The sequence below is a fragment of the Neomonachus schauinslandi genome, chromosome 14 (assembly GCF_002201575.2).
Source record: "Neomonachus schauinslandi chromosome 14, ASM220157v2, whole genome shotgun sequence".
NCBI lineage: Eukaryota > Metazoa > Chordata > Mammalia > Carnivora > Phocidae > Neomonachus > Neomonachus schauinslandi.
Window position 1 is genome coordinate 65,919,557 of NC_058416.1, and position 116,754 is coordinate 66,036,310.

At 50.4% G+C, this 116,754-nt stretch overlaps 6 protein-coding genes and 1 pseudogene across 7 annotated transcripts in view; 4 read left to right on the plus strand and 3 right to left on the minus strand.

Moving 5' to 3' along the window:
- Positions 1 to 8,990: 8,990 nt before the first annotated feature.
- On the minus strand, positions 8,991 to 13,913 carry LOC110578375 (RIMS-binding protein 3A-like). The gene has a single exon (XM_021687903.1). The coding sequence runs from the start codon at positions 13,911 to 13,913 to the stop codon at positions 8,991 to 8,993; it is 4,923 nt and encodes a 1,640-aa protein (XP_021543578.1).
- An 11,306-nt stretch (positions 13,914 to 25,219) lies between these two features.
- On the plus strand, positions 25,220 to 82,502 carry UBE2L3 (ubiquitin conjugating enzyme E2 L3). The gene is made up of 4 exons (XM_021687930.2): positions 25,220 to 25,266; positions 42,998 to 43,093; positions 75,096 to 75,282; positions 80,409 to 82,502. Exons 1-4 carry the CDS (start codon positions 25,240 to 25,242, stop codon positions 80,561 to 80,563), a joined length of 465 nt encoding a protein of 154 aa, XP_021543605.1. The 5' UTR covers positions 25,220 to 25,239; the 3' UTR covers positions 80,564 to 82,502.
- Positions 82,503 to 86,301: 3,799 nt separating this feature from the next.
- Positions 86,302 to 86,889, minus strand: LOC110578406 (annotated as a pseudogene).
- A 670-nt stretch (positions 86,890 to 87,559) lies between these two features.
- On the minus strand, positions 87,560 to 89,217 carry YDJC (YdjC chitooligosaccharide deacetylase homolog). Of its 2 annotated transcripts, XM_021687928.1 has the most exons (5): positions 89,040 to 89,217; positions 88,793 to 88,952; positions 88,492 to 88,591; positions 88,196 to 88,373; positions 87,560 to 88,021 (listed from the first exon to the last, which is right to left on the minus strand). In XM_021687928.1, exons 1-5 carry the CDS (start codon positions 89,201 to 89,203, stop codon positions 87,646 to 87,648), a joined length of 978 nt encoding a protein of 325 aa, XP_021543603.1. In that variant the 5' UTR covers positions 89,204 to 89,217; the 3' UTR covers positions 87,560 to 87,645. The 2 variants fall into 2 exon arrangements, with proteins under 2 accessions (XP_021543603.1, XP_044777092.1); XM_044921157.1 differs by lacking the exon at positions 88,196 to 88,373 and having other exon boundaries at positions 87,916 to 88,021.
- A 2,736-nt stretch (positions 89,218 to 91,953) lies between these two features.
- CCDC116 (coiled-coil domain containing 116) lies at positions 91,954 to 96,035 on the plus strand. The gene is made up of 5 exons (XM_021687901.1): positions 91,954 to 92,031; positions 92,772 to 93,329; positions 93,450 to 94,067; positions 95,229 to 95,570; positions 95,658 to 96,035. The coding sequence occupies exons 1-5, from the start codon at positions 91,954 to 91,956 to the stop codon at positions 96,033 to 96,035; spliced, it is 1,974 nt and encodes a 657-aa protein (XP_021543576.1).
- A 4,610-nt stretch (positions 96,036 to 100,645) lies between these two features.
- On the plus strand, positions 100,646 to 102,727 carry SDF2L1 (stromal cell derived factor 2 like 1). The gene is made up of 3 exons (XM_021687929.1): positions 100,646 to 100,886; positions 101,270 to 101,466; positions 102,324 to 102,727. The coding sequence occupies exons 1-3, from the start codon at positions 100,667 to 100,669 to the stop codon at positions 102,603 to 102,605; spliced, it is 699 nt and encodes a 232-aa protein (XP_021543604.1). The 5' UTR covers positions 100,646 to 100,666; the 3' UTR covers positions 102,606 to 102,727.
- A 6,687-nt stretch (positions 102,728 to 109,414) lies between these two features.
- LOC110578403 (proline-rich receptor-like protein kinase PERK2) overlaps positions 109,415 to 116,754 on the plus strand; it is a 10,726-nt gene continuing 3,386 nt past the window's right edge. Inside the window, exons 1-4 of the mRNA XM_021687927.1 lie at positions 109,415 to 109,501; positions 111,706 to 111,920; positions 112,560 to 112,630; positions 112,886 to 112,990. Of these exons, the coding sequence (XP_021543602.1) occupies positions 109,426 to 109,501; positions 111,706 to 111,920; positions 112,560 to 112,630; positions 112,886 to 112,990 (467 nt within the window). The 5' untranslated portion in view covers positions 109,415 to 109,425. The remainder of the gene's footprint in view (positions 109,502 to 111,705; positions 111,921 to 112,559; positions 112,631 to 112,885; positions 112,991 to 116,754) is intronic.

The following is a 116,754-nucleotide window of genomic DNA, read 5'->3' on the forward strand; positions in this document are numbered from 1 at the left end:
GGGGGGGGGGGGGGGGGGGGGGGGGGGGGGGGGGGGGGGGGGAGTCCGCTCCCGCAGCAACCCGGGGAAGCTGCAGGGAAGGCAAGACAGCCCTGGAACCCGGCTGAAGGCAGTGACACTGTCACCAGGCACACTGGCCAAGAAGGGGGAGAAGTTTACAGACATTCTGCTAAGCGGAAGAAGCAAGATGTAGAACACTATGTATGATGTAATCACATTGTTGGTTTTTCAACATTGTATGTGTTTCCATTTCTATCTATGCTTATAAATCCCTAAAGAATGGGGCACCTGGGTGGCTCAGTCGGTTGAACGGCTAACTCTTGATTTCAGCTCAGGTCATGATCTCAGGGTCCTGGGATGGAGCCCCACCTCGAGCCCCACTTGAGGCTCCACGCTCAGCAGGGAGTCTTCTCCAGGATTTTCTCTCCCTCTGCCCCTCCCCCACCATGCACATGCGCTTTCTCTCTCTCTCTCTCCTCTCTCTCTCTCTCTCCCTCTCCCTAAAATAAATAAATAAATCTTAAAGAAAGAAATCCCTGGGGCGCCTGGGTGGCTCAGGCATTAAGCGTCTGCCTTAGGCTCAGGTCATGATCCCAGGACCGGCCGGCAATCGGGTTCCCTGCTCCATGGGAAGCCTGCTTCTCCCTCTCCCACTCCCCCTGCTTGTGTTCCCTCTCTCGCTGTGTCATTCTCTGTCAAATAAATAAATAAAAAATCTTAAAAAAAATTTTTTTTTCTATATTTTTTTTCAAAGATTTTATTTATTTATTTGAGAGAGAGAGAGTGAGACAGGCAGCACATGAGAGGGGGGAGGGTCAGAGGGAGAAGCAGACTCCCTGCTGAGCAGGGAGCCCTACGTGGGACTCGATCCAGGGACTCCAGGATCATGACCTGAGCCGAAGGCAGTTGCTTAACCAACTGAGCCACCCAGGCGCCCCCCCAAAAATATTTTTTTAAACAGAAATCCCTACAGAAAGCTGGGGCAGGAGTCTCAGGGGAGGAAGGGAAATGGAGGAGGGGGGAGGAGGGAGCCTTCTCATTTAACTCCACATTTAATCCCTTGTATTGTTGGCCTTCCTCTATGTATTACTTTTGTTATTATTTTTATTTTTTCGGAAAAACCATTATGAAATAAAGAAAAAGAGGGGCGCCTGGGTGGCTCAGTTGGTTAAGCGACTGCCTTCGGCTCGGGTCATGATCCTGGAGTCCCGGGATCGAGTCCCGCATCGGGCTCCCTGCTCGGCGGGGAGTCTGCTTCTCCCTCTGACCCTTCTCCCTCTCATGCTCTCTGTCTCTCATTCTCTCTCTTGCAAAAAAAAAAAGAAAGAAAGAAAGGAAAAGAAAGATTTCAGTGAGGCCTCCCTTTCTTGGAAAACTCTGCCTGTGTCCTACTTGGTTGCAAGCCCACTCAGGCCCTTCTGATTAACCTCCCATTAAGCCCTTTGGCTTCTTGGTTGCTTCCACCATTAGACTGGCAGGGTCTGTTCTGGGGTCTTTCTGCAGGATGCTCTGACCCCTGTGCCTGATCAGCAGCTGGCCCCACAGAATGGATGGGTGAAGGAGGAGGCCTGGTCATGGCTCCGTGATGAGCAAGGTGGAAATGAACGTTGGTGGGTCTGTGCTTCTGGGGGAAGCCCAAGGAAAGGTGGTCAGACCTGGATCAAAATCCTACCTGTAACAGTGACCAGCCAGCTGCCCTAGTACAGACCTCTATTGGCCTTAATTTCCCCACCTGTAAAATGGGGCTGATAGCTGTACCTGCCCCCACTGGTTTGGGTAGGGCAGGCAGAAGCCCTGCAGAGCCTCAGCAGATGAGGAGAGGGGGAAAAGTGGGCAGAGAAATTATCCCAGGGCAAAGGTGGGCATAAGGTGAGGCAATTTCCTTAGTGAGGTTCCTCTCCGGCAGCTCGAGGGGGGCAGGAGCTGAGAGGGCAATCTCCTCCTGGATCTCAGCAGGGAACAGGGTCCTGGAGCACCGGGAAAACTCCTGGGGGCTCTGCCTGAGTAGCAAGAGGCGTAGCAGTGGACCAAGGCTGCACTGTGGGGAGGGCTTGGAATTTCCAAATTCCAACTTTGCACTTTTCTTTTGGGGAGCCTTCCCTCATCATCAGGTTCAGTGAGGCTTCCTGGAGCAGTGGGGGAGGGGGCCAGCTCCCTCTTGGCCAGTACACGGAAGCCCCTGGGCTGTGACAGCAGCCTCTGGTCACAGTCACGAGGGAGGCTGGGCCCAGTGACTCTTATCTTGCATGACCTTGTGGATACTGACCACTCCCTCCTTCTAGAAAATGTGGCCCCCTGCCCTCGCTAAGGCCTCTTTCTCCTTAAATCCCCATGGTTCTGGGGTGGGGCCTCAGTGCCCAATTCTTCCCCTTGGCCCACCACCCTCGGGTGCTTTGCTGGCCTCAGCTCCCAACCACTTTCCCTATGCCTCCCCCTGGAGACCCTTGGGCATTTCTGGCTCAGCAGGTTTGTGCCTGCCCCACTGTCCCCTCCCTCCCCGAAGCGAAGCTCTGAGGAGCACCCTGTTGCCCAAGCCTTAACTACTGGCCACTCCCCAGGACCTCCTGCCCTCCCCCCACCCACCCACCAGCTCTACCAATTTGAATTCCTGACTATCCCTCCCTATACTCACCTCCCTAGACCCAGGCCCTGCCCCCAGGCTGGGGGAAGGAATCCTTCAGATAAGGGCAAGGGGCAAAGGGACACACCTGGGTTCAGACCCCGCTCTGCTACCAACCAAATGACCTTGATGAATGACCTCCTCCCTCCGAGCCTGAGTTTCTCCATCTGTAAAAGGGAGAAATAATTACACCATCTGCATAGGGTTGCCGTGAGCAGGACAGCAGGACAGCAGGACGTGAGCTAAGGCACATGGTGAGGGCTTATAAAGGTCAATTCTTATTGGGAAGCGCCCATGGATAGCCCCAGGCCAACACTTTCTTGAGCCGGTCTTAGTTACAGGCCAGTTGGTGCCCCTGTCCTAAATTTAGGAATGTGCTGGCCCACAGACCCTGATGCCAACTCCACACCAGGTCCAGATGCTGGTGTTGAGGGTGCAACATGCAGTTAGACCCAGGCTGATGGGAGAGGCAGTGAAATGAATGGGTAATTTACTCATTTACGGGGATTCTGCCTGGGGGCTGTTCAGGCACCTGGGAGGGGCAGCTAAATCCAGTGCCGGTAGGGCTGGATGGAGAAGCTGCCCCGGGAGACAGGATAGAGGGCACTTTTGAAGGACACCTTGGAGTGAGCTGGCTGAAGGGGCAGAGCAGCCCAGCCGGGAAGTAGGGAAAAGGAAGTTGAGGCTGAGAATCAAAAAACTGCCTGAGGTTTCCCAACTGGAAGTGGGTGATCCAGGATTCGGATTTAGCCCCCACCCCACTCTCAGGCTGAGCAAGAGGAGCCAAGCCCCGGAGAGGGCACTCTCTAGCCAAGGGGTGTGGCCAGTGCAGTCCCCCAGGCTAAGGTCAACGTCCTAGAGGTCCAGCTAGGCGGGCAAAGCCTGCCAGGTGGTCATTTACCAGAGGATTTTAAGGGAGATTACCTGGGGGTTCAGGGCACAATGGGGCACACAGGCCTATAGCCAGGTATCAGACACCAGGGCTTTTGAAGGAGGGGGGACCTGCAAATACAGAGCATTGCAGCCCAGAATAGACCCACTGCAGACCCCACCCACCTCCTGGGACAGTGGCAAGTGGGGCTGAGCCCGGAGGCTGGCTGCCCCTGGGGAGCCTGGTGAGCTGTCAGTAGCACCCCCATGGCCCCAGGAACCCTCTGTGCCCAGGTTGCGGGGGCCAGCTCCACCTGGTTTCACAAGACTAGAGTTGGCGCAGTGTGTTCTACCTTAGGTGGAACATCTGACCTCCTACAGGCCCCCACCCATCCAACTTCCACTGGGGTGAGACAGGCACAGGAGGGCGTGATGAAAAGGTGGAATGAACTGAAGATGGGCCTCGGAAGTATCTCTGAGGTTTTTTTTTATTGTGTCCCGATATTTTGAAACATGCACAGTGGCAAAGGGCAAGAGGGGCGGGTCACCGAAAGGTAGGGCGGGGACGGATGGGCTCTAGCCGAATGGGGGTCCGTATGGCAGGTGGGCCTTGGAAAAGGCTGGACAGAGTCCCTTGGGCATCTTCATGCTGTTTTTGTGGCAGTTGCTTTTCTCTTGCCACTGGGTCTCTCCTCTCATTTGTGAATCGGGGTAACCCATACCAATAGGGTGGGGAGCAGGAGCAGGAAACAAGGTCCCTGATGAGAAATAACCAAAAGCCGAAAGCCTTTCCTCTGTGGGAGGAGGGTTGGTGAGGTGCTGAGACTTGCCCTGACCAGAGGCCCCTGGGCAGAAGTGGACAGCACCAGGACAGGCTCGGTGACCCTTGTTCCAGAACTCTCCAGGCTCTTCGGATGCTGCCCCTTTGCCCACTCCATGGGCTCCTCTGCCCTCTGGCCAGCTGGACTTCCCACCCCCCAGCCCCTCCTGGGCCGGCCTGGACAGGCTTCGGGCCTCCAGGTGGTCTGGTCAGTTGGGGAGGGGCCCCAGTACAGACCACAACCAGACACCTGCTCCTTCCTAGCCTGCCCACCTCGCTAGACCTGCGTGGTGTCGCTGTACCTCTGCTCAAAGTCTTCAGGTTCTCGGTGCCCTGGAAGGAAGCAAGCTGGACCCAGACCCATCAGCCCCTGCCACCTGTGTCCTTACCAGCTTTTTTGGTCTTCCTTGGGGTCCTGACCCTGGGCTGAGTGCTCTGTACATATGAGCTGCTCAATATAACCTCCTGCCCCACCCCCGGCCCTGCCAAAGGTGAAGAAACAGGTTCAGAGAAGCCTCCCAGCTGTCCACGGGCAGGCCAGGGTTCGGACCTAGCTGGCTGGGTTCTGCAGGCCAGCGGCTCCACCACTCGTGGCCCTGCCTCCTCTAGACCACCAGGCCTCGTGATTCTTTACTCATTCACTCAAACTTCCCATGGCCTCGAGGAAACCAGGATTTGCAGGAACAGGCCTGGAAGAAGAGTTCTGAAGAGCGAGGCTTCCCTGTAGCTGGGTGTCAGACTTGCCAGGCCTGATATGGATCCGGGGTGCCCATAAGGACAACCACTGTAGGTAGGGAAGAGGGGCTCCTCAGGGTGTTTTGGTGACAGGGGAGGGAGAGAACAGGGACAGGTAGGGCCTGAAACCCAGGCCTGCAGGGTCAAAGAGATGTTTCTGTTTACCCTGCTTACCCTGAAAAAACAGGTGTGGACCCAGGCAGCTCTGCCCTGGTGCACAGTCCCTGGGGAGCAACCCTTGGTGCACCCAGGCTGCCCCCTGGTGGCAATGGGGAGGAAGCTCCCAGGGACTTGGAAGCCCTTCCAGGAGAGGGAGGGGCCCTCACCAGCTGGTAGGTACCTATCCTCAATCTCTTTCCCCTGCCTGTGCCCCTGCTCTCTGAGTTTCCCCAAATATTCAATCATTCATTGTTCTCATTCCTCAGGGCCTTTGCTTCTGCTGTTGCCACTGATGAGGATCCCCTCCTTCTCACCTACCCCAGTGTCCCAGGGTCAGAATTAGCAAAGATTGGCTTGGCAGCTCAGGGTCAACATCTTCCTCTATTCTAATGGATCTAGCCCAGTGTGTTGTACGAATGCCTGGAGCCCAGCACAGAGGCCACATAACAGAGGATGGTCAAAACCTGCTTTTTCATAAAATCTTTAAAAAAAGGGGGGGGGGCGCCTGGGTGGCTCAGTCGTTAAGTGTCTGCCTTCAGCTCGGGTCATGATCCCAGGGTCCTGGGATCGAGCCCCGCATCGGGCTCCCTGCTCCGCAGGAAGCCTGCTTCTCCCTCTCCCACTCCCCCTGCTTGTGTTCCCTCTCTCGCTGTGTCTCTGTCAAATAAATACATAAAATCTTTAAAAAAAAAAAACAAACCTGCTTGTTCCTTCATTCCACATGCATTTATTGAGGACCCGCTATGAGCCAGGCAATGAATAAGCCAAAGAGGTCTCTTCATTTGCGGAGTTTATATTCCGTCCGTGGAGATGGCTGTGGGGGCGGGACACAGGTGACAGAAAAACCATGCGCAACATGCCAACTGTAGATTAGGGCTATGGGGCAAAATAAAGCGGGGTAGGGGCTGCAGCGAGGGGTGGGGGGGCCACTTCATAACCACGGCAGATTATTCTGCAGCTGTTGGAACAATGGGAGCAATCTCAACCAATGGTCAGGGAAGCATGCAAAGTTAAGTAAAAAGTGACGGGACAATATGGTTAGCATAATTCTCATTGGGTTCTTTTTTTTTTTTTTAAGATTTTATTTATTTATTTGACAGAGATCATGACCTGAGCTGAAGGCAGACGCTTAACCATCTGAGCCACCCAGGCGCCCTCTCATTGGGTTCTTACGGAATTACAGTCATTGTCTTTAAATTTGAAAGTAGGTGGATTGAAGTTTCTCTTCTCTTGCTGAACTGCTGTTGCTCTTCCAATGTGTGGAAAACATTCTTGTCCCTACCCCCTCGGTCCATGGGCAGCCCCCCCAACCTCCCAACCTGTGCCCAGGAGCTGGGAGGGGCCAGGCTCGCCTCCCTTGCAGGAGCGGTTTTCTTGTTCATTGTCCTCAGGCTCCATTCGGGGTTGGGCGCTCACAGGCACCTGACAATTTGAAACACTGTGAGAGCTGAGAAGAGAGATTTACACACCCATGTTCATAGCAGCATTATTCACAATAGCCAAGAAAGTGGAACCAACCCAAGTGTCCAGTGATGGATGAATGGGTAAACAAAATGTGGTCTATCCATCCAGGGGAATATTACTCGGCCTTAAAGAGGAAGGATGATTGGATACCTGCTACAACAAGGCTGAACCCTGAGGACCTTATCATGCTCACTGAAATAAGCTAGACACAAAAAGACAAATTTACTGTGTGAGTCCACTTATAGGAGATCCCTAGAGTAGTCAAATTCAGAGACAGAAAGTAGATTGAAGGTTATTGGGGGCTGAGGGAAGGGGTATGGGGAGTTGTTTAATGGGTACAGAGTTTCAGTTTCTTTTTTTTTTTTTTAAAGATTTTATTTATTTATTCATGAGAGACAGAGAGAGAGAGAGAGGCAGAGGGAGAAGCAGGCTCCCAAGGAGCAGGGAGCCCGATGCGGGACTCGATCCCAGGACCCTGGGATCATGACCTGAGCCGAAGGCAGACGCTTAACCATCTGAGCCACCCAGGCGCCCCAGAGTTTCAGTTTCGCGAGATGAAAAGAACTTGGGGAATTGGCTGCACGACAGTATGAATGTACTTAACATTACTGAATTATACACTTAAAAATGGTCAAGATGCGCGGTGCCTGGCCAGCTCAGTAGGTAGAGCCCGCAACTCTTGATCTCAGGCTTGTGAGTTCCAGCCCTGAGTTGGGTGTAGAGATTGCTTAAAAATACAAAATCTTTAAAAAATGGTTGAGGGACACCTGGGTGGCTCAGTTGGTTAAGCGGCTGCCTTCTTCTCGGGTCATGATCCCGGGGTCCTGGGATCGAGCCCTGCGTCGGGCTCCCTGCTCAGTGGGGAGTCTGCTTCTCCCTCTCCCTCTGCCCCACCCCACCGATCATGCTCTCTCTCTCTCTCTCTCACTCTCTCAAATAAATAATAAAATTTTTTAAAATAATAAAATCTTTTTAAAAACGGTTGAGTAAGGAACAATTTCCTTCCCAGGCTTCGGCCAGAAGCCTTCCACGCACGAGTGGTGTGTGTGTGCCCACCACAGCTGCGGCTCTAGCCCCCGTGTTTTGTGAGGATAATGCAGCAACACGCCCTCCCCCCGGGTCTCCTGCCTTCAGCCCCAGGGCCAGGTTGGTGGAGCCCTCTGGACCCAAGTCCCCAGTCCCCAAGGAAACTAACTGCTAGTGCCTTCAATCCTTCTGCCTGCCCAGGAATGCTTCTGGTCATTTCCTCCTGCACCCAGGAAGGCAGTGCCCTTCCTCTGACATCATCGTGGGACTCAGGGAAACAAAGGACTGTCAGACAGAAGCAGACATGGATAAGCCCACCTTTCATTCCCACTCTCCCAGAGGGGGAGCCCAGAAGACTGTGGGAGGAAGCAGCTCTGCAGCTGCGTGACCTGACAAGAGGGGGCCCCCTGAGCCTCCAAGGCTCTTCTGTAAGATGGGGGAAATATGGAAACGCCCTCCAAGGGAGACGCACTGAGGAAAGGGGACAGGGACGAATGCCAAGCAGAGTGGGATCCCCAGTTGGGAGATGCTGATTCCACTCTCCACAAAGGCTGACACCCAGGGACACAGGCCACGTGCAGGGAAACCTGTGGGGAACATCAACCTCACCGAGCCTGTGGGGCCCTGCTTCTTCTACCCTGGCTCTTGGCCGACCCCTTGGTAGCCCTGCTGGAAGATCCTAAGCTGAGCCCCCCTAAAGAGGAAGGAGGTGCCCTCCCCAGCTGAGAACGCATGTCTGCTGTCATTGCAGGATCCCTAGACAGAAGGGGGAGGGGGACAGGCATGTTTGTGTTTCTCCTGGTTGTGCTTTTACTTCTAAAGTATTATTTTTCTTTTTTCTATGAACATTTTAATGAGGGGTTGAACAAAAGATAGAAAAATAACATTCTGGTCACTTTTTTTTTTTTTAAGAGGCAGGCTTTTCTTGAGACTTTCATACAAGGCAATGGATGAGGAAACTCCTAAAGAAACTCCTAGAGAAAATGCATACTGAGCACAGAAAAAGGCACTTCTCCAAACATCGTCATGGTCACTGACAACTCCAAAACAGCCTGTCGGACTCTCACGGGCTGCTTGTTCTGTTTTCTTTGGGGCAACAGCTCAGTTCAGACTTAAGCCCTGCTCCTCTCAGAGGCTAGGGGACACCGGGGACTGCCGTCAGTTTGCCACAGTGACGCTTGGAGCAAGTGCTGCTCACGGAGGTGAGGAGGGGTGCTGCAGGTAGGGTCCCAGTGCTTGCTTCTCCTCGGGCGGGACGTGCGTGGCCAGGGGCCACCACCCTGGAGGGAGCCTTGCTCACTCTCCATGGAGGGAAAGGTGATCCAGCAGGTGGGCTGGGACCAGGCCCCTGTGACCACCTGACTCCCCATAATAGAATCCCTTGTCATCCACAGGCCCGTAGACCGTGACCACATCCCCTGCCCTCAGTGACAGCTTGTCCTTCGCCTGGCCTCCTGCTCGCCCATCCTTGGGGTCATAGTCCAAAGCTGCCATCATGGTTGTTGGAGTCCACAGCAGTGACATCCTGGGGTTTCCTTGGGGCATAGGAAAGGAGCCCTGGGGGCTGGTGAGGCCCCCAAAATCATCGAAGTGGGCCACAGGGGGCAGGTACCCTTGCACTGGCAAATGCCACCTCCCACCGACCTGCTCTGTGTCCACCTTCACCTCAGCCACCAGGTGCCCAGGTATGTTGCCCACTTGCCCATTGCATTCACCATGGTAGAAGCCACAGGGGTCCTGAGAGCCCCACACTCTCAGCAACTGCCCTTTCTGGAAGGCCAGCTTCTCCTCTGCAGCCTCGGGGTTGGCAGACATCACCAGAGGGTCGTAATCAAAGAGGGCCACAAAGACCCGGACCAGAGTGTCCACCCCTGTCCCCAGTGGCGACGGGCCACCCTTGGGCATCTTAATGACTTTGCTGGACAGAGCTGGACAAAGTGCAGGGCTGGACTCTGGGAGCTGGCACATTCTCTTGCCCCCCAGAGCCTGAGCTCTCCCATTCTGGGCCCTAAACTCCTTTCTCTGCGCTCGCCTCTTTGTGCCCCATGGGCTAAAGCACACCACCTCCTCCTGCTGCAAAGTGTCATGGAAGTGGGACACAGACGGTTGGCTGGTGTCCAGCCGGGGAGGGACCAGCACTTGGGTATCTTGCTTTTGCCTAAGGACCTTCTCAAGGGCAGCCTTTCCCTGATAAGGTTCTTTGTTGAGCCTGCGCTCTGGAAACAGATGGATGACTCCCGAAGCAGGACTTTGTCTGGGGCCCATGTGCCAGTAGCGGTCTTCTCCCCTTGACTGGCCACTGGGCAGAGGGGGTGTGTGGTTGGGGGAACTCTGCTGAAAGAGCAGGTCCTTTCTGTAGACCTCCCGGGCGTCGGTAGGCCCCTGGGCTTGGCTGCTACACCCTGCACTTGCACATTCTCTTTCTGGACTCACTTTGGACATTGGGGATTGCCTCCTTGGGGGTTCTTCAGGGAAGGCCTCTAGAAACTCGGCCTGGGGCTCTCCGCAGCTTCCAGGAGTGTGGGGGCTGGTTGTGGCACTCAGGGGAGCCAGCGCCAGCCTCTGAGAACAGACGGGGACAGTGACCCTGCAGGTAGATGGGTCACCACAGGGGTAGCTAAAGGAAGAAGTCTCTGGCAATTGGTGACAGGTGAAACAGTCCTGAGGGATCTGGGCTGGCACCGAATCCAGGGACTCACCACAAAGCGACATGGTTCTCACAGAGACATTCTGGCACATCAGGGGCAGCTGGAGCTGGGAATATTCCAACAGGGTGCTCCCAGCAGTGGCATCAGCGACCTCCGCAACCTTGAGCCCATCAGCATACACCGCGTAACCCGTGACCTGGACTCCATTGGAGGACCCAGCAGAGTCAATGGTTACAGGGAGCCAGCTGACCACCAGGAGGCCCGGTGAGGCATGGCGCTCCACCAGCACATCCAGTGGAGGGTCAGGGGGTCCTGCCAGGGGTGTGTCGAAGGTGAGGGTAGAGGACGTTTCCCAGTGCACCTGCAGTGAATCCCACGGCAGCTGCACCTTCACGCGGGCCTGGTACCGCGTGCCAGGATGCAGGCCGTGGAAGGTGTAGCAGCTCACACCCGCGGGGGTCAGGGCGTGCTCCTGGCCATTGAGATACACCACATGGAGGTGGCTGCTGCTGTAGACCCAGGCAATCTTGGCCGATGTGGCTGCAACACTTTGCAGGTGTAGTTGCATGGGGGCCGTGCAAAGAGCCCCTCTGGCCCCTAGAAGGGGTCTGGAGAAGCCCTTCTCCTTCACACACTGCAGTGCACCGAGCCAGCTGTCTTCTGTCTTGGCATCTGAGATCTCCGTGGCCACTTCTGCCTTGGAGCCTGCTCCCGCTATCTGGCACGGCCCCTTGTCCATAGCTCCCTGGGCTTTCCCAGGCAAGAAGCCGTGGCCAGTGTCTTCCTTCAAACACTTGCCCTGTCCAGGTGGGAGCTGAGTGGGGCCAAAGTCAGGGGATCTGAGGGGCGGGCAGTCCAGGATGTCACTGTCTGCAACCTGTTCCACCAGGTTGGAGGGCACTAGCCCTCGTCGGCCGTCCTCAAGCTCCCCTTCATAAAAGCCGTCTTCATCCATGTCCCCAAAGACATACACATAATCCCCAGCTGTGAGGGGTAGCTCACTCTCAGGGTGCTCATTAGGCCCCTTAAAAGGATTGTAGCTATACCGAGCCAGAAAGATCTTGAGCCTGGAGGCCAGGGGGGCCTCTGAGCTCCCCACTTCCAAGGTGGAGTACACACCGTCAGGCTCCAGATCCTCCACCTCGCTGGCTGTGTCCATGTCCAGAGTAGGACAAGAGGGCACGGTGGCCCACATGGACTCCACCTCAGAGGAAGAGTTAGACTGGGAGCTAGTTTTCTTGGCCTGGTACCTGGAGTCCAGAGGTCGACTGGCTGGGAGGACTCGGTCAGGCACTTGAGGGGCACTGGCTGGCTCGCCGATGGCAACTGGACTTTCCGGCTGAGAAGCTTCCTGATTCTCCCGTTTCTCTCTGCTGGGCTGTGAAGATGCTTGGCCTACAGGCTCCGGCTGGAGCTCGGTCCTTTCACTAGCTCTAACTTGAGACCCGGGGGCTTGGGGGGCCTCCTGGGGTTCCTGGGGAGGGTGAGCAGGCTGACACTGCAGCGCTAGCATCTCCTCCCGAGCAGCCTGCAGATCGTGCAGGGCCTTCTGCAGGTCGTGCTGCAGCTGCTGCTGCCTGTCCTGCCCGCGCGCCGCCTGCTGCAGCAGCTGCTCGGCCAGCATGCCGGCGGCGTCGCGCTCCTGGCACGCGCGGCCCAGCTGCCCGCGCACATCGTCGTTCTCGGCCTTCCGCGTCCAGCCAGCCTGGGCCTGCAACCGCGCGTTCTCCCGGGCCAGCCAGGCTCCCTCGCGGAGCGCCGCCTGCAGCTGCGCCTCAGCCTCGTCGCCGCGCCGCCGCGCCGCTGCCGCCTCGGCGCCCAGCTCCTCGCACTCCCGCCGCCGCGCACCCAGCTCGAGCTCCAGGGCCTGCACCTGGCGCCGCGACTCCTCGCCTGGCGCGCTCTGGCTGTCCGCCTCCGCTCGGGCGCTGCCCGCGGCCTGCTGCCGCGTCAACTGTCTCTGCAGGCGCAGCACCTCCCGCTGGGACTCGCGCTGCAGCCGGTCCAACTCGCTGATGTTGAGCCACTGGGCTTGGGCTTGGGCGGCACCCCCGCCAGCGTGCGGGACGCTGCCGAAGCCCGAGGCGACGCGCGCCTGCAGCAAGTGGCACTCCTGCCGCAGCTCTTCGATCTGCTTGTCCTTGGCCAGCAGCGCGCTCGCCTGCTCGGACAAGTCCCGGGCGCGCTGGCGGGAAAAGGCCTGGCACAGCTCCAGGCCAGCGCGGCTCTCGCCCGGCACAGGCGCGCTCACAGCCCGCAGGTTGGTTTCTTGCAGCTTTCGGGCTCTGTCCTCTAGGCGCCGCGCGAGGCCTGTAAGCTTCGCGTGCTTCACCTTGAGCCGCTTCATCTTCTCGTCGGACTTGTCCTGGAAGCCTGCGCGCCGCAGCTGCGCGTTCTCCTCTCGCAGGCCAGAGCAGCGGCGCGCCAGCGCCTGCAACGCCTGGGACAGTTCCGAGTTCTGCTTCACCAGCTCCTGGTAGTCCAGACCCGGCGGCGAGGGGGTGAGGGCTTCGTAGGGCTGGCTCCCGGAGTCTTCTGGCGGATCGCTGGGTCTCCTGGGCTCCGATGGCGGCGGCGGCGGGGGACTCGGGGAGCCTAAGATGGAAGCGTCCGGCGAGGAGGCCCGCTCCTCGGATTCGGGGGCCTTGGGGCAAATGAGGGTGCTGTCGAGCGAGCGGCAACGCGCTGGTGCCAAGGAGTCGAGAGAGCTGGCGCGCGCGTGGAGCAGGCTGTTCGGGGAGGTGGAGCGCCCGGCCCGCACCACGTCCAGGGAGCGGGAGCGCAGGCGGACGCCAGCGCTCAGGCTGTCAGCATTCAGGGATTCGAGTCTACAGACGGACTTTGGGGGCCCGCGGGAGTCGTCGGCGGTATGGGGGGGCGGCCCTTCCGAAGAGTGCATGGCTTTGGGGTCGGGGGAGCCGGGCAAAGCGGGATGCCAGCGGAAGTGCTCTAGGATGTACTTGAGGAAGAGCTGGCGCTCCACGTCGAGCGCCGCCTGCAGGTGTCGGATGCGCGAAGCCTGCTCGCCGTCGGTTTCCCAGCGAAGCTGTGCCAGCACTTCCTGCAGGCGGCAGCGGCACTGAGCAGCAGCGACCTCGGGCGCTCCCGCGTGGCCACAGTAGCCACGGTTCACCAACTCCTCGGCCAGCTGGCGCTGCAGCTCCCGGGCCTGGCGCATGACGCCTTCGCGCTCGCGGTGCAGCAGCTGCCGCAGCTGCCGCATCTCGGCCTCCTTCCAGCGAAGCAGCTGCCGGATCTCGGCCTCCCGCTCCCGCAGCACGTCCTCCTGCAGCTGCCGCAGCTCCCGGCCGCGCTGAGCCTCCCACTTGGAGCGCAGATGGTTCACCAGCTGCTGCCGCTCCCGCTCGGCCGCCTCCCGCAGCTGGCGCGACTGCGACGCGAAGCGCTGCCTCTCCGCCCGCCCGCGCGCCCGCTCAGTCTCCAGCTCCGCCCGCAGCTTCTCCAGCTCCCGCCTTTGCTCCTCCAGCACCGCCGCCGACGGACCCGGACTACCCGGCTTCTTGGGTGTCGCGCGGCCGCCGCCCGAAGGGCTGGGCGAGTCTTTGGTCATGGTGGCCACGGCCCGGCCAGACGCCCGACCTCGCCTGGCCCAGGCCGCTGCTAGCCAACGGCCACCGCCCCCGGTGCGGCCAACCGCCCCGCGCGCCCCTTCCGGCGCCCCCGGGGGGGTCTCCGCGCGCCCCTTCCGCCTCTGAGAGCCTTCCCCCACCTCTGCCGCGGTTGCACTAGCTTGAGCTCCTCTCCTGGCTGCCTACGCGGGGGCTGGGCTCCAGACACCCTTGCTCAACGCAGCCCATGTCCTTTCTGGGATGCCCGGGGGTCTCTCTGATCCCAGGCCCTTCCCTGTTTCTGGTGTCATGTCCTTTGTGACTCACCGCGGATGTTCTCCCAGGCACTGTACAATACCTTTCAGGCCAACTTGAACCGGGGCAAGCCCCCGCCACAGCTCTGGACCTGGAGGGAGGAGCTCCACGTGTGGATCAAGGTCAGGATGGGGTGTGAGCAGATCCCGCCTGGCCCTGCCACGGGTTCCGGTGGCCTGTTTGGCCTAAGTGTCTGGGAACCACAACAGAATACCCCCAAACTTTGAGGTGAGCCCTGAACACCTACTAGGGGAGGGTGCATCTGGTGTCTGCACCCCCAAGGTGCCTACCCTTCTAAGGACCCCTGAGGAGCTGGGCACTTGCATGCATTATCTATTCAAACTTACTATGCCCATTTTACAGATGAGACGTCTTTTTTTTTTTTTTTTACATAGATGAGAAGTCTTAGGCACATAGTCTGGGCATGATGCCAGCTGAGATAAAAGGAGAAGGCCACCTTGGAGAACCAAAGCCCTGGCCTGTTTTCTTGGTTCATTGTTATGATCATCTTGCAAGGACACTCTGAGAGATAAGGACCTCTTCATGGTCACACTACCCAGAAGTAGCTTAGTGGGGAGTCAAACCTGGAAAATTCTGCCTCCAGAGTCCGTGGGCACTCTGACTCCATTTGCCCAATCTTAGGGTTGCAGCTGTGAAGACCACTCCTCAGTCTTTCTCTCAGGGGAGGGTCTCACACTTTGCCTCTGCAGAAGGAGAGAGAATCAAGTAGAACCCAGAGTGGGGAGCTGGCCCGGGAGGGAGGTGAGAGAATGGGGATGCCATAGGTGCCCAGCCCACCCTTTGTCTGGCCCATGAGTGCTCAGGGCTTCCTGCTTCTCCAAAAGGTAAGGGCACAGATGTTTATGTGCCCAGCTGTTTCCTGACACCATCTCCCTGAGGGTAGCAAGGTCAGAGAACTTTCCATGGCTCTCCAAGGGGCCATGTGGCCAGATGGTTAGGGTTGGTGTGCTTTGGAGTCAAACAGTCCTTCAGCTTCTTGTGCCACTTCCATGTCCTCATCTGTAAAATGGGCTAATAATGCAGCCCCCTTCTGTGCTGTGTGACCTCCCGGAGTTCCCTGACCTCTCTGAGCATCCATTTCTTTGGTTTGTGAGGTTTTACCAAGGTGGGAGCACACAGTGCCTAGAACAGAGCAAGGCTCTGGTTGCAGCTCACTGATTTTATTTAATTAATTAATTTATTTATTAAAGATGATTTATTTATTTATTTGACAGAGAGATAGAGAGAGAGCACAAGTAGGCAGAGCGGCAGGCCAAGGGAGAAGGAGAAGCAGGCTCTCTGCTGAGCAGGGACCTGATGCAGGGCTCGATCCCAGGACCCCGGGATCATGACCTGAGCCGAAGGCAGCCGCTTAACTGACTGAGCCACCCAGGCGCCCCTTATTTTATTTTTTAAAAAAGATTTTATTTATTTATTTGTCATAGAGCACAAGCAGGGGGAGCAGCAGAGGTAGAGGGAGAAGCAGGCTCCCCACTGAGCAGGGAGCCCAATGTGGGACTTGATCCCAGGAACCTGGGACCATGACCCGAGCCAAAGAGAGATGCTTAACTGACTGAGCCACCCAGGTATCCCAGCTCACTGATTTTAATCCCCATCCCTTTTTTGCAGCTCGAGAACCTGAGGTGGGCAAGCAGAGATTTGGCTGAGGCCGGTCAGGGCGGCTGTGGTAGAGAGAGCACAGGTACCCTTTGTGCTCCCTGGGACACACTCCGGATTTCTCATGGCAGAAGGGAAGCCTCAGAGAGCTGGGTGTCCATCCAGGCTCTGCCACTCTTTGGCTGAGTGACCATGGCTGACTACTTCACCTCTCCTGGACTCTACACAATGGATGTTTTGATAACACCGGCCTTCCATGGTTAGAGAGAGAGAGACACCAGGACTCTGTCAGCTGGTGGCCAGGTGTGCAATAGGAGGTGCATCAAGGTCTGTGTAAATTCTCATCTTCCCTCCCAGGGCTTGGCCTAGACTCTCGCTTCTTCCAGGAATCTAAAGAATCCCCAGCCTCAAAGGCTTCTGGGCCTTTGCATGTGTTTTTTCCCCCTGCCTGGGATGCCTACATTGCTCAACACAAAAATAACAACAATGCCGCCTGCAGACCAAAAACCTACTATGTGCCATGCTCAGTACTAAATGCTTGCCATTCATTATTTACACCACCCATTTTACAGATGAGAGGTCTCAAGCCTCAGTGGAGCAAGAGTTTTTGTCCACTTACCTAGTGCTAACCTTGACTTGTCCTTTAGCCTCAGCTTAGCCGTTCCTCCTCCAGGAAGCCTTCTCTGACTCTCCGGGCTGGGTCTGGGCCCCCAAGAACTCTACAGCCCTGATTACCCTACCTGGCACCCCTCCATTTGGAATAGGGATGTATCTGATATATATTAGTGTCCCTGCCCAGAGTGGTTTCAGAGAAGGAGTAAGTGAAAAGTCCCTCCCCAAAAAGGAGGGATAGGCAAGCAGGAAGGGCCCTGTCCAACCAGGCCACCCAGCCTGCCTACCTCCCACATTCAGGTACCACCTGGCATCAAGGGCTGAAGCCCCAGGCTCTGGGCTGCCTATCAGGGCCTTGGGCAGACACCTTAGGCTGGAGTGAGGGCCAGGCCTCATTAGAGATGTTGGCAGGATCCAAAGCTGTGTAACACACATACATACACACACTCATGGCCTCTCCAGGCCTGGCCACCTATGTGGCTGGGGAGATCAGGAGCCCTACTTAAGTCCAGCTCCTCCCTGTTCTTCCTGTCCCAGCACCAAGCGGCTCCTGGGAGAGGCAGATGGACATCGATACCTGGCTATTTGCATCTAGACCCTGATGTTGTGGTCACATTAGAGACCCCTTTGCTTCTCTGTCTATGGAATCTATGGCTTCTCTATGTTTCAGGCCCTGTCACACAGTCATTTCCCCAGGTAGGTGGGCAGTTGACCTTGGCCCCATCTCACAGGTGGGGAGACAGAGGCTCAGAGAAGCACATGTCCTGTTCATTCAGCATGTGGCTCTGTGGGCTCCACCCTTTCTGTTCTACTCACGTTTTTCAAATCCGGTTCCCCTGAACCATTGGTGCGCCGTGGGAGATCGATACCTTTGGGCAGTGATATGTAACAAGAACACAGAGAATTGTGACTCCAGATGTTCTCTTAGAGAGGCGATGTGGATATGGGGGGTGGAGTGATGCAGGGATGGCCTTAGCCTCGAACTGGCGCTGGGCCACTGGATGTGGCAGCCACAGGCAGAGTATCTTCATGGAATCCTCACTGCAGCTCTGTTGGACAGAGGAGAACCCAAGGCTTGGTGGGGGCACACGGGCAGCTGCGGCTAGAGCTGGATTGTCACTTCAAGGCAGTGGTGGGGGGCGCTCCACAGACTGGATGTCTGCTTCGGCTTCTAGAGGGACCACCAACCATTAGGGCGGGAGAGCAGGCTGCTGCCAAGGAAGAGGACCCTGGGTTGAGTCTCTGGGAACCCCGCAGTCACCATCCAGCTGCTGCTGGGCTGGCACCACCTGTGGCATGTCAGAGGCATTCTAGAATGTGGTTGAGTGGATGAGCAAACCAGGGCTTCTGCAATGCCAGGCTTCTGCTACCCCCACACTCATCCTGTTGTACAGTGACTGTTAATGACCTGCCTGTCACCCCCATCAACTCTGAGCTCAGGGAGAGCACAGACCATGTAGATGCATTCTCTGGGTCTCAGCTTTCTTGCCTATATGAAAGAGATGGATTACATGGGTGGTTTTCAAACTGGGTTCCTTAGAGCCTCAGGGTTCCTGAGAAATATTGTAGGATTGTTGGAGGTGGGGGAATGTGCCTGGCGCTGAAGGAGAAACATTGCCCCTACCTGCTTCAACAGAGCATGTTCACTTGTTAGTGTCATTCTTTTTTTTAAGATTTTATTTATTTATTTATTATTATTTTTTTAAAGATTCCATTCATTTATTTGACAGAGAGAGCGCGAGAGTGCACAAGCAGGGGGAGCGGCAGGGGCAAAGTGAGAAGCAGTCTCCCTGCTCAGCAGGGAGCCGGACATGGGGCTAGATCCCAGGACCCTGGGATCATGATCCAAGCCAAAGGCAGACACTCAACCAACTGAGCCACCCAGGTGCCCCTATTTATTTATTTAAAAGAGAGAGCATGCACACAAGCAGAAGGAGCGGCAGGCAGAGGGAGAGGGAGAGGGAGAAGCAGGCTCCCCGTCGAGCAAGGAGCCTGACGCGGGGCTTGATCCCAGGACCCTGGGATCATGACCTGAGCCGAAGACACTTAACCAATTGAGCCACCCAGGAGCCCCTGTTAGTGTCATTCTTTAGGTTCTAAGGAAGACTTTGGCTTAATAAAGATGTATACCGCTAGAAGCAAGTTTGGAAATCTCTGGGTTAGAGCCCCTTCTATCTATTACATGCAAACACATATTGCCCTGACACTCGGTGATTCCATTGACCCCAAGAGAAGGCACCTGTGCCCCTCACATCTTAGTTTACCCCACATCACCAGCCTTATACTCCATGCTGCCTCTCCCCCCAGCACCGGTCTGTGACCTTTGGACCATGTGGTTATGGGGTATGTGATCCTGGGCAATCTGGTTCACATCCTTCCTCTGCCAACCTGGCCTGGCCCTGTTTCAGCTCTGCCACCCATTCCTGGAGCTTTACAGAGCTTGCCTGGCCTTCGTGAGAGGTAAAGACTCCATCCAAAGAGCCAGCCCACGGAAGGATTAAAAATTTTTTTTTTCATTTATTTATTTGAGAGAGAAACAGAGAGCGCACAAGTGGGGGGTGTGGCAGAGGGAGAGAGAGAAGCAGACTCCGCACTGAGCGTGGAGCCCAATGTGGGGCTTGATCCCAGGATCCTGAGATTAAGACTTGAGCCAAAATCAAGAGTCAAATGCTTAACTGACTGAGCCACCTAGGCGCCCCCCACTGGAGGATTTTAAGCTTCCAGACAGACCCCTGTAGCCCCAGCTTCCACTCTACATCCCTTATTTTTGGGTCAATGTGTTTCCTTTTCTTTTTCTTTTTTTCCTTTTTCCTTTTTTTTTTTTTAAGATCTTATTTATTTATTTGTCAGAGAGAGCACAAGCAGGGGGAGCAGCAGAGGGAGAGGGAGAAGCAGACTCCCCATTGAGCAGGGAGTCCGACATGGGGCTCGATCCTGGGACCCTGAGATCATGACCTGAGCTGAAGGCAGACGCTTAACTAATGGTGCCACCAAGGCGCCCCATCTTTTTCCTTTTTTTAAAAGGAAATTTTTTAAATTTATTTTTTGACAGAGAGAGAGACAGCGAGAGAGGGAACACAAGCAGGGGGAGTGGGAGAGGGAGAAGCAGGCTTCCCGCGGAGCAGGGAGCCTGATGCAGGGCTTGATCTCAGGACCCTGGGATCATGTCCTGAGCCAAAGGCAGACGCTCAACGACTGAGCCACCCAGGTGCTCCTTTTTCTTTCTTTAAACAAAGGGTTTTCTTTACTTGTTTACATGTTTTTACTTCAGTTTATTTATGTAGTAAGTTTATTTATTTATTTATTTAGATTTTATTTATCTGAGAGAGAGTGAAAGTGAGAGAGAGCACAGAGGGAGAGGGAGAAGCAGACTCGCCGCTGAGTGGAGAGCCCGATGTGGGGCTCGATCCCAGAACCCTGAGATCATGACCTGAGCCGAAGGCAGACACTTAACCGACTGAGCCACCCAGGCACCGCATGTTTATTTATTTAAGTAATCTCTACACCCAACGTGGGGCTCAAACTCACGACCCTGAAATCAAGAGTTGCATGCTCTTCCGTCTGAGCCAGCCAGGCGCCCCTGGGTCAATGTGTTTCCTATCTGTCCTCTGATGTCTCCTCAGCATCTATAACAGTGCCTAGCACATATTCAATAAATACATGACTGAAGAAGACAGAGGCATGCAGGCCAGGTGTGGTCTCTGTCCTCATGGAATTTATAGTCCAGGGGAGGACACAGAGGTTAAACACAGATAATGGCAAAGGACTGTAGTAAATGTGAATCATGGGCAAGGGGCTGTGAGTGTGGGGTATGGTGCCAATGGGGCGAAGAACCCTGCCAGAGCAGGCTTCCTTGGGAGCCAAGGCAGGAGAGGGCAGGAGGGCTGCCCAGAGCTGAGATCAGATTTCGGCAGTAGGACCTGCCAAGCCCCCAGCGCTCTGTGGTCTGGCTGCCTGCGCTACTCGCTCCCATGCCCGCCCCACCCAGGGCACGCCCATGAGGGTCTGACGTTGATTCTTCGCATTTGTGTCCCAGTCCTCAGTGGCCTGAAGAGAAACAGGAGTTCAGAGGGGGAAGGAAGGGTCACTCAGCAGGGGCCCGACCAGGTCTTCTCCCTCTAAGTGGTGGGTAGGCCTGGAACCCCCAGCACTGGCCCCTTCCTGGACTGGGCTGGGCACCTGGGGAGGACCCATGCTGTTGTCTGGGTCCACCTCCCAGGCCCTGAGGCCGTGTCTGGCCTACTCCATGCCCTCCTAGGGAGGGAAGGACAAGTGTGTTCGCTCTCTGGCTGGGGCTCCCCGGCCTGCCGGGCTGCTCTTTCCCTCCCAGCAGCACTGGCCCAGCTCCTCAGGCATGTGTCCCTGTGGGTGGCCAGCCTGCTCCTACCTACATGTTGTGGGCCTTCTCCTGGAGTCCTCCCTATAGTCGGGGAGCCTGGCTCTGTCCTCCCCAGAGGAGCAAACTGCTCAGGGTCACACAGGGACTTGTGCTCATGCCTGTATGACTGAAGTCTGGGCTCTGAACTGCTGCCGCTATAGGCTGGCCCATTGGCTCTGGCAGTCTGAGTGGAACTGTTGTCCGCAAGCCTTCAGACAAATGGCCGCTCCTTCCCGAGGACCTGGTGGCTGTTGGCAGCATCAGTGTTTCCAACTATGCCCTGTTTCCAGGACAGACCTAGCTTCCATCTTCTGCCATCTCCACTTCTTTCCCCTCAGCACCTCTTCCATCTGCCCTCCTTTGGCAGCCTGAAGCACAAGGCCTGATCTACCTTCTTCCTGACACCAGTGGCAATACCTTTGGTCCAGTCATTTGGCTATTGCTCTAAGTCAGGGACAGTCTTTTTTTTTTTTTTCACTTCAAAGTTTGAATTATTTATTTTAGAGAGAGAGAGAGAGCGTGAGAGCGGCGGGAGGGGCAGAGAGAGAGGGAGAGACAGAGTCTCAAGCAGACTCCTTGCTGAGCGTAGAGCCCAACGCAGAGCTCCATCTCATGACCCTGAGATCATGACCTGAGCCAAAATCAAGAATCAAACGCCTAACTGACTAAGCCACCCAGGCACCCCCAAGGGACAGTCCTTCACCAACTGTTTGTTGAGTACCCAATCTAGTCAGGGCAGGGTGGCCGGGCACCATGTGAATTTCCTCATTCACTAAGCACAAACCCCCAATGGGATTTGTGAAGGGAGGATGGAAGGAAACAGGGAGGTTGGGAGGGAGGGTAGAAGGGAAAGAAGGAGCCCATTAGGTCAGCTGAGCCTTCCAGACCTTAGTTTCCCCCTCACAGTCGAAGAGCCGACTTGGGCTTGACCCTCTGACCAGCTGGGTGGCTGAAAATTGACCCCTTGAGCCTCAGTTTCTTCCTTTTGTAAATGGGGCTGATAACAGTTCTGACCTCAGAGGGCTGTTGGGAGAGTCAATAGAACACTTGTACATTTGCACTCATGGGAACCCAGCTGTCAGGTCAACCAAGTGAACAAGCATTGTGAGCTGAGTCTTCAAGAATGATTAGCACTTGGGGCGCCTGGTTGGCTCAACTGGACTCTTGATCTGAGCTCAGGTCTTGATCTCTGGGTTGTGAGTTCAAGTCTCATGTTGGGCTCTGTGTTGGGCATGGAGCCTACTAGAATAAGAAGGAGGAGGAGGAGGAGGAGGAGGAGGAGAAGGAGAAGAATTAGCATTTGCCAAATGGATAAGGTGGTGTTGCTGGGAAAGAATGACAAAGGCATCACAGGCAAAGGACAGAGGACAAAGGAGCACCAAGGACAGAGGCAGGGGGTGTGGTGTGGTGGGAGCACTGGTCTTGGGAAGGGAGAGATGTAGGATGTGAGGTTTTGGGCCAGCAGAAGGAGGTCAAGGCAGAGGCTCACCAGCATGAACCAGATCAGGGTCTAACTTCTGGAGCCCCTCTTCCTAGCGGGGTGATGAAGGGCAAGCTACCACTCTCAGGGCCTTGGCTTCCTCATCTGTGAAATGGAACATCTTAGCACTGCTCTGTGGTGCCAGTGAACTTGGTGGTGGGTGTAAATGTGCAGCGCCCAGTGCCAGGCATACAGTCAGCCTGCCGAGGAGCTCCTTCCATCCCTTGCCCCTTCTTCAGCCCCTGTCAGGCTTCTCCCCTGGGCTCCCATACCTCACCCGACCATTGCCACATTCTGGCGTTCTTCTCAGTGCCTCCCCAGGATGCTGCAAGTTGCTTGAGGGCAGGTGCTACCTTTGTATCTCCCTCTCTAGCAGGTGAGCACCCAAGACCCTGTGCTGACTGGGAGAAGAAGAAGAAGCATGTGGTGAGTTCTAGCCAAAGGGTAGTCCAGGAAGAGGACGAGGACTGGAAGAAGAGGAGGAAGAGGCCACTTTTAATGGAAGGCTCAGGGAAGTGAGGTCCAAATGAAAAGCCAGGTCCAAATGAACATGGTTTGTCTCAGTGGAAGGGGGCTGGTGTAACCAGAAGCCAGGCCTGCCATGGGGAGCAATAAAAGTTTTAGAGCAGGAGAGGGGCCCCACAGACCAGGTATCTTTTCCACTGGGGCTGGGTACATTTTCTGCGTGCTTGTTTAACAACGGTACTCTGCTGCTCAGAGCCTTTGCTCCTCACCTGCGAGGAAGCAATCTTGCAGGGTGATGGTGAGGGCATAGAAAGATGCCATGGCAGAGGCTAGTTCTTGGCACTTGGCCTCTCCTGACTTCACCTTCCATTCCCAGTTTCACGTGTCCAGGTTAAGGGTATGCACTGCACATTCCAACCGACTTGGAATTCTTCAGGGCGGGGCTCCCTTTCCCTCTGTGTTTCTCTATAGGAGGAGGTAGGTCCCAAGAAAGTTGTGTTCTTTCTTTGACCTGGACCTATATAGCACCAGGCTTAGTGAACAGTAGGAGCATGGAGCCAGTCAGTAGGCCAGACTTCCAAGTCCCCCATGCCTCTAGGGAGCTAGCTGATGGAGTCCCTCACACATCTGCTGAATGTTTATTGAACACCCACTGCATGCCAGCCCTGGGTGGGGGGAGATAAAAGGCAGACAGAACCTTGATTGCATGAAGCTTGTCATCTTGTCCCTCCCAACCCGTGTCAAGCCTGGGCTCCGAGGACACTGTGTGGAAGGCCAACCCCATTCCAGGCTACATAATCTCCAGTTCTCTTTTCTTCTCTCCTTTCATGGGAAACTCATTGCTGTTAGAATGGAGAAAAACTCCTTCACAAGGCCTAAATGTGTTCTGAAGCTGGACCCTTCTCTCTCTCTTTTTTTAAGATTTTATTTATTTATTTGACAGAGAGAGACAGCGAGAGAGGGAACACAAGCAGGGGGAGTGGGAGAGGGAGAAACAGGCTTCCCGTCGAGCAGGGAGCCCGATGTGGGGCTCGATCCCAGGACCCTGGGATCATGACCTGAGCTGAAGGCAGACGCTTAATGACTGAGCCACCCAGGCACCCCTGGACCCTTCTCTTTGCCTGCACTGCTACTCGGCATCCAAACCACCATCAGTTTTGCCGATTGGCTACAGTAGGCTTCCAAATGGCCCCTACTCCCCTGCTTATCCCTCCCCATTCTTCCTTCTCCAATCATAGTACTTTCCTTAAACGCGTACATCTGACGATGTGGCTGCTACACACATCCACCGAAGGTCTCTCGCAGAGTATAGAAGAAAAGCCAACCCCCTCCTGTTCTTTTAAGGCTGTCCTGGTCTGTCACCAGCCTCCCTTGCTCCCTATTAACTTCTTACTCCATTCTGGCCAACCAGACAGCCTCATGGCCTTTGCCAGTGTCTTTTCTCCTGCTTGAAACAATCTCCTCCCAGTCTCTCAGCTGCTCCATCCCATCCTTCAAGTTCCAGAGTTGGCCCTGAAGCCAGCAGGTCAGTCTCTGTTCCTAGCCGGCTGCATGAACTTGGGCAAATCATTGGCCTTCTCTATGCTTCTGTTTCCTGTGAGATGTGTTGTTAATGGTAGCCATCTCATAGAGTGGTTTCAAAGATTAAGGAAAATAAGGCACAGGAGGGGGCAGCTGGCATTTGAGGTTCCAGTGTTAGCTGTTATTTTACTATTTCCTCAGTGAGGCTTCCCTGACTTCCCAATGAAAAGTCGGTCTCCAAAGGGTGCCTGGGTGGCTCAGTTGGTTGAGCAACTGCCTTCTGCTCAGGTCATGATCCTGGAATTCCAGGATCGAGTCCCACATGGGGCTCCCTGCTCAGCAGGGAGTCTGCTTCTCCCTCTGACCCTCCCCCCTCTCGTGCTGCGCGCTCTCTCTCAAATAAATAAATAAAATCTTTTTTTAAAAAAAAGTAGGTCTCTGGGGCACCTGGGTGGCTCAGTCGTTAAGCTCTGGCTTGGGCTCAGGTCATAATCCTGGGGTCCTGGGATTGAGCCCCGCATCGGGCTCCCTGCGGAGCATGGAGTCCCATGCAGGACTCTACCCCAGGACCCTGGGATCATGACCTAAGCCGAAGGCAGACGCTGAACTGACTGAGCCCCCCAGGCGCCCCTCAGTTTCCTTTTCTTCCCAGCACTTATCAGTGTCAGAAATAATCTTGGTTATTCAATGATCTTATGCAACCAATATTTATTGTGCACCTACTATGTGCCAAGGACTTTTGTAATTGCCTCCGGATTGGACGTCCAGTAAAGGCAGGGTGACTGCCAGTCCCGTTCATCTGTGTTCGCCCAGTACCGTAGTGGCACACAGTAGGCACTTCGCACGTCGCCCGCCCCTCCCCCGCTCCAGGAAGTGCGGGGGCTGCAGCCGCCCGGCGGACCGCGATGCATTCTGGGAAAGCAGCAGCACCAGATCCAAGATGGCGGCCAGCAGGAGGCTGATGAAGGTAAAAGCCATTCTCCGGCGCCGGCCGGGCAGGGGGCGGCGGCGTCCCGGCCCAGGGTCCCCGCGGCGGGCCGCGACTCCTCGGGGCGTCGCCGCTCGGTTTCCCGTCCCTATGTGGCCCCACCGGCCCCTTGCCCGCAGGCGGGCTGAGGGAGGTAACGGGGCCGCCTAGGCCGCAGCCTGGGCGGGAGCGCCAGGCCGCGCTGGGAGCTGCCGCTGGCCCCTCCGCCCGGAACCCGGCCAGGTCCTCCTCACGGTGGCCGCCTCCCGGACCGGGGGCGGCGTTGATGTGGGGGCCCGGCCGGGAGGTCCCAAACCGGGCGCCCTCGGGAAAGGCCCGAGCGCCGGAGCTCCGGCCGGGAGCCCGCGTCGCGGAGCCGCCCCGCCCTGGGCCGCAGCGCGCCGGCTTTAGAGCTCCCGAGGCCGGGAGGTTGGGAGGCTCGGGCTGGGGAAGGAAGGAGGAGGCCAGGCGACAAAAGTTAGGTCAGTTTGTTGGTGGGTCGTTTGAAATTGCTCTGGGTCCTAGCAAACTGTCGCCTTGTGACTGCAGAGTCACACAGCGGGCAAGTTCCAACTCCAGGAAGGCGTGGGGTCGGCCGCGTTCGCGGCGCTGTTCTTCTTCCCCGTCTCCTTTTCAACCTGCCACTTAAAATCATCAGGATCTCCTTTCCCTGCCGAAGCAAAAGTGCCATTTTGGGGGATGGGGTGGGGGTTGGCTTCAATCGTTCGAACCCAAACTGGCTAAAGTTTATAAAAATAACTTGGTACTTTGTATCTTGCATGCAGCGGGGTGCCTTCTTGCTAAGTGGCTCCTTTGGTGAGGAATACAGATGCTAAACTGGCTAAGTTCTTTGCCGAGTATGTTTGCGGTCCTCCGGAGCCAACCTCGCCAAGATTTGTGAGTCCGCGCCTGGATAGTGCTGCTGGGTTGCACCGGGCCGGAAATAAAAAAGACACAGGAGCTGATTTCCTGAGAGGAGATAAAGAGCTGGGGTTCCTCTTGGGCTTGGTGGAACTAGACATTGAACTTGGAGTCATAGCCTCTGGGCCCTTCCTCCCTGGGAACGTTTCCTTTCTTTTGTTCACTAAGGGCTGGGGACGGCATTTAACTTCATAAAACTGGATTGGAAGTGGGCACAAAAGAATAGTCAGCAGATTCCAGACTTCTTCTCATCTTTTTTCTGCCGGTGACACCACCATTCACCCACCAGTCATCCAGATGAGAGGACTGTTATTCACTTACTTCCGTACTCTACTTGCGGTCACCCATTAAGACTTGTGGATTTTACTTTAGAGGGAGTTCTTGAGTGTGCTTTCCTTCCTAATCTTACAGCAATTACCAGAATCCATATCCTCATCTCTCAGATGCCTTTCCAAGTACTACTGTTCTCCTCTGACTCCCCTTCTTGGACACCAGAATTCTTTTTCTAAAACAAATATTTAATCTTTTCACTCCTGTTGAAGCCTCTGTGATCTTACTGTCCTCAGCAGTTAATCCTAACTTCTTATTTGGCATGTAAGACCCTTCTTAGGCTGGCTGAAAGTAATCTGTTTAGCCTCACGTCCCACCCCTTATTTTCCCACTACCCTTGCAAATCATAGTAGCTACCTTTTTTTTTTTAAACTGTTACTTTGTGCAGCCCTGTACTTCACATTCATAATCATGTTTAATCTTCCCTGAAAAGTAGACATTCCCATTTTGTAGGTGGGAAAATGGAATGCTGAGAGATTTTGTTGGGTTGCCCCAGTTTTCCTAGCTTGGGAGAGTGAGCTGTAATCTCACTTCTGTTTGATTCCAGAGCCCCCTGCTCTTACTCAGTTGTTATATGGTCTTCCTTTGCACTTGCTTGGAGAAAGGCTGCCTTCCCCTTGCCTCTCCTCCCTTCCAGGGAAATCCTAGGTTCACTTCCAATGCCAGCTACTCTGTGAGGCCTTTGCCCCCATCCCCCTTCAGAGTAAGTTGTTTCCTCCTTTTTGTGACCACAGCACTTTCTTTGTGTTTCTCTTTGAGATTTTGTCCCAATCAGATTTGTGTTAGACTTGCCTTTCCTATTGGGTTCTGAGCTCCTCAAGGACAGGAATCTTGACCTAATTCATCCCTGTATGGTATCTCCTAGTCTACCCCATTTGACCTAGTTTGGGGTTCCCAGGCTTCCAGGGGTCTGAGAGGGGAGTTAACTGTGGTTTTCAAAAAAATTGGAGCTTAGAGAAAATGTGTAACATTAACTGAATGCTTTTAAGTGCTAGATCATTTACATTAATTCTTTTCAATAACACTTAGAGTTAGTGTATTGTCATCTTTGTTTTACAAATGAGAGAATTGTGAGGCTTTGATAGGTTGAGTGCTACCTAAGGTGGAGTAGCAAGCCGACCAGGGTGGGGAGAGATAAGAAGTTAAATCTCCCTAGCTTCAAATCCCAAGGTCCATGCCCCTTTCTTACTCCAAGGATGCTTGGAAGACTATGTAGTTTATTGAATTGTGGATGGAAATTATTTCAGTTCAGTAGAGGAATGCTGGTTACATGATGCAGGTCATTGGCTCTGAGAGTCAGGGTTTAAGCTGGTTAGTTTAAAAAACAAACCCAAATTATTGATGCATGTTGATCAATACATGGAGTGGAAATAATAAAAGGCGTTTTCGATGATGAAAGAAATATGTTGAAAAATCAAATGAATTACATCTTTTTTTTTTTTAATATTTTTTTATTTATTCATTTGAGACAGAGAGCATGAGCAGGGGGAGGTGCAGAGGGAGAGGGAGAAGCAGGCTCTCTGCTGAGCCGGGAGCGGGATGTGGGACTCTTGATCCTAGGACCCTGGGATCATGACCTGAGCCGAAGGCAGAGGTGTAACCATCTGAGCGACCCACACGCCCCAAATGAATTACATCTTAAAGAACTTTAGATTTCCTCAAAAACTATTATCCAGGACACTCACAGTCAAAGATTTCTTTGTAACAATGGACTGTCTGTAGATAGTATAAGATACATTATTAAAAGTAGGGTGATTTGCATATATTGGGCTGAGAAGTTATTTTAGGCAGGGTATGATCAAGTCTTTAATTTAAAAAGCATTTGCCAGGCGCCTGGGTGGCTCAGTTGGTTTAGCGTCTGCCTTTGGCTCAGGTCGTGGTCCCAGGATCCTGGGAGTCCCACGTTGGGCTCCCTGCTCAGCGGGGAGTCTGCTTCTCCCTCTGCCCCTTCCCCCGCACTCTCTCTCTCTCTCAAAAATAATCTTAAAAAATAAAATAAAAAGCATTTGCCAGAAGGAGTAGCCTTTTTTCACATCCCTTTTTAGGAATTACAATGTTAATAAAACATTAAATATATTTTAATTAGCAAGCAGCAAATTCAGCATTGATGGCAACAGTGGGAATGTAACCATTGCTTCTATCAGGAAGGGAAATAGCTACAAAAGTGAAACCTGTAGCTGTGGTTAAGGAAATTGATTGCAGTCTGATCATTTCTTTTCAGCTTCTGAATTGCACACATCTCCCCTAAGGGCCCTCCAGCTGAGTATCTTCCCAGAGGGGCTTTTCTAAGTGAGGAAAGTTGTGGATTTAAGAAGTGGGGGTGACATTTTACTAGTTATTACGGTGTAACTGTTAAGGAATTGAGATTTTTTTTTAAAAGATTTTATTTATTTATTTGAGACAGAGAGAATGAGAGAGAGCGAGCACATGAGAGGGGGGAGGGTCAGAGGGAGAAGCAGACTCCCTGCCGAGCAGGGAGCCCGATGCGGGACTCGATCCAGGGACTCCAGGATCATGACCTGAGCCGAAGGCAGTCGCTTAACCAACTGAGCCACCCAGGCGCCCAGGAATTGAGATTTGTAACAGCCTTTTAATGCTATTTAAATAATGTTCAGTTAGAGGGTGCCTGGGCCATTCATTCGGCGTCCTACTAGTGATTTCGGGTCAGGTCATGATCTCATAGGTCATGGGATCACTCCCCTCTTAGCGGGGAGTTTGCTTGGGATTCTCTCCCTCTGCCCCTCCCCCCACTCATGGTCATGCACACGTGCTCTTTCTCTCAAATAAATTTTTTTTTAAAGATTTTATTTATTTATTTGACAGAGACACAGCGAGAGAGGGAATACAAGCAGGGGGAGTGGGAGAGGGAGAAGCAGGCTTCCCGTGGAGCAGGGAGCCCGATGCGGGGCTTGATCCCAGGACCCTGGGATCATGACCTGAGCCGAAGGCAGACGCTTAACGACTGAGCCACCCAGGCGCCCCTCAAATAAATCTTGAAAAAAAAAAAAAATGTTCAGTCAGAACTCCGTATTGGTGTACTTTCTCTCAGTCCATAATTACACATGAATAAGTAGGAGAAGTCATTAAATAACAGTTCTTTCCTTGGAATTTATAGGCAATAAACTGGTTTGCTTTTGAGTACAAGTTTATGGTCTCTGAAGTTGGGTAATTAACACGACAGAGCAGTGAGTGTGTCTGGTAGGTGTATTGTGCGTGTCAGACGGTGAGGGGAGTTTTCCAGATGATGCTATGCCAGTATAAATGTCCTGAATCCACTGGGTTTTGGGGAATTCAGAAAAGCATTGTATTTTTTTTTTTATCCTAAATGTAAAATCCCAGTAAGTTGGGACTATTTCAGCCTCCCTTAATGGCACTCATTGTAAATGTTCTCCATTAAAAGAAAATTGGGACAGGCCCTGGAAAAGAGAGTGTACTTAGTTGTTGCAACATTTGCGACCTTCTTAAGGGTCTATATACTAGAACAAAAATACTTGTCTTAGGGTACTTGGACCTATTCCGGTTTTGTTACAACTCTATCAAGAGTTTGTCAAATTAGCATTGTATTGTACCAAGTCACTTGGACATATTCTCATTCTATTGAAAAGTACCACTAAATGTTCAAGAGATATTTCTATTTTCTTTGCTGTAACACTAAGGGATTAAATTTAGAGAACCCCAAGATATCTCTCCTGAGCCCAGACTTTGTATCTAACCGCCTTGAGAGTTTCCCTTTGAATGGCATGTAGACCTGTAGTTGTCCAAGCTGATCTTGTGTCCCATGCTTCTCCTGTCTTGCCTTCCTTAGTTAATGATCCACTTGTCTACTCAGTCACCCAAGGAAGAACCTGGGGAAACCCACCTCGCACCCTCTTGCCACTTCTAGCCACCTGCCAGATTCTGCTGAACTAGGCCTTTATCTCTGGTCTCTGTGTGTCTTTTCTCAATACGCACTACTGCTTCCTTAGTTGAGGCCATCCATTGTGGTAGGACACCTGCATCGGATTCCTTGGTGGCTTCCTCTTATTCCTCACCAGTCTGTCCTCAGTCCCACATGATTCCTAACCAGCAGTTCATCAAAGAGAAGTGCACATGCTCAGGGCTCAGGCCCTGCTCTCAGAGATTAGAACCAAATTTAAGAGGTCAGGGCTCTGTATTTAAAAACCCACACACCTTAGCATGTCCTACAAGGTCTGGTCTCGACAGTGTCTTCCCCCACTTGCCCATGGGATCCCCTAAACATGCTTTGCACCCTTGGGTCTCTTAATGGGCATCCCTGCCTCTTCTCTACATCAGGGTAATTTCTTGTCCTTTAAGACTCAGTTCACAGGGCACCTCCTCTTGGCTCTGCACTCGAGGAGCTCAGTGAGGGAGAAAAATGGCATGCATCTAGAACAAAGAAATCCTGGGCTGTCCACTCTATGCTGAATGTATGCCAGCTGAATAATGGAGTGCAGGGGAGGGAAAGATCCTCTGACATTGATAAGAAGGTGGAACTTGGTCTGGCCCTTGAAGAATAAGCAAGGGTCTGGGTTGTTGAGGGGAGGGGCCTGGCAGCCAGTGAGGTTAAGTAGCTTTCATCCCTTAAAGTGGGTGTGGGCAGTGGCTATGAGAGATGCCCTGGGGAACCCTGGTGACAGTTCACCTACCTCCCAATACGGTTGCCTGCTTCTGACCTTGTGCTGTCCCTTTCTTAGGTTTTAGTTAGGCCAGCCCTGAGGAATTTTCCAGAAGCACTGGGTAAGTGGCCTAGTTTTACCCTAGGTTGGTATATCCAGTGCACCTGGCCCTCCAGAACTGTGAGCCTTCCCTCCCTCCCTCTGCCCTAGCAGGGCTAAGTTCTCCAGCCAGCGACTGGAAGACTTGTCTCTCCATGAAGGGGCGTTGCGGAGGGCGATGCTGATGTGTTTAAGGACAGGTGGCAAAGAGATGCCTGGGCCTTTCAGTTGAGGGGGTCAGATGTATCCTCAGCTTCAGGATCCAGGAGAAAGCAGCAGGCTTCTCACGTGTGAGAGCTTTTGTCTCCAGGTTTCCTCTAGCCAGCCTCGTCCTGTCTGTCCTTAAGGGCATAGATAAACCTAACCCTCACCCCAGTAAAAAGAGGGGAGGAAAGGGTCTTTCATTCAGGGCAAAGCTATCGAGAGGAAGAATACAGTATACTGAGTAAGAGCTTCTGGAGGGGTGCCTGGGTGGCTCAGTCAGTTAGGCATCTGTCTGCCTTTGGCTCAGGTCATGATCCCAGGGCTCTGGGGTCGAGCCCCACGCTGGGCTCTCTGCACAGCGGGGGGCCTCCTTCTCCCTCTCCCTCTGCCTGCTCTTCCTCCTGCTTGTGCTCTCCTGCTCTGTCAAATAAATAAATAAAATCTTAAAAAAACAAACAAACAAAAAAAAGCTTCTGGAGATTGCGTATCCTGGGCCTGCCACATCTTAATTGGAGGTAACTTGGGCAAGTTACTTAATCTCTTTGTGTTAGTTTATTTCACCTCTGTGTGAAAGTGAACTAAATTAGTATATATCACATGTTCTGGAGAGTGCTTAGCATATCCTAAGTGTGAGATACCTGTAGGTTATTATTTATTTGACAGAGAGACACAGCGAGAGAGGAAACACAAGCAGGGGGAGTGGGAGAGGGAGAAGCAGGCTTCCCGCTGAGCAGGGAGCCCGATGTGGGGCTCGATCCCAGGACCCTGGGATCATGACCTGAGCCAAAAGGCAGACGCTTAACGACTGAGCCACCCAGGTGCCCCTATTATTATTATTATTATCATTATTATTATCATCGGCAGTCAGCAAGAGATGTCCTCCTGACAGCAGCCTGTCAGGAAGGGAGAGCTCAGTGCTGAAAAGGTGGGTTGGGCCAGGTAGGGGCAGCATGCTTGGACATGATCTCACCATAGGCAGAGCCCATTCTCTTTCCCTCCCCTCTCTCCTGCCTCTTGAAATAACCTGTTCCTTAAGGTTAGCTAGAGGTTTCTTTTTTTTTTTTTTTAAAGATTTTTATTTATTTATTTGACAGAGAGAGCGAGAGAGCACAAGCAGGGGGAACAGTAGAGGGAGAGGGAGAAGCAGGCTCCCGGCTGAGCAGGGAGCCTGATGCGGGGCTCGATCCCGGGACCCTGGGATCATGACCTGAGCTGAAGGCAGACGCTTAACCATCTGAGCCACCCAGGCGCCCCTAGCAAGAGGTTTTTTTTTTTTTTTAACGCAGAAGCTAAATCTTTATAAATAGAATTAACATGCATTTTAGTGACAGTATGAACTGTGAGTTCAAGAGATGCTGTTGCGCTCTTTCTAACCTGTGGTGTGTGCCACACTCTTTTGTAGTCTTGGGAATGGCTTTTTTTTAGGAGACCAGTGCCAGACTTTCCCACATTTTCTTCCAGAAGCATTTTCAGTTAAGCTACATGGCTGCATTTTGATTATTATGTTCGGGGTCTCTCAATAGAAGTCTGAAATATGTCTGATGAGGACTCACCGATTAAGCTGGGGAATGGTGCGGGGTCTTTGTAAAGTGTGATAAGATTAAATTAGATTTAATCTTTGAAACTCTCTCTCTCCTAGCAAGAGGTTTCTTGAGACAGCTGTGTGAATATGTCTTTGTTCAAAGATGTATACTTTTCTCAGCAAAATTGAAAAGCTCTTGAATTCAAAATTTGTCTTCCCAGTTTCTTAAAATCTCACCCTTGTATTATTTCTTCCTGTCCTGTGTGTATTTTTTTTTTTTTAAGATTTTATTTATTTATTTGACAGAGAGAGACACAGTGAGAGAGGGAACACAAGCAGGGGGAGTGGGAGAGGGAGAAGCAGGCTTCCCGCGGAGCAGGGAGCCCGATGCGGGGCTCGATCCCAGGACCCTGGGATCAGGACCTGAGCCGAAGGCAGACGCTTAACGACTGAGCCACCCAGGCACCCCTGTCCTGTGTGTATTATGTGCAGTGCAGTGACTGTCACTGTGTCCAAAGATGAGCCCAGGTGCAATGGAAGGCACCAAAAGGTGCTGAGCTGGGAGGAGGGGGTGGGAATTTGAAGGGAATTCTCTTTCTCTTTTTTTTTAAAGAGATTTTATTTATTTATTTGAGAAAGAGAGTAAGAGAGCTCACACATGCGTGCAAGGAGAGGGAGAGAAAGGGAGAGAATCCGATGCTGGGCTGATCCCACAAACCGGAGGTCATGACCTGAGCCAAAACCAAGAGACAGATGCTCAACTGACTGATCCGCCCTGAAGGACACTCTTAAATAAGTAGTTGCAGTCCCAGAAATAACGCTGTTGCTTTTTGTCTTCTCTTTCAGCCCTGAAGTAGAAAGTTTAAGAAGGTTGCTTCTGGTGGCTGTTCTGTTTTTCCTCCTGGCCCTTTGCATAGTCTGTTTAGAATTCCAGAGCTGCGAGGGGCCCCCTTGACAGACAGGAGGCTGAGGCGTGGGGGCCACCACCCACAGGCTCACAGTGAAGCCGGGCACCCTCACTGCCCAGGCCTCCCTGCCCTCTGTCTTGCTCCTGCTCTTCACATGGCTGCTTCTGGTTTTTAAGGAAGGACATGGTGGAGAGGAGAATTCATTTCAGGTTAGGTGGTGGTTTAGGTTTTGTTCAGCTTTTAACATTTCCAGGTCTGTGTTGATTGTAGTTTTCTGTACTTCATGATCTTGGTCAGATTTTGTTCCCGCTTCTTTACCAGCATAGTTCAGCCGAGGAGTGAAATACTGTTTTGACAGTCCCTGGCCCAGCAGGTACATTTGCCAGCAAAGCAGTCAGTAATGTCAGATCCAGTGCTCATGGTGGTGCTCTGTCTTTCTGAGAGGGGAAGCGGCCTGACTCTGTCACAGGATTGGAGAATGGGTACAACTCAGAAGTTGAACAGCCTCTGAGTCCCTTCTGACATGGTTAATAGAATATCTACTTCACACCAGTGTACCTCTTGTTAAGAAAACTCAGCACAGAAGAGCTAACCTTACAGGAGGAGACCGGCCATGTGTTTTCCACACGGGGTTCTCATTCTGGTCACTCGTGCTGGGGCGCTGGACTCTGGAATATGTGACGTAGGTCAAGAATGCCAGGTACAACCATGTTCAGATGGGGACAGAAACCTATTCCAGGGGCAAGACCAACATCCAGAAGCTGACTGTGTGTGGAGCTGGCGTCAGAGCCCACTCAGCTGGAATCGGGGCCATGCTCATCTGGAGGTGTGTGGGCAGTGTGTTCCTATAAGCCTGTTCTGAATGTTCTCTTCAGCCATGTCCTCTTAGAATGACCTCTTGAGAAGTGGCCCACCACCCTGGAGCAGTGTGCTGTGGTTGAATAACAGGGACCTGAGTTCAGATCTTAACTTCTGCCACGGACTCGTTTCTGTCACACTGGTTGTGATAATAACTAAGTGTAAGATGGTATACTGCTGACCCATGGAAGGGGTGATGTGTTGTTATGGGTCACGCCTCCTTTGCTGAGTATTCATTGAAATAAGAGAATCGTGTTTGGGGGGCTCTGAAACCTTATGTTTAGATGTACAGTATTTTGGAATTATTAAAGTCATGATTTAGTGTCATTGCCACCGGTTGCTTTGTGCGAGCTTGGAAAGCACATTTCTTTCAAAATTATTACTTGGCTCCTGTCACACAAAAAAGCAGGAAGTAGTTTTTTCAAATTATTAATGTCCCACCAATTGTGTAGCTGGTACTTGAGAGTGATACTGTACTTAGATTTAAGGCAGGTTTGTGTCACTTTCCCTTAGACATCCAGCTTCATCTGCCAGGTTTCATTTTGCCTGGACAAGAGGAGCCTAGAAACGTTCCTTGCACAACATAAACACTTAATGATCAGCTGTGAAGGGTTAGGGCAAATGCTGTATATGTTCACGCTTTTCTCATAAACCTGGGGAAGTGCTATTCCAGAGCAGGCTGAGCCCTCCTAGGATCCTGCTCAGGAAATAGGAGCCCCTCCGCTGCCTGTTTGCAGTGGAAGTCTTCACCACCCTCACCCACTGCTTTGTGTGGCTGAGAGATTCTACTTCTGCCTCCAGTCCTGGCCGTACCCTGTAAAAGGCCTGTGACTTGGGCCTCTCTGAACTTTAGCTTTATCATCTCTAAGAGGAAGCTAAATATGCTTGACCTGCCTGTCTTCAGGGGTGTTGTGAGCTTCTAGTCCTATTCTGTTGTAAACACTGCAGAGTGTTGTTGTAACCAACCACCTCTCACGCTTCTCTCTCACGGTCTTGCTCCTGCTTTTCACACGGCTGCTTTGGGTGCCTATCTCCTGCACTGAAGGCACACACCTGTAGCATCTTAATTTCTGGAGACTACCTCCAGAAATAACCGGCTCTTTCCTAGAAGACCACCTGTTCCCTAGCATCACTCCATTTCTATATGGTGTTTTTTATTGTTTTATTTTTCCATTTCTGTTTTTTGTTGGGATTTTGAAGGTGATGACACTAAGCTGTTGCCCTCCAAGGGGGAGTGTGGTGGTGATATATTCTTAGCAACTCCTCTACCTTATATTTCCTTTTCCATTTTTCTTTCTTTCTTTCTTTCTTTCTTTCTTTCTTTCTTTCTTTCTTTCATTGAGATACAGTTGATCAGGTCATTTCTGGAAAAGCTTTGTGCCAACAACTATAAACATGTCTTTTTTTTTAACATGACAAACTTTTTTTTTTTTTAAAGATTTTTATTTATTTATTGAGAGAGAGAGAATGACAGAGAGACAGCATGAGAGGGTGGAGGGTCAGAGGGAGAAGCAGACTCCCCGCTGAGCAGGGAGCCTGATGCGGGACTCGATCCTGGGACTCCAGGATCATGACTGAACCGAAGGCAATTGCTTAACCAACTGAGCCACCCAGGCGCCCATGACAAACTTTTTTTTTTAAAGATTACTTATTTGGGCACCTGGGTGGTTCAGTTGGCTAAGCATCTGCCTTTGGCTCAGGTCATGATCCCAGGGTCCTGGGATTGAGTCCCGCATCAGGCTCCCTGCTCAGTGGAGAGCCTGCTTCTCCCTCCCTCTGCCGCTCCCCCTGCTTATGCGTGCACACATGCTCTCTCTCTCAAATCTTTTTTATTTGAGAGAGAGCACACGCAAGCGCACAAGCGGGGGGGGGGAAGGGCAGAGAGCGGAGGGGAGAGCTGAAGGCAGATGCTTAACTGACTGAGCCACCCAGGTGCCCCCATATTCATTTCTAATTTAAGACCCTATGAGTTGTGGTCATAGGCTGTCAACGCCATACCGTGTCTATTCCCTGTTGTGTAGAGTAGGGAATGTATGTCGGTGCCTCGACACTGTCTTGGATTTTAAGAACTATGGTGATACAATTATGGAAGGGAATGAAACTAACATTAATTATCTATCAAGGGTGCTAAGCGTTAAGCACTGTATAAAGTTTCTTGTAATTCTCAGTAGAGCCCTGTGAAGTTGGTTTCCTATTTTTCAGGTGAGACTACTGGAAGACTTGGAGCTTCAGGTGGTATGAAGGGTGGGGTGGGGGTTTAAGCTCAGGCCTGTCTGGCTCCAGAGGGCTCTGCTCTTTCTAGTCCAGTGACAATTTGACAGCTGTTGAAGCAACTGCATGTCAAATCAAAATATGTTCCTCTGTATAATATATAAAAATAGTGTTGAAGAGAACGGTTGGGGATTGCAAAATACTGATTTTTTTGTCTATAGGAATCCAGAACAGAGAACAGTAAAATAAGCAATGTAAATCATAGTAAGCGTTCATTTTTTTAAAAAAAGTTCAGAAAGATTTCCAGGTTTCTGTTACCACAGACTTGTTGCGGTAAAAAGGATTCCTTACATTGCTTCTGTGTGCCTGGCTCAGTGGGAGGTGTTAGCTCTTTTAGGAGCTTATTTCTAGTCATGGAAATGACAGTGAATTAATCAGGGCCTCAGTGTCTTCCTTTGTAAAAGACCAGATTGGATGAGCATGGTGGGTTTTTTTTTTAAGATTTTATTTATTTATTTGAGAGAGAGAGAGAGAGAGATCACGAGCAGGGGAGAAGGGTAGAGGGAGAAGCCGACTCCCTGCTGAGCAAGGAGCCCCATGCGGGACTCTTCCAGGACCCTGGGATCATGACCTGAGCCGAAGGCAGACGCTTAACCAACAGAGCCATCCAGGTGCCCCGTGCATGGTGGTTCTTTTTTTTTTTTTAATGTTTTATTTATTTATTCATGAGAGTCGGAGAGAAGCAGAGGCAGAGGCGGAGGCGGAACTCGATCCCAGGACCCTGGGGTCATGACCTGAGCCGAAGGCAGACGCTTAACCATCTGAGCCATCCAGGCGCCTGTGCATGTTGGTTCTTAAGCAGGGGTGCGCCTCACTGTTACTGGGGGATCCCCCGGCACAGGTGCCCAGCCTTGCTCTGGAGATTCTGATTCTGCAGGTCTAGAATGAGGCCTAGGCACGATTCAGGCTTTCTCCCTCCACCCTCCCTCTTTGCCCCTCCTCTCTGCATATGAGTGTTGAATAACTCCCCTGGGGCCTTTGGGTGCACTCTCTGAGAGTCCCCCAACATTAGTTAACACTCCAGCCAAATTTGGCTCCCAGCTGCTTCCCAAACACACCCGGTGATTTCTTCCTTCCACGGCCCTGCATACATTTCTAACACACGGACACACCTGTTCTCTTCTCTGCAGTGGTTTGGTTTTTCCCCATCCTTCAAGGCCTGTCTGACAGCCTCTCTTCCATGAACCAATTACCCTCTGCTGTTGCTTGCTGGGCCTCCCTTGCTCCAGGTTCCTAGAATAGGGCTTCTCTGCTATTCTAACCTCATCTCAACAGCCAATAAGATGGCGCTCAGCTTTACTTTCTGTGGTTCCTTTAGGGGTACAGTGTGCTCTTTTCCACTCAACAAATATGAAATTACAGGATGTTATCGAATATAAAATTTTATTTATTTGAGACAGAGAGAGAGAGCACAAGAGGGGGTAGGGTCATAGGGAGAAGCAGACTCCCCGCTGAGCAGGGAGCGTGATGCAGGACTCGATGCCGGGACTCCGGGATCATGACCTGAGCCAAAGGCAGTTGCTTAACCAACTGAGCCACCCAGGCACCCTCGAATATGCTTTTTTTAAACTGTATAAGCACCCCTACCTTGTGACTTGCTGTCCATAGCGTTGATTTGACATCTGAAGCAGCTCTGGCTTTCACAGCTCATTTTTCCTCTGTACACCTGTCTGGATTTCTTAAAGAGGACCATGGTCACAAGCTAGTTACGAATCACTGGCTCCTGAAGGGTTGTCAGGTCTGTGTGAGGGTTGTCTGGGGAGATTTTGAATGGTTGCCTTTCCAGCACCCATCGTAGATCTCCAAAAAAAAAAAAAAAAAGACCTTGTTAAATACTTTTCCCTAACTCAGAGGCATACATCATAGTTGTGTGACAGAGAGCCCACTGTGTATGGCTGTCTCCTGCTGTCCTCTCAAGGATGAGCTGAAGCTTCCATGCAGGAGTAGTCCACCCCTGCTGGGGTTAGGGCTGTCTCCTCTTAGTCCCTCGGGGCTGTTAGGCAGTGATCTGTTTCTGGAGCTTGCTGCACTCTGGCCTGGCATGGGCATCAAGCTCTCTGGGCAGGAGTCTAGGCAGTGGGCTTTTCCCCTTTTGAAGAGCTGGGCAGCGCACCCACGCTCTTTTGGGTTCCCTCAATACACTGAGATCCACCTCTGGGTTCAGAAATAGACCTCATTTTGAGAAGCATTGTTGTCTTTCTCCTTCACCACTTGCCCTGGCTGGGAAGTCTGCTCTCCCCTGCCGGGAGAAGGAATGAGCTAGTTGGCTGGTTCTGCTTTCCCTTGTGCTCTTCTTTCGGTTTGTCAGTATGGCACTATCAGCCTGGAGCAGCTGACCCAGGACAGCTTCTTGCAGAACTGAAACAAACCTTTGTGGGCATATTTTGTAAGCTCCTGTCATTCTGAGAGGCTTTGGTCTTCCTGATTCTGTTCTAGAACTGGGCCACTCTCAGTTTTCCTTTGTCAGGTCCCTTTTTTCCCCCTCATTTGTAATAATATCCTTTTGAATTTAAACTTTGAATTTACATTGGTTTCTTTAAATTCCTTCTCCAGTTCTTCCTTCTCAGGATCATTCTCAGTTATAGGGGTGCACTTTTGCTTGAGGATTTGTCAAGCCTCTAAAGTCATCTTGCCTTTTTGAGTCTCAGACCTTCATATCAATCTGTCTTTTCTCTGAATGACTTGAATCCATCTTCTTCAAGTTGTTCTTGGTGGAGGTGTGATTGGCATTTGGGGCCTAACAGTTCTTGACTGGAGGACCTCCTGTGCAATGCAGGACTTTTAGCATCCTGGCCACTGATAGTGTCAGGGGTTCTCAGCAGCTGGGGCTCTAGAGGATGTTGGGATATCAGGGTGGGGTGGTGTCAAAATGCTTGGCATGTAATGGGCAGGGCTCGGGATGCTCAAGTGCAGAGTCCTGCCTGGATGCTGGCACCACCCCGTTGAGAAAGGCTCTCCTAGGGCTGCCCAGCATTCCCTGGAGATCATAGGGCTTGCTTGCTTGCTTGCTTGTTTGTCTTGGTTTCTCTCACTTCTGCCTTATAATCACTTCTTCCTTGTTGGTTAGAATTATGCAAAGGAGGTTGCCTCTTCCGCTCTTTGGTGAGCTTAACTTGACAGCAAGGTGAATTGAGAGTTTATCTGATAACCAGCAATTGATAACTGAGCTTTGGAGTCCTTGAGTCTCCCAGTTCTGCCAACATTAGTGTCACCCTTCCTCTCTGGCAGGGGGTAGGAGGGATGGCATCCTCTCCCTCAGTACGGTTTTTATCTTTGTGCATGTATCTTTCTCTCTCTTTTTTTTAAGTAGGCTCCATGCCCAGTGTGGGGCTTGAATTCGTGACCCTGAGATTGAGTCGAGTACCGACTGAGCCAGCTGGGGGCCCCAATGTTCATATATCTCTTGATATCAGAGCACCAGTAGGTGCCCTCTCTGCACCCCTGCCCACAGTGCCCACTCCTTCCTCCCTTTTTCTTTTCTTTTTTTTTTTTTTTAAAGATTTTATTTATTTATTTGAGACAGAGAGAATGAGAGAGAGCACATGAGAGGGGGGAGGGTCAGAGGGAGAAGCAGACTTCCTGCCGAGCAGGGAGCCCGATGCGGGACTCGATCCAGGGACTCCAGGATCATGACCTGAGCCGAAGGCAGTCGCTCAACCAACTGAGCCACCCAGGCGCCCTTCCTCCCTTTTTCTTGAGCAAGGTGCAGGTTTTCACTGCCGTCTTACAGTTGAGTTTCATCTTGCCATATTTTTGTAATTCTTTTGAAATTTACCTTCTTGGGTTTATTACTGATACTTCCTATTGTTAGTATGTGGATTTCTGAAACCATAGAGTATATGTACAGATTACTTTACAACAAATTTCCTTCCATGAAAATTGAATTTAATCTCATTGGTTGTCCAGTTTCAAAGTTCTATCTGGAATTGTTTTCCTGCCTATATTTGGTTTAAAACATTTCTGATAGCTTGGTAGGATTTGTCTCTAGCTGGGAATCTTACTCTAGTATTTTGCACCAGGGACCAGAAAATCAAATACATGGAGAGCCTTTCCCATCCTAGAGCCTTTTTTTCCTCCCCAGTCCCCAGCTTCCTGTCCCTTCACTATCCTGATAATTAAGCAAGTGTTTGAGCATGACTGGAAGCTCCTGGGGCTTTTAGATCCCTGCCCTCAAGCTTGCCCTCATGGAACTTATATGCTGTTTGGGGAGTGGGACAGAGTGGTAGAGTGAGATTTATTTATTCCCCCTCCTGAAGGCTTCATTGTCCCCAGGGGAGCATTTCTGATGAGTCCTGATCATTAGCAGGAGGACCAGATGGCAGTTGGCAGGTTGAGTGGTCTCTCAGGTTCCATACTGTCCTTCCTGCAGGCTCAGGAAGAGGGGCCGGACCACGCCTTCCCCACTGCAGGGGCCACAACCACTGCAACTAGCTTCCTTATGGAAGCTGAGCGTTGCTTAGAAATGGAGCTCTTCTCTCAGTGGCAGTGGCTCTCTCTTCTCACTGTGTAGCTTGTTAAAAATCTACATTTCAGACTCCACCCCACAGTTGCTGGACCAGAATTTCCAGGACTGGGGCCTAAGCCCAGATGGTTGTGGTGAGCAGCTAGGCTTGACAAGCAGCAGCACCCTGTGGGAAGAAACTTGGTCGGGTGTGTCGCCTGCCATGAAGCACCAGCATGTCCCATCTGTCTGTTCTGCGTGTTCATTTGCGACACTGTTCTCAGCCTGCTCTATGCCGGGCACACACACATCCTCCCAACTTACAACCTGTAACGCTGGCTCGTTCCTACTTCCTCTGGAATTGTTTCCCCAGGGGACCTTCTGAACTGTTGCCTGTGTGATGGGAATGTGGGGTGCAAAGGATCTTTTGGGCTTGATGGAGAGGCTGATTAGGAGCGTCTGTGCCATTGTGAGCCACACCACACAAGGAGGGGCTTCTCAGTTGCAAAAGGGTGCATGGGCTAGACCAACAAGAAGGAAGCCAGGGCCATTGAGGAAGCTGTCCTGCCTGCTCAGCTGGGTGGTGCTCTAGGGATGTAGAAGAAGGTACCCAAGAGATGCAGAGGAGGCTTGTGTACCAAGGACAAGAGGCCAGGTTGGGACATTGGAGGGATTGTGTCACTGCAGGGGTCTGAGAATGGAGGAATTTTGGGAATGTGAGCAGGCTGGCCCACATTGGGTCTTGGGTCATAATGCCTGCTGGGTGTTGACTGGAGTTGTTGGAAAAGCAGTGGTGCACAGTTGAAAAACAAGTGACAGACAATTGTAGACTAAAGACCTCTCAGGCAGGGCCCCGAAGTGGTTAGTCCCTGTGGTCATGGTTTCTGGACGAAATGGCATTTGCTGCATGGACAGTTTGCAAAGGGTTCTGTGCATACAACAGGGTTTCCCCTTCATTGTGTTCAGCTGTGGGTCTTAACTACTGTTTTGAAGCCGAGGAAACGGAGGGCCAGTGAAAGGCTCCTGTCCCCCTCCCCATCCCAGACTGGATAGTTGTTCTCTTTGCCGAGTGTCCATGCTGAGTCTGAGATCTGAAATCACACTTATGCACTGGGTAGAAAACCTGGTGGGTATGTGTTTGCTCCTAGTCCTCAGCATCTGACTCATAGCTTAATAAATCTTGGTTGGAAGGAGTCAGGTCTGTAGCACCTTTCTTGCACCCCTCCTGTGTGGCTGCCCTGTGCAGGGGTCCGAGGGTGTTCAAGCAGAAGTCTGGTGACCAGCCCCAAGAGGAGGCGATATGTCTGCAGAAGGAGGTTATCTATCCCACTAAGTTCTGTGGGGTCACTGAGATGGGGGCCTGTCTAGGTCTGGGGCATGGGTTTGAGGGGACCACTGTGGCTCCAGGCCTCTTAACCAGACTGGGCGCAGACTAGTCCACACTCTGAAATTTGGTCATCAGTGGTGTTGGCACTCGGTTTAATTTGAGGGAGTCAGGAGGGATCTTAATGTGTGGTGCTTTCCCGTGTTTGACACCCCTTTATGCTTTGTTAATCAACAGGAGCTTGAAGAAATCCGCAAATGTGGAATGAAAAACTTCCGTAACATCCAGGTTGATGAAGCTAATTTATTGACTTGGCAAGGGCTTATTGTTCCTGTGAGTATTGAACACTTCTACTTCTTACCAGATTATTCTTCAAGGTGATGTGTGTGTTGGGCTTACCTCTCCGCTCCCAAGTAGGCTCTTAGGTGAGGCAGCCAACAGACGCACAGAAGCGGGCTGTCCCTAGGATATAATGAGGCAGGGACCTTAGCCTCAGGTGCATGAGTAGAATCCCGTCTTTGCACTGGTTTTGTAACATTCTGGGGGGGCCCCCCCCGAGCTTTCCATGTCTGTGGTTATTGCCAGGGGAAAGGAGCATGTTTTTGTGCTCCTGGCTTCCCTGGCTTCTCTGTGCCTGGCCCCGTTTGTCCAGACGGGGCTGCCTTCTCTGACCTCTCTTGGGAGATGGCGGCTGTTCCCATCTAGATCTTTTCTTTGCTTCCCTGCCTGGTTTTGCATCTGTGTGTCTAACCCTCTGGACACTTGCATTCCAGGCTTTATTCCTGGTACCCTCCAATATGTGCCTTCCATTGGTTTCAAATCCCTTTGCCTAATGGCCTACCTGGTCCCCTCACCCATTGTCTTGTTTGGGGCTTCTGCCTCTACTTTCTGACCCCCACAGCTCCTTCTCCCTCTGCCTCACAGACGTCTGCCTTCATATGGTCTCAGGCTTGCTCCTAACAATGGCCTTCCTGTCCTCTTGATTTAGTGTCTGCTCTTTCTCCATCCTTTCATCTCCTCCCGCCTTGAGAGCCTTGTCCTGTACTAACTCCAGTTTGCAATCCCAGTTTCTCCCACCCTCCTGGAACCACCTCACACTGAGCACGTGGGCTCCCCTCTGTTCTCACGCCTCAGGCTCAGCAGCCCTAGAGCCTGCTTGCCTCTCGAGCCTTTGGAGCCTGTGCAGCGCCCGGTTCTGTGACCTTGTGCCACTCAGTGCTGTCCTGCTGCTGCTTCCTCTGAGCTCTTAGACATGGACTTTGTTTAGTCCCCTGCCTTTCTCTCGTGCTGTTTCTTGGGGCCCCTGCTTCTTCCAGCATCATAGATGACTAGATTATTGCTGTACATGAAGGAGTCCTGTCCTTGCCTCTATTCCTGCCCTCTCCCCAGAACCACACCATCTGTCCATGAGGTGGCCTCACTTGGACGCTGTGTGCCTTCCAGTCTCCCCAGCTCCCGACCAGGACTTCATCTCGAGTGCTCCCTTCCTTCCTGTTCTTCTGTCTCCACTGCCTTCTCTTTTCATCCCCACTTTCCCCATGAGCCTCAGGCCTTTTTCCTGTGCCTGTCCCTGCCCTACATCGTTGTGCAGAATCTTTCCTTATGGGCAGATTGGCTACTTTAACCAAAGGAGAACACAGAACATGCTTACTGTAGATGTTTCCTTCTCAGTGCCGGTTTTAAAAGTCCTTGCAACTTGAACAGCAGCTGTTGGATTCATGCTTTATTTTCCTGATCATTTGAATAACGAAGGAAAGATACGCTTTTGTAGTGTTTCAGTACACACTCAGAAATTTTAAATGTGGGAGCATCCAGTCTGGTTTTGAGGGTGAGTCCTTGAGATTTCTCCAGGCTTGGAGATGGTGGGACTCAGGGCACAGTGTGTAGATGGTAGAGGAGCCCCTTGGCTAGGAAGGTTTACCAGTGACCCCAGGGCTTACCTGCTGTAGGGAATTGTTAGGTGCCAAGTGGAAGGATGGCCAGGACCATCTGACCTGTCCCTTTTCTAATTGAGATTTTTGTATCCTACTGATATAAGAAAGAGTTAATCCATGGATCTTTTGAAAAATGATAAGAATGAGTGGGACGACTGGGGCGCCTGGGTGGCTCAGTCGTTGGGTGTCTGCCTTCGGCTCAGGTCATGATCCCAGGGTACTGGGATCGAGCCCTGCATCGGGCTGCCTGCTCTGCGGGAAGCCTGCTTCTCCCTCTCCCACTCCCACTCCCCCTGCTTATGTTCCCTCTCTCGCTGTCTCTCTCTGTCAAATAAATAAATAAAATCTTAAAAAAAAAAAAAAGAATGAGTGGGACGGTTTTGAGCATTCAGATTTGGGCAGTCTACCCTGTGATCTCAGTGGCCTGAGAGTGCAGGCCGGCTCCAAGGGTAGGTGGTTGTCATCAGGCTCTGCCCAGAGTATGCCCCAAGGCCTCCCTCTGGTGTCCTGTTGGTGGAGCCTGTGGAATGGGCTATGGTTTCATAAGTCCAAGGTGGAGACTGTTTGGTAGAATGCAGCATGCTTGGGTTGAGGGTCCACCCAGCTGGGTTGAAAGCAGGGCCTGAGAGTAAAGGCATGGTAGTTCAGACTCATGCCTTGACCACCTGGTACTGGTCCTCAGGGAGCAGCTTAGTAAAGACGACCTAGCTGTAGCTCAGAGAAGGGGCAGACCCAGACCCCCCAGAGAGGGAAGATGGGAGTGAACCAGATGTGTTGCTTCCTCGAGACATTTCACTGTTACCATGGCACTTCAGGCTTATCCCCTTTAAACGTTTGTTTTTATATAATTTTTTTTTCCTTTGAAATTCAGAGGTGATAGCTAAGGAAGAAAATGATCTCGTAATCCTATCATGAAGAAATTAAGTAAGTTTTTGGGCACCTGCCCTGCAGCAACTGGAGGCATGGTGGTGAGCCTTCTTGAATTTCTTTTTCTTTTTTTTTTTTAATTTCATTTATTTATTTGACAGAGAGAGACACAGCGAGAGAGGGAACACAAGCAGGGGGAGTACGAGAGGGAGAAGCAAGCTTCCTGCTGAGCAGGGAGCCCGATGCGGGGCTCGATCCCAGGATCCTGGGATCACGACCTGAGCCGAAGGCAGATGCCCAACCAACTGAACCACCCAGGCGCCCCAGCCTTCTCGAATTTCTTACCCAATGAACATGTTCACTCTTAACCATTAGCATATTCCTCCTAGTCTTTTTACTGTAATTTTTAATGGACCATTTGATAGTTTCATAATTATTACATATTTTCATCATTTAGTCATTTGCCTTGAAACTCTTTGTGAACGTAACTTTTGATAACTGTACGATATCCCATAATATTTGTTATCATTTATTCAATCATTCCTTAATTTTGGATTGTTTTTCCATTTTTAAGATCATTTATCCATGAACATCTGTATGTGAAAATCTTAGCATTTTTATTTTAGGTTTGATTTTTTTTTTTTTAAGACTTTATTTATTTATTTATTTATTTATTTTTTTAAAGATTTTATTTATTTATTTGAGAGAGCGAGAATGAGAGAGAGCATGAGAGGGAAGAGGGTCAGAGGGAGAAGCAGACTCCCTGCCGAGCAGGGAGCCCGATGCGGGACTCGATCCAGGGACTCCAGGATCATGACCTGAGCCGAAGGCAGTCGCTTAACCAACTGAGCCACCCAGGCGCCCTATTTATTTATTTGACAGAGAGAGAGAGAGACAGCGTGAGAGGGAACACAAGCAGGGGGAGTGGGAGAGGGAGAAGCAGGCTTCCGGCCAAGCAGGGAGCCCGATGTGGGGCTCGATCCCAGGACCCTGGGATTATGACCTGAGCCGAAGGCAGTCGCTTAACCAACTGAGCCACCCAGGCGCCCCTAAGATTTTAGTTTTTTAAAGTAACTTTCATACTCCACATGGGGCTCAAACTCACAACCCTGAGATCAAGAGTCGCACACTCTGCTGACTGAGCCAGCCAGGCGCCCGTATTTTATGTTTGATCTTAAGATAACTATAGTTTGACCAGGAGGAAGAGGATTATATTATATATATCTGTAAGCCTATGTATTGTCAAATTATTTCCCAGAAAGGTTGTGCCAGTTTATACTCTTAAGGGCACTGTCTTAACCAGTGCCTGAGCATGTCCTTGTCCGTCATGGAGGTTGCTGGGTGTTATTAAAGGGGGTTCTGAATGGCAGTACTTCAGCTCCCAGGCTGTGGGGTCCGATTGCCCCAGGTGAGAACCCTAGCCCTGCCCCTGACTGGTTTGGGGATCTCTAGCAAGTTAAGCAGTTTGTCCCAGTATCCTCACCATCTAAAAGGAGTACTCATCTTTCTGGTTGTTGTCAAAGTTCAGTAAGTGCTTGTATGTGAATGCTTGGTCTCACTCTTATTATTAAAGGCTTTGTGGGGCTTGCTGCAAAACTGTTTGGCAGTATGTAGCAAAGAGCCGATGAAACAAGCATGCAGAAAGAAATTGTTGCCAGCATGGTAGGTGCAAAGGTACTCGATTGACTTTGTGTCTTAGTCCCATTCAGGCTGTTACAGAACAAGATACTAGATACTCGTTAGTTTATAACAACAGAAATTTATTTCTCACAGTTCTGGGAGCTGGAAGTCAGAGATCCGAGTGCCAGTCTGGGGAGGGCACCTTGTTCTTGGTCACACACTTACCCTGTATCCTCCATGTGGCGGAAGGAGCAAGTTAGCTCTCTGGGGCCTGTTATAAAGCACTAATCCCATTCATGAGGGCTCTTCCCTAATGATCTAACCCGCTTCCCAAAGGCCCCACCTCTTAACACCCATCACCGTAGGCATTAAGTTTTCAATGTATGACTTTTGGGGCTACACAAACATTCACACCATAGTAATGTGCATTTCTTTCTTTTTTTTTTTTTTTTTTTAAAGATTTTTATTTATTTTTTAGAGAGCGAGCGAGAGAGAAACAGCATGAGAGGGGAGAGGGTCAGAGGGAGAAGCAGGCTCCCCGCTGAGCCGGGAGCCCGATGTGGGACTCGATCCCAGGACCCTGGGATCATGACCCGAGCCCAAGGCAGACGCTTAACCATCTGAGCCACCCAGGCACCCAGTAATGTGCATTTCTAATTTTGTTATTGTAGTTGAAGGTTTTTAATTAATTTATTGACTGTTTATATTTCCATAATCTATCAGAGTTTTAGTATGCTGCTTCGTTGAGTTGTAGGAATTCTGTATATTAATCCTTTGTGTCTAGAAAAAATATTTTTCAGCTTAATGTTTTCTTTCTTTTGTTTATTCAAGAATTCTTTTTTTTTTTTTTTTTAAGATTTTTTATTTATTTGGCAGAGAGTGAGACAGCGAGAGAAGGAACACAAGAAGGGGGAGTGGGAGAGGGAGAAGCAGGCTTCCTGGGGAGCGGGGAGCCCGATGTGGGGCTCGATCCCAGCACCCTGGGATCATGACCTGAGCCTAAGGCAGACGCTTAATGACTGAGCCACCCAGGTGCCCCTATTCAAGAATTCTTAACTTGAAAGTTTCTCTTAAAATTTAAAAATTTCTTTGCTTCATTAATTTTTTTTATTGTGGTAAAATACACTTAACATAAAGTTTGCCATTTGTAAGTATACAATTCAGTGACATTAATTATGTTCAAAATGTGCAGCCATCACTGTCTGTTTCCAAAATTTTTCATCACTCAGAGAAACTCTGTATCCATTCAATAATAACACCCTACTCCCTGTGGCCCCCCAACCCCTGGGAACCTCTAATCTACTGTCTTTATGAATTTACCTATAGTAGATATTTCATATAAATCATACAGTATTTGTCCTTTTGATCTGGCTTATTTCACTTAGCATAATTTTTTCAGGGTCATCTACATGGTACCACGAACCAGAACATCATTCCTTTTTTATGGATGAATAGTGTTCCACTTTGTTTTTATACCACATTTTGTTTATCCATTCATCTGTTGATGGAAACTAGGGTAAAAAAAAAGAAATTAGGGTGGTTTCTACCTTTTGGCCATTGTGAACATTGGCATACAAATGTCTGCTTGAGTCCCTGTTTTCAAATCTTTTGGGTGTATATGTAGGAGTAGAATTGCTGGATCATATGGTAATGCCATGTTTTTAAACTTTTTGAGGAACCGCCAAACTGATTTTGTGCACAGTGGCTGGCCTGTGCACAAGCGTTCCAATTTTCCTACATCTGTTATTTTACCAACATTTGTTATTTTACTTTTTAAAAAAGTTATAGCCATTCTAGTAGATGTGAAGTGGTATCTCATGTGGTTTTGATTTTTTTTTTCTTCCTCATGACTATGTTGATTATCTTTTCATGTGCTTGTTGGCCATTTGTATAGTTCTTTGGTGAAATGTTAATTCAAGCAAGGTCTTTGCCTCTTTTGTTTTCTTTTCTTTCTTTTTTCCTTTTTTTTTTTTAAAGATTTATTTATTTATTTGAGAGAGCGAGAATGAGAGAGAGAGAGAGAGTGTACATGAGTGGGGGAGGGTCAGAGGGAGAAGCAGGCTCCTCGCTGAGCAGGGAGCCTGATGCGGGACTCGATCCCAGGACCCTGGGATCATGACCTGAGCCGAAGGCAGTCGCTTAACCAACTGAGCCACCCAGGCGCCCCCCCCTTTTTTTTTTTTTTTTAAAAAGTAGGCTCTAATGCCCAGTGTGGAGCCTAGCAGGGGGCTTGACCCTGAGATCAAGACCTGAGCTGAGATCAAGAGTCAGACACTTAACTTGAGCCACCCAGGTCCCCCAAGACTTAAGTTTTTTAGAAGAGTTTTAGGTTCACAGTAACATTAAGAGAAAGGGATAGAGATTTCTTACATACCCCCTGGCCCCACACATGCCTAACCTCCCCTATTATGGACATTCCCTATCAGAGTGGTATATTTGTTACTATTGATGAACCTACATTGACACATCATAATCACCTAAACACATTAGGATTCATCGTTGGTGTTGTATATTCTGTGAGTTTGGAAAAATGTATAATGGCACATATCCTCCATTATCATAGTATCATAACGGACTATTTTCACTGCACTAAAATCCTCTGTATTCTGCTTTTTCATTCCTCCCTGCCCCTCTCCCCCTATCCCTTGCCCTATGCCCACCCACAGCAACCACTAATCTTTTTACTATCTTCATAATTTTGCCTTTTCTGGAATGTCATTTGGTTGGAATCACACAGGATGTAGTCTTTTTCAGACTGGCTTCTTTCAGTTATAATAATACACAGTTAAGTTTCCTCCATGTCTTTTCACGGCTTGATAGTGCTTTCTTTTTAGCACTGAATAATATTCTGTTGTCTGGATGTACCACAGTTTATCTGTTCACCTACTAAAGAGCATCTTGTTTGCTTCCAAGTTTTGGCAATTATGAATAAAGCAGCTATAAACATTTTTAGTTGGGTGTTTGTGTTCTCCTTTCCTTGTCTTTGAGTTGTAGAAGTCCTTTATATGTTATAGATATTAAACCTTTATCAGATATATGATGTGCAAATATTTTCTCCCATTCTGTGGGCTGTCCTTTCACACTTTTGCTAGTGTCTTTTTTTTTTTTTTTAATTCATGAATAGTTGACATACAATGTTACATTAGTTGGATAGTGTTCTTTGACGCACAAAAGTTTTTAATTTTGATGAAGTACATTTTATCTGTTTTTTCTTTTGTTGCCTGTGCTTTCAGTATCATATTTAAGAAACCATTGCCAAATCCAAGTCATACAGGTCTTCCCCTTCGTCTTTTTTTTTTTTTTTTTAAGATTTTATTTACTGGGGCGCCTGGGTGGCTCAGTCGGTTAAGCGACTGCCTTCGGCTCCAGTCATGATCTCAGGGTCCTGGGATTGAGCCCTGCATCGGGTTCCCTGCTCAGCAGGAGGCCTGCTTCTCCCTCTCTCACTCCCCCTGCTTGTGTTCCCTCTCTTGCTGTGTCTCTCTCTGTCAAATAAATAAATAAAATCTTAAAAAAAAAAGAAACTTCTCTTTAAAAAAAAAAGATTTTATTTACTTATTTGACAAAGAGATAAGCAGGGGAGTGGGAGAGGGAGAAGCAGGCTTCCCGCTGGAGCAGGGAGCCTGATGTGGGGCTTGATCCCAGGACCCTGGAATCATGACCTGAGCTGAACGCAGACGCTTAATGACTGAGCCACCCAGGTGCCCCTGTTTTGTTTTTTTAAGTAAGCTCCACACCCAGTGTGGGGCTTGGACTCACGACCCTGAGAGCAAGAGCCTCGTGCTCTACCCACTGAGCCAACCCCTCCCCCGTTTTCTTCTAAGAATGTTTATAGTTTTAGCTCTTAAATTTATTTCTTTGATCCATTTTAAGTTAATTTTTATATATGGTGTAAGGTAAAGGTCCACCTTCCTTATTTTGCGTGTGGATATCCAGTTTTCCCAGTACCATTTGTTAGAGAGACTGCTCTTGATCTTGGCATCTTTGTCAAAAATCAGCTGAACATATATGTGGGGGTTTACTTCTGGACTCTCAGTTCTATTCTGTTGGTCCGTGTATCTGTCTTTTTGCCAGCCACACTGTTTTGGTTACTGTAGCTTTGTAGTAAGTTTTGAAGTCAGAAGTGTGAGTCCTCCAACTTCAGTCTACTTTTTTTTTCCTTTGGGTAAAGATTTTATTTATTTATTTGAGAGAGAGAAAGAGAGAGCACAAGCAGGGGGAGCAGCAGAGGGAGAAGCAGGCTCCTGGCTGAGCAGGGAGCCTGACACGAGGCTCGATCCCAGGACCGCAGGATCATGACCTGAGCCGAAGGCAGATGCTTAGCAGCTGAGCCACCCAGGCGCCCCATACTTTTTTCTTTTTTAAAGTAAACTCTACCCCCAACGTGGGGCTCAAACTCACAACCCCAAGATCGAGAGTCACATGCTCTACCATCTGAGCTAGTCAGGTGCCCCTTTGCTCTTCTTTTATAAGATTGTTTTGGCTATTCAGAGTTCCTTGAGATCTCATATGAATTTTAGGGTGGGTTTTTCTATTTTGTAAAGATAACACTTGGGATTTTGGTAGAAATTGAATCTTGAGATCACTTTGGGTGGTACTGTCATCTGAATATTAAGTCTTCCAATCCATGAACCCAGTATGACTTTTCATATATTTAGGTCTTTAATTTCATTCAGCAGTGCTTTGTCATTTTCAATGTGTAAGTTTTATGCCTCTGTATTAATTAGCTCAGACAGTCATAACAAAACACCATAGACTGGATGGCTTAAACGACAGAAATTAATTTTTTCACACTTCTAGAAGCTAGATGTCCTAGATCAGGGTCTGGCCAGGGTCTGTCCTAGATCACTTTCTGGTGAGGACCTTTTCTGGCTTGCAAATGGCTACCTACTTTGTGCTCACATGGAGAGGGAGAGCAAGGGAGTTCTTTGGTGCTGCTTCTTGTAAGTACAGTAGGTCCTCCCCGCCCTAATCTGTGGTTTCAGTTGCCCATAGTCAACTGATGGTCTTCCAAAGCATATGATCTTCCTTCTGACATATCTTCAGGTCAGTATAGTAGCCTAACACTACCCCTACGATGCCTATGTGATTCACCTTACTTCATCTGATCACATCATCACAATAAGAAGAGTGACTACAGTACCATAATGTATTTTGAGAGAGACCACATTTACATAACTTTTATTACAGTATATTGTTATAATCATTCTATTTTTTTGTCAATCTCTTACTGTGCCTAATTTATAAATTAAACTTTATCATAGGTATGTATGCATAGGAAACAACGTAGTATATAGAGGGTTTGGTACTATCTGTGGTTTCAGATACCCACTGTGGGGCTTAGAAAGTATACTGTGTAGATAAAGGGGGACTACTGTACATTAATCCTGTTGGATCAGGGCTCCACCTTATGACCTCATTTAATCTTAATTACTTGCTTACCCCACATATAGTCACACTGCGGTTTGGGGCTTCAGTATATGAATTTGGAGGAAATACAGTCTATAACAGCCTCCTTGGTTAAATTTCTTTCTAGGTATTTTATTCTTTTCAATGTTATTTTGAATGGACTTGTTAATTTCCCTTTTTGGATTATTCATTGCGTATAGAAATGCGACTGATATTTTTGTGTTGCTTTTGTATCTTGCAGTTTTGCTGAACTCATTTATTAGTTCTGTGTGTGTGTGTGTTAGTGTGGTCTTTAGGGTTTTCTACATATGAGATCAGGTCCTCTCTGAGTAGAGGTAGTTTTATGTCTTCCATTCCAATTTGGATATCTTTTACTTCTTTTTCTTGCCTAATTGTCCTGGCTAGAAGCAGCAACACTTTGTCAAATAGAAGTGGCAAAAACAAGCATCCATGTTTTATTCCTGATTTTAGGGGGAAAATGTTCAGACTTTCACCATTGAGTGTGATGTTGGCTGTAGCTTTTTCATAAATAGCTTTTGTGGTGGTCTCTCCCTAGTTTATAAAGTGTTTTTATCATGAAAGTGTGTTAAGTTTTTGTCAAGTGCTCTTTCTCCATCACTTGAGATGATTGTGTTTTTTCCTTTATTCTATTAATGTATTACCTTGATTGATTTTTGTATATTTAGGCATCCTTGCATTCCTGGAATAAATCCCTCTTGGTGGTGGTGTATAATCATTTTAATATGCTTCTGAATTCATTTTGCAAGTGTTTTCAAAACTCGTAAGGGATTTTGTAATTTTCTTATAGTGTCTTTTGCTTCAGTATTAGGGTGATGCTGGCCTTACAGAATGAGTTACGAAGTATTCCCTCTTTGGAAGAGTTCTAGGGGCGCCTGGGTGGCTCAGTTGTTAAGCGTCTGCCTTTGGCTCAGGTCATGATCCCAGGATGTTGGGATCAAGCCCCGCATAGGGCCCCCTGCTCGGCGGGAAGCCTGCTTTTCCCTCTCCCTCTCCCTGCTTGTGTTCCCTCTCTCGCTGTGTCTCTCTGTCAAATAAATAAATAAAATCTTTAAAAAGGGGGGGGGGGCGCTGGGTGGCTCAGTCGTTAAGCGTCTGCCTTCGGCTCGGCTCGTGATCCTAGGGTCCTGGGATGGAGCCCCGCATTGGACTCCCTGCTCAGCGGGGAGCCTGCTTCTCTCTCACCCTGTTTGCCTCTCTGCCTGCTTGTGCTCTCCCTGTCTCTCTCTTTGTCAAATAAATAAAATCTTAAACAAAAAAAAATTCTAGAAGGATCAGTGTTAATTCTTTAAACATTGGGTATAGTTCATCAGTAAAACCATCTGATTCAGGACTCTTTCGTTGGGAGGTTTTTGATTGCTGGTTCAATCTCATTACTCATAGGTTTATTTCTGTTTTCTTTTCTTGATTCAGTTTTAGTAGATTTAGTGTTCCTGGGAGTTTGTCCATCTCCTCTAAATTATCTAATTTGTTGGTGTACACAACTGTTTATAGTACTCTCTTACAATCTTGTTTATTTCTGTAAAATTGGGAGTAATGCTTCCACTTTCATTTCTGATTTGAGTAATGTGAGGCTCCTTTCTTTTCTTTAGTCAGCCTAGGCAAAGGTTTATCAGTTTCGTTGATCTTTTCAAAGAACCAGCTTTTGGTTTTATTGATTTATCTCTATTGTTTTTGTACACTCTGTTTCATTTATCTCCTCTGTAATTGTTATTTACTTTCTGCTAGCTTTGGGTTTCATTTGCTCTTCCTTTCTTCTTTCCTTAAGGTGTCCAGTTAGGTTATTGATTCCAGATCTTTCTTTATTGTTGTTACTGGTGTTTACAGCTGTAAATTTCCCTCTGAGCACTACTTCCACTGCATCCCTAAATTTTGGTCTGTTGTGCTTTAATTTTCATTCATCTCAAGGTATTTTCTAATTTCCCTTGTGATTTTTTTCCTTGACCCATTGTTTTTTGTTTTTTAAGAATATGTTTAATTTCGGGGCGCCTGGGTGGCTCAGATGGTTAAGCATCTGCCTTTGGCTCAGGTCATGATCCCGGGGTCCCGGGATCGAGTTCCACATCAGGCTCCCTGGTCGGCGCGGAGCCTGCTTCTCCCTCTCCTACTGCTCCTCCTGCTTGTGCTCTCTCGCTCTGTCAAATAAATAAATAAAATCTTTAAAAAAAAAAAAAGAATATGTTTAATTTCCACATATTTGTGAGTTTTCCAGTTTTCCTTTTGTTATTGACTTCTAGTTGCATTCCACACTGGCCAAAAAATATACTTTGTGTGACTTAACATGGTTTATTGTGGAGAATGTTTCACGGGCACTTGAAAAGGTTCTGCTACTGTTAGATGGAGTGTTCTGTATATGTTAGGTCTAATTGGTTGTTCAGGTACTCCATTTCCTTGTTGATCTTCTGTCTTGTTCTAGTATTCAAAATGGGGTATTGAAATCCCCAAAGATTATTTTAGAACTTGTATTTCTTATCTTTCTCCCTTCGTTTCTGTCAATTTTTGCTTCATGTATTTTGGTTCATATGTTTGTTGTGTATAGGTTTATAATTGTATCTTCTTGATGGATTGAACCTTTGTCAATATATAATGTCCTTTGTTGTAATATTTTTTACTTAAAATCTATCTAGTTTGATAATAATATAGTCACTGTAGCTCTCTTTTGGTTATTAATTGCACAGAATATCTTTTTCTTTCACTTCTAACTTTTTTTTTTTTTTTTAAAGATTTTACTTATTTATCTGACAGAGAGAGACAGCTAGAGAGGGAACACAAGCAGGGGCAGAGGGAGAGGGAGAAGCAGGCTTCCCGCCGAGCAGGAGCCCGATGTGGGACTCGATCCCAGGACCCTGGGATCATGACCTGAGCCGAAGGCAGACACTTAACGACTGAGCCACCCAGGCACCCCTACTTCTAACTTCTTTATGTCTTTGTAAAGCGAGTCTCTTGCAATCATCATATAGATGGATGGCATTTTCTTATCCATTCTGGCGATCTCTCTTTTTTTTTTTTTTAAGATTTTATTTACTTGCCAGAGAGAGAGAGAGAGTGCACATGAGAGAGCACAAACAGGGGGAGTGGCAGGCTGAAGGAGAAGCAGGCTCCCCACTGAGCAAGGAGCCTGATGTGCGATCATGACCTGAGCTGAAGGCAGCCACTGCTTAACCCCCAGGTGTCCCATCTATGTCTTTTATGAAATGGAGAGATTATCCATTTATATTTCAAGTAATTACTGATAAGAAAGGATTTGCTTCTGTTATTTATATCTTTGTTTTCTGGATGTCTTATATACTTTTTGTTCCTAAATTCCTCCATTATTGCCATATATATAGTTGATTTTTTGGTAGTATATCATTTTTTTTTTTAAATCTTTTTTTTTTTTTTAAGATTTTATTTATTTGAGAGAGAGAATGAGACAGAGAGAGAGAGCATGAGATGGGGGAGGATGAGGGAGAAGCAGACTCCCCGCTGAGCAGGGAGCCCGATGCGGGACTCGATCCCGGGACTCCAGGATCATGACCTGAGCCGAAGGCAGTCGCTTAACCAACTGAGCCACCCAGGCGCCCGGTAGTATATCATTTTGATTCCCTTCTTTCCTTTTATGTATACTTACTCATTATTTTCTTAGAGGTTACCTTGGGGATTACAATTAACATCTTAATTTGTTGACAAGTTGGTTTGAATAATACTAACTTAATTTCAATAGTATTTAAACACGCTGCTCCTATACATCTCCGTTACCTCCCACTTCATACATATATATATTTTTTTGTTTATGTTTATTTTTTATTGTATTTATTTATTTTTTATTTTTGTTTATTTTTTTAAAGATTTTATTTACTTTGTCAGAGAGAGCACAAGCAGGGGGAGTGGCAGGCAGAGGGAGAAGCAGGCTCTCCACTGAGCAGGGAGCCCGGTGTGGGACTCGATCCCAGGACCCTGGGATCATGACCTGAGCCACCCAGGCATCCCTACCTCCCACTTTTATATTGTTACTGTCACAAAGAGCAGTTAAAAACTCAAAGTACATTAATCTATAATACCAGCTTTTATGTTTTTCTGTGTAGTTAAATTTATTATTGTTCTTTATTTCTTCATATGGCTTTAAGTTACTGTCCTTTCATTTAGCCTGTTGGACTCCCGTTTCTCTTTCTTTTAGGGAAAGTGATGATTCTCCCAGATTTTTTTTTTTAATTATTTATTTATTTTACAGAGAGACAGCGAGAGAGGGAACACAAGCAGAGGGGGAGTGGGAGAAGCAGGCTTCCCCCTGAGCAGGGAGCCCGATGCGGGGCTCAATCCCAGGACCCTGGGATCATGACCCGAGCCGAAGGCAGCCAACTGAGCCACCCGGGTGCCCCCCCCCCCAAGATTTTATTTTATTTTACTTATTTATTTTTTTTTTATGTAATCTCTACACCCAACGTGGGGCTTGAATTTTCAACCCCAGGATCGCATGCTCTATGGACCTAACCAGGCAGGCACCTCTCCTTTTCTCTGTGTACTTTGTGATTTTTGTTGTTGTTGTTGAAAACTGGACATTTGAATATTATAATGTGGAATCAGATTCTCCCCTTTGCCCAGGATTTGCTGGGAGTTTTTTGTTTTGTTTTTTAAGTAATCTCTACAGCCAAGGTAGGGCTTGAACTCATAACCCCAAGATCAGCAGTCACATTTTTTATTGACTTAGCCAGCCAGGCGCCCTGGGGTTTGTTGTTCTTGATTATTGAAGGTTTCACTTGTGTCCTACCAATGGTTGGGCTGAAATTTCCTTGAATGTCAAAAGCTTTAAAAAAAATTTTTTTTTTAAAAAGAGTCTCTGTCAGTCTATGCAGACTGGCTCCATGCTGGGGTACTACTTTAACATGTAGCCAGGTCAGTTGCAATTCTCCCAAAGCCTTTACTTGTTGCTTGCATTGAAGCTACAGTTAGCCAGTGGTCAAAGTTTCAGATCTTCTCAGGACTTTGCTGAGCGTGTAGCCTGTCCTAGGCATATGCATGGCTTTCTCAATTCCCCAGTATACCTGGGCACATTTGAATGCCCTAATTTCCCCAGGTTTCTCCCTGGCTTTTCCTCTTTTGCTTTAGGAAGTCTATTGTATGTCTCAGTCATTATCTTTGCTCCAGGTGGCTGTGGGCTTTTCTTTGCCTTACAGTGTTTTTGAGCAGTGCCAGCGATTTTCCACCCTTGTGTGGATTCTGAGTTAGGCAAAACAAAGATAGGCGCCTTGTGTGTCAGCCCCTCAGGTAGCCCTAAGACAGGTTAGAACAGAGACACAGTAATTTGCAAGTAAGATCTGTTCTGCTCCCTCTGGAACCAGAGACCAGGGCCCCACACTGGAACCAGAGGCTGCCATCTGTAAGACTGTCTGCTGTCCAGCCAGGGAGGGGTGGAGTAAGAGCGAGAAAAATTGCCACAAAGCTTTCCCGCCAGTTTCAATTGCCCTTTTCTTGGTTCTGCATTCATTCGGTTGCTGTAAACCTTGGACTGTTTTCGAGAGTTCATACAAAGTTGGTTCTGACAGTTTCTGTGTGGGGGGGTTTTTTGTTTCTTTGTTTTGTTTTGTTTTATGTTTCTGTGGATGGGAGTTTGGAGCTGCTAGCTTTGCCATTTTGCTGATGTTGCTCTCTAAATTTTATTTATTTATTTTTAAAGATTTTATTTATTTATTAGAGAGCGAGCAAGAGAGAAACAGCATGAGAGGGGAGAGGGTCAGAGGGAGAAGCAGGCTCCCCGCTGAGCCGGGAGCCCAGTGTGGGACTTGATCCCAGGACCCCAGGATCATGACCTGAGCGGAAGGCAGTCGCTTAACCAACTGAGCCACCCAGGTGCCCAGTTGCTCTCTAAATTTTAAAATTTTAATCAGGAAATAAAAATAAAATAAAAAACAGGAATCCGTGGATTTCATTAAAGGCCGTATTACTGTCAATTAAATTTTATGATACGGGTTTACAAAGTGGCCTGTTAATTAAACCTCTCTTCCCTTTCTGGATTAACCCCTCCTTCATCATGGACTATTTTTAAAATATTTCATTGTAGGTACACCTGGAGGGCTCAGTCGTTTGAGCGTTGGCTCTTGATTTTGGCTCAGGTTGTGATCTTGGGCCATGGGATTGAGCCCTGCGTGGGGCTCTGCTCATCAGGGGGTCTGCTTCTCTCCTTCTCCCTCTGCCCCTCTCCCCTGCTTGGGCGCACACACACTGTCTCTCTAAAATAAATAAATAGATCTTCAAAATGCTTTTAAAAAAATTACAATAGAGTAAAAAAAATAAAATATTCCGTTGTATTAAGTTTACTGGTCTTTAGTGTTTTTGCCTCTGTGTTCATATGTGAGATTGGATTGTGTTTTCTGTGTGCTGGTGGATTTGGGTAAAAGGGTCATGCGGGCTTCATGTATTATGAAGTAGAAATTTCATTCTTTTCCTGTGTTGTGAGTAGCTAATTTTTGCTTTTCCGGTAATTTCTGCTTTTATGTTATGATGTCTTCTATTTTCCTTGGTGTTTTCTCTTTGTCCTTTTCTAATTTTGTGATTTGAGTGCTTTGTTCTTTAAGGCAGGAGTTCATTCCATCTTTTTTTTCCCCTAAGATTTTATTAGAGAGAGGGAGAGAGAAAGAATGGGGGGAGGAGCAGAGGGAGAGGGACAGACAGACTGCACTGAGTATGGAGCCCGACACGGGGCCTGATCTCATGACCTGGAGATGACGACCTGAGCTGAAACCATAGTCGGATGCTTAACCAACTGAGCCGCTCAGGTGCCCCAGGAATTCATTCCATCTTGAGTTCCTTCCTTGCCTGGGCTACTCCTGTCCCCTGTCATTGTCACCCTGAACTTGTGATGGTGCTGCTACTAGTTTTACCTTTTATTGAGAAAGGTAAGACATGCACAGATGGAAACATTCCAGCAGTGACAGTAAGTCTTCCTTCAGACTATCTGTGCCTCAGTTGCTCATTTGTAAAATGGAGCTAGTAAGTGCCTGCCTCGCAGGGGACTAAATAAGTTGACAGCAGCGCTCCTGGGCCTGGCGCAGAGCAAGTGTTTACGTCAGCTAATGTTGTGGTTAATGCTCCAGTCAGCTGCCCTGGATGTCTTTGCCTTTGGGCTTCAGAACCACAGACTTGTGAGTCATCTTTGTATCCCTGAGGCCTTGTATATCAAAGGCTGCCTCAAGAATTGTTTTTAAAATGAAATGAAGGCCCTCTAGAGAGACCTTGTACTTCCTTGTTCTTTCCCATGCCAGCTGGTGGGAGAGGAAGTAGAGTCTCTCTAACCTGGCAGTTTCCCTGGCCTCCATGCTGGCTCCTGGGGCACACTGCTCTCCTTTCAGTGTCCACACACACCAGGTTCTGGTGAACCACTCCAGAATAGTTTTGAGGATGGGCATGAGTTGCACTGATAATGCCCTCTTTCAAAAATTGGAAGTATTTTTGTCTCTGTGCAGGCTTTTCCAGTTCAGAAGTTCTTTGCAGCACCTCCCAGGCTCATCATCACATCTCCCCGACCCGGGCTGGATACCAGCCTCTTTTGAACAGCTTTGCTCCCTTGTCTTGTGGGCTGCAGGTCAGTACCCTCCACCAGGTGACTCTAAGTTGGACTGTGGCTAGGGTACTCAAAACTAATTGTTGAGTTAAATTCCTGTTAACCTTCAAGGAGAGGCATCACATTTTCTCAGGAACATCACACCTCTTCCTGCTCAGGAAGCCACGCATACCTCTTCTACTTAAGGCACCCATCCTCTTCCTCCTGAGTCTTCTCTGAAACTCCCCATCCTCTGGTCTCAGTGAATCACACCCTTCTGTTTTCTCTCCAGTCACCATTCATACTGGTGAGGTCACTTTTTACTGCAAGTAAGGAAACCTCCAACTTAGCTTTGCTTCAAAAAGGGGAAGTTACTGCTGCTGACAGAAAGTCCTATGGTGTGGGCGCCTGGGTGGCTCAGTTGGTTAAGCGACTGCCTTCGGCTCAGGTCATGATCCTGGAGTCCCGGGATCGAGTCCCGCATCGGGCTCCCTGCTCGGCAGGGAGTCTGCTTCTCCCTCTGACCCTCCTCCCTCTCATGCTCTCTGTCTCTCATTCTCTCTCTCTCAAATAAATAAATAAAATCTTAAAAAAAAAAACAGTCTTATGGTGCATGCTCTGGGCTTAATCCAGCAGCTCAGTGATGTGAGCAGGGACCTAAGCTCGGCCTGTCCCTCTTCTCCTGTTCTTGGTTCTATTCAGCCTGGCTTTCACTCAGTCATCACATAGCTGCTGAAGTACTAGAGTCAGCTGCAGGGCCCACCGTGGCCAGGGTAGAAAGAGGACCTTCTCTTCCCTTCACTTCTTTTCTGTTTCTTTGAATGGTTTATTTTGAGATAATCGTAGATCCTTACGCAATTATAGTAATAGAGATCGGCAGTACCTTTCACCCATTGCATATCCATAGCAGAGTATCATAACCAGAAACTTAACAGCGATACAGTCCACTGACCTTACTCGATTTCTCCAGTTTTAATATGTGTGTGTTTATGTCTATGTAGTTTTATCATATGTGTAGTTTGGTGTGACCAAGAACAAAACACCCATCCCATCCCAGAAGCTGCCGACAGGCCCCCACATGTCATTATCCAGAACCAGGACACGTGGCTTACCCCTGCCCCAAGCCCACCCCCGTCTATCACTGGCTGAGGTAGGAAAGTCCCACAGTGGATAGTGCTGTCCAATAGGGATATCCTGTGAATCACAGCTGTACTTTTAAATTTTCTAGTAGTCCCATTAAAAATTTAAAAATTCATTTTGGAGTTCATTTTGATAAAATAGTTTACATAATGCGTTATATTAAAAATATTTCTTAACACATAATACCAATCATTATTACTGAAATATTTTAAATTCTTTTTTTGTACAAGGTCTCTGAAATCCAGGTGGTATTTTGCACTCATAGCACATCTCAACTCAGAGGAGTCACATTTTCTTTCTTTCTTTCTTTCTTTTCTTTTGTTTGTTTGTTTCTCTTTCTTTCTTTCTCTTTCATGTAAAAAGGTAATTTTATTAAAGCCACAGGGACAGGACCCATGGGTGGAAAGAGCTGCTGCCCATTTCTTTCTTTCTTTAGGCTCCACACTGGGCATGGAGCCCATTGTGGGGCTTGAACTCCTGACCTTGAGATCAAGACCTAAGCTGAGATCAAGAGTCTGATGGTTAACCAACTGAGCCACCCAGGCACCCCAGGAGAGTCACATTTCAAGTGTGCAGTAGCCACTAGCAACTAGTGGCTGCTTTGTTGGACAGGTTTAGACCAGTCAGGACTTACCCCTGGATCACAGTGAGGGAGCAGCATGACCACATACAAAACTGGGGTTTTGCCTGCAAAGAAATGGGGGAATGCCTGTTGGCTGACAGCCTGTTGGGGTCTGCTGTGAGCTGGCCCACATCACTTTGCTCTGTCGATTTGGGCACTCCTCACAGTGTGACTTTTGCTTTACTGTGGTATGGATATCTGTCTCAACAAGTTCTGGGTCAGGTGGAAGCCTGTATCAGTTTCCCTTCCACTTCCTGTCCCTAGCACTATGTGTCACACATAGTAGGCACCTCCCAGTTTGTAAATTGAACTTGTAGTTATCCAAAAGCAGTATTTCTCAATGCGATTGCATTGTAAACTGCAATTTGGTGTGTGCCTGTGGATTATTTGTGTAAGATTGTCCCTGTTTCTTGTCCAGGAGGTGCCAACAGCCAGCTTTGTCATCGGAACAATGTAAGGACACCCTCAGGCATTTCTCTTTTCTCGCTCTCTTTTTTTTTTTTTTTTTTTAAGATTTTATTTATTTGACAGAGAGAGCACAAGCAGGGGGAGTGCAGGCTCCCCACTGAGCAGGGATCCCAATGTGGAGCTCAATCCTAGGACCCTGGGATCATGACCTGAGCTGAAGGCAGCCGCTTAACCAACTGAGCCACCTAGGCGCCCCTCTCTCTCTCTCTTTTTAAGATTCTATTTATTTGAGAGAGATGGAGAGAGCACTAGCAGGCAGGGTGGGGGAGGCAGAGGGAGAAGCAGACTCCCCACTGAGCAGGGAGCCCAACAGGGGGCTTGATCCCAGGACCCTGAGATTATGACCTGAGCCTCCCAGGCGCTGCCCCCCCACCCTGGCATTTCTAAACCAGTGAGGGAGGAACAACACTACCCTTAGTTGAGAACTACTATTTCTGTGTTAGCTTTGATTTTTTAAAATTAATTAATTAATTAATTTGAAGCAGATAGAGCAAGAGTGCATGAGTGAGTGCGCACACTTGCATGAGCAGGGGGAGGAGGCAGAGGGAGAGAGAATCCCAAGCACATTCCCTGCCGAGTGCAGAGCTTGATGTGGGCTTGATCTCATGACCCTGAGATCATGACCTGAGCCAAAACCAAGAGTTGGATGCTCAACTGAGCCACCCAAGCGCCCCGATTTTTTTAAAAGTTTTATTGAGATTCACAAACCATGCATTTCATCCTTTTAAAGTATACAGTTCAGGGGCACCTGGGTGGCTCAGTCAGTTAAACACCTGCCTTTGACTCAGGTCACAATCCCAGGGTCCTGGGATAGAGCCCTACGTCAGGTTCCCTGCCCAGCGGGGAGCCTGCTTGTGCTCTCTTTCTCACTTTCTCTCTCAAATAAATAAAATCTTTTAAAAAAATAAAGTGTACAATTCAGTGGATTTTAGTATATGCACAGAGTTGTGCAACTATAACCACAATTTTAATTTTATTTTATTATGTTAATCACCATACATTACATCATTAGTTTTTGATGTAGTGTTCCATGATTCATTGTTTGTGCATAACACCCAGTGCTCCATTCAGTATGTGCCCTCTTTAATATAATCACAATTCTGGAACATTTTTCTTTATTCCCAAAAGAACCACCCCCACCCATAGCTATCACCCTCATCCCCCTAGGCAACCAAAAATGTACTTTGCTCTGTGGAATCATTCAATATATGACCTTTTGTGTCTGGCTTCTTTCCTTAGCATAATACTTTCAGGGTTCATCCATATTGTAGCGTGTGTCAGTAATTCATTCCTCTTACTACCAAATAAGATTCCATTATAATGGTTATATTCTGTTTACTTATTCATTCATCAGTTGATGGATATTTGGATTGTTTCCAGTTTTTGGCTGTTAAAAATAGTGCTGGTGTGAACATTCACATACAGGTTTTTATGTGGACATACATTTTCATTTCTTTGGGGTAACCATTTGAGGAATCGCCAGACCGTTTCCACAGTGGCTGCACCACTTACATTTCTACCAGCAGAATATAAGGGCTCTAATTCCTCATATCCTTGTCAACACTTGCTATTGTCTGTCCTTTTAATTACAGCCTTCCTAGTAGGTGCAGAGTAGTATCCCATTGTGGTTTTGATTTGCACTTCCCTGATGGCTGATAATGTGGAACATATTTTCCTGTGCTTGTTGGACATTTGTGTACCTTTTTTGGAGAAATGTCTGTTTAGGTTACCTTGCCCATTTTTAAAATTGGGTTATTTGGGCCTGTGTGTTTTTATTTTTTTTAAATGCAGTTGTAATTAGTTTTGGTTTTTAAAAGAGCAATAATACCAGTTTTTCTTTTTCTTTTTTTTTTTTTAAGATTTGAGAGAGAGAGAGCACACAAGCAGGGGGAGCAGCGGGGAGCGGGGGGAGAAGCAGGCTCCCCACAGAGCAGGGAGCCTGATGCGGGACTCGATCCCAGGACCAGAGATCATGACCTGAGCCAAAAGGCAAATGCTTAACCAACTGAGCCACCCAGGTGCCCCTCAGTTTTTCTTTCCTAACAAGAACTTGTTTTATTTCCATGTGAAGGACCTGGAATTGACTCCCTCCTCCTAGATTGGCTGTGAGGTCCTCATACTTCCTACTTTATTAGCCACTCTAAGCTGTGACTGGTGCCTGGGATATCCAGAGATGTGGAAATGTTTTCAGTGTACAAGCTTCTGGGGTCATTGTTTTTCAGGTATGTTAAACCATTATTCTGAGAGCCGACATTCCTGGCCATATTCGAAAGAATAACATAAACCCTGCATTGATGGTTTTATAATCAAGAGAATCTGCTGGTTTAGCAGTTCAGTTAGCAAACATTTGAGGCTCACTTCTGAGGCTCCCTGGTATCCCTGCTCTCAGGTATCTCCTGGACTAATTGGGGAAGACAGGTGATCAAAATGCAACTATCAGAACACCGGAAGGAGCCCACCAGAACAGCAAGGTTCCTTGCCACCACTTTCCTTCTCTTAGATGAAACCAGGCTTCTTCCTTGTATGAAAACATCATCAGGGTGCTGGGGTGGCTCAGTCGGTTAAGTGTCCAACTCTTGGTTTCTGCTCAGGTCATGATCTCAGGGTCATGGGATTGAGCCCTACAAGGGGCTCCCTGCTCAGAGGGGATTCTCTCCCTCTGCCCCCTCCCCCACTCATGCCCTCTCTCTCCCTTTCCAAAATAAATAAGTAAATCTTTAAAAAAAAAAAAAAAAAGGAAGAAATATCATCGTTGATCTTGTGGCTTCCCAGAGTGGGTGCTTCCACCGTGTCCTCATGGTTCCCTACAGCCTTGCCAGCCCCGCTTTTCTGCTTTTCAACCAGGGGAGTTGATCAGTGCTCTCAGGAATGCATGGTAGCTTTGTTTTTTATTAAAAAAGTATGCTGGGTCTTTACCACTCCCATGGACACTCATGATACTCTTGATTTCATCTTTACAAATGAAGTGGAGTTCAGCCCTGTAGTGGGGTGGTGGTAAAGAAATTGTGGTACATCCAGACCATTATGAAGATTGAGGAGATAAGTGTGCATGGGTGATGAGGGTAATGTCAGCAGCAAACTGCACGGTGATAAAAATAAAGGTGGTTATGGCACCATGCGCACAAATCCCCGGTGTGTGAGAGAGTGCGCGCTGATGTGTTCACCTAGAAGGAAAGGGGCAGGAGTGCCATCTGCCAGGGTGCTGGCCTCAGTTCTCTGCCAGGGAGGAGAGATGAGGGTAGCGTGTTTTCCCACTTTTTCTACAACAAACACAGATTTCTGTCTGATAGCACCCAATGTCCTTTTAGCAACTCTAGAGGCCGGATTATAGAAAGCGACGTGTGTGCTTTCTTGGTTTGCCTGCCCTCTACCTGAGGGCCCCTCCTTCAGCCTTGAGCATCTCTCCTCTCCCTCCTGGGAGAAGTTAGCCACCTCTGGCCAAGCTCCCTCAGCCTTCACTGAAGCAAAAATGTAATTGATTGAACAAAGTTTTATTGCCTCCATTTTCCGTTACTTAATGGATACAGAGTGTTTGAAGGCAAAGAAAGTCTTGAAATTAGAGAGGGAACTGTACAACATTATGAATTCACTAAATACCACTGAATCATACATGGCAAAAAAAAGTTAATTGTATGTTATGTGAATTTTGCCTCAATTAAAAAACTTTTTTGGGGGCGCCTGGGTGGCTCAGTTGTTAAGCGTCTGCCTTTGGCTCAGGCCATGATCCCAGGGTCCTGGGATCGAGCCCCGCATCGGGCCCCCTGCTCGGCCAGGAAGCCTTCTTCTCCCTTTCCCACTCCCCCTGCTTGTGTTCCCTTTCTCGCTGTGTTTCTGTCAAATAAATAAAATCTTCAAAAAAAATTTTTTTTAAGTATTAATAAAAAATTAAAAAAAAATTTTTTTCCCCCAGTTGTAACAAAACCTAAAAACTTGCCAAAGCAGTAGGATGTTTGGATATCTGTGACACAGGCCTACCCGCTCCTTCCTTTTTTCTTCCGTTGCCCTCTGGTGATTGGTGTACTATTCTTTTTTTTTTTTTTTTTTTTTTAAGATTTTATTTATTTATTTGACAGAGAGAGACACAGCGAAAGAGGGAACACAAGCAGAGGGAGTGGGAGAGGGAGAAGCAGGCTTCCCGCAGAGCAGGGAGCCCGATGTGGGACTCGATCCCAGGACCCTGGGATCATGACCTGAGCCAAAGGCAGACGCTTAACGACTGAGCCACTCAGGCGCCCCTGGTGTACTGTTCTTGATTAAAAGTATTTGGCACTGTCCCGGGCACAGTATAAAAGCTCCTTCAGTGCTGGGTTATTTTTTGTGTCAAGGAAGAAGGAAGATTTGTCTCAACTCCACCCTGGCCTCCGGCAGCACATTTGAAGCTTTGGTTTCCTTCTTTGACCTTTTTGTTGGTACATTTGTAGTTCCAGTCTCTCACCTTCCTTTCCTTACTCACCTTACAGCCCATTTCACCATCAGTCCTCACCTGCCAGACCCCTTCCTTCTTTCTGCATCACCTCTCTGGGCGGAGGTGGAGCCAAGTCCTGCTGATTCTCCTGCAGCTTCTCCCTTCTGCCTTCCTGTAGCTGTAATGGTTGAAGCCAAATGAGGGGAGCCATACATAAAACATAAGTTTGTCACCAACCTCAGATTACACTGGGGATGTTTTGGGGGAAGAGCATCCCTCCATGTTGGTGGGAACTGCTGAGCTCCTGTCCAAGCCAGGCACAGGCTTTGTGGACAAAAGCCACAGGGGCACTGCCCTCCATGGCCTCTTTAACATGGAGTGTGGCTCTACCTGCAAGGTACTGTGGCCTAACAGAAGTGGGAAACATCTGGATTGCAGAGTGGAAGACAGTGTATAGTGACATGAACAGAAGTACAAAAGAATATAGACAATATGGTTCCAGTTTTATAACTACTTGTAAGTAATATGTACATATGTCCAGAATAAAACGCCTTTGTTTACACTATATATGCATAGAGAACATACTAGGGCCATATGCAGCAGGGGACTAACAGCTGTTTTCCTGGAGGATGGAATATTTAATACACTTTTTTGGGTACAAATGTTAGCTACTTTCATTCTTGGGGGGGAAAGTGGATTGTGTTATGAGAGGTACATATGAATTCGGAGGAGAAGTTCCTTATTGAATTCAGTTCATGGAGATTGTGATTTTTATTTATTTATTTATTTTAAAGATTTTTATTTATTTTGACAGACAGCAAGAGAGGGAACACAAGCAGGGGGAGTGGGAGAGGGAGAAGCAGGCTTCCCGCTGAGCAGGGAGCCTGATGCGGGGCTCAATCCCAGGACCCCGAGATCATGACCTGAGCCGAAGGCAGACACTTAACGACTGAGCCACCCAGGCACCCCGAGATTGTGATTTTTAAATTCAGATATAATTCAGAGGGTAGTTTGGTCACGAGAGACTGGAAAACCAGTTCCAAAAATACTTACTCGCACTAATACTTTCAGTATGATGGAATTCTGTAATATTGGGTATTCATTGACAAAGACCTATACTGTGAAGAGCTCTATAAACCAAACTGCTGGAAATAGTACAAACGACTCCTTTTCAGAAAGCAACATTAGTGCAAAATGAACCTACTGATCGAGCAGATTTTGTGATTCAGGCAACCAGAAAGCGCATTTTCAGAATAGATACGAAAGAATAAATACTTGACAATTTACAAAGGGTAAGAAGACATCGTCTGTGTTCAGAAGACCCGTGAGCTTGTCTCAGCTTTTGACAAGATTCTAGAGTGGACCCTGAAGGCTTGAGAGCATAGAAAGCTCCCCTTTAACAAAACAGCTCAACTGTGGGGGACAGGCAGCCAGCAGGGCAGGTGTGGGCTTGGCATACTAGTGGTAGTGGATCTCGGGCTTTGTTAACTTACTGGGTGAAGCATAGGGAAAAGATGCTGCTGAGGGGTCGTCACCAAAGTGGACAGAAGTGGATGCAATGCCCAGGGCCTTTAGTCTCTCTGACACTTGAAGAAGGGACAGTGTGTTCATCAGATCTAAACCAGGACCTCCTGTTCATATCAAGTCAGCCATGAGTCCTGCATGTGGTGTCAGACAGTTAGCTGTGCACACACTGTGGGGACATGCCATGTGGCAGCAGTCCACGTCAGGGAGTGGGAGGATTGGCCTGACTTCCTCTCGCTGCCAGAGAGCTGTGTGGTGTCCTCACTGCATCACAGAGAAAGCAGGCATGGCAGTGACACAAACTGTGACTTCTGTGGGTAATTGAAGGAGTCGGTCTTCATTCACGGAAGGGAAGACATAAAATGCAGTGGAGTTTTGGGATTCTTAGAGGGTTGCCCTGGGAAGGAAAGATTAGGTTTGGCCACAGGGTTAGGAGTAGGACACGTGGGTAAAAGGCCCCAGGTGGTTTGGTGCCATGTGTGGAGGAGTTTCCTCGTGGTCTTAGTTGCTGCAGAATGGCTTTGTGCCTTGCAAAGCTGGGGTCAAGAACTGTGAAGGATCTGAAGTTTTTACCCTACTTGCAAGCTAACAAGGTAGCCTGCTACAGCTTATTGGATGTCAGCAGGAGACACAAGACTTCTCGTACAGAGACAGACAGAGACAGTGACTCACGGCACAGCAAGCATCGTGAGCAATGGCACATTCTCATCAGTGCCCCTGGCCCACAGGTCCCACAGAGGTGACGAGGATGGGCCCAGATGGATTCCTGCACGTGCAGTGAGTTGTGTTACGGGAGAGGAAGTCTAGTTAGGTTCTTCGGCTGATTGCTCAACTTCCATCTCACTTGTCTCGTTTACAGATGTGGGTGATGACAGCATCTGCTTGAGGTTGCCGTGGGGGGGGGGGGGGGGGGGGGGAACTGGAGATAAGACAGAAAAGCAGCTAGCATGTAGTAAGTCCTTGGGAAAGAGTGGTCGAATCTTCTTAACATGCATGTGTATCATGACTAGAAGCAAATGCAGAAAAGTGGATTGTTAGCAAAAAAGTTATTTTTCTTCTTCCTTTTCTCCTCAACTCTACTGTTTACAAAATAAACAATAAACACTTTAAAACCAGTCACTTGGGGCGCCTGGGTGGCTCAGTCGTTAAGCGTCTGCCTTTGGCTCAGGTCATGATCCCAGGGTCCTGGGATCGAGCCCCGCATCGGGCTCCCTGCTCCGCAGGAAGCCTGCTTCTCCCTCTCCCACTCCCCCTGCTTGTGTTCCTTCTCTCGCTGTGTCTCTCTCTGTCAAATAAATAGATAAAATCGTTAAAAAACAAAAAACAAAAAACAAAAACCAGTCACTTATATAAAGGGAGAGTGGATACATGTTTGGCTAATCACCTGTAGCGTCTTCAGGAGAGAGAAATAAAATTTCAAGGCTGTGCACTAATTGAGAGCATGTAAAATTATTAGAAGAAATTAATTTTACTGGGGCGCCTGGGTGGCTCAGTCGTTAAGCGTCTGCCTTCGGCTCAGGTCGTGATCCCAGGGTCCTGGGATCGAGCCCCGCATCGGGCTCCCTGCTCGGCGGGAAGCCTGCTTCTCCCTCTGCCACTCCCCCTGCTTGTGTTTCCTCTCTCGCTGTGTCTCTCTCTTCAAATAAATAAATAAAATCCTTAAAAAAAAAAATTAATTTTACATATAAAAACATTCCTTGACACAGTAATATGAGCTAAAGGGAATGCAAGGTACCCATATAGGCAGGAATAACAGAAAAAACATTGATCAGGGTCATGCGTAAAGATAAAAATGCTAGAATCTTTGGTTAATAGCTTGATCTTGGTGTGAGGCAAATTCCTGGGTAGTTGTATAATTCTTTTCTACAACACAAACATGTTTTCTCATTAAGGTCCCTTAGAGTTTCTGAGCTACCTTCCACAGAATAAGTTTAGCTCTGAAATGTCAAAGATTCACAAGTGCTTTAGGCCTTTATCCAGAAGGTATATCCTGTGTTTTAATTTTTGTACACCTTCTTCAGCAAAAATCACTGGGACAGGTGGACAGTCTGTGTGATTGGCACACACCCAAGCCACTCCTTTGGTCATCCCCAGAGCCCCAGACAAGGACAGAGGCCCAGAGAAGTTAAGGTGAGCTTAGCCATGTTACCTAAGTGGTGGTGAGAGGCTCAGCCTTTCGTGCTTCTGGTAGCAACAGAGCTGCTTTTCTTGAGCTTCTTGCCCAGGTGCCAGGCACGTTGGACTGTATGAGCTCAAACCTCATCACGGCAGACTGCAGTTACACTCCCATTTCACAGCTGTTCGGGAAGGTCCCCGGCTTGCCCAGTGAGCAGGAGGTAGAGCCGAGGTTAGCACTGCTAACTGGAACCGGCTCATTCTTGTCTCCCAGCTCCTAGCACAGGGCCCAGCATCAGGTGAGGCACAGGGTGGTTGATCAGTCCGGGGCAATGAATGAATAAATCTGGCAGATATGACCAGCCAAACAAAAGTTGTACAGGAAAGCTCTTTTTACATGGCTCAAGCAGTATAAGTGAATGTGATTTTTACTTAGAAAATTTAAACCCCTTAAAAACCAAAAGCAAAAACAAAACCCCTAAAAATCAAAAATCAAAACCAAAAGCAATCTTCTCTGAGTTCCCCCATTTGTAATTTGTACAAATTTGTACATTTGTAACAGTGAGTTGAGCTGTCCTTGGTAGTGAGTAACTCCGGGTGGGCACACAGGACAAGGCCTGGGAGGGGTCTGCTGCCACTTTAACTTCTGGACAGTGTTCTAGAGAACTCTGTGTTCCTAAAGAAGGGATTAGGGACGGTTTTGTTGGGATAAAAATGACCCCAACCTTTTGTTGAGATAAAAATGATCTCGTAACCTTTCCCAGGTGTGTGCAGGGCTGTCTCCCCACATAGGCACCTGGCCTGGACTGTTCGCTAACATCTCCACCTTCTTCCAGACCCTGAGTCTCCCAGCTTCCTCACAAGCTTCCCCACAGATTAATCTGACAGGGTATCCCACTGCTCAGAGGGGAATTCAGAGCCCTAAACGTGGCCCCAGCCTTTCCTTAGGAAGACCCCATGTAGCCCCTCAGCCACACTGGCTGCTCCCAGCCTCATCTTGCCCCAGATTGCCCCTTCTAAGCCCCACCTCCTAGTCTTCAGTCTTCTCTGCCTGGAAGACCTTTCTTACCCTTCAGCATTCCCTAATTTTACCTGTCCTCAAAGCCCCTGCACCATGCCTCCCTTCTTTGGACATGTCTGGTGCATGCCAACCTTGTTTCCCAGCAGAGGAGCTGTGTTTGCTGGAGGATACCCAGGTGGTCTGGGTCTTGAAGAGGAAGGGCTGTGGTGTGGAGGCTGCCAACAGCATTCCTGGGCACTCTTAAAAGCTTAGCTTTCTTTGGGTTGGGTGTGATATGGCAGGAGAGCCAGAGTACTAGGAAAAGGCAGTAGATGAAGGGTTTGCTCAACTTCCCAAAGGTAGACGGAGGGTGAGGAGAGGCTGGGGCTCTTTATCTGGGGCTCATCATCTCTCAGAGGCTCCTGGGCCCACCAGGGTGTCCAGCCCCTGAGGTCTAGATCTTCGAGCCATCCTAGGGACAAGGAGGTGGGACATGGTTTTGGCCCTGACTAGCTACCAGCTAGGGGCAAGCTCAGCTCCCCAGAGTCTAGCCATCCAGCTGGATACTGGCTTTACTTTGAGGAGACCAAACTAGCCAGAATTTGGAGCCCTGGCCACCTGTTTGGCCTATCAGCACTCAGTGTGGTCTTGGTTGGGTTGTTATTTACCCCTAGTGTGACTCTTCGTATTTTCTTTTTCTTTTTCTTTCTTTCTTTTTTTTTTTTTAGTCTTTTTAGGTTCATTTATTTTTTTTCTAAGATTTATTTATTTATTTTAGGGATGTGGAGGGGAGAGAAAATCTCCAGCAGACTCTGTGCTGAGTGTGGAGCCTGACAGGGAACTCAGTCTTACGACTCTGAGATCATGACCTGAGCTAAAACCAAGAGTTGGACACTTAACCAGCTGCACCACCCAGGTGCCCCCAACTCTTAAAAGATGAGATATTTGCAAAAGACCTATCTGATAAAGGGCTGTTATCTAAAAATATACAAAAAAATTCTTACTTGATTTTTATTTTTTGTTTGTTTTTAAAGATCTTATTTATTTGACAGAGAGAGACAGCGAGAGAGGGAACATAAGCAAGGGGAGTGGAAGAGGGAGAAGCAGGCTTCCTGCTGAGTAGGGAGCCTGACCCGGGGCTCGATCCCAGGACCCTGGGATCATGACCTGAGCAGAAGGCAGACGCTTAACGACTGAGCCACCCAGACACCCCATATTTTTATTTATTTTTAAAGATTTTATTTGAGAGAGAGAGTGAGCGAGAGAGCACAAGCTGGAGGAGGGCCAGAGGCAGAGGGGCACCACCCAGGTGCCCCAAGAGTCTGTTTTAAAATGGGCAAAAAAACGGTGCCTGGATGGTGCAGTCGGTTAAGCGTCTGCCTTCGGCTCAGGTCATGATCCTAGGGTTCTGGGATCAAGTCCCACATCAGGCTCCCTGCTCAGCGGGGAGTCTGCCTCTCCCTCTGCCCTTCCCCCTGCTCATGTTTTCTCTCTCTTAAGTAAATAAATAAAATCTTCAAAAAATTTAATAAAATGGGCAAAAAATCTGAACAGATATCTCGCCAAGGAAGATAAATATATAGATGGCAAATAAACATATGGAATAGTCAACATCATGTTGTTATTAGGGAATTGCAGATTAAAATAACAACAAGATACCACTACACACCTGTTAGAATGACAGCAGTCTAAAACACTAACACTAGGGCTCCCGGGTGGCTCAGTCACTTAAGCGGTTAAGCGTCTGCTGCCGTCTGCCTTCGGCTCAGGTCATGATCCCGGAGTCCTGGGATGAGCCCCATGTCAGGCTCCCTGCTCAGCGGGGAGTCTGCTTCCCCTCTCCCTCTGCCCCTTTCCCTGCTCATCCTCTCTCTCTCTCTCTCTCCTTCTCTCTCTCTCATAAATGAAATCTTTAAAAAAAAAAAAACATACCAACAAATGCTGGGAAGGATGTCGCTCAGTGAGGAACTCTCATTCGATGGTGGTGGAAATGTAAAATAGTGCAGCCACTTCGGAAGACAGTTGTTTTTTTTTTTTTTTTTTTTAACAAAACTAAACATACTCTTGGGAGGCCTGGGTGGCTCAGTCAGTTAAGCATCTGCCTTCGGCTCAGGTCATGACCCCTAGGTCCTGGGATTGGACCCCACATTGGGCTCCTTGCTCAGCAGGGAGCCTGCTTTTCTCTCTGCTGCTTCCCCTGCTTGTGCTCTCTCTCTCTCACAACTAAATAAATAAAATCTTTAAAAATAAATAAATAAAATAAATAAGTCTTAAAAAAAAAATAACTAAACATGCTCTTAACCTACAATCCAGGAATCATGCTGCTTGGTATTTCCCCAGAGGAGTTGGGAAGGTGTATCCACACAAAAACCTGCACACAGATGTGTAAGTCAGCTTTATTCATAGTTGCCAAACTTGGAAGCAACCAAGATGTCCTTCAGTGGGTGAATGGATAAAATAAGTGGTGCTAAATCCAGACAATGAAATATTCAGTGCTAAGAAGAAATGAGCTATTGTGCCATGAAAAAAACATGGCAGAACCTTAAATGCATATTACAAAGTGAAAGAAGCCATCTGTAAAGGCTATATATACTGTCGGATTCTAACTCTAATGTATGATACCATACCAAAACCATAAAATGAATGATACCAAGAGTGAACCCTAATGTAACTGGACTGTGGGTGATAATGAGGTGTCAGTGTAGGTTCATTGATTGTAACAAACAAGCCACTCTATGAGGGATGTTGATAGTTGGGGAGGCTCTGTGTGTGGAGGAGTGGACATACAGGAACCCAGCTCAGCTTTCCCCTGCTATCCTAAAAGTAGAGCATTCTGGGGCGCCTGGCTGGGTCAGTCAGTGGAGCCTGCGACTCCTGATCTCAGGGCTGTGAGTTTGAGCCCAAGATTGGGTGAAGGGATTACGTAAGAATAAAATCTTAAAAACCACACAAACAAAAGTAGAGCGTTCCTAGGAAACCTTGTGTAAGCCAAAATGGTGTAAAGCAAAGAAGCAGTTAGTTACCATTAATTTACATGGAAAAAATGTTTAGTGTTTCCAGACCCCAAAAATAACTTCTCTTAGGCTTGTCTGATACTTTAGGACACATCTTGCTAACAGATAACACAAAATCAGATAAAGCACAGGTGCTCACAGACAGTTCAGAGCTTGTCACGGAGACACCGAGTGTAGTTCCCAGGGAAGGCGCTGTGCGGCGCCACCACTCTGGCTGCTCTTGGGGCACGTGCTGCCTCTGTAAAGGATTGCAGCAAAACAAACACGTGTGTTTGCCTTTTTTGGTAAAAGTGAAAATCCTCTTCAGATTTCTTTCTGTTGGCTAGCAAAACAGGTACTAATGTAGGCCTTTCCTGAAAGTAAAGTGGCGTCACTTGAACTTTTGGAAAGTGAGGGATACCTGGACTTCCCTCTTGGTGCTGCTGTAAACCTAAAACTACTCGAAGTCTATTAAGGATACAAAGATAAAGTGACCACACCATCAATCTCAGAGCTTTCTGGAACTTAGCAGACATCTTGCTCTAGAAATACTGATCGACTGTTGGTTGCCCTCAAGGTGACAAGGCTTCAGTTGGCATACTGCTTGAAATAAATTAGTTTTTCAAGTAAACAAACCAATTCTGTCTCAGCGACAGGTTTTTGAGCTGTAGCGTGTTCATTTGATCTTTTCTTGTTCCCTGCAGGACAACCCTCCATATGATAAGGGGGCCTTCAGAATCGAAATCAACTTTCCAGCAGAATACCCATTCAAACCACCGAAGATCACATTTAAAACAAAGATCTATCACCCGAACATCGATGAAAAGGGGCAGGTCTGTCTGCCAGTAATTAGTGCTGAAAACTGGAAGCCAGCAACCAAAACCGACCAAGGTAAAGCATGCTTCTGGTGTCTTCCTCGGATGTTGCTGCCGTGGGGCAGGGTCTCTTCAGTCCTTTCTAAGGCCATGTCTCACAGAGTCCAGAGAAATCTTACCTGACCAACTCCAGTGCACAGAGAGGTGCTGCTGAGGTCCCACCATTCCTTGTGGGAAGGGCACATCTCAGTTAAACCGTTGACCTGTGTAGGTATTGGAGGAGGCCCTCCTGTGCTCCCAACCAGTGGGGACACATGTAGAGAAACCAGCCCAGCATTGGCTACCTATGCAGTGAGGGGGCGTGGGCACTGTCCCTGAAAGTTTTCATGAAGGATCACAGGGCTGCTCTGAGTGAGAAAGGGCAAGTGGTGTTTAAGGTGACCTCACATAGCAGTTAGCACATGAACTCAGACTTGAAGGAAGAAGGGAGATTGGAGAGGTCCTGCCAGACTAAAAGAAGGGCATAAGGCAAAGCCATGTGGTGGGCAGCACAATGGTAGTGGCTCAGAGGGGGTGGTGTTGGGGGAAGGGGCATGGTCATGTGGGCTGTGTACCCTGATGAAAGCACAAAGTTGGCTTTAGTGGGCCTGGAATTCCTTGTAATTGTATGTGGCCATATGTGGCCACGTGTCCAGGTCCCTCTGTGTGAACATACATGTGCTCATTTTTCTGGGAAAGGTACTTGATTCATTATTATGGTTAGCCTTCCTCTTGTCCCATGGAAGTATCTAGATTTTGTTACAGACTGTGTCCAGTTTTTGTTAACTCGAGAACTTTCTTTTGAACTCCTGAATCTCGTATTTTTTGTGGCTTTCTGATGTGTAGCTACCTGAACCACTATACAGTCTTTTCAGATTAAAGGGAGTGGATGAGGCTGGAATTTGTGAGGCCACAGGTGGTTTTTCAGTGACCAATATAGTCATTTTTCAGTGGAACCCCTGGAAGATGGAGTTGAAAATCTTGCACAGGAAGTTAAGCCTTCCTTATTTGAAATAATAGCTGTGAAAGGTGTCCATCAGGTTTCACAGCTGAGTAGTAGAAAAGAGTGGGTTTTATGTTGAATCAGAATAGAAAGATCTCCAGTGGACATGGCATTCAGTCATGTACAAGTTGATATTTATAAAAGCTTGACGAAGTATGTTCTTAAGTGCATGTCCTTGGGTTTTTTTTCTGTACAAATTCCTAGCTCCTCACGTACATCAAGCATGTTGTCCCTGGCACTTGCTGCCGTGTTCCCTTGCTCCTGCTGTCTATTATTATATTACAAATGACCTCAAAACTTCATGGGTTAAAATAACAAGAATTTGGTATTTCTTATTCTGTAGGTTGGCTGGGCTCAGCTGGGTGGTTCTGCAGCTGGTCATTCCAGAGGTCACTCATGGCTCAGTATCTCTATGTAATTCAGCATTCACAGCAACTTTAGGGTACATGACTACCGCAAAAAATACCTAGAATTGACTGTACATGGAATGTCCAGAATAGGCTATTCTACAGAGAGAGAACATAGAGTAGTGTTTGTTAGGGCTGGGATGAGGGGATTAGGAAGTGACTAAGAGTGGGTGGTGTTTTGGGAATGATGAAAATGTTCTGGAGTGAAATGGTGGTATCACACAGTTTTTGTGTATCTACTAAAAACAACTTAATTCTTTACTTTTTTTTTAAGATTTTTTTTTTTTAAATTTATTTATTTGAGACAGAGAGAATGAGAGAGAGAGAGCACATGAGAGGGGGGAGGGTCAGAGGAAGAAGCAGGCTCCCTGCCGAGCAGGGAGCCCGATGCGGGACTCGATCCAGGGACTCCAGGATCATGACCTGAGCCGAAGGCAGTCGCTCAACCAACTGAGCCACCCAGGCGCCCCTAATTCTTTACTTTTAAGAGTTTTTCTTTTTTTATATCTCAACTTTTTTAATATCTCAATTTTTAATTAGGAAGTAGGGAAGCATTAAAAATTGAGCAAAAACAGCAGGAGGAAAGTCAAGAAACAAAGCAAAACTATATCAAACAGAGAGGTAGTAGAAGTTGGCGATAATAACACCAGAAAAAAAGAACTTGAAGACAAAGTTTTGTTCAGCAGTGTATCTGGTTCTAGTAGATGTCTCAGCAACAGAGCAAGGGCTTAGTTTGGTGGTTGAATAAGATTTGCATATAAATTAGAGACAGTAACAAAGCCAGCATAATATGGACTCTGTATGTACCAAACAACAGCAACAAAATTATATAAAGAAAAATCAAATAATTCCTAAATTGAATGTTTCCATCCCCCCCACATAATTATCTTAAAACAAATCAAGCAGATAAAATTTAGAAAGAGGACTCAAGAAATAAACAGCAGAAGACTAATTAGATTTTGTAGCACATTCTGTAGAAGGCTGGTTAGGCATTGCACACTTTCAGGGTTGGGGTACCACTCACATTTTATTCTGAGAACGGAGCCCCTGGATCTGAAGGGAGGTGTTGAATCACGGATATTGTTTACATCCCCTATTACAAAGAGACAGTAAGAATAAAAATGGGGAAATTTTATAGCCTTTATTCTCTGATCCTATACATTGAGAGTAGGAGGTAAAATTTGGTAATGTTTTTAAACTCTTATATTTTGGAGGCAAAATAGAATAACTTCTCAGAAACATTTGGGTCAAGGAAGAGATTTTTAAAAAGCCAGGGCTAGACCATTTGTAAAATATAATGAGTGCGCTGTTTTATGTGTGAAAATGCTGGGATGGGGCCACAGTTGTAGTGTGAAAAGCAGTTGTAGCTGTCAGTGTCCTCACTAGCAAAGCAAGCTAAGCTCAGCTGGATTTTATTACAGTTTAAATAAGGAGCCCGAAATGCACCCAAAGGAACAGAGAAAGAATGAAATACTCATCAGAACTACTAAATAAATTGGAGAATATTTCGACTTGATCAAATAAGCGAAAGCAAGTTACCAGAAAAGAATTTAACAGATATAGCAAACTTGCAAAGTGATTATCTTTTGAAAAGCCAGCCTTAATAATGAACAAATGGTTCTATACTGATATATTAAGTATTAAGATGATCATAGTGAAAAGCCAGAGAACCTGAGTACCCATCACGGAGGGTGAACAGGAAACCTTGAAAACTCCTCAGTGCCCCACCCCCATACACACCCCCAACGCACTCATCCAGGCAAGAGCCCCTTGAGGTTCCTGAAATGCTAATGAAGCAGCAGTTCTGCTATAGAACAGTTTCTAATCACAGCAGAAGACAGGAAGCCATCTGTTTATGCACTGAGTCACATGTGGTGCAGGTTTCCAACCTGAAGTCAAGAACAACAGGAGGGATATGGAGCAGTCTCACAGCTGACCACAGGGTGGGCAATGTGGGAGCTTGCTAAAATAGGGCATGGCCTCGAGCTGAGGTAGTGTCTGAGAGAAACTGTGAAAGGTGTGCTCTGGAAGAGTGTCTCAGTGTGGTTGCTTCCCTTGGCTGGACAGGAGGGGGCCTTAGGTGCTCATTTTAATGTTTGTTGATGCATGCCTTCTGTTTATGGCAAGTCAAAGTGATTTTCCATTGGAGTTACATTTACTTTTTCTTTGAAAAAAATTTATATTTTAAAAAATGAGGTGATTTAGAGAAATATTTTAGGTAACTAATCATTTAGGTTATATGTGGATATATGGCAAACAGTGGAACACCAGCGGTGGGAATTGGGGAAACAGGAACAAACAAAATAGCTTTATTATCATTTGTGCTGTCACACAAGAATCAAATGTGAAAGGGATAAATCTTAAATAAACAGACAAAAATATACTTGCAGGGCCTGCTTCCTCTTAGAGATATTTACAGGTGGGAGGTGATAATGCCTGCCCCTGGGGGTGGTGTGGAGATTGGATTAGAAACTGCCTCAGCCTACAGAGATGCTTCCAGGCCCTTCACTCCTGCTTGCTCTTCACAGTCCACCCTCTTTGCCCACCAGCCCCTCCTCCCTACTCAACCTGGACCCCATCAGCCCTGCATGTGCCACCCCTCCTCAGCTGTGTCCACCATGGTCACAGAAACCCTCAATTGCCCCATCTCACCTGGTAGCACTGATAGGCAGAGGTGAGGGCAAGTGGGCTTTGGCTGCCTGGCCAGGGGTACTTTGTGCTGTTCCTCCCACTCAGAGCAGAGCTAGGGGCTGGGTAGGCCTTTGTGCCTGGCTCAGCCAGCACTGGCATTTAATCCATAACTTGTAATGCTGGGGTGAAAAACACAGTCCCCAGCAAAGGAATCTGTGGCATCGATAATCCAGAGGAGAGATGCCTTTTTGCTAGGAACGTGGCAGTGGGAAGGAACACAGCATTCTGGGGGTGCTGGTCCTAATCAGGGCTGGGTGAGGAAAAACGTGTGTGAGAAGGCGAAGTGGCTACATGCATCCCACTTTTGAGGTGAGGGAGCCTGGGGTTCCTGGACCTTCCATCCTTCCCCCTCGACCTCCCTCCCCCACCTTCCTTTCCCCTGTGGCCCTTCCATCCCAGGGCTAGCCTTCCAGGACATCTAGGACTTACTGTACTTTGTGAAAGCGTTGTGGAGCCCACCCCAAGCAGTTGGTGTGATTTCTGCTTCTGGGATTGAGAGCATAACACTGGTGAGGGTTAGCTACCTTCTAGCAGTTAAGACAGCGTGTCAAGTGAACCTGTCTCAGCTAGTTGAGAAGCTCTTAGGGGTCTTCCAGGGTGAGCTCATTATGCATTTACACCATGCAGACACCAAAGTCCCCTGAACCGATCATAGTGAGGGGACACGTCACCCAGTCCCTGCCCTGGAGAAGCTCCACCTGTGTGTGCAAGTGTGTGTATATGTATGTGAGGGGGTGTCCGTGCTAGGACCGAGATCTCCAGAGTTCAGGAGAAGGGGGAGTGAGAGTGACTGGGGTTCCCTGAGATGTCAGTTCAGGAAGGTTCCTGGAGGAGGTGGAGGTGTCACTCTGAACAGTTACCCGCTGTCTTGTTAGCAGCTTGTGGCCCAGCACTTTCTCCCAACTACAGAGGAGAGATGGGTTGCGCCCTGGTGGTTAGAATTTTGGATAAACGGGAGGCCACTTTATCTTAAAAGCACATTGATGTAAGTCAGTGTTGCAGTCAGAAGTTGCCCTTTCTGAGACTGTTCTAACCAGCGGTGCCTGGTCCTTTTCTTGGCAGTAATCCAGTCCCTCATAGCACTGGTGAACGACCCCCAGCCCGAGCACCCACTTCGGGCTGACCTAGCTGAAGAATACTCTAAGGACCGTAAAAAATTCTGTAAGAATGCTGAAGAGTTTACAAAGAAATACGGGGAGAAGCGACCTGTGGACTAAACTCTGCCGCGACCGATTCCAGCGAGTGTGAGCGGAGACCCCGCAAAGCAGGACTCTGTGGAAAATTGACACGTGCCGCCGCCTGGCATTTGCTTGTGGCAGTTACTAACTTTCTACAGTTTTCTTAATCAAAAGTGGTTTAGGTAACCTGTAAAGAAAGGATTAAAAATTTAAGATGTTCTAGTTCTGCTTTCTTTGTTTTAAAAATCACTGCTTCAATCTACTTTAAAAGAATGGTGTTTCTTTTCTTGTCCAAATTGATCCAAAACCTTCAATTTACATTTAGCCCTTAAGGTTAAGGAAAAAAAAGAAAAAGAAAAAAAAGTTGCAATTCCCTTTCTTCCCCTGCCCTTGCAACTCCCACTTTCTTGCATTTGGTTTATTTTTTACTCATTCACTTCCCCCAGACCCAGGGCTATCTCCTCTGCAAAGGAGAAGAGACCGCTCCTGGCAATTCTGGTGGCTTCTCTACTCCCATGTTGCACTGCCCTGTGTGGGAGTTGGTTCAAATTCTCCTGGCTCCAATTTATAACATCCTTTAAAAAGAATTTAAAAACAAGCAAACCACCACTCACCACCCCACCACCTCCCCCTCACCATGAAACAAAACAAAACAAAACAAAAACCAGCCATGAAAAGGGAGGCCCAGTTCTTCTGTAAAAATCTGGCTGGTGTTACCACAATAATATTGGTTAAATGGGCAAACCCTGATGTCTGTGTGCGTGATTGAACTTCAGCCTGGCCTGGCCTGCTTGGGGAAACCCAGGTCTGTGGCAACCCCAGGGGAGGGCCTGCCGACCAGAGGATGCTGTGCACTTGTGTGAGGAATTTCTCGCCAGAGAGGCTCCTGCGGCCAAAGGTTGACGCTCCTCCCTGCAGCCACTGTAGAAGACGTGCTGGTCATTGCGGACAACGCCGAAGCCAGATGTCCATGTGAAATTCCACGCTCACCTGTCTCTAAGCTCCATCTGAATGTGCCACGGAGCTCACTCTCCCAGCTCCTCAGTGCAGCGCAGCCCCACTGCGACCCTCCCTCGGCACAGTTTGACCCTTTGCGGGGTTGGAATTGGCGGGACTTGGCTGTAGCCAGCAACAGTCTGGGGTTGCTGGTGCCCTGCTGGCCCCTTCCTTTGGAGCAGCTGGCCAGCCCCGGAATAAGACGGCCTTCCCTCTCCCTCTGGACTCACAGCCTTTGCAGAGTCAAGCTCCACTTGAAGCTCACTCAGTAATATCCTTTACATGTGTTTTATATTGTTTTGACTGCCTTTTTTTGTAGAAATAAAATTGACCTTAGAATTTATCATCAGATGAACTTGTAAGGATTTGAATGTTAATGTCTTTTCAAAGCAAGCGGGACTGCCCCTGAAATCGAGAATGCGGGTCACTGACACCCAGAGGAAGCCGATGGTCCAGACGCCGTGTCACCAACTCCTCTTCTGCCACTGGCGTCTGCCCTTCTTGGTTCTCAGGGGGGAACTAGATTCTGTGGAGAAGATCACGTGAAGAAACTGCTTTCTGTTTTTAGCTCTCTTACTTGGGATCTTTCCGGGGCTTTACAGACCTGTAAGATGGTTTCACCTGTGCAGAGGTGGGTGTGATGGGTAGGTTAGGCAGCATAATGTTGTTTAGTTGTCCAGGTGCATGGCCCCTGCGGTGTGTCAATGAACTCAGCTTCTTTAGTCCTAGGCACGCCGGGGGCAGGTTCTGGAGACTCCCGTGTGCCCGGGAACACAAGAGCGTCGGGCCAGTGTTTCCACATCTGTCTCTTCATTAGCAGAAAGGTGATGATGGACTTTTATTTCACTCACATGCAGATTTGTAATAAAATGCCAAATTCTGTCAGAAGCTATACAAATAAGCCACCATTTGTTCTCATTGCTTCTCTGAACCCAGAAATATTGCCATTCTTGGAGACTGTCCCATTGCTTCGTATCTCTACCAGCGTAGTTCTGCCCGCCTGTCGCCCTCTCACTTCTGTGCTCATCATGGGAGGTATCGATACCTCTGTGAAAGCCGGCAGCCCCTCAGGGACTCCCAGCCCTGGCATGGCAGCCCAGGGTTTGCCCCATCAGAGGCCTGGCCCTGGGAGAGTGAGGCAGTGGGTGGGCCCTCCCTCAGGCCTAGGCAGTTTGTCCCGTCCAGCCTGGGCAGTCCCCGGGCCAGGCTTTGAGCACGCTGGCGGGCAGCCCTGGCTGCTGCACAACCAAACAGCTGGGTCCTCTGGAGAAGGGGAGAGCTGTGGAGCGGCCACTGCTGACCCGAGCCCACTCAGGAATTCACGCCCGCTGGGTTCCTCGGAGTGCGCTGGGTCCTCCCCGTCCACCCTGCCCCTCCCCGCCACACCCATGGTGGAGAATAGGCTTTCTGAGATGCCGCGATCCCGTTCTGCTGCCCTTAATAAAAATGCTCTCCGACACTGGTTTGGTCTTGTGGGTTTCTTCCTTACTGGGAGTGGGCAGAGCCCGGGGCCTATGTTCTTGTAGACGGGGGAGGGACGGCCAGGGCCCAGGCTCGCTCTTCTGCCTGCTCCTTTCTCCCCACGCCCAGCTTTTCCAGAAGAGAGCACAGAGGTGTGTGGCCTTCCCAGGAGGGAAGCCAAAAAGGCTGGAGATCCAGACCATTAGGGCCTGCCAAGGGGCACCTTGGGTGTCAGGGGAGGGACAGTGGCCTCTATGTATATGCCTCATTTCAGTACACTTCTCAGTCCCAAGAGAGTGATACTATTAGAGGAGCAGACTGAGGCCCTGAGGAAAGGTGGCTGTCTTGTTCAACATCACCAAACTCAGGAGGGTGTGCCTGAGGCTGGGGCTAGGCCATTTCCTTGAATGATTCCAGCCAGGAATCTGGCCTCCAAGTCCCAGTGACCTCCTGTTGTAGTATTGACGCAGCATGGGGCCGTGATGCTTGTTTCTTATTTCCCTGTCTGGAATTTGACACCAGCGGAGACCAGACCTGCCCTGTCAGATAGGTCTGCAGGTGTCCAGGAGGAACCTTCCTGGGATGTCTTTTTACCAGGAAGCAAGGAGCCGGTCCTTTCCCTTGAGCATCAGCAGGGTACTCTGCCGTGTTCTAGCACTTCATCCTCCGTGACTCTCCAGACAACGCCATGGATACCATTATCCCTATTTTTACAGAGGAAGAGACTGAGGTTCAGTGACAGCCAAGGAAACCAGGCCTGTGTTTTTACAGTCTGGCTCCAGAGCCTGTTACAGTCCACCCCTCAGGTTCCTTGAAGCCTGACCCTTCCCAAATCCGGAGCCCTACGGGACCTTCTCTCAACTTTCTCAACTCCGGAGCCACCATTTTCTTGCCTTCCTCACTCTTGTATTAATTGTTCAGCTCAAAATACACATCTACTTCATCACTGCAGTGCCCATGGCAGCCTGGCTTCTGTCAGCCCCCGGCTCCCTGAGGCTTCCTCTGGCAAGGGCCCCAGGACTTCCTCATTGCGCAGTCCACAGGCTGGTGGCCTCTCAGCCCCGCTCTCTTTCTTCGTTGGCAGCACCTCCATGTCCCACCCTGCCAGGGCAGCCCCCTGACCCGGTCGAAGGCAAAGCCAGAGCTGGTTTTGGTTCTTCCTGCCCCGTCTGCGCTGGCTCTTCCTCCTCTCCCTGCGTCCCTCATGCAGCACGGGGTGATGGCACCAGCTGGAGAACGGGCAGAGCTGAAGGTAGCCTGGCTCAGGCGGTACTTGCTAGATAGCTGTTTCCTGGGTGATTGGAACATGTTCTTGCAGAAGGGCTCCTTGGGGCACCCTACGTGCCTCTCAGAGGATCAGAGCGCAAAGGGCTGCCTGACAGTGGAGGCCATAACTGAGACCCAGAGAAAGAAGTCATTTCTTCAGAGGGCATTCTCCAAGCAGGCCTGACTTGGTTAGGAATCCCCTTTTGCCCCACACTCCACTTTGTGTTCCTCCCCCAGTCCCCTCCCACTGCAGTCCGGATCACACCAGCTATCCCCGTGTTCATGCCAGACTGAGCTCCTTGCAGGCTGGGCTGTCCTGGCACCCAGTCCTGGCCCGGCCCACAATAGACCTTCGTTCCATAACTGATGAATGGCTGGAGAACAGTAAACCCCTTGCCTAAGCCACCCAGTGCACAGCAGGTTTGATGTAGGAATACCCCCATCTCCCCAGTGGGGCTCCTAATGACCAGCTCCGCAACAGGCCCTGTACGGCCTGCAGCCTTCTGCCTTATCACTTTCCCTCCCCTTGTGAGGTGGACCTCGGTCTCCAGATTATTCTACCAGTGTGGCCATGGCCCCTGTCTTCTCTCCACTGTTACATGCTCATGGTCCCTAGGGCTGATCTGGGCTTTCAGCCCGCTCACTCCTCTCTCCCTCCCTGAGCAACAGGAGCCCACTCCGCACCTTCATCTTGTCTGTGCAGACCCCAAATCTCTCCTGTCCACCCACACCTCTGTCCTGAGTCTCAGAGCCCCACAGCCAGCTGCCTCCTCCTGTCAAAATAGTGGAATCCCCTCCCGCCCCCCCAAAGGAGGTGCCTCTGTGCCAACAGGCTGCCTTCAGGCCACCCCTACCAGCTCCAGCCAGCAGCCTGCAGGAGTGTGGCCAGACCCCACTGGGCTGAGGCAAGGAGGTGAGGGCAAGGCACTAGGAGGGACTAAGTGATTCCAGTTTACAGCCACGGAGGAAGGGTAGGAGGAAAGGGCCTGTTGCTGAAAGAATCATGGTCAAGGGAAGGTTAGTATGAAAGATGGAGCCAGGGCGTCTGGGTGGCTCAGTTGGTTGGGCGACTGCCTTCAGCTCAGGTCATGAGCCTGGAGTCCCGGGATCGAGTCCTGCATCAGGCTCCCTGCTCAGCAGGGAGTCTGCTTCTCCCTCTGACTCTCCCCCCTCATGTGCTCTCTCATTCTCTCTCTCAAATAAATAAATAAAATATTAAAAAAAAAAAAAAAAGAAAGATGGAGCCAGAAAAGAGTGGGCTGAAGCCACAGTCAAGGGGGTAGAGGTGTAGGATGGGGGCAGCAGGAAGAAGGAGCAAGATCCCACCCTTACCCCTTCAGAAAGCTATACATCCCTCAGGGCTGCCTAGGCCGAGAGAGCTCTTTGGGCGCCCGATTCCTTGCCTGACACAGGGCATGGTGAATAAAGCAGGTAGCTTCAAAGCCCTGCTCTGCCACTTCTACTTCTTGGTCTGTAAGATGGAGATATTGGTCCCTGTGCATAGGGGATTATGTGAGATTAAATGAGACAGGAAGGATCATCATTCCATCTGCCTTTCCACACTTGAGAGTGGGGCAGGACTCTCTGCTCCCAAGAACTCCCTGCCACCTTCCCCATCTGCTCCCTGCCTCTCCTTGATCCAAGACACATGAGCCCCAGTGACAGGGCATGTACACATTACCAGGTCTGGTGAGGAGTCCTGGATCCCATTTCCACAGAAGACTGTTCCTTCTGGAAAACTTTAAATAGGCTTTCAGGACCTCCCTGCATCAGGTCTGGTGAGGAGTCCTGGATCCCATTTCCACAGAAGACTGTTCCTTCTGGAAAACTTTAAATAGGCTTAGATCTGCCCCTAGGATGGCAAAGGGATGCCTGTTTAGAACAGGTGACTTTCGGGGTGCCTGGGTGGCTCAGTCAGTTAAGCTTCCAACTCTTGATCTCAGCTGAGGTCTCGATCTCACAGTTGTGAGGTCAAGCCCCGCAAAACAACAATAAAACAAGTGACTTTTTTTTTTCCTCTCTTTTTATTTTTATTTGTATTTATTCTTCAGAACTTACTCCCAGGCCATAAGTTTTTGTTTCTTCAGTTTCTTCTGGGATATCTTTTTCTTCTGTGCAACCTCCTCTTCTGGTTTAGGAACAATCTGCTCTTTTTCAGTAAGGATCATCTCAATGTGGCAGGGAGAGCTCATGTATGGGTTAATCCGACCATGAGCCCTGTACGTTCTACGCCGCATCTTGGGGGCTTTTTTCACCTGGATGTGCTCAATGACCAGAGAATCAACATCTAAACCCTTAGTTCAGCATTACTCTCTGCATTTTTAAGCATGTGCAGTAAAAATTCAGCGCTCTTCTTGGGCCACCAACCCTGTGTCCAGCCCCACTGTTTGGCCTGGGCACACCTACCAACTCCACCATTGTAGCGATGGAATGGCACACACTGCTTCTGTAAAGTGACGTCTTTCAGATACTTGGTGGCTTTTCGGATATGCATACCCTTGATGGCCTGGGCAGTTTCACGTGTGTTCTTAAAGTGAACACGAAGATTTGAACCTCTTGATTTACATGATTTCGTAGGGTTTTCTGGGTCAAGCGAATAGCGAACCATTTTCAGAGGTCACCTCAGGCCGCTTAGGGGAAGAGGAAGAAAAACAAGTGACTTTTTAAATAAAATTTGAGATTATAATATTACCTTCCAAAAAGTAGCCTGGTGAGACATTCTTCTCCCAACCTCCCTCCCCCCAAAATAATAAACTTAAGCATGAACAAAACTAGAACTTGGAGTATGTTTTGCATATCTATTCTGTTATAATGGCCTGGTTTGGGCCCTGAAGGAGTTGCGTTTGCCCTGTCTTGTGTCTGAACGTTTTCACAGTTCCCAGGGCACAGTTTAAAAGCCACCCAAACTTGGGGTCCCTGGGTGGCTCAGTCGGTTTGAGCGATTGTCTTCGGCTTAGGTCATTATCTCCAGGTCCTGGGATTGAGCCCCACATGGGGCTCCTTGCTCAGCGGGGAGTTTGCTTCTCTCTCTCTCCCTCTGCTCCCCCCCGTCCGATCATTCTCTTTCTCTCTCTTTAAATAAACTCTTAAAAAAAAATAAAAACCACCCAAATTTACAAGACATACATTTTATTAATACAGCGCTCTCTCTCTACCATATCTGAACAAGGAAGATGCTTTGGCAGGCCCCAGGCTCAGATGTCTCAGGGCCTACCTGCCAGCAGGCAAGATGGGTTGCCAAAGCTTTGGCCGCCATTCTGAGCCATGAGGACCTGGACACAGAGGTGACAGGGGCCTGCCCAGGGAAGTATGTTACTGGATCCCTGCTCTCGGCCTGGTTCTAGGCTGTCCCAGGGCTTGACACTGTGCACTAAAGGACATTTATGCTTGGCTGGCTGTCAGGGGCATGGTGGGGAGGGCTCCAGGAATGTTTCCAGACTGGCTTCTCCAAGGACCGTTTCCCCAGGCCTCTTGGAGTCTAGGCTGTGGAGTGTGCAGAGCTGCACTCCGTCCTGTGCAAGTCGGGCCCGAAGTGTGGGCGCGGTGAGGACACGCAGCTCATGCAGCCGCTCCCAAGAGCAGGAAAAGGCATCGGGGCCCTCACCGCAGCCCCCGGACGGAGGCACACTAGGGTAGCCAGGGTGTGCCATCAGCTCAGCTGTCAGGGTGTGGCCCGTGGGTGTGCCTTCCAGGGCCCGAGCTAGCGCTCCTGATAGGCGGTGAGCAGACATGTGCCGACCGCAGGTGCTCAGGCCCACGAAGGCATCCGTCCACCTGTGGATGTAGGGGCATCAGCGGCGAGGACCAGCAGGGCTGTGATGGGCAGGGCTGGGGTGGGGGCGACGTCAGTGGACGCCTGAGGAACGGCCATGGCTGTCAGGTGAAGGGCCAGCAGGACCCACTGGGATATGGGCGGGATATGGGCGGGACAGGGGCGGAGGGCCTCACCGTAGGCCGTGGCGGGAGAAGGGGCCCACAGCGGCCCGGGCGTCGCACTCCACCGCACAGGCGAAGGCTTGCGCGGGGGCCTCGAGCCACGCGCAGCCGTCCACCCCGCGCTCCACCGGCAACCGTGTGAAGCGCACCCCGTTGGCCTGCAGCGTCTCTGCGAACACCTGGCACACGCCTGCGGGCGGGGAGGAGTCAGGAAGTAGCACGGCCTACTACCGGGGACCACCTCTCATCCCTACCTGGGACCACCTCTCATCCCGGGCGCCCCGCCAGGGAACAACGACCCCCCCAACCTGGGAGCACGTGCACGTGCTGGTGCCCGTCCACGTGAGTGGGGTCCCTGCCCAGTAATTCTCGGAAGCGTATCAGCTGGGCCTCCAGCTCTTCCTGCACCTGGAGAGAGAACGACAAGGCACCTTGAATGTCGGGAAGCAGCAACCTAGGAGGACTCCCTCCAAGTGCCTCTGCGTGACTGCTCCAGTATGAACCAGAAAAGCATCCATCGCGCGCCCCTGCCCCTAATGGCTTCACGGTACCCTCGGGACGAGCCTTGGGGGTCAACGCGAGCCTCTTCCGGCAGCCGCACCTCCGCACCTGGGGCAAGGCTACGTCTCCGGCCGCCATCGCCTCTCGAAATCCCATCTTGCCGAGGAAGAAGCCTTCGGGGCTGAGCAGCGACGAGGCGCCGGGGCGGGCCGGGCCCACGGGGCGGCCCTCGGACAGGTTGGCGTGGAGGCCCGTGGGGATTTGGTGCCTGCAGGCGGAGCGCGAACGGGAGCACTGGCGGCCGGAGCGGCGGCTCCCCAAGCCCGCCCAGACCCTGTAGGGTGCAGCCACTCACCTGCGGGCCAGCTCCGCCGCGCTCTCTGCGGCTGTGCCGTTGACCAGCAGGGACACGCTGGTCACAGCCCCTGCCAGGAAGGCCTCTACGATGCCCTCATCGCGCCGCGGGCAGTAACCAAAGTCGTCGGCGGTGACCACCAGCAGCACGCGCGGTCGAGCCATGGATTACTCCTAGGGACTGCTCAGGACTCAAGAGGACTGGATCCAAGCCCCACCCTAGACGCAGTCCGAGGCTCCGCCCCGACGCGCACGCCCCGGCGCCGCTGCGCTTGGTCTTTGTTCTCGCCACCTACCGGTCCCGGTGTGGGCCAGCAGCGATCCCCTCCAACCACACAGTGCGCTCGCCCTAACCAAACACCATGGCTGGATATTGCAACACGGAACTTTCAGCAACTGCAAAAACGTTATTCAGCATGAAAAATACAGGGGCGCCTGGGTGGCTCAGGCGGTTAAGCGTCTGCCTTCGGCTCAGGTCATGGTCTCAGGGCCCTGGGATCTAGCCCCGGATGGGGCTCTCTGCTCACCCTGGCGTGGGCTTCTCCCTCTCCCTCTGTCCGTCCTCCCTGCTCGTGCTCTCTCAAATAAATACAGTCTTTAAAAGAAATATGAAAAATAGGGGGAGAAAAAAAACCCTGTTGGAAAAAAAAATTATCGTACCTTTCCGTAAGTTCACCACTGTTAACTTTCTGGATAGTGTCCTTCCAATACTTTTCTAAGCAAATAAACCCGATTCCTTTTCTCCCCCACCCCAAAGTTTTTGTGTTGTTTTGAGACGATAATGATCACATCAATGTTATCTCGTTCTTGTAATGTTTCATTTTTTGATAGTGACTATGAACTTGTTCAAATTGCCTATTTGGTGATTTTTTTTCTAAGAAGAGGCTTTTTCTTTCGTTCGTTCTTTCTTTTTCTTAAAATAAAAGTTCTAAGTTAGAAAACATGTATAACAATGGCTTCGTTTGAGGACGTGTTAGTCCCTGATTCCACAACTTGAGCTCTGTGTCAGGCTACAACTTACATTTATAATCTCATTTTTTTCCCTCTGTAGTCCAGAAAAACTTGCCTTACTGATGACTATACAAATAGTCACCATGGTTGACAGAGAGTTTTTATTGTGATGTGGCTACGCTGATGTTCCCAATGGAAAGTGCAGCATTTGTGTCCAGCCCATGAGGTTGGTAATGTCATTCCTGTTTTACAGATGAGGAAACTGATGCTCAGAGGGGAGAAGTGTCTTGCCCAAAGTGAGCCTGCCAGGAGTAGTGGAGCTGGGACTGGCCTCCAAAGCTCTGGGCCTGCTCTGGTTGTGCCTACTCTGGTTGTCTAGTCCCTAGCTCTCCTCTGGGTCAGGGGCAGAGAGGGCAGAGCTGAGCTTGAGCATAACAAATCATATGCTCCTCATGGGATGTTGTACAGATCAGAGTCCTCATCATGCTCTTCATCAAGCTCTTGGCATAAGGATTGTTGTGTTCAGTTGTGATTATTGAATTGTTGGACTTCAACTATCTTTCTCCCCTGGGAAGCTGATCCTGGAAAGCCAGAGGCCCTGATGGCAAGCAGATTGGAAAGAGGATATTGACATTTATTCAGCACCTACTGGTATTAGAAATATTAGAGATTAGGGGGGAGTGCCTCAGTTCATACCCCCAAGGAACACCATTTGGTAGACAAGTAGCAATACAAGTGGCAGAGTCTGGAATGGGGCTTTTGGTAATTCTGGTTGGGGTGGCAGGCCTTCTGGGAAGGCTTCTCAGAGGAGGTGACACCTGGAAGGGACATTAGTTTACTGGGCCTAGGGGGAAAGGAGGGAAAGGAGAGAGAGAGATACCCAGGGCTCTTATTGGAGTGCTGGGTGTGTTGTACGCAGATTTGATTTAATCTCCGTACTCCCATATGGAAGGACGCTCAGTTATTTATAGAGGAGGAGCAGATGATCAGAGAGGTTGAGTCACACTGTCAGGAAACAGCAGAGCTAGGAATTGAAGCTAGGTCTGTGCCTTAGAACTGGGACTCGTACGCTGCGCTCAGGGACACCGCAGAGGGGGAGGGCTGAAGACCACCCCCAACCCCAACCCCCACTGGGGTTGTCCACGCTGGGCGAGGGGAGAACCCTAGGTAGGAGCAGTCAGAGAGCAGGAGCCCAGGAAACGCAGCGACCAGAGTGGAGTCGAGGAAAGTGCTTCTGTCACCAGAGGAGGCCGTGGCTTTGACCCTTTAGGGCTCCCCTCAGGTGCGCAGCCCGACTCCTCCTGGCTTGGGGGAGCAGTCAGAGGCATTCCCTGACACCACTGCGAATGTGGGCGGGGCAAAGACAGAGCGGCGAGGGAGGGGCCAGTCTGGGTCCCGACCCCAGCCATTGTGCCGGATGGGGGGCTAGAAGGCATTGCGAGCCAATCAGGACGTAGCATGTAAATGAGCAAGCGGGGAAGGTAGGGGCGACTCCAGAGCCCGGTGTCGCCGCCCTGGAGAGGGCGCAGACTACATTGACTGGCACCGAGCGAGGCGCGGACTCTGGTGAGCAGGTCTGCTCTGGGCCAGGGGCAGACGCCAGGGAGTTTTGGGTCTAGGAGGAGGGAGGGTCGGACACACTCAGGCCCAGAGATGGTCGGAGACAGCATGCGGACGTCCTTGGGGACCCCACCCCCGACGACTCTGGACACGGACGGTGCGCAGACGCCCAGGGGACGCCGAGCAGCGGAAGGGCCCGACGCGTGAAGGACGTGGGGTCAGGGGAGCGAGCGACCCGCGGACCCCGGGACCGCTGACGCAGTGGCTGACAGACCAAGGGAGAGTTGGACTCACGGAGGCCTAGGGAGACCCTCACGCCATCTCCCCGCCCGGCGCAGAGAGGCATCCGTGGCTGCGCTCCGGAACCCGAGAGGAGGAGGATAGCCGGCCGGTGCATCCTCACCATGACCAGCTGCCGCCACCATTCCGGATACTTGGCAGACGACGAGGCCGGCCACACCACCTACGTGGCCCGGGTAAGTGTGTCCGGCAGGGCCCTGACTCCCAAGATGCCCCAGAATGTTCCCCACCAGCTCCAGCACCCCAGATCACAGCCCCCCTTTCTCAGTGCCTATTGACCTCATCTCTGAGCCTCTTAGTGACATCCTTATCACCTTGACCACTCCTCTGATCGCCCGCTGGGCCCTAGTCACCCGCAACTTCATTCACCGTGTCCCCTGACCTCTAGCAGCTCTGGAGGAGCTTGGTAGAGTGGTACTGAGTGGGAGCATGGAGTCTACTCAGGGCCCAAGCCTCTAAGTTTCAGAAGTAGCCACGGGGGGCCCAGGGGTCAGGACTACAGGTGGTCTGTATAGTGGAGACAGGGCTGGTCTGCTCAAAGTACAGATGAGGAGCCCAAGTAGGACTCAGAGGGGTTTGATTGCCCATTCCTGCCCTGTGTGAGGGCAGAAGTGGGCTTTCAGGCTCCCTAGCCACATCTTGTATATATGAAATCTATGTGTCGGGGAAGCATCAGGGTGACCCGAAATTGATCCCTACTTTGCAGAAGAGGAAACTGGATCTCAAGAGGGGCCATCGTGCCCAGGTGTCAGCCTGCAGTGGCAGAGCTAGGGTCCAAATCCGGGAACTTCCTGACTCCAAAGCACACTTCCTTCCACTGCCCACTCCCACTCAGTTCTTGGCACCCTAGGAGGACCTGCAGGGATGCTACCCCTGTGGAACATCCCTGCCCTATGTGACATGCCTGTCTGCTCTGATGCAGCCGCCTAAGAAGCCACTGTTCCCGGAAATGGGGCAAGCCTCCAAGCTGGGCCACATGCCGCACCCACCATCGAGGTACACCCCCACAGACAGCTTAAGGCTCCGTGGCCACCAACGAAACCCAAGGGACCCTCGGCCCTTTGGTAGCTTCCTGGATTTCCTCGTCGAGGGTCAGGTGCTAGACAGCCTACAGACGGTGGTGGAAGAGGCAACTGAGCGCATGACCACTATGAAGACAGAGGCTGGGGTGCCACTGGTGGAGGTGCAGGACCCGATAGAGGTGCCGAGGGGTGGGCGGCGGGTGCGCGCCCGGCCCAGCCTCAGTACCGCGCACCGGCACCGGGCCCGGCCCAGCCTCTGCACTGGGTGGCCCAACAACTACCCATCCTCCTCCAGTTCCACGTCTGACTGCCATAGCAGCTTCACAGCTGGCTGGCTGGGCTCCCACGGCCAGGACAGTGACCTGGGCACCCGTGGCAAGGGCTCACTGCCATCCATGAGGGACAGGCTTTTGCTGGAGAAGAACCTCAAACGGCTGCTGAAGCTGGAGAACAGAGGGGTGAGATCTAGGGCCATGGCCCAGGGTGGGTGGGATGGACCCCAGTCCAGAGCCCAGGGCCAGGGTTAGGCCTTGCTTGGCTGCTCTTGGATGCCCCTGAAAGCCCCCCTCTCTCTGCAGAAAGGCCTGGGTCAGTCCTGCTTCCGGAGGGACTCCCTGCTGTGGGACTCACTGGGCAGCCAGGCCAGCAGCCAGTGGACCCAGACCCAGGAGCCACCTGTGTCCTGGTTCTCAGGCCTGCTGGACTCAAGCACAGGGACACCGCAAACATCAGAGCCCGGGCCTGGAGAACAGGAACTGACCTTCCTCAAGCGAGGGTTTGATAAGGAGATCAAGTCCTTGTTGAGCCAGCCAGCGTCCTTTGACCTGCCTGGCTACTGTTCATTCCGTGAGCCCTATCAGACCCTGGACTTCCTGGCTGAGCACCACCTCTTCCCTGCCCTGCAGAGTGTGGTCCGCCAGGCTGTGGACAAGCTCAGTGGAGCCTGCCGCCATGATGGCTGCCCTCTCTTCCCATCAGAATGGGAGCCCCCAACAGAGCCCAATTCTGACTCCACAACAGGCTCCAAGCCAGCCACACCCACCGACGGGGAGGAGCCGTACGATGTGCTTCCCACCCAAGTCTCCAGCTCCAAGATGATTCGAAGAAAGAGCACCAAGGGCAGAGGACGGGCCCAGCCCAAGGAAGGTGGTTCCCCTGTGTCTAGTACCCAAGTGGCCACCAGATTCAGGATCGAGGTGACACCCACAGAAGAACCCAAGGTTCCCTCACCCCACCCCAGACAGGAGGCTCCTGACCAGGACCCTGAAGTACAGAGACCACACATACCTTCTTCTGGGCCCCTGAGCTCCAGCCAGAAGGCCCATCCCTGGCGGAGCATGCACCCCACCCTGCCTGCCCCTAGGATCGTGGTGGAAGGGTCCTCCAGCCAGACCCAGCCCACCACCCGGGGCATAGCTCCTCTCACCTCCCCCTGCCCTGGCTTCTCCCACCACCTTCCTGTGCTCTCACCACTTGCCTCCTCGGTAAGAAGCTTCTCCCCATCTCCTGTTTCACTGTGCCCAGACAAGACCTCAAGGGTGGGGCTAGGAAGCTTAAGGAAAGATCTGCATGGGAAAGGCTCCTTCAACTACCATCTTTAGCAACCACTGTCCCAGGTATCTTGCCCTGCGCAGTGGAAACCACCTGAGCAGGTGACAAGCTGATGGGGAGCAGAAATCCTGGCCTAGCTACTGCCAGGTGTGGTCAAAGATGAATAAAGCCTATTTTTTATCCTGGGTATTTTTGTAATGTTTGCATGTGAATCTCAGAGGCCCTTCTATGTGGGCAGCGTCCTGTCCCTTGTGGACAGCAGCCTAAGCCAGACTGGGGCTCTGCATCCTAGGTCCAGCTCCCTCTGCTTCCACTACCTAGGCCAGGACTCTCCAGTGTGTCTGCTGAGAGGGAGTTGCTCAGGAAGGGTATGGAGAAGACAAAGGTGGCTTCACCCTGGTAGGTCCCCACCACAGCCCCTGACTCTCGTCTCACCCATCAAGGCCCAGGCAGGCTTCCCTCCTCTGAACCTTAGCCTGGGGGAGAACCTACCAGAGCCCAGGTTATCCAGGCTCCAGTTTGGCTGACGCCATGACTGATGTCACCAGCCTTGCCGCAGGCCTGACTGGTGTGGTCAGCGTGAGGAGGCCATTGTGGTAAGTGTGAGGGTGCGGCTGACACGCACGACGTGTGCTCAAGCTGTGGACTGAGACAGCATAGCAGATGGGGCAAGGCCGTACGGCTAGTGTGACGACAAGCGTGGCATCTGTGTGGGTGACGTGGAGGGTGTTCTGGGTGTGAGGGGCACCCTAAGGCATCGGGAGTGGCATGACGTGTCTCCCTTTCCCTCCCTGACTGTTGCACAGAGCCCCAATTACAAGTTCATGAGGAAGAAGCCACTACCCTCCATCTCCTCCAAGTCTACCATATCCCACCTCTCCAACCCCTTGTACGAGGAGCTCGTCAGCTACTTGGTGGAGCAGGTCGTGTCCTTGCTCATCTACAAGTACAAGTTCGAGAAGAACCTCTCCAAGCAGCTGGGCTTCATCTCCTTCCCTGTCACCGAGACGCTCATGGACCTCTTCCTGGGCTTCAGGAAGGTGAAGGGCTCCCACATCTGCCTGTCCTCAAAGATCGACTGGAGCTGTCTGCTGCGCAGGCTGGAGGAGGCCGAGTGGGCCCGGCAGCTGTCCAGACAAGCATCCCAGCATGACTCCGCCTCCCAGCGCAGCTCGCACCGTGGCACCATCCACCGTGGGGCCCCGCACCATGGGGCCCCCCACCACGGGGCGCCCCACAGCAGCACGGAGTCCCTCTCCATGCTGCTGGAGCCGGCCACCCAAGCGGATCAGGAGGCGGCCACGGAGTCCAGCTTCGACAGTGAGTTTCCCGATTCTCAGTTGCTCGCGGCTCAGGAGGATACTACAGCCGAGGAGCAGGAACCCGCGAGCCAGCAAGAGCCCAAGCCCTCCGTGTTCTCCGGCCCGGGCGTGGGCTCTCATCAGCGTCAGGAAGTAGTAGACATGGACAGTCAGAGCGATGAGGAGGAAGAGGATGAGCAGGAGGAGGAGGATTTCTTAGGGGACAATGGCCCATCCCAGAGCTCCCCCGAGCCTCAAGTGGAGATGGGGCTCAGCCACTCCACAAACGTGGGCCGCAGCGACCCTCCGTGAGGCCCCCTGTAAGCTGCACCCAGCGCTTGATTCCCTGCTCCTCCTCTTGCTCCAATGGACTGCTGCCCTGCCCCCCCGCCCCCAGCCGGTCCCTGCCCTGAGCAGAGGTCAGGGTGGGCTGGATGCCCATGAGGAGCTCTGCTGGCCTGTCAGGGGAGCCAGTGGGGGAAATAAAGCTTGTGTTGATGGATCACAGTTTTCTCGACCAGAGATTGCAGTCCCACTTCTGCAGGCCTGAGCACCTGCCCTGGAGTAACACCTCCGGCAGGCCTTCCTGACAGCTGCCGTGCTCCGACCCCCTGACCTAACGTGCTCTGCTTGAATACAAGTCCCTGCTCCGGGCTCTTCCTCCACTCCAGTGTGCACCTTCCTGGCTCTTCCAGCCTCTTAGGACTCATGGTCACTTTCCCTAACAGTCCCTGTGCATCATGGTCCTGCTTCCAGAGGGCTCCTCCTCTGCCAGGGCAGCACCATGCTCCCTCTGACATGCCGCACCCTCACGTTCCTCTCGGGGAACCATGCAGTCGCCCTTTCCTGATGCCCTCTGTCTTTCTAATTTGTATTTCCCATCTCCAACTCCCGAATCTGGAGGGTCCAAGCTAGGTCCCATGGGGGCTGCCGGTCTGGCAACCTGTGGGTTGGCTGCCCCAGGCTGGCCATGTGATTACCCCCTTTCAGCAGTGCCCCTGGGCCAGACAGCTCTCTCTGGAGGGGTCTGCAGACTTGGCTGGTGTTGTGATTGGCAGGTCTCATCTCCAAGGTTCTCCTGGGGCTTCTGGCCATCCTGTGCCACCAGCTCAGCACCCTCTCCCTCTCTGCCTTCCCAGGGCAGCCTTTTTGTTCCCCAATCCAGGCGTCTTCACCCAGGGATCCGCTTGACCTCTCACCACCACCCTGTCACCCTTGTGGCCAAGAGAGCATGTGAAGATGCTCCACTCTGCCTTGCTGTGTAGGCTGCCAGTGCAGGGAGACTGGCAGGTGTCCCACACCTCCCCCTGGATCCCGCCTGGGTGAATCCCACCAGAGCCCAAGTCTGCTGAACCCAGCCTGACTGTGCTCAGTGGCCCACGTGTGAAGATGAAGCGATTATAGAGCTGCTCTGGAGCCGGGCAGGGAGGACCTTCCACACCACATCCATGCTCTGCAATTCGGGAGGAAACACTTCCTCTGCTCCAGTCAAGAGGGACCAGGGCCCTAAGGTGGGTGGGTCAGGGACCCATAGTTCCAGAAAGCTCTTGTGGCAAGGATCTTTTAGGGCATATGCTCAGCTCATAAGGCCCATTCCCTGAGGCCACCCACTGCCACCACCACTGTAGTGTAGGGCCACAACATTGTTGTACCTTCTTGCCATACCACTGGGCCACAGTTGATTAGCCCTCTTGATACATCCCTATTCCAAGCCAGGCCAGTCAGGTATTTTTTCCCCAGGAGCTGGTAATTGGGATGGACCGAGAGATTTTTTTTTTTAAAGTTTATTTTTAGTAATCTCTCCACCTAACGTGGGGCTTGAACTCACAACCCGGAGATCAAGAGTCACATGCTCTTCCAAATGAGCCAGCCAGGAGCCCCAAGATAGACTGGGAGATTCTGGCACAATTTGCACTGATCGCTAAAGACCAGTGTGGACAGTGTGGCGGAGCCATCTCCCAGCCCTCCCCAGAGAGGCAAGAAATTCTGTCTGGGGCGCCTGGGTGGCTCAGTTGGTTAAGTGACTGCCTTCAGCTCAGGTCATGATCCTGGAGTCCCGGGATCGAGTCCCGCATCAGGCTCCCTGCTCAGCAGGGAGTCTGCTTCTCCCTCTGACCCTCCCCCCTCTCGTGTGCTCTCTCTCTCTCATTCTCTCTCTCTCAGATAAATAAATAAAATCTTAAAAAAAAAAAAAAAGAAACTCTGTCTGCATAAAAGAGCCTGGGGCGGGGGGGAAGAAAAGAGCCTGGAGGGGAGCCCTAGGGCTCTGAGACACGGTAGCCTGCACGATACCTGCCAACTTTCCAAGGCTCTCTGCCAAGTCCTCAAGGCGGGGGAAGAGAACATATCCCCACCCTGGCCTCAGAAGCACATCTCTAGAGAATGTGAAGCAAGAAACACTAGTCCTCTTGCAGCTTGTGCTCCGAAGTCCCAAAACAGCATTTCTGTGCCATTGTCTTGGTCAAAGCAAATTGCCATGCCGGCCCAGATTCAGTGTTTTGATGAGAGAGTCCATGTCTTGATGAGAGAAGCAGCTTACACCTATGGGGATGGGAGGAATTGTTCCTAGCCATATTTGGAGGCCAGCTTACCACCCCCCCCCCGCTCCCCGCCTCGTAGCTGATTGCACCTTGAGCAATCCCTGGAACCAAGTTGAGCAGATGAGCATGTGAACCTGAAGACAATCTGTGACTGGAAAGTGGAGGTCTGTGGAGACACCATAATCCGCCCTGAGCATCTGCCCATAGGGTGAGCTGGGGAAGGTGGTCTGCAGGGGGTAGGCAGGGAAAGGGAATAGCTGCGAGAAGGCATGAGGCCCTGAGAAAGTCGAGGGACAACCACGTTGGCTTCTCTTACTCCAGTTCTGGGGTCTTTGCTATACTTGGAATCCTGTTTTTGCCTGTGGGGGAGATTGCCTCCTGTGTCCTCACCATCCTCTGGTCTTATATGCAGTGGGAAGCTGTTGGCAGCTTTAAGCAGGTGCCTGGCATGATTTGATATATATATATATATATTTTAAGATTTTAAGTAATCCCTACACCCGCATGGGGCTCAAACTCACAACCCTGAGATCAAGAGTTGTATGCTCCACCGACTGAGTCAGCCAGACACACCTGATTAAAAAAAAAAAAAAAAAAATTTAAAGTAGGCTCCACACCCAACGTGGGTCATGAACTCATAACCCCTGACATCAAGAGTCACATGCTCTACTGACTGAGCCAGCCAGGTGCCCCCTGATATATGCTTTCTAAGGTATAAATCATTTCCCTGTGTGGAGAGTGATTTGGAGGGGACTGAGCAGTGGAAGTACTGAAATCTATCAGGAGGCAATGGTCCATATCTGGAGAGGCAATACCGATATCGATAGATATCCATCTGGAGAGTGTCTTGGATTAGGGTGGTGATAAGGAAAGCAGGAGAGATGCTTTACAATCTGTTTTGGATTTAGAGCCATCAAGATGTGTTGGATGAGATGTGAGAAATGTGGTAAAGAGAGGAATTAAAGATAAGTCCCAATTTGGGGGCTGAATCAAGGCAAATGGAGGTGCCATTACTGAGACTCAGAAGCCTTGGGGAGAGGGGGGAGAAGTTTGAGGGAGGAGACCAAGAATTCTGCTCTGGACATATTAAGTCTGAGATGCTTGTTGGTATGCCCAAGAGGACATATCCATTGCTTCTCAGATTATACTCTAGCCCCTCCACCGTGGAGTGGAGGCCCCTCAAGTGAGTGCAGGGTCTGCCATTGCCAGGGCAGACCTTTAGCAATTTAGACATCCTAAACCCTGAAAAGATCAAGTGTCTTATCCCATATGTAATTCAAAATAGAAACACTATTAAACACAAAAACCCCCAAATTACATGTTGCTGTAATTAAAATGACTTTACTCTGGATTTTTTGAATGCAAAATTCTGAATGATTTAATTAAATATAAACTTTTCTCCCTGCTTTGTTGCTGCCTCAAGTGCAGGGGTAGTCAGCCTATTGAGTAATGTAGCCCAGAGCCAGTTCCCCAGTGGCCCCCAGCACAGGGCCTGGAGTTAAGTCAACATAAGAATGTTCCACAAATGAATAAATAAACAGTCGTGTAAGTTTTCCTCCCTTGAAGATTGAGCTGACAGCCCTCTGAGAAGGCACTGAGACAGCGACCCACTCATATCGGAAACCCGGCACACTTAGTACCCACAGTCATTTGGTCTCCCAGGGTTCTGGTTTCCTAAGAAACTTTGGGGCTTTCTGGTGAGAACCTATCATTATCCTCAACACCACAGATCCCTGCTGCCCTCTGCTGCCCAATGGCCGAGTGCATGTGATTCTGCCTGGAAAGAGTCAGTGAGTTGCCAGGGGAATTAAAAAACCCCAGGGTCCAGGGACTGAGGTGACCCGTTCTCAGAAAGGTGGCAATGACCGAATGACTGGGGAATTAACTAATCCCGGGATCCAGGGACTGAAGAACCAAGTTATCCAGTATCTGAGATCCATCGACCTCGTGACCACAAAATCTAGTGGTCCAGGAACCCTGAAGCTGAGGACCCAGAGTTGAGAGGAAAGATCGTGATTGAAAGCCCGACGATCCAAGATCAAGGGGTTTTGTGAACACGTGCCCGCAGGGTCCTGGGATCCCCAGCCAGGTGTCCAGGGTTTCAGCGGCCCCTGGGTGGGTCGCCCGAAACTACAGCGCCGCTCCGCAGCGTCTCTCTAGCCTCTCGGCGCCGCACCAACCTTCCCTTAGCATTCATTGGTGAGTCCTTGGAAGCGTGGACCAATCAAAGCCCTCCTCGTGTCTCCAGCCCCCTCCCAGTCGCCGCTCTGGAAAGCCGGGGGCGGGTCCACTCAATGCCGACCCAATGGCAATGCAGGCGGAGCGCCGTGCTGGCTGGCGATTGGCTGCCCATACAGGCTCTGTCAGAGCCGGATTGGCTGGTGGCGGAGACGGAAGCGTCCCATGGGCCTGAGCTGCCGGAGCTCGGCCGGGGCGATGTGGAGCGCGGGCCGCGGCAGAGCTGCCGGGCTGGCGCTTCTGGGGCTGCTGCTGACGCTCTTGGTGCCGAGCAGCGGTGCCGCCAAGACCGGCGCAGGGCTCGTGACCTGCGGGTCGGTGCTGAAGCTGTTCAACACGCAACACAGGGTGCGGCTGCACTCGCATGACATCAAATACGGATCCGGTGCGCGGGGCCCGGGACTGGGGTATCATCGGGGGGGCGGAGCCCGGGGCCGGGGGTTTGAAGGTGGGGTGGTCTTGGGGGACTCTGCAGGGCTACGAGTCTGGGGGTCATCAAGGAGCCTGGCTGGGTGACCAAGGGGGCCAAGGACCGGCCGTTTTAAGGGGGTCGTCGGGATATCGGGGGCGAGGAGGGTCGTCCGAGAGCTGCAGGCCAAGGGACTTGGGAGTTCAGCCAGGGGCCAAGGGCCAGAGTTGGGGGCTGGGAGTGAGCCGTTGGGGTCCCAGGATTGAGGTTGTCTTGGAAAGTTTATGGTGTCCGGGTCAAGGGTAGGGAGTTCAGAGATTGACCGCGACCTCGGGGTGGGGTGGGGTGTCGCCCCTCAGGCAGCGGCCAACAGTCGGTGACTGGCGTGGAGGCGTCGGACGACGCCAATAGCTACTGGCGGATCCGCGGTGGGTCGGACGGCGGGTGCTCGCGCGGGTCCCCCGTGCGCTGCGGGCAGGCGGTTCGGCTCACGCACGTGCTAACTGGCAAGAACCTGCACACGCACCACTTTCCGTCGCCGCTGTCTAACAACCAGGTGAGCCCTCGCCGCAGAGAGGCTCCTTGTGTGTGTGGGGGGGGGGGGGCAGGGACAGAATCTAGACTCTTCCTCTCAGTGGCTCTGAGCCTCAGCTTCCTGTGTGAAATGGGAATTTCAATTCAGAAATGTTTACTGAGCACCACCTCTGCGGGGCAGCTGACAGGAAGAGAGATCTGCTGGATAGCTTATCTCCTGGGGTTGGGTTGGACCCAGGAAGGGGACTCACAAGGCCTTTGGGGTGGGGAATATGAAACCTGGCAGGGGAGGAGAAATGCAGGTTGGGTCTGGAAGGATGAGTAGTTCTCCAGGCCACAGAGGGGAGGAATTGGGGCTTTGCCCGGCCTGGGGAAGAGCTTGTGCTCCAACGGAATTCACTGGAACTGGAGGATGGAGAGGTGGAGGGGTGGAGTTGGGGTATAAGGGGGTTGTGGGGTCAGGGAGGGATTGGGGAGGAACAGAGGCTGCTTGGGGGACTTGTCAGAAGAGAGAGTATGAAATAGAGACCTGTCAGCCTAGGGGCTGGATGTCATGCTGAGTGAGGCTCAGAGAGGTTAGGAAGGGGAACATGGAGGAGAGAGGAGGAGGTCTTAGCTACTTGGGTGCCAGTGGTTATCGCCCAGACAGATGGGGTAGGATGTGCATGTGTTTGAAGAGACCGTGTTGGGGAGAGCCTACTGGATGCTGGGGGTGACAGGAGTAGTGTCCCATTTTTCAGCTGTGGAAGCTGAGGCTCAGAGGGTACAGGGAAGATCTCAAGGCCCAGTGCCCTGGGTGTGAGTGCTGCTGCCAAAGTGACCACAGGGGATTCAGTGTGCCTCTGGTGAGCACTGTCCTTCTATCCCCTGCACCCATAGGAGGTGAGCGCCTTTGGGGAAGACGGTGAGGGTGACGACCTGGATCTGTGGACCGTGCGCTGCTCAGGGCAGCACTGGGAGCGAGAGGCCACTGTGCGCTTCCAGCACGTGGGCACCTCTGTGTTCCTGTCAGTCACTGGAGAGCAGTATGGGAGCCCCATCCGTGGGCAGCACGAAGTGCATGGCATGTCCAGTGCCAATACACACAACACGTGGAAGGCCATGGAAGGCATCTTCATCAAGCCCAGTGTGGATCCCTCTGCAGGTCACGATGAACTCTGAGTGCCATGGATGGGTGGATGGAGGGTAGCAGGGTGGGGCATCTGCAGGACCACTCTTGGTGGAGACTTTGGGTTTGTAGGGGTTCTCAAGTGCCTTTGTGATTAAAGAATGTTAGTCTGTGATTGTGTTTTGCTGTAAGCCTGGGGGTGACCAGGAGGTGCCAGCCTCCCTGACCTGGTTCACCATCTCTTCCTTAGTGCAAAACCTCTTGTCTCCAGCACAGAATGACAGTTCAACCCATCCAAACCTTGATGCTCTTTCATGTATTCCAACACTGCCATCACAACACCCCTCTCCACCCTTAGATGGTCTGATGGCAGGTGACCCCAGTTCCCTAGCCCCTGAGGTCCATGAGCCTTCGTGTTAAATTCTCACACCCTAGCCTGCCTGGGCATGTGGCATCTCCAGCCCCCACTACAACTTTCCAGGGTCCCAAGGAGATAACAAAACTTCAAAAGATTTTGCAAGGGAAGGTAACCACAAAGACCTGCTACCTGTAGAGACCTGAGAAGGCTTCCTGGAAGGACAGGCACAATTCCGGCAGGCAAAGCATTGCAACTTAAAGTCAGGAACAATAAACAGGAGGGCCCTAATAAAGGAAGGGAACAGTTAGTTTTGCTGGTGTGTAGGTGACCTCTAGAGGTTATGGGGGATACTACAGACTTCTTGGACTTGCTACCTTGGCCCAGGTGGGGCTGTATATGTAGGAGGGGAGGGGTTTAAGGGAGCTGCTGGGGGTACAGAGTGCCACTTTCTGAATGAGAATACAAGAGCCCAAGGAGAAGCTGGGGGTAGCAGCTGGTGGGAAGGGCTTGGAGGAGTGTGGGCAGAGCACCTTGCAGGTGAGAAATCAATTGGCCTTATGGGGATGTGAGAAAAGCTCTAGCCAATTGTGAGACTTGATGAGAGGTGGCTCACACTGTAGGCCCTGGACCATTACTTCCCCACCCTTTCAACCCATGAGCTCCTGCTCTGGTCAAACACAGACCTCCTGATCCCTCCATTGCCAAACGCTTCAAGCATTGTCTACAAGTTTAAGCTCCTCTCCCATCACTTACCTGACCTGCGACGTGATTGTGGTACACCTAGACGAATAGCAGAAGCAAACAGTATACAGCATGTAGGATCCTTGGGGAACCAAGGCTGAAGCTGTGGGAGCACTTAAGATGGCTCTAGACAGAATGCAGGACAAGACCAAAAATTAAATTGCAGCAGCAGAGCACGCATTTACTGAACACTAAGTGTCGGGCACTTGGCCAACGATTTACACAGCATCTCATTTGCTCCTGGCAACAATTCTATGAAGCAGGTTCAATTGTCTTAATTTTGCGGAGGAGGCAGCAGGTTGGTAAAGATTTAACCCAGCTATACCTGCCTCAGAAACTTTTGCTCTCAGCCATTGGACTGAGAGAATAAAATGGGGGGGGGGGAAGCAGCGATGCACTGTAGCCTAACCCTCCCCCCCCAACCCCGCACCAACACACATACATACACACACTGCAGCTGTGTGAAGGCTGAACGGTGTGTATCCTTATGGGTCATCAGCTCTGGGTAGGCACTTAATGTGTATCCACAAAGTGGATAGCAATCGCGGGGGGACTCAAGCTGGCACCCTCTTCCCCTTACCTCCCACAGATCCACAAGGCTTCACGGGCTCCAGGACCAGATCTCTGCAGCCCAGGCCTAACCGGGTGGCTTCAGGTCAAGCCAGGCGATGAGGTGGGGTTGGTTGGGGAGCGGGGGCTACCTCAGCCGGGAAGCCCACTGCAGCCGAGTATCTTGTCCGGGAGGCACGGGGAGCGATGTCAGCACGCATAATGAAGCAGCCCGCGGCCCTGCTCCACAGAGAACTAGACAGAGGGTTCGGGCGTTTTCCCAGGATCGCAGCCCTCTTCCCAGTGGGCTCAGCTGCGCGGACGGCGCCCCCCTCCGGGCTTCCAAGTGCTCTTGCCCGCGCCGCTATTAAACTCGCGGAGACTGGAGCTGAGAAAAGGCGGGCAAAATTCCTTTTGATAAGTTATGAATGGGGAGAAAGTGTTTGTAGTACTCATTGTTAAAACCACGGAGCCGGGGACTTGGCCCGCTCCCGGCCAATCGGAGCCCGGAGGCTATTTTGAAATCGTTCCTGTTTCAGCCAATAGGCGTGCAGGAGGCGAAGCCCCGCTCCGGCTCCGGCCAATGAGCGCGGCGTTATGCTAAGAAGCCGGGGGCCGGGCCCCGCCGACTGTCAGCGGGTTAAAGATGGAGCCGGCGAGCGAGAGGGCGCCACGAGGTGCGGGGTCGTCCTGATGGGGATGACGGGGGCGACCAACCGCCAGGACCTTTCTCTCGCTAACCTTCCGCGTCCTGCCCGGCCTGGTTTGGAAGGGGCGTTCCGCCGCGTGAGTAGCAGGGTCCGAGGTGAAGGGCACAGGCAGGGCGGCCCTACCCGGCGGCTCTGTGCGGAGGGGCGCAGCCCGGACCCCGGGCGCCTTCTCCGGACAGGGGACACCAGAAGGGCGGGAAGCCTCCCTTGTTCTTTTGCTTCGCTCTGGGCCGCCAGGAAGAGAATCTTTAGGACTGGAGCCCAAGTTGGGGGCTAGGGGCCAGGGATTGGGGCCTGAGCCGGCAGGGGAACGTCGTTCGGAACCGGGCCACCCTCCTTCTCTCGGAGCCGCAGACCGAGTGAGGGCGTAGGGTCGTCGGGCTGTACCCACCCTCGCTCCGTGCGCGAGTGGGCTTCGGACTGCGGTGGAGCGCGGGTCCCTCTCCTTTGTGTGTTTGCCCCCTCCCCCGTCCGCTCCCGCTCCTGGGTTGGAGCTACCCCTCAGTCTGGGGTCTCTCCCGCACCGCAATGTGGAGCGTGCTGGAAGGGCCGGGACATTTCTGACGACCTCCAGGACCACAGCCCTGCCGAAATCCTCCCCGCCTTGAGGTCCAGGACAGGGCGCCTAGTCCCACCCCACCCACCCACGGTTGAGCTTCCCGCCTTGAGCTTACTGGGGGCCGTGGGGGTCCCCCCAGCTGGCCCCAGGTGCTCTGACGAGGTTGCACTACTGTGCTCTGAGAAGCAGTGCAATGATATTGTCAAAGCATCTGGGACCAGCCTTGGGAACCCCTCCTTCCCCACACTACCAACCCCCTCCCCAGGCCGGGCCCCTTGGGCCTGCAGGCCCTCTCCCCCCACCCCTTCCCTGGCCTCACTCCCTTCTCCATGGAAACTTGAGATCCTGGCCAGGCCTGGGCCTCTAGGGTCAGAGGGCACCCTTCCCCCAAGGCAGAAGCCCCACCCCAGTGGGCCTGCATTCCAGGTCTCAGATCCTCACGGACCACCACCGGACCACCACCGGGAGAGGCGCTGGCAGGCCTGCCTGACACTCTTTCCCTGTTGCACTACTGTGGGCCACTGGGAAGCAGTGCAATGATGAAAGGGCATCGGTCAGGCCCAGCCCACCACCCATAGCGCCTGAAGGGAGGGAGTTTTGGGGCCTCACTCCACTTCCTAGCAGTTAGGAGCAGGTGCGGAACTGGGCTGGACCCTCCATCAGAGGATTAGGTGAGTGCAGAGCTGGGGGATCCTCCCATAAATTCTCCTTCTGGGTTATGGCTGGACAGGAGCAAGGGGCAGAGGCCCTGGATTCAGAAAAGCTCTGGTTTGAAGATCTTTCCACACTAACTCCCTGGGTAAGACTGGGGACTCCAGGTTCGGTCAGGGCCTTGTGGAGAAATGGAGACCCACTGTGTTGCCTGGCTCAGACCCAGCTCAACTTTGAGCATGTGCAGGTGAACTACACCCAGCCCTCCTTGAGGGCTTGGGGAGGGTCAGACTCTGGAGAGAACATTCTCCTGGGTTCTTAGGAGCAGCACTATCTGGGGTGGGTGGGTGGACTTGGGCTATGAAGCCCACAGGTGATACCCATCAACCATGCCAGTTTGTTCTCTTACAGGGAGGTATGCTGCCCTGAGACTGCAGGAGGGACCAAGAGGTGCATGGCATGCACATCCTAACAGCTACAATTAGGGGGATTGCCAAGGAGCCAGGCCCCAGGCGTGCCTGCAAGGCCACCTCCTCTATCAGGACCTGCCGCAATGCAAAAGGCTTTTTTATGTGCCCAGTGAGTCATTCAAGCCCGTCTCCTTTGAGAGGAGGCCTACATTTCCAGATGGGCATTTGGGAGTACCTCTCACCCCTGGCTGAGCACATCAAGATGTCAGCTTCACCCCCACCCTGGGGGGTAGAAGACCGGGCATCCATGGCTGGAAGTGGCCATCCTTATTTCTGGGTAGATTCTGTGCCCACTGGCTGGAGACCCTCATACAGCTGTCTCCGGCCCTTGCTGGGGGATGCTTGTGAACTCAGGGCTTTGCTCATATGTTCCCTCCTAGGGAAAGCCTTTCCTGGGCTCCACAGCATCCAATATCCCTCCAGCAGAGCCTGTTAGATTGAAATTTCTCATTGTGGCTGAAGTCCTCATTACACTGGGAGCCCTGAGGGCAGGGACAATGTCCCTTTTTATATCTCTCTTGGCAGTGCCTGGCACAGAGGAGGGGGCCAATACAACTTTAAAAAATACAAATAAGTACATAAAGTGTGAAGTATTATTAGCATAACATGATGGGGGGGATTAATTAGGGGTCTGTTTGACCCCTCAGAGGATTTGTGCTGTATATAAAGGCAAATACTATATATTTCAAAGTAAAGTCTTTTTTTTTTTTTTTAAGATTTTTATTTATTTATTTGACAGAGACCCAGCTAGAGAGGGAACACAAGCAGGGGGAGTGGGAGAGAAGCACACAGCATCAGGAAGTAGAATGAAGATTTGAACCCATGTGTATCATATCTGTTTGCACCCCTAGGCTAAAATTTTTTTTCCTCCTTGATTGTTTCCATCTTGCTCTCTGACCTCAAAGCAGGAGGAAGTGAAGGCCTACGCTGGGAGAGGGTTGGTGGTTTGGCAGTGGGAGGTGAAAAATCTCTTTTGACTTCTCAGATACACTCCATGGATCTCAGGTTGATCGGGGTGAATGGGTGTGGAGGGCGACAGAGAGGAAGCAATCCAGGGTGGACCCCCTTATCAATGTGGCTGCAGTGGTTGGTGGTGACATCGCTGATCAAGTAGGAAGGGAGAAGAGAAGCAGGTTTGGGGTTGGGAGGGAAGAAGCTGTATGCCAAACTGGATATGTTCAGCATGAGACGCCCAAGAAACGACCCCAGCCGAAACTTGGATGTGGTTCTGGAATTCAAGGGAGGTCTGAGCCTGAGACGCAGGTTAGAGTTAGTTAAGTCAGCTCTGAGTTGGGACCAAGAAGTGGGGTAAGATCGTCCCAGATGGTACCCTGAAGATGGGGCCTTTTGAAATGCATAAGGAGCAGCTGGAGATGCTCGTGAAGAGGAAACCGCGAGTACAGAGCAAAGGAGTGGTTATACAGGGGAAGAGAGAAGACAGAAGCTGAGGAGGGTTGGGTTTGATGCTGGAGAGTAAATCAGGAGAGGAAGAGTGAAGTCTGGGACTAGAGGAGTTAGGGACTGAGTGAAGCCCTTGGGGTGTTGTCTACAGACCGCCAGGAGGGAGGGCGAGCACACGGAATGGGGAGGGGAGAGAGCCTTAAAGAAGTTTGAAGAGGGGCGCCTGGGTGGCTCAGTTGGTTAAGCGACTGCCTTCGGCTCAGGTCATGATCCTGGAGTCCCGGGATCGAGTCCCACATCGGGCTCCCTGCTCAGCAGGGAGTCTGCTTCTCCCTCTCATGCTCTCTCTCATTCTCTCTCTCGCAAATAAATAAAATCTTAAAAAAAAAAAAAAAGAAGTTTTAAGAGTATGGCTGCTGACCATGTTCTCTGCGTGGTCACGGCCGGCTCCCCCATCAAGGCCTGCAGCACGCTAGCGGGACGGGGCCTCCGCGGTGCGCCGCAGCGTTTGCCCCGTCAGCGTTTGCCCCGTCGAAGGCTCCAGAGCGCATGCCCAGAGCGGTGGGCATTGTCACGTGCGGCCGCCTCGCGCGGATTGGCCCCCCGCCCGCGAGCTCCGGGGGGATTGGCTAGAGCGGTCCGGGCGGTGGCTGCGCCACGCCGAGGGGCTGCGTCGGCGCGGCGGCTGTGGGGCAGAGAGCAGGTGCGTCCTCGCGGTGCCCGCCCCGCAGCCCACGGCGACCCGGTCCCTGGCCCTCGGGACCTGCCCCTGTCCCCCGACCCGAGGCGGGTGGGGGTCGGCGCGCCTGGAGCCTCGGTGGCCCGGCCCCGACGGCCGTTCCGCCCCCAGGCCGCCCAGGCCCGCCCGCAGCCGCTCAGGGATGGAGGTCCTGGACGAGTTCGACAGCGAGTTCCCCCAGAGTGTGACCTTCTGCCAGCTCATCTCCGAGGAGGACTTCGAGAGGCAGGCGGCCACCTACACGGAGCGCGCGCTGCGCCGCCTCTTCCGCAGCATCGACCGCAACCCCGCGCTGGCCGAGAGGGTGGTGCGCAAGGGCAAGCTGGCCGAGTACGAGGGGCGCGGGCTCCTCTCCTTCCTCTGGGTGCGAGCGGGCCGGCGGGGCTGCAACGGGGGAGGCGGGGTGGGGACCACGGGGGCGGGTGCTCACACGGCTCCAGCTCGCTGTCCTCTGGGGCGGGGGGGGGGGGGGGGGGGGGGGGGGGCGGGGTGGGGCGGGGGGCGGGTGCGGAGGGAGCCTTCGGGCCTAGCTGGAGCTGCAGAGTAGGGTTCGTCCAGAAGCCCCAGGCGGCCCAGCTTGGACAGTGCAGCCGGCGGGCGTCTCACCTGTCTGGCTTTCTCCTGCCTTGCCTGTCCCCTTGTCGTAGGCAAAGTTCTTCTGTGCAGTTCAGGGGGAGCTGAATTGTTGCAACAGCATGGGTGCCCTGGAGATGCACCAGCGCCTGGAGCAGCTGAAGAGGAGCATTCACCGCGTGCACCTCTACTCTCAGGGTGAGGCTCAGCCTCTGCCAGGCTCCAGTGCCCAGCAAACCTGACTCAGGTTCCCTTATCCCTGGTTCTGTGCTTGGCACTTTTTTTTTTTTTTTTAATTTGGTGTTTATTTTTAAAGTATTATGAAAACGAACATATACAAAACTGGAGGCTGCAGTGAACACTCAGGTACCCGTCACCCTTAAGTTTCAGCAACTATCCCCATCTTGCCATGCTTGCTTCACTCTCTACTACCCCGTTCCCTTTTTCTGGAGCATTTTGGGGGGAAATCTCAGACATCATTGTATTCTTGGATCCTTTAGAATGCTGTTTTATATATTAAAAAAAAGACATTTTGTAATCACAATGTTACCTAGATATTATTGACAACAATTTTTTTTAAGATTTATTTATGTATTTATTTGTTTGACAGAGCGCGCTCACAGAAGCACAGGGAGGGGCAGAGGGAGAGAGAGAAGCAGGCTCCCCACAGATCAGGGAGCCTGATGTGGGACTCGATCTCAGGACCCTGAGACCACCACCTGAGCCGAAGGCAGATGCTTAACCGACTGAGTCACCCAGGCGCCCGATGACAGTTTTTTTTTTTTTTAAAGATTTTTAATTTATTTATTGAGAGAGATAGTGATAGAGAGAGAGCATGAGAGGGGGAGAGTCAGAGGGAGAAGCAGACTCCCCGCTGAGCAGGGAGCCCGATGCGGGACTCGATCCCGGGACTCCAGGATCATGACCTGAGCCGAAGGCAGTTGCCTAAACAACTGAGCCACCCAGGCGCCCGTGACAACAATTTCTTAATATTAGCTGATACTTGGTTTGGATGTTAGGTCCTTTGAGGTTCCTTTTCACTTGGATGGCCATATACTTCGAGTCCACATTGGCACACTTGTGAGAGTGAAATGGAAGGGGGCCACAGTAGTGACCACGTAGGGATGGCAAGTGAGGGATGGCCACGTCTATTGAAGTCCCTTTGAGGTGGGATGCTCTCACCTTACTCCCCCATGCCATCACCTTGAAGAACTGTGATGTCCTTTGGGGCGTTGCACTCAATGGGTTTATATCTGTTGTTAGGGCCCCCTGGTGCCATTTGTCTTGTCCCCCGCTCCCTGTATTTCTTGGATAGTTGCTCTAAAGCCTTATGTTAGATGTGGGTTCAGTTCTTTTGGTGCATTTGTCTTCAGTGATACCCTAGCTAGTGGTGGAGCAGCTTTCTTCATTGTATCAGGAGGCCTGGCTCACCTGGGGTTCCCACTTTCCATGATGCTGAGTGTGAGTGTTCCACATCACCATTGCATCTGATGGACCCCCAGCATGTGTAGCTCTTACACAGCCTCCCAAGGTAGTGTCCATGCTATTAAACTCATTTTACAGAAGAGGACATAGAGGCCCAGGGAGGGTAGCCAACGATGTGACAACAGTGTCACGTAGTAAGTAGTAGAGTCTAGACTTGAACTCAGGTATGGGTTGCTCTAGGGCTCGGGCTCTTAGCCTCCAGGTCAGTGCTCCCTGGTGGTAGTGATTGTCATTCTAGATGAGCCCTTTTAATGGGCTCTATGAGGCACTTGTTCATACCCGCTTTGCTGGTGTCCAGTAGAAATAGCCAGACTCATCAAATATAGGAAGAAAACCTAATGTGGAAAGAGCAGAGGGGGCAGGCCCCAGAGTCCTGCTACTCAAAGATTCTCTCCCTGAGCCCACTTCTGTAAGACCTCCTACAGAAGAGTTTCCTTACAGAGGAAAGGGCCTTTGCATACCCCCAGGATGGCCCTGGGGCTGGGTGTCGTTGGTGAACTCCCCGTCCAGGGTCTGGATATCCCAGGAAGGTGCTGGCTGACTTAGGAGCTTGGGGTAGGTGGCTGACTGACATGTCTGGGACAAGCCCAGCCCTCCTTGGTGGTGATACTCATGTTACTTCCCCTGAAATTCTGGCCTTGAAGTCAGACAGTTGGGGTATGGGTCCTTCCTGGGCCTCGTACACTCGGAGCTTCCCTTTCTCCTTGTAAGAGAGAGACAAAAATAGCCTTTCCTCGTGGGGTAGTTGTGGGGTCGGTGAGCTGGTACATGTTGGTGCCTGTCAGCCGTGGCTCCAGGCACTCTTATGTGGTGCCCTTTGGGGGAGGAACTTTGTGAAGAACCTGCACCATTGTTTGGCCTCGACGCTACCCTGTTCTGGCCATGGGGTAGGCACTCATTGGTCCCTTTTGTCACAGATGCCAAGAAGAAGAGAAGAAAGCCAAAGCCGAAGAAACCAGAACCCGTCCTCTTGCAAGACCACTCAACTTCCCCATGCCTGCCACCAGCCCTGCTGCCACCTCCACCGCTGCCGTCACCTGCCACCACCATGGCCTCCGTGGTGGCCCCATCACCCCCTGTCTACACCATGCCTCGGGTCTTTGGCCCCTTTCCTCCGCTGCCCAGCAAGTCGGTCAGTGAGCTCATCCCCCAGTCCACATGGTCCCAGGAGCGGCAGCCCCTACCCCTCTGCTCAGAACCACCCCAGCGGCTTCCCCGGGCCCATGGCAGTGACTGTCAGAACTTTGTTTTTAAGCGGCAGAATGCTCTCTGGAGGCAAAGTCTTGGGTAGAATGTTGATGGATAAAGCAGATAAAAGGGGGTCTGCTCTGGTTGAAGGGTTGGAGGCACGGAGTTTCACCTGCTTGGCCTCAGCTGAGCAAGGCAGCTGCCAAAACATGGGGCAGAATCCTGGGGTGCCCAAAGGACAGGTGGAGAAGCATGGCCTGCCCCCCAACATCTCTAGCCCCACGCCTGCCCCGCTTCGTGGCTGGTGGTCTCCTTGCCTCTGCAGTGCCTTCCTAACCACATGCCTCTCCTGTCCCCTCCTTCTCCTGCACTCTCATGCCAGTCAGCCCCCAGTCCTCTCTCAGCTCCCAGCCCCCATCCCATCCCCGTCCCTAACACCAAGCTTGAGGTGGGCGCTAAGGATGACCCTGATGTATTTGCTGAATGAGTGATAGTCACATAGTTTCCCTAGTTCTTGTGTAAGGTGTTTTTCTTCCCAGTGGGGCCCCCAGACTTGTCCTAAGATTTTCTTTGTTTCCTGCAGATGGAGAACTTGGAGGTTGCAAGGTCAGAAGTGAAATTGAACTGGCCTGGCCTGTCATCGAACCCAAAGAGGTGGAAGGAATTGATTCTAGGCTCAGGGCAAATGAAAAGAGAGCATTTTAGGGAGCACGTTGTGTGCCACGCTTGGTTCCCAATTTTTCCCCACCTTGTTGTCAGTCCTCACCACAATCCTGAGGGGTGGTTATTCCCATTGTACAGGGATGGAGTCAAGGCTCAGAGGTCTGCTCCGTGCCCGGGAGTCCCTGTGGGAGGGCCTGCCGGGGAGGAGCCCAGAGCTGATGTTTTCCTCTCCCTCCTGTCTTGCAGACACATGGTTGATCTGACCCCCTTGGTCCTCAACCCCGGAGGCTTCCATTTCTCGTACCTGGCTGGAAACAGTGCACACAAGCTCCGTTGCCCTGGCTTCCCCTGGTAAGCACGCCTCTGGGCCTATCTGGGGTGGGACATTGTCCTGGCTTACCTGGCATGATGGCATCATGCCAGTGTGCACGAGGGCCAGAAAAATGTTCTGTATGATGGTCCTTCGCATTTCATGAAAGGACCCTAATGTAATCGGGTGCTGGAAAAGTTGCTCCCCCTTCCTAGTGTTTATAAATGCTGAGAGTTGGAAACAAGCAGCTCAGAGACCCATTAGAAAGGGAACAATTCCATCAACTGTGGGTAGCCCTAAGGTTTATACACATGTGTTTTGCAAAGCAGGGATTTACTGAATAGGTGGTTTGTTTGCTTGTTTGTTTTAATCACCTGTTTTTGCCATTTATGGTGGTGTTATTTCCTATGTCATTCCATGGAGTGTTATTTCAAAGTATGTATTTAGACTGGCTACTTCATTGCATCAGATAATTTTTTTTTAATAGCTTTTTTTTTTTTTTAAAGATTTTATTTATTTATTTGAGACAGAGAGAATGAGAGAGAGAGAGCACATGAGAGGGGGGAGGGTCAGAGGCAGAAGCAGGCTCCCTGCCGAGCAGGGAGCCCGATGCGGGACTCGATCCAGGGACTCCAGGATCATGACCTGAGCCGAAGGCAGTCGCCTAACCAACTGAGCCACCCAGGCGCCCTTTAATAGCTATTTTTAAAAAAATATTTATTTATTTGACAGAGAGAGAGACACAACGAGAGAGGGAACACAAGCAGGGGGAGTGGGAGAGGGAGAAGCAGGCTTCCCGCCGAGCCTGATGTGGGGATCGATCCCAGGACCCTGGGATCATGACCCGAGCCGAAGGCGGACGCTTAATGACTGAGCCACCCAGGCGCCCCTAAATAGCTATTTTTTAGAGGAGTTTTAGATTCACAGCAAACTGAGAAAGTGCTGAGAGTTCCCATGTCCCCCTCCCCCCTACACAGGCACAGACTCCCCCACTATCAACATGCCCCACCTTACAGTTGGTGAACCTACATTGACACATCATTATCACCCAGAGTCCATATGTTTGGGCTCACTCTTGGCGTTGTACATTCTATGGGCTTGGACAAATTTATAATGACAGGTATCCACTATTGTAGTGTCCTACAGAACAGTTTCATTGCCTTCAAAATCCTCTATGCTCCAGCTGTTCATCTATCCCTCTCCCCTAACGCCCGACTACCACTGATCTTTTTACTGTGTCCATAATTTGACCTTTTCCAGGATGTTATATGCTTGGAATCCTACAGTATATAGGCATTCCAGATTGGCTTCTTTCACTTACGGTTCCTCCATGTCTTTTCATGGCTGGCTAGTTCCTTTTTAGCACTGAGTAACTGGGTATACTGTAGTTTATTTATCCATCCACCTACTGAAGGACATCTTGGTTGCTTCCAAGTTTTGGTAATTTTGAATAAAGCTGCTATATAAACATCTACATGCAGGTTTTTGTGGACATAAGTTTTCAACTCTCTTACCAAGAAGCATGATTGCTGGATTATATGGTGATAATATGTTTAGTTTTAAAGAAACTACTAAAGTGGTTGTACCATTATGTATTCCCACTACCAATGAGTGAGAATGTAAATGACTTCTTATGTGTAAGAAACCTACACAGTTCTGTAAAGATGATTCTAAATTTAGTTGATGGAAAGTATATTCACGAAGACACCCAAAGTGTAAGCGAACCTTTAAAAATGTTTTTGGCTTCCTTAGTAATGAAAGATGTACACGTTAAGGTTACTAAGATTTATGCTCTATACCTATCAAAAAGCCCCAAGTAAAGAGAATCCTGTGCTATCAAGGCTTTAGGAGGAGACTCATTTTAGCTGTGAAAATACTATAAATTGGCTTTGTCCTTTTAAAAATTCTCTTATTGAGATAATTTGCATAGCATCATATGAATTCACCCATTTAGTGTTCACTTTAGTGGCCTTTTATATATTCACATTTGTGCAACCATCACCACAGTCCAATTTTAGAATATTTCCATCATGTCAAAAAGAAGAGAGGGAAAAGACAACCCATAGACAACCCACAAAAAAACCCATTCCAAAAAATGGGCACAGGACTTGAATAGACATTTCTTCAAAGAAGGCATACAAATGGCCAATAAACACAGGAAAAGATGCTCCCCGTCATTAGGTATCAGGGAAATGCAAATGAACACCACAGTGAAATACCACGTCACACCTACTAGGATGGCTCTCATTGTAGAGACAGACGATGACAACTGTTGATGAGCATGTGGAGAAATTGGAACTCTAGTGTGTGGCCGGTGGGAATGTAAAATGGTGCAGCCATCATGGCAAAAAGGTTTGGTGGTTCCCCAAAATGTTAAACATAGGATTACCATATGACCTGGTAATTCTCCTCCCAGGTATATGGCTGAAAGAACTGAAGTAGAGACTCAAACAGATGCTTGCACGTGAATGTTCATAGCACCAGTTTCACGTGGCCAAAAGGAGAAGACAACCCAAGTGTATCCAAGATGAACAAAATGTGACCTAGCCATGTAATAGAATGTTGAAACAAGTGAAAGAAGCCAGCACGAAAGGACAAATTATTGTATGGTTCCTGTTACATAGAATATCTAGAATAGGCAGAGTCCTAAAGACAAAGTAGATGAGAGGTTACCAGGAACTGGGAGAAGGGAGTGAGTTGCTTAATTGTACAGTTTGTTTGGGGTGATAATGTCTGGAAATAGATAGCGGTGATGGTCACAGGATATTGTGAATGTATGTAATGCCACTGAATTGTACACATAGAAATGGTTAAAATGGTAAATGTTATGTATATTTTACTACAATTAAAAAAAAAAAAAGAAACCCTAGCACCACTTAGCTGTCACCCCCAGGTCCTCCACCCCCAGCCCTAGGCAGCGATTAACTTACTTTCTCTGTGGATTTGTCTGTTCTGGACATTTCATATAAATGAAACCATACAATAACATGGTCTTTCGTGACTGCCTTCTTTCATTTAGCATAATGTTTGCAAGGTTCATCCATGTCATAGCATGTGTTACTGCTGAATTTCCTGGCAGAATAATTTATTTTTATTTATTTATTTTTAAAGATTTTATTTATTTATTTTGGAGTGAGAGCGAGTGCACTCCTGTGAGTGGTGGTGGGTGGGGAGAGGGAGAAGGAGAGAGAATCTCAAGCAGACTCTGTATTTAGCACAGAGCCCAACGCAGGGCTTGATCTCACAACGCTGAGATCACGACCTGAGCCCAAACCAAGAGTCGGATGCTTAACTGACTGACCCACCCAGGCGCCTCCAGATGATTTACTTTTTATTTTTTTTTTAAAGATTTTATTTTTATTTATTTGACAGAGAGAGGCACAGCGAGAGCAGGAACACAAGCAGGGGGAGCAGGAGAGGGAGAAGCAGGCTTCCTGCAGAGCAGGGAGCCCGATGTGGGCCTCGATCCCAGGACCCTGGGATCATGACCTGAGCCGAAGGCAGACGCTTAACGACTGAGCCACCCAGGCGCCCTTATTTACTTTTTATTTTTAAAATTTTTAATTTAAATTTGGGTTAGTTAACATGAATTTCCTGTTTTTTAAATTTCTTTTTTTTTTTTTTTAAGATTTTATTTATTTGACAGAGAGAGACACAGCGAGAGACGGAACATAAGCAGGGGGAATGGGAGAGGGAGAGCAGGTTTCCCGCTGAACAGGGAGCCCTATGCGGGGCTCGATCCCAGGACCCTGAGATCATGACCTGAGCCGAAGGCAGAAGCTTTTTTTTTTTTTTTTTTTTAAAG

Bases quoted from the DNA above. Each gene is read 5' to 3' on its own strand.
- YDJC (XM_021687928.1), bottom strand. From the start codon at position 89,203: ATGGCTCGACCGCGCGTGCTGCTGGTGGTCACCGCCGACGACTTTGGT. The intron at 88,592-88,792 runs GTGCGGAGGTGC...TTCTCTCTCCAG, and splicing joins GAGACGTAGCCTTGCCCCAG to GTGCAGGAAGAGCTGGAGGC. The intron at 88,022-88,195 runs GTGAGGCCCTCC...CTACATCCACAG, and splicing joins TTCTCCCGCCACGGCCTACG to GTGGACGGATGCCTTCGTGG.
- SDF2L1 (XM_021687929.1), top strand. From the start codon at position 100,667: ATGGGCCTGAGCTGCCGGAGCTCGGCCGGGGCGATGTGGAGCGCGGGC. The intron at 100,887-101,269 runs GTGCGCGGGGCC...GTCGCCCCTCAG, and splicing joins TGACATCAAATACGGATCCG to GCAGCGGCCAACAGTCGGTG. The intron at 101,467-102,323 runs GTGAGCCCTCGC...CTGCACCCATAG, and splicing joins CGCCGCTGTCTAACAACCAG to GAGGTGAGCGCCTTTGGGGA.
- CCDC116 (XM_021687901.1), top strand. From the start codon at position 91,954: ATGACCAGCTGCCGCCACCATTCCGGATACTTGGCAGACGACGAGGCC. The intron at 92,032-92,771 runs GTGTCCGGCAGG...GCTCTGATGCAG, and splicing joins CCTACGTGGCCCGGGTAAGT to CCGCCTAAGAAGCCACTGTT. The intron at 94,068-95,228 runs GTGACACCCACA...ACTGTTGCACAG, and splicing joins CCACCAGATTCAGGATCGAG to AGCCCCAATTACAAGTTCAT.
- UBE2L3 (XM_021687930.2), top strand. From the start codon at position 25,240: ATGGCGGCCAGCAGGAGGCTGATGAAG. The intron at 43,094-75,095 runs GTGAGTATTGAA...TGTTCCCTGCAG, and splicing joins GGCAAGGGCTTATTGTTCCT to GACAACCCTCCATATGATAA. The intron at 75,283-80,408 runs GTAAAGCATGCT...TTTTCTTGGCAG, and splicing joins AGCAACCAAAACCGACCAAG to TAATCCAGTCCCTCATAGCA.
- LOC110578375 (XM_021687903.1), bottom strand. From the start codon at position 13,913: ATGACCAAAGACTCGCCCAGCCCTTCGGGCGGCGGCCGCGCGACACCC.